Source organism: Melanotaenia boesemani, chromosome 2 (genome assembly GCF_017639745.1).
Source record: "Melanotaenia boesemani isolate fMelBoe1 chromosome 2, fMelBoe1.pri, whole genome shotgun sequence".
Classification (NCBI taxonomy): Eukaryota; Metazoa; Chordata; class Actinopteri; order Atheriniformes; family Melanotaeniidae; genus Melanotaenia; species Melanotaenia boesemani.
The window spans coordinates 405,458-528,660 of NC_055683.1; the positions used below are offsets into that span (position 1 = coordinate 405,458).

The following is a 123,203-nucleotide window of genomic DNA, read 5'->3' on the forward strand; positions in this document are numbered from 1 at the left end:
CAGCCACAACCCGATGGTACCTGTAGTTGTCTACAATCTCCACCTTGTCGTCCCTGATGGTCACTGGACGTGGTTGTGGGCTGGACTTCCTGAAGTCAATAACCAGGTCCTTAGTCTTTGAGGTGTTAAGCTGGAGATGGTTCATCTGACTCCAGGTGACAAAGTCACTGACCAGATTCCTGTACTCGTCCTCTCCATCATCCCTGATACACCCCACGATGTGTCATCTGCAAACTTCTGGATGTGACACAGCTCTGAGTTGTAACAGAAGTCTGAGGTGTAGAGTGTGAAGAGGAGGGGGGCCAGCACCGTCCCCTGAGGTACGATTATTTATTTTTATATATATATTAGAATCTATTTTGTAATCTGATGATGTATTAAAAGCTTACCTACCTGATTTGGTCATGTGGTCAAAGCTGCCCTCGAGAGAAAACTATGAACCTGTTCCACCTCCTCACCTGTTGTATTTCCTGGTTCCTGTCCCCCCGTCACCTGTTCCAAAACAAATATGTTTCTTAGCTTTACAACCAGGCTCCTGACCCACGTCACTGTAGTTTATCAGATGTGTTTCTTTGTTTATGTTCTTATATGTAGACCCAGCTAATATTTAAAAGTCTGCTCAAGGACTACTTTAAACTCATGTCTGGACTGTATTTAGATCCATGTCATATTGGAAGTCCATCGTTCAGAATGCCAAGCGGCATGTATAACTTGCTTTTTACCACATTAGATAACATTTCTTACACAACTATGTGGATGCTGATTACATGCACACACAACTGTGTGGTTTAAAGCAAGTGTATCTCTAGACAATGTCTCAGTAGGACTGCATGTAATGAACTAAATGATGTTACTAACATGGACTACGGTTTACGTCCCAATGAAGAAATGTGCCTAAAAAAAATGAATATGGTGCTATGCGTCATGCGTAAGAGAAGGCAGCAATGTGTTTGAAAGACAGTGTGAACCAAACATTTAACTTGCCACTGTAACTCACATTTGCCAGTGAGAGGCTTAGCATGTGTTACAGAGAGAAAAGGCTTCATCTCTGTAAGAGGCTGAAGCTCAGGGAACTTTTCACACATCTTCTGCAAATATGGCCAATACCTGTAATGAGAAAGTAAAGGTATTAGTATTGTTGTAAGATATGCTAGGACCAGGGATGTCACCAGTATGACCACTGTAACCAATCAAAGGAAAAAAATGTGGTGAAATAAATGACAATATATGCTTGATGTGCAAGCATAAACACTTTAGCCATCTCACCTACAGCCACAACATCTGAAACATGAATGTAAGCGTTGAAGGATGAGGAGTGGGATGATTTGGTTTTCACCTCGTCAATCTGAACTAATTCTGATCTGACAATTGGTGTGTGTGTGTGTGTGTGTGTGTGGTCCAACCAATGAATTCTAAGCAGAGATGGCAAAAGTACCGCATTTCTTACTTGAGTAGAAGTAAAATACAAATGTAAAAAAACAACTTGAGTAAAAGTAAAAAGTACTGATCCAAATATCTACTCAAGTAAAAGTAAAAAGTACAGGCTCTGAAATGTACTCAAAAGTATTTTTAAAAGTAAAAAGTATTTCTATTGCATGATTCACTTTCTGCAAAGCTATTAAACACAGAATAATTTATATGGATTCTACTTTAGCAATGTTATTGTTTCAACAACCACCGCTGTCTAGTATCTCAATGTAAACTGTCACAAATCATGCTTAAGGCCCAACTCTCAAGCAACTTTATTTAATAGCACTTTTTTAATACATCAGGTAACAAATGTTTAACACTGTACAGGTGTGTTTTTGTAAGTGGCACACCCAGGAACTACAGATGAAAATAAGCTTCTCTGGCTATTTTCCATTACAATAAACACTGTGAAATCTTCCTGCCAAAGAAATTGAAAATGGAAAAAAAGAAAAAGTTGCACACCATGCATTCAGTGAAGATCAATGAAAAACCCTTCACATTAAAGACAACACTTGTGCTCCTCATATGTTACTCATGTTTACACCTACACAACACTAAACCCCCTCTCCACCTCTGCACTGCATCACTCCATCCCTCTATGCGAGTTTAATGTGAAGGCATGGTAAACAAAACAAATTTAACAAAACCTTTTGCTGAGCTTCATGAGAAGCAGGTTTTCCAAGTTCTCAGAAAGCAGCTTAGCCCTCTTGGGACTAAAAATCATTCCTGCTGTGCTAAAAAGCCTCTCACAGGCAGCTGAGGCAGGTAGTGGTGTGTTGAGCTTAAGAGACAGGTGGCACACAGATGGAAATGTTTTTAGGATGTCCATGGTATCAGTTGGACTGGCCAGGTAGGACTCTAGTTGTTTGGTGTTACCGTCCCGTTGATCTGTCTGCTTGATTGACAAAAAGAAGTCCTCCTCTTCTGCTGACGACAGAGAGTCACCTGACTGTGCTGCACTACTCTGCTCCTTCAGGTGGGTTTTGATGTAGTCAAGGCCTATGGGGGATATAAAACCAAATGAAGAAACAAAATTAGAATACAAGAGAAGGGGATGGACAGAAGAGGGAGGGACTGAGCAAGGGAGGGCAAGGAAATGAAGGACTATGGATGGAGGTGTGGAGAAGGAGGTAGGGAAGGGTTTGTGGGGTTATAAGTGGAATTTATACCATATTTATATCCACTTTGGTTGAATGTACATATAGATGTGAGGGGAGTGAGTTTTAGGGTGTTAAGAATATTAAACATAATTTTAAAAAATATAACAATACAATAAAAGAAAATAGGGGTGTCCTGATACGATATCGGAAATAGGTCTGATATCTGCAAAAAATAATGGGATTATATCGGACTGCATCAAAAATCTCCGATATATAAGCAGTCCACTCCACCCTGAATTCTGGTCTAGCAATTCTTTCCAGCAGCGCTCGGATGCAGCATGCGTTTGGTTAATAATAAATGGTTAATAATAAATTGGTCAGTTTTTTTCCCTCATGCTTACTGTTGCTAAATATTGTTCTATGTTTGAGTAATAACACTTGATCATGCCGTTCACATATTCCACACTACAAAACGGGTAAAAGTGTGTATGATTTATGTTGATATCTTATCGGACTGATATCAGTATCAATCAATCCTGAAGGCTGTGATATCGGTATTGTCTCAGAAGTGAAAAAGTTGTATCGGGATTCGGGACGCCCCTAAAAGAAAGCAGCACATACCACATTTAATGATGCCTTCATCAGTAGTCCAGCGTGTCCTGAACTTGGGGACAAGAATGGCAGCAGCAATCAGCTCTGGATCAGCAAGCGTCTCTCCAAAGCGACGTTCAAGCCCTGCTTGAAGAGCATCCACCAATGGCCCACGGTACTTGGAGGTGGTGTGAAGGTTCTGGAGCTTGGACTTGAGCAGTGTGATGGTGGGTACAAGCCACCCCATCTGCACGTTTGCCTCACCCTGAAGAACATCAACTGCTTTTGCAACTGGGCTCATGGTCTTTGCATATTCTGTGAGAAAAGCAATCTCAGCAGGACTGAACCTGAGAAACATACAGATACACAAAACCATCAGTGTCTAAACAGTCAAACATTACATGCCCACAACACCTAAAACTATGCAAAGTTTGTGCTGTGTTCTTTGCAAGTGCATTATAGCATTATTACTTAGTTCTACTCCCTGTTAGGCCACTAGGTGGCACTATAAGTTAGCACTGCAGGTCATCACCTTTAGTGTTGGTAGAACAGCAGGGAAGAATATATCACCTGAAAAGATGGTGAATAAAGAAGCTAGCTGCTCTTGTTGATGATCTCTTACACATTTACTTACACCAGCCGACCCTACAGTTAGGTGGTAATTAGGGCTGCACGGTATTGGAAGAAACTGGCATTATAATATTTTCCAACCCTGCGATATACATTGTGATATATATTTCAATATGAAAAGATACAAGAATTTCAGCAGATGACTTGAACAGCACTTTAAGTTCTGCCATCTTGTTGACAATGAACCTGCACTGATCTTAACTTTCTAAATGTTGCAAGTCTGGTTTTTTTTCTGTTAGTTGTTGGTATTGTTATTTCTCATTGCCTGCTTTTAATCTGCTAGGACCTAAGTACGTTTTGTTTTATTATGAACAAATGTGAATTGTGTTTTACCACAAAAAGTTTGTTCTTCGCCAAACTAAGTAAGTGAGTGGTGGATCACTGTGCACAATGTATGTCAGGTACCTTTGAAATTAGATAAGAACACACGAGTTAATTTGCCTCCTACGTTGCGATTTGACCTGCGATGTGACTATTGCGCACAAATATATTGCGATGATGCTCAAACGATATATTGTGCAGCCCTAGTGGTAGTGCAAAGTAAACTTACATCGGAATCTTCAGCGTGCTGCAGATCGCTGCAATGGCTGCTTCTCCTTGTTCTTTCACAATCCGTACAATCCTCTCAACAGCATAGAAGAGAGAATTCCACCTTGTAACAATAAAAAAGGGGGTACATTATATTTGTATAGCGCTTTACATCTGAAACAGATTGAAAGGGTTGAACACTTCTCAAAATGCAAAGTGTACCTTGTTTCACAAGGCCTCAGGAGCTGGAGTTTGCAGTGTTCTTCAATTATCTCTGTAGGCGAGGTGGATCTGCTGCTCTTGTTCCAGAGAGCCTGGCACTTTGCAAACGATGAGCGAGAGAGCTTTATGTAGATCCGGTCTTCATTCACTGCTTGGACATCAACTGTTGCCACCTGCGAATATCAAAGGACCGTGTTGAGAATAAGTGTTCAAACTTACATGTCATCCCTTGGATCCATAAACTCGATCAATCATCCACCAGGTTCAGAAGATGACAGGCACAGCGATGGTGCTTTGGCAGTTGGTATTCCAGGCCATCATCCTGCTCCAGCAAGGGGCCGGCTTCAACAGCCTCCATCGTGATCTCTTCACCATCCTCCTCTCCTTATTAATAAAATATTAATTAGCATTCAAGGGTGTTTTTTCAAGATATCCAAACACTTAATAGTTATGTCATCTTCACAAACCAATATGATGCAACACTCACCTGATTCATCTGGCTCTGCCCCGAATGGTTCTGCATTGTTGTTTTCATCATGGACACCGTACACTCTGAAGGCTTTCAGAAAATTGGACCCACTATCTGTCGTTGTACGCACAATCTTGTCTCTGATGTTGAACTCTAGACAGACAGACGGGTAAAAAAAAAGGCATACCGATACGACACCACAGGAAATTTGATGATTGCACACATTAACAGTTAAGAATCCAGATATTCAGAGTTAAGTATGTCAAGTATTAAAATTAATGAATGAATGCAGATGTGACAAGAAGCCTAAATATTTAAACTGGATTGGACTCAAGGAAAATGCTACTAAACCTACCAATAGCCTACATACCTGTATGGATCTTAGTCAGAGCATCTGCAAGTGCAGTGAAGTTGTGTGGTCCTTTCAGCTGCTTGCATGCTAGTGCAGCAGAGCACCGCTGCAGACTTGTAGGATGTATCCGGTGGGCTGTGACACCGATGAAGCCCTTTCTGTTTGCTGTCCAGCAGTCAGTGGTGGTCCCTATGAACTCCACATCATGCATCGCCGCCTTGAGATTCTCTTTCATCTCTGTAGTTGCTTTGTCAATTCTGCTCTTCATGGTATTGCGAACCATGACAGATGGGTCGGGCTGGAGGTATTTAATTAGACGCTGAAAACCCTGTTCTTCTACAACACTCAGAGGCTGCAGGTCATTAACCACAAAATCAACAAGACGCTCATCCACACCTTTCTGTGTTACACGAGGTGTATCCCACAGTTTCAGCTGCTTGGGTGTTGCTTGGTCATTCGGATCTTCCTCATGCTTCCTTTTCTGAATAGCTAGCTTGGTGTACTTCTCCAGGTATCTCTCGTGCTTTCTCTAGAGGGGCAAATGTAGGAGAGCCATGTGATACAAAGAGAGTCAAGTGATACAAATGTTTGTCAGGGCAGCATTGCCTTTAGCTTATAATGTTAGCCTTATATCATCACCAGCGGTGCACACAACAATTTTGATCTGGCTCTCAAATGGGGGCGCTGATTTTTTAAATCTATGAGTCATGGGTCAGATAGTTTTTCTGATAAAATGTGATTCAATACAAAATGTGCATTTAAGTAAATTATACAGATTAACATTTGACTTCATAAAATGAAAAAGCTCCCCAACACACTGCTCCTGTGACTGAGCGCCATCCTCACCGTTGTCCATTTTGTGCAGCTGCTCAAACGTTGGTGGTGTTAAACAGGTGTGGGCGCGGAGTGGCAGACCTGCTCTGACACACACACAATGGGCTTTATGCGCAATCTCTTCCGGGTCACGATAAAGCCAGCCCAACTACTTCCGGTTGACAGCTGCCAAAGCGGTGAATTTTCCCCCAATCCCAAACCGAAAACTTGAGCACTTCGCCCTGAGCCCTGATGACTAAATGACATCACCTGCGTGAGGAGTCGAGGGTGACAGGCCACAAGGGCTCGAAATGCTTTAAATAGGATTGGGACAGCACTTTGAGACCTGCACTGCAAGGAGAGAGACGCCATACACACACATATATATATATATATATATATATATATATATATATATATATATATATATATATATATATATATATATATATATATATATATATATATTATATATATATATATATATATATGAAATGAAATGAAATGAAATGAAATGAAATGAAAAATACTTTATTAATCCCAAAGGGAAATTCAATATTGTAGTATATATATATATATATATATATATATATATATATATATATATATACACACACAATATATATATAGTATATATAGTAGAGGTCAGGAAGCTCCTGTAAACGCCGCCGTGGGGAAATTAAACGGCGAAAAATATAACGACCCAGCGCCACAATACTGAAGAACATGTTTCACCACGTCGGCTTCTCTCGGTAAACTCCGTGTTTCACGTGACATCGCAGTGATTTATGGGTAATTCCTTAGCGAAAGTTGGCATCGATGCTGACTTATGGAAAGGGGGCAGAAAGGGCTCAAAAATGTCCGCCATCATCCCTTGATCACTCACAATACCACTGAACCCTCGAGCCCCTCGCGGGAGCGCGCCCAGTGAGTGCAGGAGTGCTCAAGTGTTCCATTTGGGATTCGACCATGGTGTTTTTTACCCGTTGTCTTCAAGACTTGCCTCCATCAACGTGGACGATGTCCACAGGATTTTCCAGAAGCATACGGCGACGTCCGCAAGCAAGCGGATATTAAAGGCTTTAAGTTGTTTATCACCGACTTTATACACGATTATGAAGGTAAGTGTTTCGCTAACAGTGGTAGCTCGAAGGTAGCATCATAAGAAGACAGGCAGCTAGTCAACGTGTTAATGTGATTAGGACACCGTGTAGTAAGAACAGTAAATATTAAGCTCACATTTTACACAGAAATATGTTTGGTCTGTTTTTGACATATAGTAATGCTTTGCTACTTATATTGTGTGTTCTTTGGTTAGCACCATTTGCTAATAAGTCACTACTGCTTCTCTTCCTCAGTTTCCGACAAGAGTGAGACGGAAGTGACAGTGAGGACAAAGTGCTTCAGATCCATGAAAAAGAGCCTGAAGCCGCATTCATTGAGTGTAGGGAAATGGGAGCAGCGGGAAGAATTTACTTATTAAATATGACCTCAAACGGCAGTTAGTTGCAGTTCTGGGTTTTGATGCTGCTGTAATTTTTGCTGGTAATGTCTGTCGTTCAGAGGCATTTTCTACTCTGGTTTATTAATGTGATGGGAACTATGTAGCTCTACATTTATTGTCAGGAGTTTTTTTTTTCATTTAGACGAAATAAGGGGAAACAATGCATATTAATGAACATTCAGTCAAATGTAAATATAGCTCAAGGCTAATTTCCATCTGTAGACCCCCTGGCAGGTTAATGGTACTACAGAAATGCACACTAGACAAAAATAATTCAGTATTTTATGTCTATTCAGTATTTTAACATATAAGAATATTTGGCTAAAACATATAACAAGTTTAACAACTTTAGTTGCTGTGTTTTTATAAGTCATACCAGTTTTAGGGCTATCATTCACTGCATGGATATAAAAACACTTCACATGGTACTGTTTCTATCAACTTCTTTTACAGGTGGTTCTCAAAGACACTAAACCTGTTGAGCTGCTGACGTACCAGTGTTCATGTGTTGCTGGGCTTGCCCTGTGCAGTCATGTTGCAGCCTTGCTGTATCAGTCTGCTGATTACAGCCAGAAGGGACTTACAGCTGTACCCCCAACACAAAGCTGCACACATTCTGAACAGCAGTGGCACAAACCTCGTACTCAGGTGAAAAATCCAAATTTTTTAACATAATGTTGTTAGTTACACACATAGAAAAACATCATCTTTAACTTTTACATTTCTTTACAGGGCTTCAAACCTGGTCCGACCAATCAGATGGTGATAGTATCAGCAAGACCCAAAGAAAGAAGACTGGCTGAAGGAATCCGGTAATACATTACACATAGAATAGTTCATTTATTTTCCTTTGTCTGTTTCATTGAATTTCCCTTTATAAGCTGAGCAGTGGCTCAGGCGGTAGAGCAGGTCGTCCAATGATCGGAAGGTCTGCGGTTCGATTCCCGCTCCCGCAGTCATCTGTCGTTGTGTCCTTGGGCAAGACACTTAACCCTCCTTGCCTCCAGTGTTGGCATCGCTGGTGTATGAATGTGTGGATGAATGTTCGGTGATGGTCGGAGAGGCCGTAGGCGCAGACTGGCAGCCACGTTTCCGTCAGCTTGCCCCAGGGCAGCTGTGGCTACGCACGTAGCTTACCATCACCAGGTATGAGTGAGGAGTGGATGAATAATGGATTCACACAATGTAAAGTGCTTTGGGTGCCTTGAAAAGCGCTATTTAAATCTAATCCATTATTATTATTATTATTATTATTAAGCATGCACACATGCACACTCTTCTTCTTAACGCACACAGCTTGTTAACAGTGAGGCACAAGAGAAGGCATAGATGCAGTGAGTACATAGTACATGATAGATGATACCAAACCAACAAGCAGCGTGAACAACTTCTTAAGAATAAAGTCTACTCCAAAGTTTGGCAGGTCAGAAGGACCAGCGTGAAGCTGGCCCCCCACCCCAACACAGTGGAAATGGTCTCGATCGTTTGTGCTGGTTTGTGCAGGAAAAACTTTCGTTTGTGCTGCTTTAGATTTTAAGATATTAAAACATGTTTTTAAGGTCAACCTAAGTTCACCCAGCCCCCCCACATTGTCCAAATCGAACAAAAATGGTCTCGATCGTTTGTGCTGAAATAAAATGTGAGTTTTTTTGTACGAGTCACTTTTGAAATTAGGACGTTTAATTTATAGTGTGGGAAGAATGGAAGAAGAGATTAATTTTTGTTTTGGGTGACCACAAGTTAAAGTTATTCGGGGAGCGTGATGGGTCTGAGGTGAAGTGATACGGTTTAGACGAAGCATGTTCTGTGACGGTGATGCCAACTGGCAATAAAAAGCAGCATCTTGTGTTCAGACTGCGTTTTCTCAGACTGATTACTCAAGCCCACCATTCCAGCTGCATTAATAATAAACACTTAACACGATATAAAAATGTTGGTTTGTGCCGCTTTGGTTTCTAAGGCTAAGTAATATTTTAAAAGGTCAAAACCGTTCATTAAACTCCACGAAAATGCTGGTTGGTGATTCGTCCGATATGCAGCGTTTTATTATACAGCAAACTGGACAAATAATTCACTTTACAGAGAAGTATGGTGTAGTGTGTTTTTAGAGGAATGTAACTGTGTTTGGAAGATAGCCACCGACAATTTCATTATCCAGCTTCTTCCTTGTTTTAATCCAGGATTCAATAAAGTTTTTAGTAAAAATCTGAAACATGTTTGTGTCTCTTAAGTAAGGAAGTAAGTAAAATGTGGTAATACTCTCAGTTTATACAGTGCAGACTTTATAGAGCTGTTATTCTTATTTAGATGCAGCAACTTAGCATAATGCAAAAGAGGTTCATCTAATGAATGCAAAGACAAACCAATTAGGTTTTCTTAGGGATTCACATATATTTAGTATAAAACACCCAGATGACTGAAAATTGTCAAAATGTGCAACTTTGGATGTTTCATTCTTTCATTTGACTGCACTAGATTCTTAACAGATTAATGAGAAAACTTGGTAATAACTACTTAATTATTCTTAACAGATTAATGAGAATACTTGGTAATAATTACTTAATTATTCTTAACAGATTAATGAGAATACTTGGTAATAATTACTTAATTATTCTTAACAGATTAATGAGAATACTTGGTAATAACTACTTAATTATTCTTAACAGATTAATGAGAATACTTGGTAATAACTACTTAATTATTCTTAACAGATTAATGAGAATACTTGGTAATAATTACTTAATTATTCTTAACAGATTAATGAGAATACTTGGTAATAATTACTTAATTATTCTTAACAGATTAATGAGAAAACTTGGTAATAATTACTTAATTATTCTTAACAGATTAATGAGAATACTTGGTAATAATTACTTAATTATTCTTAACAGATTAATGAGAATACTTGGTAATAATTACTTAATTATTCTTAACAGATTAATGAGAATACTTGGTAATAATTACTTAATTATTCTTAACAGATTAATGAGAATACTTGGTAATAATTACTTAATTATTCTTAACAGATTAATGAGAATACTTGGTAATAACTACTTAATTATTCTTAACAGATTAATGAGAATACTTGGTAATAATTACTTAATTATTCTTAACAGATTAATGAGAATACTTGGTAATAATTACTTAATTATTCTTAACAGATTAATGAGAATACTTGGTAATAATTACTTAATTATTCTTAACAGATTAATGAGAATACTTGGTAATAACTACTTAATTATTCTTAACAGATTAATGAGAATACTTGGTAATAACTTTAAGTTGTTGATGGCATACACATGACATAATAAAGTCAATAAATTCAAAAACATTCAAGTTTATTTAGGCCTTAGCTGCAACCAAATTAAGCCTCTTAAATGTATTTTTTAAGTTATATGAAATATAAATCAATGTTTATCATTTCATAGTATTTACCAAAGTTTACTATAACTCATACAAGAGTATGACGTCAGTATTATTTAACTTCCTCTACTGAGGGATAAATAAAGTCCTCAATAAAGTTGGCTGCAAATTAGTAAAAAATATTAAAGTGATTAAACTAACTAGATATCTCTGTTTCAACTAGATGCCCAAACAACCAGCAGTAGACAGAGATTCCCTTCTGGAAGTTCTCTGCTCATCAAAAGAGGCCAAACTCCTGGAAAACGCAAGCATAGCCACCCGTAGAACCAGAGTCTGGACAGAGCTGAGTGAGCAGCTAGGAAACAGGATCTCTGCAAAGGCGCTTTATACCATCGTCAAGTTAAACCGATACGATGTCTGGTCAGCTTTAGGGTTCAGTATTCAGACCAAGGATCCAGAAAGCAGTGACCCAGAAACATCAGAGTCAGGTTTTTCTCCTGGACTAAAAGATAAGGATTTCCAGCTTGAAGTTCCATTTGATAAATGGAGGCAGTTTATTCCTGAATATGTGGAATATAAGGACATGGGTTCTTCAACTAAAAAAAGGGAATACAGAATTTTGAAGCCTGGCATCTGGACTCATATTATAAATGAGCTTATTTGGAAAGAAGTTAAAAGCCCATGAACATCTGTATTTAAGAGAGCCTAGGTCTATCCATCACAGACAACAGATTTTATATCTATAAAAGGTTACTGCAAAGAGTGTCTTAGTCATTTAGATATTCAGTGTGAGAAAGAGCCTGCACTAAACAACCCGATGGTCCTAAAGTGCAAAATAAAAAACACTGATGAATCCAAGCACACAGGTCAGTCCAAGCGCTTCATGTCTGGACACTTGCGTGTGCAGGTAGCCACAGAGCTGTGTGATGGCAGGAAGGAACCCATGTATGGCAGCATCACGGGCAAACACGCTGATGGATTTTGGAGATCCTGAGCCAAGCCACCTACCCAATTTGGCTACCCTGTTGAAACAGCAGCAAAATCACGCCAAACAAATGCAGTTTACTCATTATTATATTGGTGAAGTAACAAAATTTAAATACTCACTGGTTGCATGGACGAACTTGGTCTGGAAACAGGAAAACCCACAAAAGAAGAACGTCACACTTTATCTTTACCAAAAAAAAAAAGGCAGTTCACCGTGTACCAGAACAGTGCTCCGCAGCGGACACTGAATGAGTGGAAAATCAGCCGGACTAATTAATGACCAATTAACCGCAAGAACGGCTCCCTTCAAAACACACTCCATCAACTAATTCAGTAATGGTTTAATGCAATGATGACCCATAAGAAACTTGTCATATCTTAAAAACTAACGCAGCACAAACGATCGAGACCATTTTTGTTCAATTTGGACAATGTGGGGGGGCTGGGTGAACATAGGTTGACCTTAAAACATGTTTTAATATCTTAAAAAACTAAAACAGCACAAACGAAAATCTTTTCAGCACAAACCAGCACAAACGATCGAGACCATTTCCACTGTGTTTTGCGTGGGGTGGGGGGCCAGCTTCACGCTGGTGTCAGAAGGTTATATTGAATTGATCTCATAAAATATTTGACTGAACATGTAAAACAATTACGCTATGTTGTAATTGCAGGAGTAATTTATACAAAGCAGCCTCAAACCGGACCTGCGAGCTCCCAGACATGACTGTGCTTCACCTGAACGAGGCCTATGAACAGATGCCAAGGGACACTGCTACACTTATAACCACCATGGGGATTTCAGGGGCTATACCACTGGTGGACAGTGCCTTTGGCAAAGTTCAAGAAGGAAGTGTCCTCTCCTATCTCCTCCCAGCATGGAGCCCACCTAAACGTGTTTGCATTCCACTGCAACACCACGACCATCTGTACCTCCCTCCAATTACTTCTTGGGCCCCACCAAGTGCTGCTTTGTACTGAGCCATCATCAGCAACTCCACATGATGTCTCTGGAAACATCACATGACATGCCCACCGAACTGAGGAGAGCACAAGGCAGCAAAGCTCTCTGCAGGAATGGCACCTCTTAAGGAGGCTGCGTGCGACATCCTCTAGATTTAGGTATGTGCACTTTTCACCCAACAGGATATATAGTTGTAAACAAACATGATGATCCTGTCGGAATAAGAAACTGTGTTAAATATGATTTTGTTTTTAAAACTTTGCCTTCATATAAACATCTTTTTCAGAAACCGCAGCCTAGCAGACCTTATGCATTTTGGTTTTAATAATAGTATAGTGTTTATATATATATATATATATATATATATATAATTGTACTGTTTAATTATATACTGTTTATCCATGTGATGTGCTTCAGAGAAGTTTGCCATGTGAGAGGACAGTCATCGGCAGAAAGCTTGGCCGTTTGAATCTCCCGGTCAGGCTACAAAACTGCCGACATGAAGAGAGGCCTCGAGCTGGAGCCTAAGGCAATAGAGGAGTATTGTCTGGCGAGGGACGTCAACCACTACCCATGTGGCTTCATCATTCATCCCGATGCGCCGTGGCTTGGGGCTTCACCAGATGGTCTGATCTACGACCCAAAAGCTGAACCTGCATTTGGACTGGTAGAGGTGAAGTGTCCTCATGTCAGAAGCTATGTGGACTGCACTTACCTCAGGGTCTCTGATGACATACTTCAGTTAAAAAAATCACATGCCTACTACTGGCAGGTGCAGGGGCAACTTTTATTAAGTGGATTTGAATGGTGCGACTTTGTAGTCTACACTGAGGATGACCTGTTCATTCAGAGGATTTACAGGGATGATGAAGTTCTACAAGCTCTAAAGAGAAAACTGATTATGATGCTTGCACTGCTTGTAAACAGAGGTGGGTAGTAACGTGGTACATTTACTCCATTACATTAACTTGGGTAAGTTTTTACAAAAAATGTACTTTTTATAGTAGTTTTAAAACGGTGTGCTTTTTACTTTCACTGAATTATACTTATAAATTAACACTACTTTTACTCCATTACAATTGCATGCATTCCACTCGTTGCTTCTATTTTTTGGCCATTTATTAATATGAATCAGTTTTGTTACACGACTTCCACATGACCATCTCAGAAAACAAACATACTGTGCTGGTGGCTACGTCAGTTTTATGAAGACTGTTTTAATGTGATGGATGTTTTTATTCATGTCATTTTTTTTCATCACTGTTTCAGTTATTGATTTTTAGTTAAAAAGAATATATCTGATGTTGTTGTCAGTATTTTAGTAGTTTTTTTCAATAAGTACTTTTTAGTCTAACTAGAGTAATTATTTGGATGACTAGCTTTGACTTTTACTTGAGTCATATTTTTCTCATGTAACAGTACTATTATTTCAGAATTTTTGGCTTCTCTACCCACCTCTGCTTGTAAATAACAAACAAACACAAAACAATTAAAATTCCACCGTTTGTGTCCCAAAGGAAGGCTGTGAGATCGCCCTTTTTTTATTGCATCAAAATGTTTAAAACAGCAATAACAATATCACATTCAATGACTAACTATTCTACAATAATCACTTGCAATGTCAGATTTGATTGTTCTACTTTGCCCAAGCCTTAACCAAGGGGCCATTTTCGTAGTTCAGCAGGAGACATGCAACAACGTACAGTTGATTAATGTTACCAAACATATTCAAAGGAATGACTGAATCCAATAACTTGTGTTCTTTCAATCTTCCAATCACACGCTCCACATGCACTCTGAGGTGTGCGATTGCCAGCGTTTCCCTGACCTCACTCTCAGGCATTTGATGTCTTCCTGAAAGAAATGCAGGTCTGTACATCTTACAGGGCACACAGTTGTCCATCAGGAAGCCTCTGTCCACCATGATCGCTGAGTCTGGACGGAGAAGCTTGCAAAGACCTGATTCCACAAACAGCTGCTTGTCTCTGATCGAACCAGCATAGAGGGGAGAAACAAAGGTCACTGGACCATGTGGTTGATATGGGAATATCTAATTTGTGTCCTAAAATGACCATCTGTATACTATTGGTGTTATATAACTGCTTGTTTTGTCCCAAGTGACCACCTGTATACTGTTTTTGTTATATTATTCTGCTTGTTTTGGTGCCTGTGTAACTGCCTATCTTTGGAAGGGTGAGAAAAGGGTGTCTTGTAAATATGTTTACAAGACAGGATCTCAGGACTCATCCTCGCCTGTGGGAAAGGACCGGCCATCCTCTCTCTCATGCGATGTTGTGTTTTTCTAAATAAGTATAAAGACGGGGAAATCCCACATCTCGGTAGAGTCTGCTGCGGGTTACGTACGAACGCCCAGCCGGGGTTTTCTAAGCCACTCTACCGGGATTGTTGGCTCTCCAGTCCGTGTCAAAGGTAGGGCAAGCTATGCTATGCTTATAAGGCTGAACCCATTGAGATGTAATGATGAGTGTCATGAGCTGCGGGGAATAAACCTGACACATTTATTCTAGCACTCTGACTTTGTGTGTTTCATCTGCCGACCACCACGAACCTCTAAAATCACACATTACATTATTGGCGTCACGAACAGGATTAATAAATTAATAAATTGTAATTGATATTATTTGGTGGCTGCAGAAATGTTTAAGAAACAGAATAGGAAGTCTCCCGCCGTGGAGCAATCTGATGTGCCAGGTTGGACTGGCGAATGGAGTGAAGTTGCGCTCTGTCTGCGGGACGGCGGTGGTCGTCCCGAGCCGTGGGGAGATGCTGTAAAGGACGGCTCTCTAGCGGCTGTATTGCCTGCGCTAAAAGAAATTGTTGTTCCTCCGAAATCCCCGTTGGGGGGGGTTCAGAGGCGAGCGTGGTTTTGTGCATCAGCATGGCGTGTATCGCAGGAGAAGTGTAAAAAGTTAACTGATGAAAAAGAACAGTTGGAAACACAGCTGTCTTTAGCCAGGCAAGAAGTAATGAAAATACAGGCAGAGAAAGAAGCACTGAATCAATGTTTGAACAAAGCTTTGGTGGGTTTGGCTCAGACTCGGCGGCAAATGCGGAGGAGACCGCCCCGCCGTACTGACCCTGCCAAAGTCCGTACCGTGGCTGCACGGGTACGGGAGGATGCTAGTTGGGATCCCATGAAATGGGATGAAGATGTCTGGGACGAGGCTGAAGGGTTAGACTGGTATCGGGCAAATCCAGTGACCCGTCGTCGCCAGACTGAGAATATGGGTCCTGCAGCCCCTGTTCAGGCTGTAAACGGGCTGGGTGACCTCATGTTCGATGAAAATGGGCAGCCCGTTATGGTGCAACCACGACCCCCTGCAGCACTGTTTCAGAGAATTACAGAGGATTATACTGCAGAGGAGGTGTCACATCTGGGGAGAAAATTCAGGCAGGGGGTGGAGGAGCCCCTGGATTCATGGCTGGTAAGATTGTTGGAAGAAGGGGCCCATCAAACTGATGTGGATCAGGGGGATGCACATAAATTTGTCAGTTTATCCAGAAACCCTGATGTTAATGCCGCATACAGGGATACAATGACAGATTTGCGTGGAGCCACGGCATCTGTGTTTTTTTTGTACGCCCTTGCAACCGGAACTGTGTTCCGCCTGCCCGGTGATTGGACACCAATTACCCGGCCCTGGTATACTATCAGAGATGCTGTGCAACGGGTGGCTCAGTTAATGATGAGGGAAGGAGTGTTTCTGGGAACGGCTGATGCATGGGCTGATATGAATGTGCCCAAATCAGTACGGGATCATCTGATAAAAACCAGTCCTCCACATTACAGACCCCTGGTGTTGACATTAATGTTAAATGCTGTAGACAGACCTGCTTCTGCTGTACAAGGGATGATAAGAGAATTAGAAAATCTGGCAGATGGATTTTATTGGACCATTGCCAGTCTCACAGAACTGTAAATATGCATGTACTGCTGTAGATACTTATTCTGGAGTATTGATAGTTCATCCCTGTAAATTTAGTAATCAAAAGGCAACGTTAAAATGTTTAGACATGATTGAACAATATTATGACATGCCTGTATGAATTTAAACTGATAATGGATCACATTTCACAGGTCACATGGTAAGGAAATGGGCAGATGAAAACCATGTAGAATGGATTTATCACATTCCATATCACCCACAAGCAGCAGGGTTAGACAGACAGACAGACAGACAGATAACTTTATTTATCCCCGAAGGGAAATTGCGTTGTTACAATAGTCCAGTGTCATAAGTGGCATAAACTATGAATAAAAAATAGAAGTAAAATATACAATATAAGTAAAGTGGAATAAAAACAGAAATAAAATAAAGATAGAAATCCAGAGTGGATTGGCAGATAGGGTGCAGTGGCAAGATGAAGTAATAATGAAAATAGCTGTTGTAAATATGACTATGTAAATAAAGGATGTGTAAAGATGATACAGAATGTTGGATGATGTGCAAAGGATACAAATATTGTATAATTATATGATATATAATTTCAGAGCGACAGTTATAGGTTGCAGTAAGTACAGTGGTTGACTTAGTCCAGTTGTGTGATCGTGGCTCTGGCAGAGGTAGATGAGTTATGAGTTAATTGAAAGACTAAATGGATTATTAAAATCCTCACTGAGGAAAGCCGCAGGTGATAATAGTTTAGATAATTGGAAGTGCAATTTACCAGAGGTGGTTAAACAAATTAATAACAGACCCCTTGCAGAAGGAGTGACACCACTCACTCAAATGGTCATGGTGCGAAAGTGTTAAAATGTGGAAAAAACAAAATGATGCTAAATTCCACTGCGAGCCACGGCTCAGCAGGTTTTGGACCTGACAAGTAAATATAGCTGCTGAACCGTTTGTGGTCACTAAAGGTGACAAAATAGCTCAGCTGGTAATAAAACCATGTAATATGACAATGGTGCAAGAAATAACAACACCACAGGTGTTTACTACTAGAGGTCAAGGGGGATTTGGATTTAAAAGACTAATGCTGTGTGCTATATTCTTCTGAAGTCATGTGTCTCTTTCAGCCTGGTGTGCCTGGTGGATGTCTGAGTGGGAGTGGAGGAGGTTGATCGGAAGATCCAATAAGGAGGGGACGCAGAAGGATCCTCGCTAGGGCCCGCCTGAGACCTGGTGGTGCTGCCTGCTGGGGCATGCTGCTAGCTGCCCTCACTGTCACTGCGATGACCCCCCACCAGTCGATGGAGGAAGTGGTTCAGTTTCGAATGGGCTGGAGGAACGCAACAACAATGAGGCCTGTTACATTGCCAATTTATCAGTTAAGAAATGCTACAACCATAGATAATCGGACTAACCCTTTTATTTACCCAGTGGACGCATTGCCAAAGAAACTAGTAATTAAAAATCATACAGCTCCACTGGTGACGACCTGCCAGGAAAAAGCACACGCTGTGGTTCGAACAGGAGAAATCACTTGGACAATGTTGTCCAACACTGGAAATAAAGCTAGCCAGGCCATTCATCGCCTGGGGAACTGGATGCCGGTCCCTATAGGACCACAAAAAGAGACTGCAATCATTTTACAACAACAGTTGAAATGGCAAACTAGATTGTTTAATGACACTGCCGATGTTTTAATAAATGTAACCAAAGCTATTGATGCAACTGTGTGTGGTTTACAGGTGATATATTCCCGACTACAGGAGGAGAGGTTTGTACGGGTAATAACTACACCTAACCCAAATGAATGGAGACGATTGTTTGATATATCTGATGCTTTATGGTTACAAATAAAACCTGAACAGACTCGATGTAATATGACCATGTGTACAGTAAGTTGGATACAGTGGAATGTTACTCAAGTAATCACCATCTGTAAGTTTCAGGTATTACCATTGATCGTACATAATAAGTATATGTTTTTGAGAACTCACGGTGAATGGTTTAGTCCCCAAACCAATCACACGTATGACCTGACGGACTGTGAAACTACTGATCGAGGCCAAGCCTGCCTCTTATCTAAAGGGTATAGAAATCCATGCTTTACAGGAGACACGGCACTGTGTGAATGGTTTATAGAACCAGCTAGCGACATGCTATGGCAAGTGGGCCCCAACACCCTTTGCGTAGCTACTACTCACAACCATACTCAGTTGCCTACTGTACCGTTCTCAGGTTGTTTAAAAGGTTTACACCTATGGAATTGGCACAATGTAACAATGTTAACCGTGCCTTAGCAACAACTCTAGTTAACCGGGAACAGGTTTTGCATGCAGCAAGGATGGTGGAGATGGACAGTGCTCATCACTGGTGGGACATTTTTTCAGGAATGTCTGTCACCGCTAGAACATATGTAGCTCCACCATTATTGATTCTTCTGGCTATTTTATGTGTATTGACGCTATGCAATGTATTAACATGCCTTTATATACGCCGCATTGTGTGTTATAATCTGACCGTAGATAATCAAAATCACTGGGGGCATGTGCAGGTTTTTGATGGAATTATTGGATGTCATGTGGAAAGGTGGAGGTTTTATGGATTAATGGCATTTTAGGCCAGAGGTGGTATGATATGAGAATATCTTTGGAAGGGTGAGAAAAGGGTGTCTTGTAAATATGTTTACAAGACAGGATCTCAGGACTCATCCTCGCCTGTGGGAAAGGACCGGCCATCCTCTCTCTCATGCGATGTTGTGTTTTTCTAAATAAGTATAAAGACGGGGAAATCCCACATCTCGGTAGAGTCTGCTGCGGGTTACGTACGAACGCCAAGCCGGGGTTTTCTAAGCCACTCTACCGGGATTGTTGGCTCTCCAGTCCGTGTCAAAGGTAGGGCAAGCTATGCTATGCTTATAAGGCTGAACCCATTGAGATGTAATGATGAGTGTCATGAGCTGCGGGGAATAAACCTGACACATTTATTCTAGCACTCTGACTTTGTGTGTTTCATCTGCCGACCACCACGAACCTCTAAAATCACACATTACACACTGCAACACCACAACCATCTGTACCTCCCTCCAATTACTTCTTGGGCCCCACCAAGTGCTACTTTGTACTGAGCCATCATCAGCAACTCCACATGATGTCTCTGGAAACATCACATGACATGGCCCACCGAACTGAGGAGAGCACAAGGCAGCAAAGCTCTCTGCAGGAATGGCACCTCTTAAGGAGGCTGCATGTGACATCCTCTAGATTTAGGTATGTGCACTTTTCACCCAACAGGATATATAGTTGTAAACAAACATGATGATCCTGTCGGAATAAGAAATTGTGTTAAATATGATTTTGTTTTTAAAACTTTGCCTTCATATATATATATATATATATATTATACTGTTTAATTATATACTGTTTATCCATGTGATGTGCTTCAGAGAAGTTTGCCATGTGAGAGGACAGTCATCGGCAGAAAGCTTGGCCGTTCGAATCTCCCGGTCAGGCTACAAAAGTGCCGACATGAAGAGAGGCCTCGAGCTGGAGCCTAAGGCAATAGAGGAGTATTGTCTGGCGAGGGACGTCAACCACTACCCATGTGGCTTCATCATTCATCCCGATGCGCCGTGGCTTGGGGCTTCACCAGATGGTCTGATCTACGACCCAAAAGCTGAACCTGCATTTGGACTGGTAGAGGTGAAGTGTCCTCATGTCAGAAGCTATGTCGACTGCACTTACCTCAGGGTCTCTGATGACATACTTCAGTTAAAAAAATCACATGCTTACTACTGGCAGGTGCAGGGGCAACTTTTATTAAGTGGATTTGAATGGTGCGACTTTGTAGTCTACACTGAGGATGACCTGTTCATTCAGAGGATTTACAGGGATGATGAAGTTCTACAAGCTATAAAAGAGAAAACTGATTATGATGCTTGCACTGCTTGTAAATAGAGGTGGGTAGTAACGTGGTACATTTACTCCATTACATTAACTTGGGTAAGTTTTTACAAAAAATGTACTTTTTATAGTAGTTTTAAAAAGGTGTGCTTTTTACTTTCACTCACATATACTTATAAATTAACACTACTTTTACTCCATTACAATTGCATGCATTCCACTTGTTGCTTCTATTTTTTGGCCATTTATTAATATGAATCAGTTTTGTTACACGACTTCCACATGACCATCTCAGAAAACAAACATACTGTGCTGGTGGCTACGTCAGTTTTATGAAGACTGTTTTAATGTGATGGATGCTTTATTCATGTTCATTTTTTCCATCACTGTTTCAGTTATTGATTTTTAGTTAAAAAGAATATATCTGATGTTGTTGTCAGTATTTTAGTAGTTTTTTTCAATAAGTACTTTTTAGTCTAACTACAGTAATTATTTGGATGACTAGCTTTGACTTTTACTTGAGTCATATTTCTCTCATGTAACAGTACTATTATTTCAGAATTTTTGGCTTCTCTACCCACCTCTGCTTGTAAATAACAAACAAACACAAAACAATTAAAATTCCACCGTTTGTGTCCCAAAGGAAGGCTGTGAGATGGCCTTTTTTTATTGCATCAAAATGTTTAAAACAGCAATAACAATATCACATTCAATGACTAACTATTCTACAATAATCACTTGCAATGTCAGATTTGATTGTTCTACTTTGCCCAAGCCTTAACCAAGGGGCCATTTTCGTAGTTCAGCAGGAGACATGCAACAACGTACAGCTGATTAATGTTACCAAACATATTCAAAGGAATGACTGAATCCAATAACTTGTGTTCTTTCAATCTTCGAATCACACGCTCCACATGCACTCTGAGGTGTGCGATTGCCTGCGTTTCCCTGACCTCACTCTCAGGCATTTGATGTCTTCCTGAAAGAAATGCAGGTCTGTACATCTTACAGGGCACACAGTTGTCCATCAGGAAGCCTCTGTCCACCATGATTGCTGAGTCTGGACGGAGAAGCTTGCAAAGACCTGATTCCACAAACAGCTGCTTGTCGCTGATCGAACCAGCATAGAGGGGAGAAACAAAGGTCACTGGACCATGTGGTGCTATACCAATCATTCCTTTCAGGGTGCAGTGGGACTTGTAGTTTGAGTAGACCTCACTCTGTAGCAAGGGAGAAGAAGGGGTTTGGCACCTCAGCTCAGTGCAGTCCAGAACCACAGTGGTGTCAGCATAGTCTCTGAACTCTACAGGTAGGTACTCCCGGATCCTCTCTTGTGTCATCCAGATTCTCTGTGCACCCAGGACAGAAAGCAAAAAATTGCTCCATGTGAGAATTATTCTGCTCACAGTAGATTGGTGGATTTGATAGCGGTCAGCCAGGTCCCTCTGCTTCAGTCCAAAGGTCAGGTAGTTCAGGAACAGGAACATCTCATCTATTGGGTGTAGAGCCTGTCCCTGTGAAATAAATGGTTGGCTGTACTACTTTATTGTGCTGTAGTTGGAAAATCACATAATTACAAATAAGGCCTACCGTGGGAGCAGTCAGTCGTCCAGGATCATCAGCAGTTAAGCTGGTCGCTCGGACCATGTATTTCAGTGATGGTTGAATGACCTGCCAAAACCGCAACAGGTGGTCATAAGATGCAAACCTGGAAACAGATGGAGACCTAACTTCACCTGAGGGACATTCCATTTTGTTTTATTTATTATTTTGAAAATTACCATAAGCAGGATAAATGTTAACCAAACTACATTAGTCAGATATTCAGTCATTTTTTCCATACAAGCTGTGTAAATTTTTTTTAGATAGACATTTATTTATGCCTCAGTGGGGTAATTCATAGTGCTGTAGACAGCTGTACAATTTCACAGTAAACAAGTAAAAAAATATGAATAGATAAACAAGTTGTGTATACAAATATATATATATACACAACTACAATATAAATACATCAACACTGCTGCGAACAGGCCTAATTGTGGAGTCTGACAGCAGAGGGGAGGAAGGACCTGCTGTATCTCTCCATTGATGATGCTTTTGGTGTTCTTGACCTTCATCTGCGATCTGAAGTATACCTTCCTGCTACAAGCAACCACCTGTTAGACCGGGGTCTTATTAATTTGTATTTCAGAATACGTTTTTAATTTCCATGTTCATGGAGTCTAACAAGTAAACCAGTCTATCCAAATATAAGAAGACGACCCCTCATTTCCCCTTGATGTTTCACTCTCAGCAGATATCTGCATCTGATCATCCACCTGGCTGCTTACTACCTGCAGATTCTACAGGTGAAGCTCCTGCAAACTTCAGTTATACTGAGGGATTACCTTATGAAATAAATGCTTAACATTTTCACAGTACAGGGCAGCCCCTTTCACCCTGCTGCTGTCAGACCTTACAATCAGACCTGCTCACAGTCGACAACATGTAAGCTAGATGTTTACAGTAAGCAATAAGCAGAAAGCAATATACCATCTCCTGTGCTATAACTCAGCTCTTTAATTTTCACCAATATAAAAAATAAAATAATGGAGCTCCTCTTGTGACACTGTATTATCATCATCATCATCAACAACATTATTATTATTAAGAAGAATAGACTATGCATTATGTAGCGTGGCTATGTATTATTATTATTATTATTACTGTCATTGCTGTTATCGTTATTATTATCACTTTATTTCTAAAGAGGGGCTCCATATAACTGGTCTAAAAGTATAAGATAACTAACAAATGTACTTATCGGGTGAAAAAACGAATGTCCACATTGGACCCATCAAATCGCTGTATCCCGAAACGTGACAGGGACATCTGCTCCAGCTGCTGCCTTAGTGGAGCGACTTCCTCTCGTAGCCTCTGCTTTTCCTCCAGCACACTGTCCACAACGGCAGGATCCGGACCCACGCAGTAGTCGTGATCGTGTGCACAATCTGGTTCCCCAGTTTCCACATTCTCTGGTTCTCTAGCTGTGCGTTCCCACACAGAAAGTCTTCTCTCACCAAGAGAAAAGTTGTTCCACGGAAATAAAAGTGGAACGGCGCCGGGTCTCAGCCACCTCCTCTTGCCTTCCTTACTCGGCTCTTTGACATCTTGCGCTGTAAAGTGTCGACTGCATACACGGGTGTGTGGAGTGATGATGAGATTATCCCTTCTGATGTTCACCATCCATCTCTTCCGTTGTTGATCCTCAGAGGGAAACGTGTAGAAACTGATGGTTGAATTGTATTTAGCTGACGAGGTACACAATGGAACACAGCAGTGTTCAGCTGTCCACCTTTCACGCCGCTGAAACTTGTGTTACTGCTTCATCTCACGTTATATATTATACCATTATAGTAATACACTCTTCTATAAACAACTATACTACCTGTTGTCTCGAATATGAACAATATCTTATTCCTTTGTTTCCCTCAGTGTTCAAATCTACAGCCACAACGTTACCATAGCTTTAACCGGAAGCGTTTTTACTGGCGTGTCGTGAACCGGAAGTTAAAAAAAACAGCACAGTGCATAAAGCCCATTACAACTGTTCATGCTAAGGTTCAGTATAGCTAATATATCAATTATTAAAAAATAAAAACTATTGGACTGATCCTTTGGACTTTCTGAAAAGATAATGTTTTCTATTGCCACCCACAGATATAGCAGCGTATCTGGAATACAAGCTGGACACTTGAATGGCTCCTGTCATGCTCCGTGGTACGGGGCCCAGCTTTCCCAGCTGCCCTGAAGGCATCTTCCGCTCATTCATTCATGATTGCTGATGCGCTCCACCTGCGCTGAGCGCTTTATATACCTGCTGGTGACAACTCTTCCCTGCCAGGTCGTCTTGGTTAATCTCTGTACGTATCCAGCCTTTGTATTTCTGCCTGCCTGCCTGTCGTTGACCCTCTTGCCTGGATTTGGATTTCGCCTCTGCCTGCCCCCTGTCTGGTGCTTGTGCTTGTTTGTATCTTCTGGCTCACTGACCTCTGGAAATTATTACAGGACTGAGATATCGGATCACGGACTCTACTTTCCTTACCCCACCGGAGATTCTCTGGATTCCCCGCTGTCTGCCTTGTCAGCAGTCCGACCTGTGGTTTGTAAACTGCCTTCTAACCTCTCCTCTGCTCAGCAGCCTTTTCCCCCAGTCAGTGTGATGTGTTTGTGTCTGCAGTCAGTGTGATGAATCTGCAGTGAGAGTGTGTGTGATGTGTTTGTGTCTGCAGTCAGTGTGATGAATCTGCAGTGAGAGTGTGTGTGATGTGTTTCCTGCTTTAGTTTCTGCTTAATGATTTCTGTGTTGCAGGAAATCCTCACAGCGTATTCGCGGTCTGTCAGGCTCGAGGTGGTGGACACCAGACCTCCTCCAGCTTTGCTTCATCCTCCCTCTCCTCCTCTGATCCCTCCTCCTCCTCTTTCTCCTCCCCCTCATCTTCCTCCTCCTTCTCCTCATCTTTCTCCTCCTATTCATTCTCCTGCTGTTTCTCCTTTATCTTGCCCTTCTCCTCTTTCTAGTGTTTCTTCTATCTGTCCTCGTTCTCCTTTTCCTGCTCCCCCTTCTTCTCCTCCTCTTTCTCCCCCTCCTCTTCTTACTGTTTCTCCTCTTTCTCCTCTTGCTCCTGTTCCTCCTTTTTATCTTACCATACTCCCTCTTCTACTATTTCCTCTTTTATCACTCCTCTTCCTTCTCCCGCTCCTCCTCCCCCTTTTCTTACTATTTCCCCCCCCCCCCCCCCCCCCCCCTTTCTCCTCCTCAGGTAGGTGCTGACAGTGAGGAACAGGTGAGAGTGGAGGGAACGGACAGATGTTCGTTCTACTTTATCCATAAAGATGCTGTTTAATGATGAAGATTTCACAACAACTGGAGCTAAATTCATTAAAATAAATCAATAAGCACATCGCTTCACCAGCGCTGAGGAGGCGGAAAACTTAATTAACAGACACGGTCAAAACGGATGAACGACTTACGGGATAATATTCGTCCGCAGGACCGATGACAACTATGGGACGGGTGGACAGTATGAAGAACTCTTTGCGGGTGAGTGCTGAGCTGGCTCGGTCTATTGCCTGGCAACGGGGCGCACCCCGCGGACCATAACCTGTTCTATGGCTGTGTCCGAATGTCCACCCTACTCCCTAACCCCTCGTTCACTACATAGGGCTGCACTATATAGCACACTACATAGTGACTCATTCTCTTGGCGATTCGGACACGGAGCTGCCTATTTTCTTCGTTGCCGCAAATTGCGTGACTACTGCCGTCACCACGGCAACCACAACCCGCGTCAAGATGTCGTTCCAAATCCAATCTAGAGTGCCTCTAGAGAGAGAGTGGCGCCACCGCAAGCTCAAAACGCTTGCCGATCACGTGGTCCATGTAGCCTCCAAAAGTTGCGGCCAATACAAAATAATAAGAAAACTACGATAATCGGCAAAAAATGATCAATGAAGGCTTTGCTTTGCAATATTTTTATAGTTGTGTTCATTGATATGAATCATGTTAACTTAACTAAACCTGTATGACATCAATGTAAATCGTAATATTTTCTGTTTTAACTTTATCTTTCAGACTTGACTGAGGCATAACAACAGGTGACGACAATGATTTACCAAGTGACTACACAATAAATCTAGGCTCATAGCATAATGATAACTGTTCTTACAGGAAATCTATATCCAATAAATAAAATTTAGATCCCAATTCATTTCAAATAAATGGGTTATCTATTCTTACTTGTTACTATCTACTTGTGTGAATTGCTTTTAAGTCTTAAGACTTATTTTGACTGAGGCAGACTGATAACTACACAAGTCTGGACTCACAATATAATGTGTTCTTACAGAAAATCCATGGCAAATAAATAAAATTTTGATTTCAATTCATGGAAAATACATGGCTTTCTATCACTATTTGTAACTATCCCAAGACTTACTCCCTACATATACATAATAAATCAGACAAACACCCTTTGTTTTCCAAATGCATTTAATACCTAAAAGAATTCCTTTACAATAGCATAAAACTCGACTAGATCAGCATGTCTAGCCATTTCTTTTCTCTGTTATCCTTGAATACAGTCTTCACCATGGTATGCTGTGCTGCATGGGGATGCTCCAATCGCTCAGAGAAAGATGGCGTATGTATGGCTTCCCCAAAGACAGGGACAGAAGGAAAATATGGATGGCCAAAGTCAGCAGGATACATTTGACCACCATCAGGGACTGTGAAAACAAAAAAATATGTGAGGTAATCATATTAAAACAATGCATTTACACATTTTCAAAGACCATCTCATTGGGAAGTTTAATATTTTTAAATTAAACACAGAGAACACATCACAGGGAGATTTATATGGTTGAGGTTGCAGAATGTAGAAAAAAAGACAGGAAACAACACTTAAAAGTGGCCAAACCAGGAAGGTGAAGAAGAACAGTATCCCAGTTAACGTCAGGCAACCCCAGAACTGCTGAAAGTTCTTCAGGACAATGCTGCACGAGGGAAGACTGATATACTTCCCTTAAGCATCTCTCTGCTTCTCTGCTCTCATCCTGCACACTGGGAGAGTGCCGAGTGCTGTCTAGTGCAGCAAATGCACTCAAGTACAACCAGCCACTTATTTTGTATATTTATACTTTGTTAAGTTCTTAAGGTTAACATGTTTGTTACATTTAACAGGTTTTATAGTTGCAAAGATTGTAAATGAAATGAAATGAAATGAAATGAAATGAAAATGAAATGAAAAATACTTTATTAATCCCAAAGGGAAATTCAATATTGTAGTAGTAGTAATTTTTTTTTTTTTTTTTTTTTTTTTTTTTTTTTTTTTAAACAATCACATTAATTAATTAAGGGCTTTGTTCTTCAGCCTGATAGCTGCTGGAAGGAAGGATCTTCTGTATCTCTCTGTCTTGCATCGGACTTGAACAAGCCTCCCACTGAACACACTCTGTTGTTTCGTCACGGCGTTGTGTAGGGGGTGTGAAGGATCTTCCATTATCTTCGTCAGCTTGTACAGAATTCTTTTTTTGATGATCAACTCCAGCGGCTCCAGAGTTACTCCAAGCACAGAACCGGCTTTCTTGATCAGTTTGTTAATTCTTTTCAAGTCTCTGGTTCTGATGCCGCTGCCCCAGCAGATTGCTGCAAAGCTGATTGCACTTTCAACAACAGACCTGTAGAACATTTGCAACATTTTGGTGCAGACGTTAAAAGATCTCAGCTTCCTTAAGAAGTAGAGTCTGCTCTGACCTTTCTTGTAAATGTACTCAGTGTTGCTTTTCCACTCAAGTCTGTTGTCCAGCTGAACTCCAAGGTACTTGTATTCCTCCACCACCTCCACCTCCTCTCCCATGATGGAAACACTTCTATGTGTGTTCTTGTTCCTCCTGAAGTCAACAATCATCTCCTTTGTTTTCTTGGTATTCAAGATGAGATGATTGTCACCGCACCATTTCACAAACTGACCGACCAGTTCTCTGTACTCTGCTTCTTGTCCATCACTAATACACCCAACAACTGCTGAGTCATCAGAGTATTTCTGCAGATGACAGAACTCAGAGTTGTACTGGAAGTCTGAGGTGTACAGCGTGAATAGAAATGGTGAAAGTACAGTCCCTTGTGGTGTTCCAGTGCAGCTGACCACCATCTCAGACACACAACCTTTCAGTCTCACAAACTGTGGTCTGTTTGTGAGGTAGTCGTAAATCCAGGTGGTTGTGGAGGGATCCACCTGGAATTTCTGCAGCTTCTCACACAGCAGAGCAGGCTGAATCGTATTAAAAGCACTTGAGAAATCAAAGAACATGACCCTCAAAGTGCTGCCTGACTGGTCCAGATGAGAGTGGGCTCTCTGAAGCAGGTATATGATGGCATCTTCAACCCCAAGCCCATTACGGTATGCAAACTGTAATGGGTCCTGAAAGGTGTTCACCTGCTTGCTGAGGTGAGCCAGTAAGAGTCTCTCCAGGACTTTCATGACGTGAGATGTCAGGGCGACTGGTCTGTAGTCTTTTGGTTCAGCTGGTTGTGGTTTTTTAGGCACTGGAACAAGGCAGGATGTTTTCCACAGCACCGGGATTCTTCTCTGGCTCAGGCTGGTGTTGAACAGGTGCTGGAGAATCGGACATAGCTGTTTTGAGCAGGTCTTGAGAACTCTGGGACTGACACCATCTGGACCTGCAGCCTTGTTCTGGTTCAGTTTCACCAGTTGTTGCATGACTTGGTTACAGGAGACAGACAGAGTGGAGGTGGAGGCAGAGGAGGTTTCAGGAAGTCCTGATGTGGAGGGAGATGAGGTTGTGTCCAGGTCCTTGACTGAGCTGCAGGGTGACAGAGTGGAGGTGTGACAGGAAAGCTGTGGGCTCATGGAGGGTGTGTGGCTAGTTGGGGTTGAAGCAGGAGGTGAGCTAAACCTATTGAAGAACATGTTCAGTTCATTCGCTCTGTCCAGACCTCCATCAGTCTGATCCTCCTTTATCCCGAAGCCAGTGATCTTCTTCATTTCTGACCACACATCCCTCACATTGTTTTTCTGAAGCTTACTTTCCAACTTCTTCCTGTAGTCCTCCTTGCACTTCTTCATTTGTGTTTTAAGTTGTTTTTGTGTGGACTTCAATAACTCCCTGTCTCCATCCCTAAAAGCTTTCTTTTTGATGTTCAGCAGCTTTTTCAGGTCACTGGTGATCCAGGGTTTGTTATTGGGGAAGCACCTCACTGTTCTTGTTGGAACGGTGCTGTCCACACAGAAGTTAATATAATCTGTCACACACTCAGTCAAGGCATTGATGTCATCTCCATGAGGTTCACATAGGACGTTCCAGTCTGTAGCCTCGAAGCATCCTCTCAGAGCATCTTCAGCTTCATTAGACCAGGTTCTAATAGCCTTTCTAATGACTGGTTGTTGCTGAACAATGGGCTTGTAGGAGGAGGAGAGAAGAACTAGGTTATGGTCTGATCTTCCTAAAGGTGGCAGGGCAAAGGAGCTGTATGCATTTTTAATATTTGCATAAAATAAGTCCAACGTTTTGTTTTCTCTGGTGGAGCAGCTGACAAACTGTTGGAAAGTTGGTAGAGTTGCAGAGAGGGAGATGTTGTTAAAATCTCCAGAGATCGCCACAAATGCGTTTGGATGTTGTGTTTGAAGCCTGGCCACTACAGAGTTAATGACATCACAGGCTGCGTCTGGAGCGGTACCAGGTAATATATATACCGCTACCAGAATAACGCATGTGAACTCTCTGGGTAAATAATACGGGCGGAGACTCACAGCTAGCAGTTCAATGTCTCTTGTGCAGATCTTCTCTTTAACAGTGACATGTTCAGGATGACACCAGCGCTGGTTTACCAGCACCGCAATTCCACCTCCCTTCAGCTTCCCGCTGAGTTGTTTATTGCGGTCTGCACGGACCGTCCTGAAGCCGTGTACAGACGCATTACAGTCTGGGATGTGTTCATGCAGCCATGTCTCGGTGAAGCACATAATACTGCACTCTCTGTATTCTTTAAGAGACCTGGTTAGCACCTGAAGTTCATCAATTTTGTTAGCTAGCGATCTCACGTTTCCCATAACAACCGTTGGAAGAAACGGTTTGAATCGCCACCGTTTTTCTCTCTGCCTCGCTCCTGCCCTGCATCCTCTTCTCTTTCTTTTCAACTCCGTTGGGATTTGAAGTGTTGTTTCACTGATAATCTTGAGTTTGGAGAGTTTTATCAGTTGATCCCGATGGTAAACAAGTCTCGTTGCCATGGAGACTCACAATAACAAGTCTTGCAAAAACAGAAAAATATTCAGAAAAATCTCCCGTATAGCACAGCCTCTGACCAGCGTGAAAAATCAACCCGAACAGACACAGATTGACAGCTGATGTCTTAAAAAAGACGGCTATATTGCAAAAAATCACGAGTTAAAAACAGAGCTACTACAATTGCTGCTGCCACCTAGCGGCGCATTCTAGAACCTGAACATATATACTAAGAGTATTGTGCTATCTAATACTGTGTATTCATCTTCATATCTTTGTCCATAATTCCACAGCCTTATAAATATATTAAAATTAAATAAAAATGTAACTACAATCGCTCTCCCTACACATTAACCTCGCTATCAACGGCGTTGGATCAATTTATATTGACGAACAGAATTTACATTCATCAGCCTGTGGCATCTGTTGCTATCAGTGTGCTAGTATAAACTTTTATTGGTTTATAATCTCTAAATATATTAATCTAGACGGTGACAATCCGTCAACATATTTATTTACTCCTGTCAAGTTGATTTGGGTGCACAACTGATATGGAAATATGACTATTAAAACATCTTACCTTGAAGAAGTGTAGCTCCGACAATCTGCTCCATTGAAATACATTGACCGTCGCTTAGCTTTTGCTAACTTCCGGGAACTTTTGAGGGGCTCCATACGCCGCCATTGCTGTGAAAAAACTGAACCATTGCAGTGAACGGAGATGGCGCCACTCTCTCTCTAGAGGCACACTAATCCAATCCAAAGTTGTGTGTAAATATTTTTATTTTTATTCCTTATGCTGTATTTTATTTGTTGTTTGTTTGCTTATAGGTCATTTCGCGCCGCTCGTTTTTTTTCGCCTCCTTGTGTCATGTTGAGCTTCTGCTCGCAATGCATTGTTGTCTATATTACCCGTCTAGTGACCATCGATGCTCACTACTTTTCAAGATGCATTGTGGGTAATTTTGAGTGCCCTACTTTTTTCTTTCTGGACATTCGGACACCCCTACAAAATGGCGTGACCCCTATATAGGGCACTATGTAGGGAGTAGGGTGCACATTTGGACACAGCCTAAGTCTTTTTCATTTTACCTGTTTATTTTTGTTGTTCTTTGGGCCAAGAAGTGGCCAAAAGGCCCTCTTGACGTTTCAGGGGGACACTTTAAGTTTAGTTTTTGTTCTTATTTTTGCATATATGTTTGTGCTAAAGGAAACGTAGACATGACAAAGAAATCTGTGATAGAGAGTGGCTTTTACTTTGTTATTTTCGACTGGGGCCATTGCAGTATGGTTATTACTTTCTTTTTATGGTTACAAAATGCATTAGAATTATAAGTTGGAATATAAAGGGGTGTGGAAGTCCTGCTAAGAGAAGGAAGATAATGGCGTATCTTAAGCATCACAAAGCAGATATTGCATTCATTCAAGAGTCTCATTTCGGAGCAGAAGAAGCTATGAAATTGAAATTTGGATGGGTGGGGCATGTTTTTCATAGCTCCTTCTCCAGCAGACGTAATGGGGTCACTATATTGATACACAAGAATCTCAACTTTACTTTAATTAAACAAATGAAAGATAGTGAGGGTAGAATGATTTGTCTTCAGGCCAACATAAATGGTAGCAATATTATACTGTATAATATTTATGCACCAACTATTGGGAACCCCAATTTCTTTCATGAGGTAAACAAAATACTGGGGGACATGGAGGGGGATATTATCCTTGCAGGAGACTTTAATCAGGTCTGGGACGCCTTTATTGATCAAAGCGTGTTTACCAGCCCATTAGTGCCTAAAGACAGGGCTGCAATCCATATGTTAAGTGAGGATAACGGTCTTGTAGATATCTGGCGGCTAACAAATCCACGCGAAAGAGAGTATACTTTTTTCTCACACTGACTGTAAAACCTACTCGAGAACTGACATGTTCTTGATATCAAACAACATTACTAAACAAGTTGCGTATTGCAAAATTAATGCAATAGCTCTGTCTGACCATGCCGCTATAGAGCTGGGGATCAATATAAATAACGACACAGAGAAGAGAGGGAGATGGAGACTAAACACGTCATTGTTGCATGATGAGACATTTACAGCATCTATAAAAGAAGATCTTTTGTCCGTTTTAGACATAAATACGGGCAGTGTCGACAGAAGGTCGACTGAATGGGAAGCGTCAAAAGCATACATTAGGGGAAAAATCATAGCATATGCATCTAAAAAGAAGAAGGAGGATATAGGCAAAATCAAAGAATTAGAGACTCAAATTGGAGTGCACGAAAGGGAACTGGCACAACATTTTTCGGATCAGTCATATCAGAACATTTGTAAACTTAAATTTGAACTTCAGGAAAAATATAACAAGAAGGTACAGTACGCTTTATTTAGGGTGGGGCCATCCTTTTATGAAGAAGGGGAAAAAAAGGGCAAACTGCTGGCCAGACAATTACAACAACGGAATTCCAGCAACTTAATCGCAGCCATTAGAAAAGGGTGTACAACAATGACGGCAACCAAAGAAATGAATAAAGTTTTACAACAATATTATGAGGCATTGTACACCTCAGACATAAATCCCAAACAGGAAGAAATGACAGTATTTTTTACCAATTTGAATCTACCTAAATTGACTCCTGAACAGGCGGACCTATTAGGTGGTCCTATGACAGAGACTGAAATTAGGAAATCCATAATCTAGTATGAAAAATGGGAAATTGCCCGGGTTAGACGGGCTTCCCGTTGAGTATTATAAGCAATTCTTGGACATCCTGGTTCCAGTGCTAAAGGAGGTATATAATGAAGTGTATACTTTACAGTCCCTACCCCCTACTTTTGGCGAAGCCCTGATATCTGTTCTGCCAAAGAAGGATAAGGACCCTTTGCAACCCTCTAATTACAGACCCATTAGCTTACTCAATGTAGACTGCAAGATTTTAACTAAGATCTTAGCAACTCGCTTAGAGAAAGTATTACCGGTTATCACACACCCAGACCAAGTGGGCTTTATGAAAAATAGATCATCGACAGACAACATGAGGAGATTGATACACCTAATTAGCATTAACAGGGGAAAAAATGGTCCAATGGTTGCTCTTTCCCTCGACGCGGAGAAGGCTTTTGACCGTGTTCAGTGGGATTTTCTTTTTGGGGCACTGTCAAATTTTGGGTTTAATAACCACTTTATTACATGGGTTAAAACACTATATAACAGCCCCAGGGCATCAGTCATAACCAACGGTGTAATATTGCCCTTCTTCAGTCTTAAAAGGGGCACGAGGCAGGGTTGCCCTCTTTCGCCTCTGATTTTTAACATCTCACTGGAACCACTGGCTGATGTACGCTGGATAATCTCTATGATGGTGTAGTGTTTATGTCATACAATGAACTGCTGAAGAAATACAACCTGACTGGAAAGGAAAATTTCTAGAAATACCTGCAGATCAGGAACTGTGTCAAGTCACTCAAACAGCAAAATGAAGAAAACCTCATTCTGGATTACTTCGCAAGGCCCCCTCATCATCATCGCGCTTCCACTTTTTACAGAACAATCAGCTACGCCATCAGCAGTGACTGTAAAAATTTAAAGGTTTTGTGGGAAAAGGACATTGGGTGTGTGTTCGGCAATGAGGAATGGATGAAAATTTTTTCACAGACTGGAAAATACATAAGGGAATGTAAAGGTAAATTTACACAGTACAAAATTATACAGAGATATTACTGGACACCAGTGAGACTGAACAGAATGGGTCTTAAAAGTGACTTTATGTGCTGGAAATGTCAAAAGGATGCAGGTACACTGATACATTGTCTGTGGGAATGTCCATTTATAAGACCCCTGTGGTTGATTATTGTACGAATCCTGAGTGATTGGTTGAGTGAAACAGTGCCACTCTGTCCAAGACTCTGTTTGCTTGGTGATAGAGGACGGCTGTCTCATATATCAAAAGGAAAGTTTTCCGTTATTATAATTGGGATCTCTGTAGCAGCCAGGGTTATCTTTAAGCACTGGAAAACTCCAAAAACCCCACAAGTTAAGGAATGGGTCAACCTGATGGTTAAAATGGCCTCATATGAGTGTATGCTCTACAAATTAAGTAGCAGGGACAACACTATTGCACCGGTCTGGGGACCATTTTGGTCTTACATTACTATAAGAGCCACCCAACAGGATGACTCCTGAAGGCTCCCTTACTGATGACTGTCTCATGTTTTTGTATCTGGTAGCTACTGTCACACCCCATGTTTGTTTATTTATTTATTTACTTATTTATTTATGTTCACTTATGTTTTTATATATTTGTCTTATTTTATACGCGATAGCCCCTCATATGTCAAGGTCAATTTATGTCAACCTCTCCAATGTTAAAAGATGTTTAACAGAATGTTTTGTTACTCTGTCATGTAAAAAATGTTAATTAAAAAAAAAAAATCAATAAATCTGTTTTCTAAGAGCTCAGAGGTCAGGTTTAACAAAGTGTTAAATGTAGCAACAGATAAAATTAAATTCAAGTAAATCAACTTGAAATTAAAACAATAATTTAAGAAACAACAAACTTGTAGAGCATCAAGCAATAAATGAATGAAGTCGGAAAAGTGACAAAAATAACACTAAGGTAAAAAAACATGGTTTATTTAAAAAGATGAATAATTTGAAACAGTTTTGGTGATAAAGAATCATCTAGTAGCTGGTTAGATGAATCCGATCAAACAGGTGAACATGTCTCCCGTTCCCACTCTTTCCTATAATGGATGAAAGTGTGTATGTGTGTGTGAGCTGGTGGGCGGACGTCACCACAGCAGCTTGTTTCACATCTGTTCTGTGTGTTTGTGTCTACAGGTGAACTCTCTGCCAGTTCTCTGGCTCGTTGATGAGCAGCTAGTGGTCCCTCCTGGATACCTGTAAGTAAAAGACAAGTCCTGATCAATGTTTTACATCAGCAGCTGAGCCTCTATTTGTATGTCCACACCGTCTTCCTGCTGTTAAATGTGTGTGTCTGTCTCTGCAGGATGCCGGTGCACGACCCCCGCCCCGCTGCAACCACCCAGAGCGCCTGCTGCTCACAGTAAGTTTTCAATGGATGCTTTCACTCCAGATCTTCTTTTTTTTTCTCTCCTGATCTGTGCCAGTGGACCAGGTTTCTGCTTTGTTGCCTCAATATTTGTGTCCCATGGAAAGTTAAGGTTCTTGAGATTGGAAGGATGTATACCGGGGCTATTCAATTCGGTCCTACGAGGGCCGCAATCCAGTAGGTTTTCCATATATCCCTGTTTCAACACACCTGACTCAAATTAATTAGTCATTGTGCAGAACTTGATTGGCTGTTAGATCTATTAATTTGATGCAGGTGTGTTGAAACAGGGATGTATGGAAAACCTGCTGGATTGCGGCCCTCGTAGGACTGAATTGAATAGCACTGATGTATACCATTCCAGGCTAAAATCATAACAACAGATTGATTTTATACGTTTATTTTCGACCAGTCACCAATGCAATTTATCTGGGAAGCCATGCTGTTCCCCAGTAGCAAATGATGCTGTAACAAAAGAGGTCCTGTTACATCAACAAGGGTCCAGTAAAAGTAGTCCAGTAAAATAGTTGGTCCACAACAAGTCTTTTATCCATAAAAACTCATTGTAAGCGAAACCTGAAGGATTTTAAGGTGTACTTTTTTCCTAATTGTGAGTCACAATGGAAACACGAGTTCTCCTCTGACTGGTTTTTATTCTGTTTTGTGGCTGCAGGAAGAGGAAGCGAGATGACCACAGCGAGCCACCATACGTTAAGAAGCCACCCAACGCCTTCATGCTCTTTCTGAAGGAGCAGAGGGTGAGTGTGGTGGCTGAACTTGGCCACACCGGGAGCGCGGCGGTGAACACCATCTTGGGGGAGAGAGTAAGTAAACTTGATCTGCTAAGCATCCTGTGTTGATGCTGGTTTCTGATCTGAGAGGCTGACAGTACTTTGTGGTCTGTCCACAGTGGAAGTCCTTGTCCACCGAGCAGCAGGCCAAGTACTACCAGGAGGCCGACGCAGCGAGGCGCCGCCATGAGCAGCAGCACCCCAGTGGTCCAGCAGGGACAACTACGTACGTACGCTGTGCTCAGACATGATCACCTCACTGCACTGATGCTGATGAAACGGTGACAGCAAAGAGTTTCTATCAGCTGGTATCAGAGGAAAAATCAAATGTCTCTTTTTCACTTTTTAGGGCCAGAAGAGGAAGAGGAGGCGTCAGGGGAGCACAGCTCCCAGCAGCTCTGGAGGTAACGCAAGACTTCACAGCATGTGTCCCATAGGTCCAAAGGTCCCAGATTGTTAAAACATTATTGTTGAACAACAGAGACACACGTTGAAGAAATCAGCTGATTGAAACTTTAAGATGAAGATCACAGTCAGGGTTAGAATTAAAATCGTTCTTGAAGTTGTCTCAGAAGGCTGATGGTGTTTTTGTATTTGTGTTGCAGTTTCCTCTTCTCAGCCTGAGGGAGGGTCTGCAGCACCTGCCTCTGATGTCTGAGGTAAGCCCCACCTCCTGGTGGATCCTGCTAGGTCCTCCACTACTTCACCACCCCAAGCCCAGACAGAGTCCACCCATTCAGCAATATACTGATTTTTTGGCCCTTAAATCCTTAAAGATAGCCAGTCAGTTAGTTCATCTGAATGGCAGGAACCTTGGAGTCATTCTTGACCAGGATTAGTTCTTTAGTTCTCACATCAAACACGTCTCTAGAGCAGCTATCTTTCATTTAGCATGCCATGCCATGCTATTTTTATTTATATAGCACTTTTAAAGAGTGCTACACAACAGGTAAAACACAGGACAGAAATAAAACACACTCTACAATTAAAAACTATATAAACACTAAAAACATAGAAGATACAAACAAACTGAACGGACGGTAAAAGTAACGTCAACCTCTCATTGAGTTAAAAGCCAAGGAATAAAAGTGTGATTTCAAACTAGATCTAAAAACATCAACTGAGGAAGCTCGTTCCAGAGCTTCGGGGCCACAACAGAAAACCTTCTCAGTTTCCAGCAACATCTGCTCAGCTGACTGCAGGGAACAAGGAAAGGTGTAGGTGCAGCAAGTTGGACAAAGATGAGGGCGCAAAACCATGAAAACACATAAAATTTCTTGAACTAGAATGGGTGGCAGGGCTTTTAGTTTTCATCCCGCTTTCTGTCTGTCTGGGGACAAAATGCTGACACACTCTCTGTTTTTAAGACAAAACTAAAAGTTGGCGTCCTTGATGAAGCTAATGTGTAATTTATTAACCTGATTGTTAATCAAATAATTTATCATAACATTTAAAATTCACTGAAACTGTTTATTTCATTGATGTTTCTTCTCTCTTGTGGGCAGACGAGTGGCCGTGGTCTTCCAGTGTGGTCCCAGAACATAGACCAGAAGTTCTGGGACAAACAGACTGAAATCCTCCTCAGAGCCTCTTCATCCATTTTTTATTTCAATTTCACAATTAACTTTTGTATATAGTTCTGTTTATAGTTCCGTGTAAATAGTTCCATTTAAGGTTTAATGTTTGTTTTTCTCTGTTTTTGTTGCTCTACAGTGTTGACCATCCAACTGTAGAACATCCACCTTACATCTCCACCTACAGCCAATAACATCGGCTTGTGTTAACATCCACCTCAAGTCTCCATCTACAGCCAACAACATCGGCTTGTTTTAACATCCACCTCAAGTCTCGACCTGCAGCCAACAACATTGGCTTGTGTTAACATCCACCTCAAGTCTCCACCTGCAGCCAACAACATCGGCTTGTGTTAACATCCACCTCAAGTCTCCACCTGCAGCCAACAACATCGGCTTGTGTTAACATCCACCTCAAGTCTCCACCTGCAGCCAACAACATCGGCTTGTGTTAACATCCACCTCAAGTCTCCATCTACAGCCAACAACATCGGCTTGTGTTAACATCCACCTCAAGTCTCCATCTGCAGCCAACAACATCGGCTTGTGTTAACATCCACCTCAAGTCTCCATCTGCAGCCAACAACATCGGCTTGTGTTAACATCCACCTCAATTCTCCATCTACAGCCAACAACATCGGCTTGTGTTAACATCCACCTCATGTCTCCACCTGCAGCCAATAACATGGGCTTTCTGTCTCCACCTAAAATCCTTGTCCGTCTTCTAGTTGATGAGGGAGGTGCTAATCAAAGCTTTGTGGTAAGTGACATGTTCCTGTTTAAATTGGACTTTGTTTTTTTAACTGATTTCTCTCCTTTTGAGCAGGTTGAATCAGGATGAAGTAGGTTCAAGTAGAGTGAAGCAGGGTGATGCAGGGTGAAGCAGGATCAAGTAGGGTGAAGCAGGAACAAGCAGGGTGAAGTAGGGTGAAGCAGGTTAAGGCAGGATGAAGCAGGGTGAAGTAGGGTGAAGCAGGGTAAGGCAGGCTGAAGCAGGATGAAGTAGGGTAAGCAGGGTGAAGCAGGAACAAGGAGGGTGAAGTAGGGTGAAGCAGGATACGGCAGTGTGATGCAGGATGAAGAGGGTGAAGCAGGAACAAGCAGGGTGAAGTAGGGTGAAGCACGATAAGGCAGGGTGAAAAAGGAAAAAGCAGGATGAAGTAGGGTGAAGCAAGGTGAAACAGGATGAAGCAGGATGAAGCAGGGTGAAAGAGGATGAAGCAGGACGAAGCAGGGTGAAAGAGGATGAAGTAGGGTGAAGCAGGGTGAAACACAATGAAGTAGGGTGAAGCAGGGTGAAACAGGATGAAGCAGGATGAAGCAGGGTGAAAGAGGATGAAGCAGGATAAAGTAGGATGAAGCAGGATGAAGCAGGGTGAAACAGGATGAAGTAGGGTGAAGCAGGGTGAAACAGGATGAAGCAGGGTGAAGCAGGGTGAAACAGGATGAAGCAGGGTGAAAGAGGATGAAGCAGGATGAAGTAGGATGAAGCAGGATGAATTAGGGTGAAGCAGGGTGAAACAGGATGAAGTAGGGTGAAGCAGGCTGAAACAGGATGAAGCAGGATGAAGTAGGGCGAAGCAGGATGAATTAGGGTGAAGCAGGGTGAAACAGGATGAAGTAGGGTGAAGCAGGGTGAAACAGGATGAAGCAGGATGAAGTAGGGCGAAGCAGGATGAAGAGGGGTGAAGCAGGGTGAAGCAGGGTGAAGTAGGGTGAAACAGGATGAAGTACGGTGAAGCAGGGTGAAACAGGATGGAGCAGGGTGAAGCAGGGTGAAACAGGCTGAAGTAGGTTGAAGCAGGGTGAAACAGGATGAAGCAGGATGAAGCAGGGTGAAACAGGATGAAGAAGGGTGAAGCAGGGTGAAACAGGATGAAGTAGGGTGAAGCAGGGTGAAACAGGATGAAGTAGGGTGAAGGAGGGTGAAACAGGATGAAGTAGAGTGAAGCAGGGTGAAGCAGGGTGAAACAGGATGAAGTAGGGTGAAACAGGATGAATTAGGGTGAAGCAGGATGAAGCAGGGTGAAGTAGGGTGAAACAGGAAGAAGTAGGGTGAAGCAGGGTGAAACAGGATGAAGCAGGATGAAGTACGGGTGAAACAGGATGATGTAGGGTGAAACAGGATGAAGTAGGGTGAAACAGGATGAAGTAGGGTGAAGCAGGGTGAAACAGGATAAAGTAGGGTGAAGCAGGGTGAAACAGGATAAAGCAGGGTGAAACAGGATGAAGTAGGTTGAAGCAGGGTGAAACAGGATGAAGCAGGGTGAAACAAGGTGAAGTAGGGTGAAGCAGGGTGAAACAGGATGAAGTAGGGCGAAGCAGGGTGAAGCAAGGTGAAACAGGATGAAGTAGGGTGAAGCAGGGTGAAGTAGGGTGACGTAGGGTGAAGCAGGGTGAAACAGGATGAAGTAGGGCGAAGCAGGGTGAAGCAGGGTGAAACAGGATGAAGCTGGGTGAAGCAGGGTGAAACAGGATGAAGTAGGGCGAAGCAGGGTGAAACAGGGTGAAGCAGGGTGAAACAGGATGAAGTAGGGTGAAGCAGGGTGACACAGGATGAAGTAAGGGTAAAACTGGATGAAGTAGGTTGAAACAGAATGAAGCAGGGTGAAGCAGGTTGAAACAGGATGAAGTAAGGGTAAAACTGGATGAAGTAGGTTGAAATAGGATGAAGCAGGGCGAAGCAGGGTGAAGCAAGGTGAAACAGGATAAATTAGGGTGAAGCAGGGTGAAACAGGATAAAGTAGGCTGAAGCAGGAGGAAGCAGGATGAAGCAGGGTGAAGGAGGATGAAGCAGGGTGAAACAGGATGAAGTAGGATGAAGCAGGGTGAAACAGGGTGAAGCAGGGTGAAACAGGATGAAGTAGGGTGAAGCAGGGTGACACAGGATGAAGTAAGGGTAAAACTGGATGAAGTAGGTTGAAACAGGATGAAGCAGGATGAAGCAGGTTGAAACAGGATGAAGCAGGGTGAAACAGGATGAAGTAGGGTGAAACAGGATGAAGCAGGGTGAAACAGGATGGAGTAGGGTGAAACAGGATGAAGTAGGGTGAAGCAGGGTGACACAGGATGAAGTAGGGTGAAACTGGATGAAGCAGGATGAGACAGGATGAAGCACGATGACGTAGGGTGAAACAGGATGAAGTACGGTGAAGCAGGGTGAAACAGGATGAAGCAGGGTGAAGTAGGGTGAAACAGGATGAAGTAGGGTGAAGCAGGGTGAAACAGGATAAAGTAGGGTGAAGCAGGGTGAAACAGGATAAATTAGGGTGAAGCAGGGTGAAACAGGATAAAGTAGGGTGAAGCAGGAGGAAGCAGGATGAAGTAGGGTAAAACAGGATGAAGTAGGGTGAAAAAGGATGAAACAGGGTGACGTAGGGTGAAACAGGGTGAAGTAGGGTGAAGCAGGGTGAAACAGGATGAAGTAGGTTGAAGCAGGGTGAAACAGGATAAATTAGGGTGAAGCAGGGTGAAACAGGATGAAGTAGGGTAAAACTGGATGAAGTAGGATGAAGCAGGGTGAAGCAGGGTGAAACAGGATAAAGTAGGGTGAAGCAGGGTGACACAGGATGAAGTAGGGTGAAGCAGGGTGACACAGGATGAAGTAGGGTGAAGCAGGGTGAAACAGGCTGAAGTACGGTGAAACAGGATGACGTAGGGTGAAGCAGGGTGAAACAGGATGAAGTAGGGTGAAACAGGATGAAGCAGGGTAAAACTGGATGAAGTAGGATGAAGCAGGGAGAAGCAGGGTGAAACAGGATGAAAGTAGGGTGAAGCAGGGTGACACAGGATGAAGTAGGGTGAAGCAGGGTGACACAGGATGAAGTAGGGTGAAGCAGGGTGAAACAGGCTGAAGTACGGTGAAACAGGATGACGTAGGGTGAAGCAGGGTGAAACAGGATGAAGCAGGGTGAAACAGGATGAAGTAGGGTGAAACAGGATGAAGCAGGGTGAAACAGGATGAAGTAGGGTGAAACAGGATGAAGCAGGGTGAAACAAGATGACGTAGGGTGAAGCAGGGTGAAACAGGATGAAGCAGGGTGAAACTGGATGAAGCAGGATGAGACAGGATGAAGCACGATGACGTAGGGTGAAACAGGATGAAGTACGGTGAAACAGGATGACGTAGGGTGAAGCAGGGTGAAACAGGATGAAGTAGGGTGAAACAGGATGAAGCAGGGTGAAACAGGATAAAGTAGGGTAAAACTGGATGAAGTAGGATGAAGCAGGGTGAAGCAGGGTGAAACAGGATAAAGTAGGGTGAAGCAGGGTGACACAGGATGAAGTAGGGTGAAGCAGGGTGACACAGGATGAAGTAGGGTGAAGCAGGGTGAAACAGGCTGAAGTACGGTGAAACAGGATGACGTAGGGTGAAGCAGGGTGAAACAGGATGAAGTAGGGTGAAACAGGATGAAGCAGGGTGAAACAGGATGAAGTAGGGTAAACTGGATGAAGTAGGTTGAAACAGGATGAAGCAGGGTGAAGCAGGGTGAAACAGGATGAAGCAGGGTGAAACAGGATGAAGTAGGGTGAAACAGGATGAAGCAGGGTGAAACAGGATGAAGTAGGGTGAAACAGGATGAAGCAGGTTGAAACAGGATGAAGTAGGGTGAAACAGGATGAAGCAGGGTGAAACAAGATGACGTAGGGTGAAGCAGGGTGAAGCAGGATGAAGCAGGGTGAAACAGGATGAAGTAGGGTGAAGCAGGGTGAAACAGGATGAAGCAGGATGAAAAAGGATGAAACAGGGTCAAGTAGGGTGAAACAGGATGAAGCAGGGTGAAACAGGATGAAGTAGGGTGAAACGGGATGAAGCAGGGTGAAACAGGATGAAGTAGGGTGAAACAGGATGAAGCAGGGTGAAACAAGATGACGTAGGGTGAAGCAGGGTGAAACAGGATGAAGCAGGGTGAAACAGGATGAAGTAGGGTGAAGCAGGGCGAAACAGGATGAAGCAGGATGAAAAAGGATGAAACAGGGTGAAGTAGGGTGAAACAGGATGAAGTAGGGTGAAGCAGGGTGAAACAGGATGAAGCACGATGACGTAGGGTGAAATAGGATGAAGTACGGTGAAGCAGGGTGAAACAGGATGAAGCAGGGTGACACAGGATGAAGTAGGGTAAACTGGATGAAGTAGGTTGAAACAGGATGAAGCAGGGTGAAGCAGGGTGAAACAGGATGAAGCAGGGTGAAACAGGATGAAGTAGGGTGAAACAGGATGAAGCAGGGTGAAACAGGATGAAGTAGGGTGAAACAGGATGAAGCAGGGTGAAACAAGATGACGTAGGGTGAAGCAGGGTGAAACAGGATGAAGCAGGGTGAAACTGGATGAAGCAGGATGAGACAGGATGAAGCACGATGACGTAGGGTGAAACAGGATGAAGTACGGTGAAGCAGGGTGACACAGGATGAAGCAGGGTGAAACAGGATGAAACAGGGTGAAGTAGGGTGAAACAGGATGAAGTAGGGTGAAGCAGGGTGAAACAGGATGAAGCAGGGTACAGCAGGGTGAAACAGGATGAAGCAGGGTAAAACAGGATGAAGCAGGGTGAAACAGGATGAAGTAGGGTGAAGCAGGGTGAAACAGGATGAAGCAGGATGAAAAAGGATGAAACAGGATGAAGTAGGGTGAAGCAGGGTGAAACAGGATAAATTAGGGTGAAGCAGGGTGAAACAGGAAAATGTAAGGTGAAGCAGGGTGAAACAGGGTGAAGCAGGATGAAGCAGGGTGAAACAGGGTGAAACAGGATGAAGCAGGCTGAAACAGGATGAAGTAGGGTGAAACAGGGTGAAGCAGGATGACGTAGAGTGAAGCAGGGTGAAGCAGGGTGAAACAGGATGAAGTAGGGTGAAACAGGATGAAGTAGGGTGAAAAGGATGAAACAGGCTGAAGTACGGTGAAACAGGATGACGTAGGGTGAAGCAGGGTGAAACAGGATGAAGTAGGGTGAAACAGGATGAAGCAGGATGAAGCAGGGTGAAACAGGATGACGTAGGGTGAAGCAGGGTGAAACAGGATGAAGTAGGATGAAGCAGGGTGAAACAGGGTGAAGTAGGGTGAAAGGCGTTGAAAGTAGGGTGAAGCAGGGTGACACAGGATGAAGTAGGGTAAAACTGGTTGAAGTAGGGTGAAACAGGATGAAGCAGGGTGAAACAGGATGAAGTAGGGTGAAGCAGGGTGAAACAGGGTGAAGCAGGATGAAGCAGGATGAGACAGGATGAAGCACGATGAAGTAGGGTGAAACAGGATGAAGCAGGTTGAAGCAGGGTGAAACAGGATGAAGTAGGGTTAAACAGGATGAAGTAGGGTGAAACAGGATGAAGCAGTGTGGAAGTATGAATGTATCAGAGCTGAGTTGAATAACAACAGGTGTAGCTCTGGTCAGCAGAATATTAATAGTATGACATTATAACATGATATCAAAATGATGTCAACCAGTCAGCCCTACAAGGCTGCATACCTGGGTACTGTGTGTCTGAAAATAGTGACAGGCAGGCTATATAAGCTTGGGAGAATGATTGTACGGGGTCTTTTGTCCTGAAGGGGTGTCCCCCTGTTCGGCCGAATAAAGGATCATTAAAGACCTCTGTCTGCAGACTCTTAATATCAGCAGCCCTTTTGATAAAGAATTTATCTACGACAGCAGGATGAAGCAGGGTGAAGCAGGATGAAGCAGGGTGAAACAGGATGAAGCAGGGTGAAACAGGATGAAGTAGGGTGACACAGGATGAAGTAGGGTAAACTGGATGAAGTAGGTTGAAACAGGATGAAGCAGGGTGAAGCAGGGTGAAACAGGATGAAGCAGGGTGAAACAGGATGAAGTAGGGTGAAACAGGATGAAGCAGGGTGAAACAGGATGAAGTAGGGTGAAACAGGATGAAGCAGGGTGAAACAAGATGACGTAGGGTGAAGCAGGGTGAAACAGGATGAAGCAGGGTGAAACTGGATGAAGCAGGATGAGACAGGATGAAGCACGATGACGTAGGGTGAAACAGGATGAAGTACGGTGAAGCAGGGTGACACAGGATGAAGCAGGGTGAAACAGGATGAAACAGGGTGAAGTAGGGTGAAACAGGATGAAGTAGGGTGAAGCAGGGTGAAACAGGATGAAGCAGGGTACAGCAGGGTGAAACAGGATGAAGCAGGGTAAAACAGGATGAAGCAGGGTGAAACAGGATGAAGTAGGGTGAAGCAGGGTGAAACAGGATGAAGCAGGATGAAAAAGGATGAAACAGGATGAAGTAGGGTGAAGCAGGGTGAAACAGGATAAATTAGGGTGAAGCAGGGTGAAACAGGAAAATGTAAGGTGAAGCAGGGTGAAACAGGGTGAAGCAGGATGAAGCAGGGTGAAACAGGGTGAAACAGGATGAAGCAGGCTGAAACAGGATGAAGTAGGGTGAAACAGGGTGAAGCAGGATGACGTAGAGTGAAGCAGGGTGAAGCAGGGTGAAACAGGCTGAAGTACGGTGAAACAGGATGACGTAGGGTGAAGCAGGGTGAAACAGGATGAAGTAGGGTGAAACAGGATGAAGCAGGATGAAGCAGGGTGAAACAGGATGACGTAGGGTGAAGCAGGGTGAAACAGGATGAAGTAGGATGAAGCAGGGTGAAACAGGGTGAAGTAGGGTGAAAGGCGTTGAAAGTAGGGTGAAGCAGGGTGACACAGGATGAAGTAGGGTAAAACTGGTTGAAGTAGGGTGAAACAGGATGAAGCAGGGTGAAACAGGATGAAGTAGGGTGAAGCAGGGTGAAACAGGGTGAAGCAGGATGAAGCAGGATGAGACAGGATGAAGCACGATGAAGTAGGGTGAAACAGGATGAAGCAGGTTGAAGCAGGGTGAAACAGGATGAAGTAGGGTTAAACAGGATGAAGTAGGGTGAAACAGGATGAAGCAGTGTGGAAGTATGAATGTATCAGAGCTGAGTTGAATAACAACAGGTGTAGCTCTGGTCAGCAGAATATTAATAGTATGACATTATAACATGATATCAAAATGATGTCAACCAGTCAGCCCTACAAGGCTGCATACCTGGGTACTGTGTGTCTGAAAATAGTGACAGGCAGGCTATATAAGCTTGGGAGAATGATTGTACGGGGTCTTTTGTCCTGAAGGGGTGTCCCCCTGTTCGGCCGAATAAAGGATCATTAAAGACCTCTGTCTGCAGACTCTTAATATCAGCAGCCCTTTTGATAAAGAATTTATCTACGACATTTGGCGAGCCAGCCAGTTAACCGCTGGGGCCGGGTGCCTGGACCGCTTCGACTCACCGCTCAAGGAGGTAAGCCCCATTTTAAATCCTTCTGGGTGAAGTGAGCCGAGGCGCAGGGCTGTCCTGGCTACAAGTTGAACTTAGTTATACAGCTGCTGTGTGACTCTGCTAGACAGATAAATTTGTGCGCACAAATGTAATTAGTTTATGAGGGCCTTACCAGAGGTAGCTGGAAGGAAGGTCAGTTTAAGGAGAAATAAAGTAGTTTTTGAGGAGCCCACCAGCCTAGTGGGAAGGGGCTCAGTTTAAGGAGATATTAAGTAGGCGGAGGACCTCACCAATTAGTGGGAGGGGGGTCAGTTTTAAGGTGTAATATTTCAGGGCCCTATCAAAACCTCGGCGTTACTGGACGCGGTCGCCCGGGAACTTTGAGAGGAGGGTCAGTATAGCGGCGAAAGTAAATTGGCAACAAAAATAGTAGTGAAAGTGAAGTAAAAGTGAAAATGATGTGAAGGCACCGATCGATCCGTTTTGAGTTCAAATTTAGTAAAGAGTTAAACACAGGGCCCGCAAGATTGCGAGCCATAGTCTGGTCTTGTACGGGGTCAGTTAAGTGGGTGTGAGTAGCTTATGACTAGGTTCATAGGAAAGCAAGGTGCAAAGATCGATCAAAAATCTGATCCTAAATTAAACAGAGCCAGTAGTGAAAGGTTTAAGCTCTGTTAACCCGGGAAATCTGCGTAAAAGGGGCTTAGCGCAGTACAGCTGTGAAAAACTTTGTTGCAACATTAAATAACGTACGTAGAAAAAAGGAAGGAAAAAAGGCTTTATAAACTGACTGTTGACATATTCCTTCTTTGGACTGCTCACTGGGAGCGAACTTGTGACTTTTAAACTGGTCTTGACTGTTAATTCCTCTCTGACTAATGATGATTTGTTCAGCTGTTAAAGTGTGTGTATGAAGCGGATAGGAATGGGTGTCTGAGTGAGCTGAAAATTGTCTTTTGACTGCTTTACCCCTCCAACGGAAAGAAAACTGATGTCTTCTATGAGAGGAAATAAGGGAAAAGTTTTAAACTGTGTTTTGACTGGTTTATTCTCCTCTGACTAATGGTGATTTGCTCAGCTGTTGAAGTGTGTGTATGATAGTGGGTGATGCACCGGACAGAAATGTGTGACTGACTGAGTGTGTGACTATTCCTTGATTGCCTTACCTGTCTCGCTGAAAGTAAACTTATGTCCATGTGTGAGAAGAATAAGAGAAAAAAAGCTTCAAAACTCTCTTTGGAGAGGAGAAAAGCTGAGGGTGAGCTTGTGTGTAAAAGTGTGGACTAAATGTGGAAAGGAATGCGTGACTGAGTGTAACTGGAGATTGGAGCAGCGCTGCAAGTAACTGTTGGAAGAAAGTTTGTGCATGAGACAGAGGCCTCTGTTTGAAGTGATACTGCATGCTGCATGTTGAAAAAATTAATCTGTATTGCAGTGCATAAGTTGACTCGTTCCCCAAACTCATAGTGGTCTGGTGAAATCTGACACTAAGCTACTTGCTAACGCGCATAGACACAAGCACTGACAAAAATAAAATAGTGCTCTGCTCTTGTGCAGCTACAAGGATGTAATCTGTACTATTATAACTGTTAAAATAAGACCGCTGAACTCTTTTGGTTTCCTTCCAACAGAACACGACTCCTCCCATTGGACCGACGCCTAGAAACAGGAAACGGAGCTGCGGCGCACCCAAGTGGTTTTCGTTTGAGTTGCATGATTATCATATTGTATTAAAAGCAGGGTTGATTAAATAGGATAACAATGAGCACGCCACAGGCTATTGTTGGCATTCGTCATCCCCATAGGATGAAAGAGATTCAACACATGTCTGAAAAATGGTGCAAAAGAACTAAAAATTTGATAAATCCATGGCCTGTTACAGGAAGCTTTGACCCACAGATTTGTGAATTAATGCAACATCGCATTGAAGATTACAAAGCTGAAAATAATTCTAAGAAACGACAAAAGAAACGACAGCTTGAATTGGAAATTTTAAACTTATTTAAAATTAGCAAGCCAATTAAACGAAATGTCAAAACGATTGTGTCTTTCACGGATAGTCCAGGGGAAACTGGAAACTGTACTAACGCCGAACTTTTTCCAAATTTAACAGGAACGATAAAATTTGATGGGGACTTTAATCTTGATGACCAGCAGAGCCTTCTAGGGGGACTGACTGATGCTGGCGTACCCGGAAATGTAAGTGATATCCAAAATAGGTTATCTGCTGCTTCAGGGCTCGCGGAGAAGGGACCTCCTACTGATGCATTGCCCCAACCAGACCCACCCAACTTCAAACAGCGGGGTGCGTCCTTACAGGGCACTGGGGAAGCACACGCCCAGGTAGGAAGGCATTCAACCTCTATACATTCTCCTCGAGAAAAACAGGAAACTCCTCCCCATCTGGCCATCCCAAAATACTGTAGTACACAGCGACGCCAGTCTGGAATCATTAACTGTTACCAGGATCGAACCGAACTGGCTCGGAAAGGTAAGACAGATGATAGCTTTTGGATGAACTTAGGACCACGTCAGCAAGATTTGCAACGTGAGTTGGGACGGAGCCAGATAGTTGAGATGGAACAGGAAATAGATGACTTAAATGAGGAGGTGGAGGGGGCGACTTCAGGAGGCGGAGTTTCCATGCCTGCATGCTTGCAGAAACCCGGCACGTCCACAGGGGTCCCTAGAGACGAATATGATTTAAGATACAGACCTAACATCAGACCTCCTGACAGATTGAAGGGGGGGGAGTTCCCAATTCTGATAAGGGGAACAAGGGCTGATTATCATCCCTTTTCAGCTCGGGACCTGACAGGTTTGGTCTCAGAGCTCCCTCAAATATCCGCAGGAGGAGGCAAGTGGATTAAGGCTTTGGAATCAAACACGGCTGGAACATTTCTTTCACTGGGTGACATCAAAGCAGTCCTCGCTCAGGTTTTGGGGTTGTCTAAAATGCAGCAGTTTTTCAGAGACAATGAACTGGACTGGATTTTGAGTGAAAGGGCAGATGGAACAGAATTAGCAGCCTATAAGGGGGTGATTTGGCAAGGAATACGCAAACAGTACCCTAATAAAATTGATGTTGATGCTTTGAAAGGGGAACCTCTGAAGGACGACCAGAACCCAGCAGCATACATCGATACACAGTTAAAAAGGTGGCGTCAAGAGTCTCAGAAAGATGTGGAAAATGATCCTATTTTGCTCACTCTTTTCAGAAATGCAGTCATCGATTCAATGCCAAAGGATGTCAGCAGACGTTTGGAGGATGTCGTTGGTCTAACATCTATGCCAGCGCAACAGTTCCGTGATCATGTGGTTCATGCAGTAACCCGATACAGGAAAGACCTAACTAAGACTTCTGAACAGGACCTCCAGATTCAAAGGAAGCTGGCACAGATGCAACTAAATGATTTGCAAGGCAAGCTGAAAGAAAAGGTTCAAGCTGTTGTGTTCACAGATCCAGGTGCGGGACGGACTGCTGGAGTTCCTGAGTCAACACAGGCCGCTAGGGGTCCCCAGCCGTTCCGTCCTTCATACTCAAGGCTTGGTACTCCCTCGTCTGGGGCGTGGCAGGGATCCCTCCGCTGCTGGTATTGTGGAATGTTTGGACATTTTGCTAAGGCTTGCCCACGGCTTATGCCCCTCCCAGCAGGTGGTCCTGGAAGAAACGGAGGCTTCCCTAGAAGAGGTGGACCCCTGGGTGGCCCACAACCAAGACCCTCTCAGTTTTAGGGGGGTCCCGAGGATCCTGCGGGTAAAGGTTCGTACCCATTGATTATGCATACACGCACCGACCCCATGATAAATGTCCAAATTGAGGATCGACAGGTCCAAATGATGATTGACACGGGGGCGACCCATTCATGCATACAGGAATCCCTTGCCAAGAACCTTCCCATGTCAAACAACTTTGTGAAGACAGTAGGATTCTCGGGAAAAAGTCAATTGGTTCCTATTACTGCTCCCGTAAAAATGAAAGTAGGTAATGATGAAATTAAAATACCCATTTTGGTCTCGGACCAAACTCCTGTCAATCTGTTAGGAAGAGATGCACTTTGTAAACTCGGGCTCAAAATTTTATGTTCCCCTTTGGGAATATATGTGGAAAGTTGTGGATTAAACTTACAAATGAATGCCCAAGCAGAACCAGCAAATGTTTATTGGCTGGGGAGCATAGAGGGGCCTCTGGGTTCGGAGTTGGAAAAATGGAAGGCATGCATAAAGGCCTGGGCCCCGGAAGGTTCTCCACCAAAATTACCTCCTCACTGTACAATGTTCTTTGATCCATCAGCCAGCTCAACCTTTCAGGATAAGTGGGAAAAGGAGACGGATGGAGTGATGGTTAAAATACAGGCTCCATATATCCTGATTGGAGGCCAGGGTGCAGCATTAAAGGTAAACCGGAATACCTTTATTGATAAATGGTACTGTGTTACTCAATCCTTACCACATATTACACTGTTGGTAAACCCAGGATACCATTCAAGGGACCTCGGTCCGATGGTAAGAACTGCAGAGCATTTAACATGGAACAGTACAGAGAACCCATTAATCTCTCTTTCAGAGGATGGATCAATGTTAAGAATTAGGTGTGACCTGTCATTACAAGCAACACTTCAGATGGTGGTGCTACCAGGGAAAAACATAATGATGACATGCAAAACCAACCCCCTTGGATTTAACAGTGATCTGGAAACTGATATTTTAACACAGGTTCCGGACCAACTGTGGTCCAGACATGAGACGGATGTGGGACTGGCAGTTTCAGCCAGCCCAGTTACTGTCAAATTAAAACCAGGTGCAGTTTTACCTTGGCGGCCACAGTACAAACTTAATCCCGCAGATGAAGAAGGGATTGGAATCTTAATTGATGGTTTTTTAAAAGTAGGAGTGCTGATTGAGATTTCTAGTCCTTGTAACACCCCAATTCTTGCAGTTCTAAAAGCAGATAAATCAAAGTACCGACTGGTCCATGATCTAAGGGCAATCAATGCCATTCTTGAAGATGTCGCTGCAGACTTCGCAAATCCTCACACACTGTTGAATGCCATCCCCACTAAAGCTAAGTTTTTTACAGTAGTGGATCTTTGTTCAGCATTTTTCAGTATCCCTCTGGCAGAAGAGTCACGATATCTGTTTTCGTTTACCTTTAGAGGTCGACAATACAGCTACGCCAGAATGCCCCAGGGACTGACAAGCAGCCCCGCGTGGTTTGATCGTGTGGTGAGTCAGGATCTACAGGAGCTGGATTTGAGCGGCGTCCTAATCCGGTATGTAGACGATATATTGATTTGTTCAGACACCATTGAAGATTGTCAGCGCGACTCGATCAAAGTACTGCAGAGACTGGCAGAATGTGGACACAAAGCTTCTCGGACAAAACTGCAATTCTGCCAGCCTCAGGTGGAATTCCTTGGCAGAGTAATCTCCCATGGAACAATAGCTCTGTCTCCTGACCACCTCAAAGGCATAAGTCGAGCACCGCGTCCACAGACATGCGCGCAACTAATGACCTTTTTAGGTATCACAGGATTCAGCGCGGAGTGGTTGGAGGACTACGCAGTAAAGACGGCGCCGCTCAGGGAACTCCTGAAGTCCTCTGAAGTCAAGACTTTAAAGAAGTCTTTGGAGTGGACCACAGAGGCACTGTTGGCTTTTGATGTGCTCAAGCAGGAACTGCAAAATGCCCCAGCGCTAAAAATGCCAGAATATGACAAACTTTTCTATCTCTACGTTTCAAACAGATGCAACATGTACGCAACGGCTGTATTGGCACAAGACTCATGTGCTGGTGGAAGGAAACAACCCATCGCTTACTACAGTGCAAGGTTGGACGACGTAGCACGAGGGTGGCCCCCCTGCTACCAGGGCCTCGCAGCTGTTCACATGGCGTATGAAAAGGCGTCTGCAATAACTAAGTCATATCCTGTGGTTATTTACACCCATCATAAAATCACAGAGTTGATCAATCACAGCAAACTTGTTCTGACAACAGCACGTTGCCTTCAGTATCTACCATTGCTCACCTATCCAGATGTAACAATTAAGAGATGTGAGACCACAAATCCTGCTAATATGTTACCTTTTGAATTTGAAGGTGATACACACGAGTGCGTCACTGAGACCACGAGGTACACAAAACTGAGACCGGACTTGGAATCTGAGCCGTTGGACGACGCACAGGTCACGTACTATGTGGATGGGTCATGCTTTCGAGACCACATGGGAACTCACGCAGGCTACGCCGTGGTGCAACAAAAGGAAGGGACGTTTGTGACAATAAAAGCTGAAAAATGTTTACAACCTTGCTCTGCACAATTAGCTGAATTGTATGGACTTACTGCAGCTTGTGAACTTGCTAAAGACTCCTCTGCTAATATTTACACAGATTCAGCATACGCTCACGGAGTCTGTCACCTGTTTGGAGCAGTTTGGAAACTGCGCGGCTTTCAAAAATCAGATGGTAAACCTGGTCGGCATGGGAAACAGATTATGAAGTTGATCTCGGCCATGATGCTTCCACATCGATTGGCCACTATCAAGTGTCCTGCTCATCGAAAAGACAACTCCATCACCACAATGGGAAACAATGCGGCAGACGAAGCTGCAAAGCACGCTTCAGGTTGCAAGGTCGCCGTCTTGGCCCCAGCTGTGGAGTTGGAACCATCTGTCACACCTGATGATATCACATTAATGCAAGCGCGTGCTAGCGCGAGTGAACAAAACATGTGGGAAAAAAGGGGTGCTACAAAAGATGGGCGAGGGTTATGGCGGTCACATACCGGCCTGATCGTCGCTCCAATCTCACTTTTGTCTCTTTTAATTCCAGAGTGTCACAAACCAGACCACTGTGGGCGAGATGAGGTGATACATCGAATACAACAACAGGGTTATTGGGCGCCGTACCTGCAGGCACTGGTGACGGATGCGCTTAATCGGTGCGAGATATGCTCGCAAAATAACATTCGAAAAGGTATTGTCACCCCCACAGCGCGAATTCCTGTCCCGGAAGGCCCGTTTCGTCATCTGATTTTAGATTTTGTGGACATGTTGGTCCCGGTACACGGTAAGCGCTACCTTTTGGTGGTTTTTGATCATTTCAGTCGTTGGGTGGAGGCCACTCCGTCAAAGGACATGGGGGCGGGAACGGTTGTGAAGTTCCTGGTCCGTGAGGTAATCCCTAGGTTTGGCTTACCATCCATCCTTTCATCAGACTCGGGACCAGCGTTTATTAACAAGGTCTATGAGGGCGTTCTGCGCCAGCTCGGAATCAAGGTCCGTCACGGAAGTATCTACACTCCCTCCAGCCAAGGAGGGGTGGAACGAGTGAATGGCACACTTAAAGCGAAAATTAATAAGATTTGTGCATGTACTGGGTTGCGGTGGCATGACGCATTACCGCTGGCCCTAATGAGTTACCGCATGCAAGCTCATCGGGTCACACATTTGTCTCCTCATGAAATGTTAACAGGTCGCCCTATGCCGGGTCCGCAGTTTCGGGGTCCTTTCAAAGGACCCCCACTGGAGCAGTTGGAGAAGGAGCTGCACAGTTATATGAAACAGTTGTCTGCTATCCATAAAGCGATTTATTTTCAGGAAAAAGCGAACGAGCCAAAACCAGTCTCTGTGACATCTGGTCCAGTGGTGCCCGGGGATAAGGTGTACATTAAGGAGTTTCGAAGAAAGTGGAACACTCCTAGACGCCGAGGTCCTTACACGGTGGTCCGTGCCACACCGACTGCGGTCCAGGTCGAAGGGAGCGTCGCTTGGCATCATCTGAACCATTGTTCGTTGGCACCTACGACCAACAACTGCAAAACGGGCCCTGGGGACTGGTCGGACTGTACAGCGTTCTCAAATAACCAGTCCCCCAAAAGGGGAAGTATCGCCTCGCATGCATCTGACGAAGATAGTCCTGTCAGGGCAGATTCAGAGTTCCCGCCCGATGATGTTGAGGTTGACATTCCTTTGGTTTCTTCTTCTGGGCGAGACAGGGATCTCGGCAGGGACAATTCAACCAATCCGGACCCGAAGCAACAGTCACCACGTCGTCCCATCACCAGGGCCTTCTCAAGGAAACAGAGGGGCAACTGCGCAACGAGGGAGCGACCTCAGTGACCAAGGGGAGTACGACTCACATGCCAAATGTCATTATCAGTCAGGTCTCTTGCCGGCATGCACCCGCACACATCTACATACTACCCGTGACTCAGTATTTCAGACAGATGTTGCCCTTTTGGCACAACATAGGCGGAAAGTAAGATCAATTAAGGAACTAGATGTAGAGGGCCATAACATTCCAGTGAATCCTGGGGTGGATGATAAAAGCGGTGCTCAGGGAGGTGAGGTTTTGGGGTCCAGGCTAGAACCTCTGGGCTCAGACTTAAGTGTTTATGTTACCACAGCTGCAACTGCCAAGCAATGGGGAGTTCACTTTGTAAAGGAGGGGCCCACTCCCCCTCTAGCTGTGGTTCCGGCCCTGGAGCCGGATAAGGTTGGTCTTGAAGCAATCATTACTCCACGCCCACAGGCAGGAATAGGTAACCATCAGTCAGTACCAGGAGGACTGGGGTATGAACACTTAGCACGTATAACATCCTTAATGGTTGACCAGGTATGGGCTGCTGCTTGGAACACACTGGAAGGTCTATTGGAGATTGGGAAGGTTGTAAGTTCTTACCAGACCACAGTTAACACCCCTGTTGTGAATAAAGTTGCTTTTACACCTGAACCGCAGCCCACCGTGGTTGCTGATGGCCAACCAGACAGCGGGGTGGTTGAGTCATTCACTCTTCCCCCTCTAGGGTTAGATACTTTGGTGGATAGTTATCATAATAAAACATTAGAGGGGGGGGAGGATGTAAAGGGGCAACCGGAAGTACGAGGGTTTAGACCTAGTGAAGATTACTTATGGAAGGAAGCGATGGCCAACACTTGGTATCGCTGGGCTTGGCTGTCAGTAAAGGAAATGACTTCGGAGGAATGCATATGGTGCTCAAAGGCGCCTGGAGCCCCTCCGGTTGTTATCCCAGACAAGTACAACTCTTGGGAGTGTGCCCAGGAACAACGCCGGGTGTGTAAAGAGGAAGCGTTCAAGTCTACAACAACGAATGCTTTCTTTGGGCTCCCGATGTGTGGTATAAAGTGTAGATTACTTTATGGGGCCCAGAGGATGCATGGTTATTTAAATAAATATAGGGGTTACAAAATCCAGGAATTGTGTGAACCTTACCAGGTGGCAAATACCGCCATGTCCCCTCCCACGGTTTACGAGGTGGACTATAACGCCGCATACGAGTGTTTTGCCAGCGGAGGATTTCTCCAGCAAAATGGAATAATGGTGGGGAACACGACGGTAAGATGTAATGTCACATGGGTATTATCATGGTTCCCAGAGTCTGGTATGACTCCGCTCTTCATAACAAAAGCAGTATGGTTTGAAAACCCGGAGCCCCTACATCAGGACTGTCGGAATATGTCAAATGTTCGGGGAAGACTGTTGTACTTTTATTCCAGCTAACACAGCGCCAGATGGTTCTTTTACCTCTGCCATGGAAGAAATAATACGGGTGGGGAGAGAGGTGCGAGAGCATGCTGGGAAGAGCGACTGGTCTCTTGATTGGTTGGACCAGTTAATGGCTGACTGGAAAAATGTATTGATAAAGGTGGGAGTTGGGTCAGCTTTGGTTCTGATCCTTCTTTTCTTGTTTGGCATGTGCATCGTTCCCGCCCTGAGGAGAGCATGGAGTACGAGTCTCAAGAAACAGACATCCTTCATCATGGCTGCCCAATTGGTCCGTACTGAGTTGGACCTGTGACGTCTCAAGAGAACTACAGTCGGTTGGACAAAAGGGGCAGCAGCCTGTAACGGAAGGCTGGTGACCCAATGCTCCTGTCTGCCTCCGGACTGGAAAAGGACTCTATCTTGTGTTGTTCAAGTGTGAATTTTGTAGTTGAAAATCTTCTGTAATAGCTTATCCTTGTGAAAACGGATTGTAATGTGTTTTCTTGTTGTGTGTGTATGGTTACTTTCTGTCATAGTACTTAGAAGGTCTCTTGCAGGGGTTCGCTGGCCTACCCGTGCCTGAGTGTCAAGTGAGATCAAAAAGTTACCGGTGCTCGCCCAACAGGGGGGGCACGGGGGAATTTTTTTCTCCCTTCGGGGTTTTTTTCGCCCTCGTACGGGAGGTTCAGATTGGCTCCTATGTTATGCTTGAGACCTGCGTGTGTGGACAAGTGTGCTTAAAAAAGGTTTCCCTATTGTAAGTTTCAGAGTATCGTCTTAGGGCCGATTACTCTGAAATATTTGAAAGGGGGAAATGTGGAAGTATGAATGTATCAGAGCTGAGTTGAATAACAACAGGTGTAGCTCTGGTCAGCAGAATATTAATAGTATGACATTATAACATGATATCAAAATGATGTCAACCAGTCAGCCCTACAAGGCTGCATACCTGGGTACTGTGTGTCTGAAAATAGTGACAGGCAGGCTATATAAGCTTGGGAGAATGATTGTACGGGGTCTTTTGTCCTGAAGGGGTGTCCCCCTGTTCGGCCGAATAAAGGATCATTAAAGACCTCTGTCTGCAGACTCTTAATATCAGCAGCCCTTTTGATAAAGAATTTATCTACGACAGCAGGATGAAGCAGGGTGAAGCAGGATGAAGCAGGGTGAAACAGGATGAAGCAGGGTGAAACAGGATGAAGTAGGATGAAGCAGGGTGAAGCAGGGTGAAACAGGATAAAGTAGGGTGAAGCAGGGTTAAACAGGATGAAGTAGGGTAAAACTGGATGAAGTAGGATGAAGCAGGGTGAAGCAGGGTGAAACAGGATAAAGTAGGGTGAAGCAGGGTGACACAGGATGAAGTAGGGTAAATCTGGATTAAGTAGGGTGAAACTTGATGAAGCAGGGTGAAACAGGATGAAGTAGGGTGAAACAGAATGAAGCAGGGTGAAAAAGGATGAAACAGGGTGAAGTAGGGTGAAACAGGGTGAAGCAGGATGAAGAAGGGTGAAACAGGATGAAGCAGGGTGAAGCAGGATGACGTAGGGTGAAGCAGGGTGAAACAGGATGAAGTAGGATGAAGCAGGGTGAAACAGGGTGAAGCAGGGTGAAAGGCGTTGAAGTAGGGTGAAGCAGGGTGACACAGGATGAAGTAGGGTAAAACTGGTTGAAGTAGAGTGAAACAGGATGAAGCAGGGTGAAACAGGATGAAGTAGGGTGAAGCAGGGTGAAGCAGGATGAAGCAGGATGAGACAGGATGAAGCACGATGAAGTAGGGTGAAACAGGATGAAGTACGGTGAAGCAGGGTGAAACAGGATGAAGCAGGGTGAAACAGGATGAAGTAGTGTGAAGCAGGGTGAAACAGGATGAAGCAGGATGAAAAAGGATGAAACAGGGTGAAATAGGGTGAAACAGGATGAAGTAGGGTGAAGCAGGGTGAAACAGGATAAAGTAGGGTGAAGCAGGGTGAAACAGGATGAAGCAGGATGAAAAAGGATGAAACAGGATGAACCAGGATGAAGTCGGGTGAAACAGGATAAAGCAGGGTGAAACAGGATGAAGCAGGGTGAAACAGGATGAAGCAGGGTGAAACAGGATGAAACAGCGTGAAACAGGGTGAAGCAGGATGACGTAGGGTGAAACAGGATGAAGTAGTGTGAAGCAGGGTGAAACAGGATGAAGCAGGATGAAAAAGGATGAAACAGGGTGAAATAGGGTGAAACAGGATAAAGTCGGGTGAAGCAGGGTGAAGCAGGAGGAAGCAGGATGACGTAGGGTGAAACAGGATGAAGTAGTGTGAAGCAGGGTGAAACAGGATGAAGCAGGATGAAAAAGGATGAAACAGGGTGAAATAGGGTGAAACAGGATAAAGTCGGGTGAAGCAGGGTGAAGCAGGAGGAAGCAGGATGAAGTAGGGTGAAACAAGATGAAGCAGGATGCAGTAGGGTGAAGCAGGGTGAAAGAGGATGAAGCAGGTTGAAGCAGGGTGAAACAGGATGAAGTAGGGTTAAACAGGATGAAGTAGGGTGAAACAGGATGAAGCAGGGTGAAGCAGGATGAAGCAGGGTGAAACAGGATGAAGCAGGGTGAAACAGGATGAAGTAGGATGAAGCAGGGTGAAGCAGGGTGAAACAGGATGAACCATGGTGAAACAGGATGAAGTAGGGTGAAAAAGGATAAAGCAGGGTGAAACACAATGAAGCAGGGTGAAGCAGGGTGAAACAGGATAAAGTAGGGTGAAGCAGGGTGAAACAGGATGAAGTAGGGTAAAACTGGATGAAGTAGGATGAAGCAGGGTGAAGCAGGGTGAAACCGGATGAACCACGGTGAAACAGGATGAAGTAGGGTGAAACAGGATGAAGCAGGGTGAAACAGGATGAAGCAGGCTGAAACAGGATGAAGCAGGGTGAAACAGAATGAAGCAGGGTGAAACAGGATGACGTAGGGTGAAGTAGGGTGAAACAGGATGAAGCAGGGTGAAACAGGATGAAGCAGAATGAAGTAGGGTGAAACAGGATGAAGCAGGATGAAGTCGGGTGAAACAGGATGAAGCAGGATGAAGTCGAGTGAAACAGGATGAAGTAGGGTGAAACAGGATGAAGCAGGATTAAGTAGGGTGAAGCAGGGTGAAACAGGATGAAGTAGGGTGAAAAAGGATGAAACAGGCTGAAGTACGGTGAAACAGGATGACGTAGGGTGAAGCAGGGTGAAACAGGATGAAGCAGGATGAAGTCGGGTGAAACAGGATGAAGCAGGATGAAGTCGAGTGAAACAGGATGAAGTAGGGTGAAGCAGGGTGAAACAGGGTGAAGCAGGATGAAGCAGGATGAAGTAGGGTGAAACAGGATGAAGCAGGATGAAGTAGGGGGAAACATGATGAAGCAGGATTAAGTAGGGTGGCGCAGGGTGAAACAGGATGAAGCAGGATTAAGTAGGGTGAAGCAGGGTGAAGCAGGATGAAGTAGGGTTAAACAGGATGAAGTAGGGATGAAACAGGATGAAGCAGGATGAAGCAGGGGTGAAACAGGATGAAGCAGGGTGAAACAGGATGAAGCAGGATGAAGCAGGGGAAGCAGGATGAAGCAGGATGAAGTAGGGTGAAGCAGGGTGAAACAGGATGAAGCAGAATGAAGTAGGGTGAAACAGGATGAAGCAGGATGAAGTAGGGTGAAGCAGGGTGAAACAGGGTGAAGCAGGATGAAGCAGGATGAAACAGGATGAAGCAGGATGAAGTAGGGTGAAGCAGGGTGAAACAGGATGAAGCAGAATGAAGTAGGGTGTAACAGGATGAAGCAGGATGAAGTAGGGTGAAGCAGGGTGAAACAGGATGAAGTAGGGTTAAACAGGATGAAGTAGGATGAAACAGGATGAAGCAGGATGAAGCAGGGTGAAACAGGATGAAGTAGGGTGAAGCAGGGTGAAACAGGATGAAGTAGGATGAAAAAGGATGAAGCAGGATGAAGTCGGGTGAAGCAGGGTGAAACAGGGTGAAGCAGGATGAAGTAGGGTGAAACAGGATGAAGCAGGATGACGTAGGGTGAAGCAGGGTGAAACAGGATGAAGTAGGGTGAAGCAGGATGAAGTAGGATGAAGCAGGGTGAAACAGGATGACGTAGGGTGAAGCAGGGTGAAACAGGATGAAGTAGGATGAAGCAGGGTGAAACAGGGTGAAGTAGGGTGAAAGGCGTTGAAGTAGGGTGAAACAGGATGAAGCAGGGTGAAACAGGATGAAGTAGGGTGAAGCAGGGTGAAACAGGGTGAAGCAGGATGAAGCAGGATGAAGTAGGGTGAAACAGGATGAAGTAGCGTGAAACAGGGTGAAACAGGATGAAGCAGGATGAAACAGGATGAAGCAGGATGAAGTAGGGTGAAACAGGATGAAGTAGCGTGAAACAGGGTGAAACAGGATGAAGCAGGGTGAAACAGGATGAAGCAGGATGAAAAAGGATGAAACAGGATGAACCAGGGTGAAACAGGGTGAAGCAGGGTGAAACAGGATGAAGTAGGGTGAAGCAGCGTGACACAGGATGAAGTAGGGTAAAACTGGATGAAGTAGGGTGAAACAGGATGAAGCAGGGTGAAACAGGATGAAGCAGGGTGAAACAGGATGAAGCAAGGTGAAAAAGGATGAAACAGGGTGAAGTAGGGTGAAACAGGATGAAGTAAGATGAAGCAGGGTGAAACAGGATGAAGTAGGATGAAGCAGGGTGAAACAGGGTGAAGCAGGGTGAAAGGCGTTGAAGTAGGGTGAAGCAGGGTGACACAGGATGAAGTAGGGTAAAACTGGATGAAGTAGGGTGAAGCAGGGTGAAACAGGATGAAGCAGGGTGAAACAGGATGAAGCAGCGTGAAACAGGATGAAGTAGTGTGAAGCAGGGTGAAACAGGATGAAGCAGGATGAAGCAGCGTGAAACAGGATGAAGTAGTGTGAAGCAGGGTGAAACAGGATGAAGCAGGATGAAAAAGGATGAAACAGGATGAATCAGGATGAAAAAGGATGAAACAGGGTGAAGTAGGGTGAAACAGGATGAAGTAGGGTGAAGCAGGGTGAAACAGGATAAAGTAGGGTGAAGCAGGGTGAAGCAGGAGGAAGCAGGATGAAGTAGGGTAAAATAGGATGAAGCAGGGTGCAGCAGGGTGAAACAGGATGGCGTAGGGTGAAGTAGGATGAAACAGGATGAAGTGGGGTGAAGCAGGGTGAAACAGGATGAAGCAGGGTGAAACAGGATGAAGTAGGATGAAGCAGGATGAAAAAGGATGAAACAGGGTGAAGTAGGGTGAAACAGGATGAAGTAGGGTGAAGCAGGGTGAAACAGGATGAAGTAGGGTGAAGCAGGGTGAAACAGGATGACGTAGAGTGAAGCAGGGTGAAGCAGGGTGAAACAGGATGAAGCAGGATGAAGTAGGGTGAAACAGGATGAAGTAGGATGAAGCAGGGTGAAACAGGATGAAGTAGTGTGACGCAGGGTGAAACAGGATGACGTAGGGTGAAGTAGGGTGAAACAGGGTGAAGCAGGGTGACACAGGATGAAGTAGGGTAAAACTGGATGAAGCAGGGTGAAACAGGATGAAGCAGGATGAAGCAGGGTGAAACAGGATGAAGTAGGGTGAAGCAGGGTGAAACAGGATGAAGCAGGATGAAAAAGGATGAAACAGGATGAACCAGGATGAAGTCGGGTGAAACAGGATAAAGCAGGGTGAAACAGGATGAAGCAGGGTGAAACAGGATGAAACAGCGTGAAACAGGATAAAGCAGGGTGAAACAGGATGAAGCAGGGTGAAACAGGATGAAGTAGGATGAAGCAGGGTGAAACAGGATGAAGTTTGGTGAAGCAGGGTGAAACAGGATGAAGTTTGGTGAAGCAGGGTGAAGCAGGATGACGTAGAGTGAAGCAGGGTGAAGCAGGGTGAAACAGGATGAAGCAGGATGATGTAGGGTGAAACAGGATGAAGCTGGATGAAGTAGGGGGAAACAGGATGAAGCAGGATTAAGTAGGGTGACGCAGGGTGAAACAGGATGAAGCAGGATTAAGTAGGGTAAAACAGGATGAAACAGGATGAAGTAGGGTGAAGCAGGGTGAAACAGGATGAAGCAGGATGAAGTAGGGTGAAACAGGATGAAGCAGGATGAAGTAGGGTGAATCAGGGTGAAACAGGATGAAGTAGGGTTAAACAGGATGAAGTAGGGTGAAACAGGATGAAGCAGGATGAAGCAGGGTGAAACAGGATGAAGTAGGGTGAAGCAGGGTGAAACAGGATGAAGTAGGATGAAAAAGGATGAAACAGGATGAAGTCGGGTGAAACAGGTGAAAGCAGGGTGAAACAGGATGAAGCAGGATGAAGCAGGGTAAAACAGGGTGAAGCAGGGTGATACAGGATGAAGTAGGGTGAAGCAGGGTGACACAGGATGAAGTAGGGTAAAACTGGATGAAGTAGGTTGAAACGGGATGAAGTAGGGTGAAACAGGATGAAGCAGGGTGAAACAGGATGAAGCAGGGTGAAACAGGATGACATAGGGTGAAGCAGGGTGAAACAGGATGAAGTAGGGTGAAACAGGATGAAGTAGGATGAAGCAGGGTGAAACAGGGTGAAGCAGGGTGAAACAGGATGAAGTAGGGTGAAGCAGGGTGACACAGGATGAAGTAGGGTAAAACTGGATGAAGTAGGGTGAAACAGGATGAAGCAGAATGAAGCAGGGTGAAACAGGATGAAGCAGGGTGAAACACGATGAAGCAGGGTGAAACAGGATGAAGCAGGGTGAAGCAGGGTGAAACAGGATGAAGCAGGATGAAAAAGGATGAAATAGGGTGAATCAGGGTGAAACAGGATGAAGTAGGGTGAAGCAGGGTGAAACAGGATGAAGTAGGGTGAAGCAGGGTGAAACAGGATAAAGTAGGGTGAAGCAGGGTGAAACAGGATAAAGTAGGGTGAAGCAGGGTGAAACAGGATAAATTAGGGTGAAGCAGTATCGCGTCAAATTTTTGTCAAAACCAGGGAGAGCAAAATAAACATGCTCGCGCGCAGATTACACTACCATCGCGCAGAAATTCATTTACCGAGAGGACAAAAGATCCTCTAGCGTGACAGACGACCAACTCCCGCGCGCGTGTGGAAGGCCTCGCGCGCGCATGTTACGTTCCGAGCGCGCGAAGCTGGATCAGACGCGCGCGCGTTTCTGTCATGCCGCCCCCGCTTGAGGATGGCTGCGCTCTTGCCAGCGTCTCTGCCCTCGCGGTGACGTTTTCCTCGCGCGGATCAAAATGTGTTTTGACACATGGGGCGGGACAAATCCCCATTCTATAAGCCTTCTCCTGATTGGTCCGCGTACACAGGAAGTTGTGTCAGGAAGACCTTGACTGACAAGACGGCTGGAGCCGGGACAGTTGCGGTGGTTTTGGCATTTTGGCAACGATACTTTGCTTGAGGTAAGTGGAATTCACAGCAGTTCTTCCCGAAAAGTACGGATACTCCTCAGTAAACTATGCCGTTTTCGAATTAACAATTCTACAAGGACAAAAATCAATTCGATAACTTAGAATTGCTTAGGAATATGTAGTTAGCACGAGTAAAATATGTCAATAGCTATATGCTAGCGATAGCTACTGCGGGGGTCAAAATGGCCGAAGCTAACTGATGTTCATTTCAAATCGTCATTTCACTTAACTGTAATACATTTCAGGATAACGTCCAGTGATGATACAATTAAAGTGTGCTTCACTTGTTGAATTTAAACATGGTGGTGTTTTTCACGGCTTAATTTGATTTGTTATATCTCCGTGTGTGTGCGCAAGGTTTATTTTGTTCCTGGAGTGGTGACATCCCCCCTCTTTGACAAGAATTAATGGATGGAAATACGGCAGCAGCGCCTGCAGATTTGCATGTAAGTGACATCAAACTGCTTGGCTTTGCTGGACTTATTTAGATGAATAGACATAAAATACGTGTAGAATTATATGATCTATAGTGGGATGAAGAGTGGCAGTATGTGTGCTCTGTATGTGTGCCCGTGGGCAGTTGCGTACACATGGACATGACATGAATGAATCATCAGGGGTCCGTTTAACAAAGCAGGTTCAACAAACTGAGTGTAACCCTGAAACCTGTGTTAATCTACTCAGGGAGAGTTTTCAGGTCCAGAACAGAGGATTTGAGTTGGTTTAATCAATTCGGATTACTTTGATGTGGAGTTAAGCTCGTGCACCACAACCATAAAAAGCCAACCCCGGTTCGATGAGTCACCATAGCAACAAACTCCATGGTAATGTGAAGATAGTGATGGTAGATGGTAATGTCCAGTACTAGATCATAAGACTTTTTTTTATTTTTAACACAACAAATTAAACACCATGCTGTTTTAAGCAGCGTAAATCTCTTCCATACCAGTTTTATGGAATTATAATCTCTGACATCACATGTGTGAGGACTTTCCTGATCAATTCAAAACACTGGTGTCTTTAAATTGTGCTGTTACCAATGTTATGAAGAAATATTCCATTTACAAATAAAATTTTAAAACAAATTACATCGAAAGTATAAATCTGGCTATGTATCATAATTTCCTGGGCACTAGGACAAGTCAGATAACCGGCTATGAATAACTGCACAACAATGCCGTTTGATGACATTTTGATGAAGAAATTATATCATAAATGTTGAAGTCTTTCCCATATTTTCATCATCATGTATTAATGTAGCTTCTAAATCTCTGGAATAATATGAACAACTTATGTCTGACAGAGCCAGGTGGGAGGAGTCAGGTAGAAACTCAATTTACCACAAATTAGGTGTGTATGTAGATTATGGACTGTCACATTAAAAACCACTGCTCAAAAAGGTGATTTTCCCAAAATGCAAGAGCATCCACGCACAGTCTAATAAAAAAACATTGCCAGACAAATATTTAACTGTCTTTACAGTAATGCTGCTCCTTCAACTACTAGATAATTAATGAAAGAACACGGAATTCTAACGTCAGAACGAGGTGACGCCAAAACTCACCTGCTGACTGAATGAGGAAATCAAACAGGGCATGTACCTGAAACAGGACGAAAACGGAGAGAAACGCAGGGTTTCTGAGGATAAACCTGGTCCTGACCAGGTTAGGCTCGTGTATTTTACTATGGTAACTGACCGAGAGCTTAAAGGAGTACTTCACTCTCAGAATGATGTGCCTTCATTTTCTACTCACCCTCATGCTGATTCACACTCTGGAACACTTTCTTGATATTTATCATGCAGCCGGAGATGTGGGGAGGTTTTCCTCTTCATAGATTCCGTTACAGTGATGTTGAACGGCGCCCGTTCCAAAAGTCCATAAAAACGTGTCAATATTCCTCCATACAGCTCGTCCAATGTAATCCAAGTGTCCTCAGTGGGTAGCGTCCATCATTTACTGGAAACAACATCATTTACTACATTTTTACGGCTTTAACAGTAGTGCATGGCATTTCCTGGATGAGTTCTACGACACTATGGAAGCTGCGGCAGACCAAACCATGCGGGGAGCGCTTACATCCCCTGTTCTGTCACTAATACAAGCGTAGAAGGATAAATTTCCTGTTTACATTGTGCTAAGCAACTGAGCCGCTGACAAACAGGAGAGGGGTTGAAGGAACAAATAAAGGCAGAAAGAAAAATGTGCGCTTGTATTAGCGCCAGAATAGGGGCTTTAAGCGCTCCCCGGATTGTGGACGTTTATGGACCTTTTTGCCCGGGCACTTTTCTACATCAATGTAATGGAATTGATGCAGAACAAAAACCTCCCCACATCTCTGACAGCATAATAAATATCAAGAAAGTGTACAGAGTTAATCAGCATGAGGGTGAGTAGAAATGAAGGGTGAAGTGTTCCTTTATCTTACCTCTCTTTGTGAGACAGGCTAGAGTTCCTCCTCTTTCTCTGGTTGGAGGAACCTACCTTTTTATGAAAAGGAAAACTCATTTTCCCTCATTTCAAGGTTGACAGACTCAGAGGTTTCACTGAACCTGATTTGTGAAATGGACCTCTGGATGCGTGTTCATATTTATGTTAGATATTCCTAATGTTAAGATACCAAGCACTTTGTTTTGTTTCCTGTATGAAATATGCTATAGAAATACAATTTATTTTTATTTATGATATATAGATTGTTCATAAAATGAAATCCATAGGCATCTACCTCTTACCTCTACCTCAAAACAGGAGTTTTTTTTTTTCATTAGAACAGATTACAGTTACAATGTTGGATGTCTTTCAATTATTACTTTTTTTTTAAATAGTTGACCATGATAAGTTAATGTCTTTCTTGTCAACAGGGCATTCTCAGATATGAGATTTTCTCCAGGCTGATTACCAAATTGGAGTCAGCACTCTCAAGAACACCTCTGGACTTTGACTTTCTGGAATTTACATGTCGACAAGAACTGTACCTCTTTGAGGCTCTGTCAAGACATGTTTTTGTCCCCGATCAAATTGTAAGGGCTTTACAAGACTTTTTTAGGCTGGTGATGACACAGAGTTATGACGCAGACATTGCCAGTAATGCTACTGAAACTGTTGCTGGAGAGACAGGGCGTCCCAGGTATGATATTGATCGAGAAAAACTGACTGAACTTTTGGAAACAAATCTGCCTGTGGCCTGCATTGCAAAATTACTTGGGGTTTCAAGCAGTACAATAAACAGACGGATGAGGGAATTTGGTGTCTCAGCCAGACAGAGCTACTGCACCATTACAGATGAGGAGCTTGATAATGCAGTCATGCAGATCAAAGATGAAATGCCCAATTCAGGATATCGGATGGTCAAAGGGAGGCTGAGGTCTCTGGGGATCCATCTCCAGTGGAGGAGAGTGACTGCATCAATGCATAGAGTTGACTCACTTGGAATTCTTTCTAGACTAACAGGATTGGGCTGCATTGTGCGTAGAACTTACTCTGTCAGGGCACCTCTTTCACTCTGGCATGTGGATACAAATCACAAATTGATCAGGCAAGTTTTGTTTATGGTTGTGAATTATCTGAACCATATGAAGTTGGTTGCAGTGAATGCTGAAGTTTATTCTTAAAGCTCCTGTTTTAAAGTATTAATGATAGGCTTCACTTGTTTTGTAGGTACAACATTGTTCTCTTTGGTGCAGTGGACGGCTACTCCAGGAAGGTAAGCGATGACTGTGTGTGTTCTAGGGCTGTCAGGTAACTTGGCCAAAAACACAAGTGAACAGGCCAGTGCTGATCTCTTTTTGTTAGAGGTATTTCCAGCGGAGGATGTACAGAGCACACCCGAGTGCACATTTTCAAGATGTGTCCTCAGGTTGCTAGTAGTGGGATGATAAACTAACTTTAGCTTACATAGCTTGCATATAACTTCATCTCACTGCCATCGACTGAGTTGGCAAAAAATCCCAAAAGCTTCCAAACGGGGCTTCTGAGGTTTTTCGATGTCCAGATCAATTTTTCGTTGCTCTGTACAATCCGCCTCTATCTGTATGTGCCACTTTTTGACAAGTCTGCAGCTCACTTGACATGTCTGTGACTCGCCAGCATGCAGTGCACACACTTGCAAAGTAGCCGCTTTTAATTTTGATCTTTTTCTTCGTCTTTTTTCCATACTCATATTTTTCACGCTGTTTATTTAATATTCGAACATTAATTTTCACATCAGAGTCTCGGGTTTTTATTAATTAATTAATACATACATACATGCATATATATCTGGCAAATATATACATCAAATATGTCCAAACAATACCTTATGATCTTTGGCCTCAGTGCCATCCCCTACAGACAACTCTTAACCACTTAGAATACCTCTAGAGGTCCTGTACATATTTGGAGGAAGAGGAGTGATTCTTGGTCATTTTTAAATAGCTTCTATTTTAAATTTGAGAGTAGGAGTAAATTACAAAAATTCTCAGCAATGAAGAGTGGAAAAGTACTCTTAAGAAGTTGCATAAATACAGTCATGGATTATTATCGGTTGCTTATTAAAAGGTTACATGTACTCATGAAAACTCTTATATACAGGTGATGTGCCTCAACGCTGCAACAAATAACCGTGCACAAACAGCATTTGCTGCCTTCAAAAAAGCAACAGAAAAACACGGCATACCATCTAGGTAAGTTGGAAGACACAGTCGACACATGTTGAAGTAGAATCTCAACCACTGAGTTTATCCTGTCATTTTAAAGCACCGCCATGGTTTCTTGTAGCGCATTATGTGATTACTTGTCAGGTGTCACTTCTTGCACACCTAAGCATCCCAATCCAGTCAGGAGACCAGCATGTTTGAGTGAAGTTCCTGTAATGAGTTGTCAGTTTATAATTTATATCTTTCGATAAAAAACTATATAAAGAATGAAATAAACATAACAGATTTCTCTCTGGGGAAGCTAGTTTTTGGAGATACAGCGGGGCAAATAAGTATTGTGCGAATTAAAAGTTTATAAGTTCACCCATTTAAAAAGATAAGAGATTTGTAATTTTCATCATTAGGTACACCTCAAGTGTGAGAGACATAATATTTAAAAACCACAACTATCTGGGTGAGTAATTGATCGTATAGCATACTAAAAAATAGGTTCAGGTTGAAAAATACAGAACTTCCCCTTTAAATTGTTTGACATAAAGAAAATTGACCAAAACAGCCTTAACTTTATATTTTGTTGTACAAACTCCTGGGAAAATCACTCGAGTCAGAAGATGACTGTCGCTGTAAATGAAACTCATGAGTAATAAGTCAAAGTTGTGGATGTCAGGGTAAACTGAGTTCAAGAAATGGAGAGGAATTTAAAGCTCTTCTCACCATAATACTGAGGCAGGCAGAGGACAAAGAGGGATGGAGGAGGAGAACCAGAGAAAGCCAAAACAGGTGACAATTTAGATGCCATCAAACATATTGGCAGGGAAGAGTGATTTTGGATAGCTTTAAAAGTATGTAGGATGATTTTAAAAAGTATGTATATGGATCTTAATTGCAAATATCATTCACTGTAAAAGTCTGTTAATTCAGTTGGGTCGAAGCATTTGCAGAATACTACAGTGTTCATTTTTAAAATCTTCATGTTAAGGTGTAAAACAGACACACTTCTTGTAAAACAATGGGCCTCATTTTTATGCGGTATAATTTACTAATCATGCTATTTTATAATCTTTGAATGTATTGCAGGGTCAGAGGTGACCAAGGGGTTGAGAACGTTGAAATAGCCCAATACATGTTTACAGTACGTGGAACCGATCGAGGAAGCTTCATGTCTGGAAAAAGTGTCCACAATCAAAGGTCTCAAGCTTCTTCATACCTTTTAGCTATGTATACAGGAAGATGTTGACTGTATATAGACACTAACTGATATTTTTAATATGACAAGTCTTTGAAGTTAAACCTAAAACTTTTCACAAATTTTTTTTTCTGAGTGAACAGGATTGAACGACTCTGGCGGGATGTCAGAACATGTGTTACATCACAATATTACAGCACACTGCACAACCTAGTGTCAGAATTGTGTTTTACTATTATGTTGTCATATGTTCTTTGTGTACCTTGTAAGTCAGAGATCCCACTGGGCATGGTGGTGTTAATTGGAGATTCTCCTCACCTGGCAGTAATGGGAGATGCCACGCACCTGCTGCTGTCTGGCCTTACCAGCCTACTTAAGAGCCAGTTTGCAGTCTACTCGTCGCCAGATCGTTGCCTTACCCTAGTGGTACAACACCGGCCATTAAGTGATTTATTGACTGTTGTATGCAGTTTCGTTCATAACAGTGTTTTTGCCTTGTTTCCCTGCCCTACAGTGGAATGCTGTTTTTTCCAGTTGGAAGGACCTACCACAAGCTCTCCATTCTGGCCTGCTGTCCTGCCACCACCCTCTGCCTCAGTGACTTTCAAGGACTCTGTGACTACTCAAAATAAACTTGTTACTGCCTAACTAAATCCACCATCTGCTCCATCCTGGTTCCTGCCTGTCTTCCCACAAACCCTAACAGAACGATCTGGCCAACAAGACATGGATCCAGGATCTGGCAGTTCAGACAACTCCTGGCAGCAGGCTTTGGCTCAGCAGGGGCGACTCCTCGGACAACATGACCAAGTTCTACAGTCGTTACTGAATTCTAATCAGTCTCTGCTTCAGCAGGTTGCAAAGCTATCCTCTGACCTCTCAGTTATCTCTTCCAGTCTCTCTGCTCCCGCTGCCACTACGACCGATGCCAGCCAACCTGGCCCTGCTCCAGCTCCAGGTCCACCACTGGAATCTTACATGCCCGACCCGGAACCCTTCTTCGGAGACCTGGACAAGTGTAGAGGTTTTTTGTTGCAATGCACCATGGTTTTTCAGCAGCGTCCAAGAACATTCTCTTCTGAGCAATCTAAGATTTTTTACATTATGGGTCTTCTGCGGGGTCAGAATCAGAATCAGAAAGGTTTTTTTTATTGCCATATGAGTGAACAGGTTCACATCATTAGGAAAATGCTGCGGTACTTGGTGCAGACATAAAAACAATATAAGTTATAAGTTTAAGCATGCAATAAATATAAAATAAAAATTTTAAAACAAAATAAAGTCTCTACACTTTAACACAAAATTACAAAATATACAGGATGGGTATGGAATTAGAGCATAATCCAGAAAGTATGCTAAAGTGACAGTAAAGTCGGGCGCTTACCTGGGCAGAGGCTTTTAACGCCCGGACCCCATTGTCATCTCTCACTGTTTCTCAGTTTTTTACGGAATTTAAGACTGTTTTTGATTTGAGTGACCGTGGAAATGAGGTTTCCCAAGGTCTGCTAGGTCTTCGCCAGGGAACCCGGAGTGTGGCAGACTTTTCGGTGGTTTTTCGGACTCTTGCTGCTGACTCTGGCTGGAACGAGGAAGGGCTCCAGGGAGTATTTTTGAGGGCACTGTCCGATCCTGTACGGGATGAACTTGCCTTGCGTGATGCCCCGACCAGTCTTAATAACCTGATTTCTCTTGCCATCAGACTCGATAATCGGATGCGAGAGAGAAGACGTGAAAAGACATCTCGCCCGGTTCCTCCACCCCGGTCACCTTTGGCTGGTCCCTCTCCCGGGCCCTATCGGGAGGGCCGATTGGCATCAGAGGATTCATCGGCTGATCCAGGGGAGGTTCCCATGCAGCTGGGCCGCACCCGTCTTCCCCCCGAGGAGAAATGGAGGCGTCTCCAGGCAGGAGAATGTTTCTACTGTGGACAAACAGGCCATGTGGTGGCAAGTTGTCGAAAGCTCAAGCCATCGCCAAAAGAGAAGGCTCATCAGTGAAACTAGGGGTACTGGTGAGCCAAACCACAGTAGATGAATCCCCTCCCTTGCACTTGACTATTCCTGCAACACTCAGGTACCAACAGCTGTCGGTTTCCACAACCGCCTTTGTTGACTCAGGGGCTGAGGCCAATTTCATTGATCAGGAGTTTGTGACCAAGTTTAAGATTCCCACTGTGAAGCTGTCCTGTCCTCGTGTTATTAAAGCTCTTGATGGTAGCATTCTAACACAAGTAACTCATTCAACTGCTCTCGTTGATATTGTTTTGTCTAGGAACCACAGTGAACATTTATCTTTTTTTCTTATCTCTTCCCCTTCATCCCCCATGGTCTTGGGTTATCCTTGGTTGAGAGGTCACAATCCACAAATCGATTGGGAGACAGGACGAGTGGTGGGTTGGAGTTCCTCCTGTTACACGTCATGTTTACGGTCAGCCGTTCCCCCCTCGGTTACTGAATCATGCAATCAAGACAAGCCTCCAGATTTATCCCTCGTACCAGAGATCTATCATGATTTGGCTGAGGTTTTCAATAAAGAGAGGGCTTCGGCCTTACCGCCTCATAGACCTTATGACTGCGCTATTGATTTGCTTCCAGGGGCCCCTCTTCCCTCAAGTAAACTGTATAGTCTTTCTCGCCCTGAGCATGCAGCTATGGAAACATATATCAAGGAGTCGCTCGCTGCTGGTATCATCAGGCCTTCGTCCTCGCCCCTTGGTGCTGGTTTTTTCTTTGTGGACAAGAAGGATGGCTCGCTCAGGCCCTGTATTGACTACAGGGGCCTTAATAACATCACAGTGAAGAATAAGTATCCCCTTCCTCTGCTTAGTTCTGCGTTTGAGGTGCTCAATGGAGCACAGATATTTACTAAGCTGGATCTGCGAAACGCTTACCATCTGATAAGGATACGCAAGGGTGACGGATGGAAGACTGCTTTTAAAACGCCCCTAGGTCATTTTGAGTACAGAGTGATGCCTTTTGGGTTAACCAATGCTCCCGGAATTTTTCAGGCGCTCATAAATGACGTGTTGAGGGACTTTCTGAATCTTTTTGTTTTTGTCTATCTAGATGATATTTTGATTTTCTCCCGTGATCTTCAGGAACATAATAGACATGTCAGACTGGTTCTGCAGAGACTTTTGGAAAACAAGCTTTTTGTTAAAGCAGAAAAGTGTCAGTTTCACATGGAGACAGTGAGCTTTCTGGGGTTTGTTGTTCAGAGCGGCAGTCTAAAAGCGGACCCGGATAAAGTGAAGGCAGTCGCAGAGTGGCCAAGACCTGCTAATCGAAAACAACTGCAGAGATTTTTAGGATTTGCAAACTTTTACAGGAAGTTCATTAAGGGTTACAGCACAATCACTAGTCCCCTAAATAAGCTCACTTCCACTTTAACAGCTTTTTCTTGGACTGCCGAAGCAGACAGGGCTTTTGACGAACTAAAGTCCCGTTTTGTTGCTGCCCCAGTCCTCACTCAGCCGGATGCCTCCCGTCAGTTCATTGTGGAGGTGGATGCCTCTGACTCTGGGGTGGGGGCGGTGCTGTCTCAGCGTTCTGAACATGACCAAGAACTTCACCCATGTGCTTTCTACTCCAGACGGTTAACACAGGCAGAACACAATTACGATGTGGGCAACCGCGAACTGCTGGCGATTAAGCTCGCCCTGGAGGAATGGAGACATTGGCTGGAGGGTGCCAAGTATCCGTTTATTGTGTGGACTGACCACAAGAATTTATCCTACATCCAGAGTGCCAAGAGACTGAATTCACGTCAGGCCCGATGGTCACTCTTTTTTGGACGGTTTGACTTCACGATTGCCTACCGACCCGGTTCTCGCAATGTTAAACCTGATGCTCTGTCCCGTCAGTTTTCAGTTACCGACACTCCTGAAACTGATTCGATCGTGCCTCCATCTTGTGTCGTTGCCACCCTCACATGGGACATTGAAGAGAAGGTACGTCAGTCTCAGGTATCAGAACCAGACCCTGGTACAGGACCTCCAGGTCGCCTGTTTGTCCCAACGGCCATGAGAACTCAAGTGCTGCAGTGGGGACATTCGTCCCATCTGGTTTGTCATCCCGGCATTAATAGGACTCTCTCTTTCCTTCAGAGGACCTTTTGGTGGCCCACAATGACAGCAGATACCCGCTCTTTTGTATTGGCATGTGTGGAGTGCAACAGGTCCAAATCCTCCCATCAACCACCGGCTGGAAGACTACGGCCTCTACCTGTACCTCATCGACCCTGGTCACATATTGCATTGGACTTTGTGACAGGTCTACCTCCTTCTAAAGGTAACACTGTAATACTGACAATTGTGGACCGCTTTTCTAAGGCTGCTCACTTCATAGCGCTTCCTTCTGCCCAGGAGACTGCTCAACTACTGGTGAACCATGTTTTTAGACTTCATGGAATCCCTTCAGACATTGTCAGTGACCGAGGGCCCCAGTTCACCTCTCAGGTATGGCGTGTGTTTTGCCGAGCTCTAGGGGCCACCGTGAGTCTTTCTTCCGGTTTTCACCCTCAAACGAATGGGCAGACGGAACGCCTTAATCAGGAGTTGGAATCCGCTTTACGTTGTGTCATTGGCTCTAACCAGGTTTCTTGGAGCGATCACCTCTCCTGGATTGAGTATGCTCATAATTCTTTAGTGTGTACTGCTACTGGAAAGTCCCCCTTCGAATGTTCCCTGGGCTACCAACCTCCATTATTTCCCTCTCAGGAACACGATTTGGCGGTTCCTTCTGTGCAGGTCCATCTGAGCAGGTGCCGCAAGATCTGGAGGGAGACCCGGGCTGCCCTCCTTCGGATGGTTGGAAGGACTCGCAGTAATGCTGATCGGCGTCGCTCCCAGGAACCACTATATCGCCCAGGTCAAAAAGTTTGGCTGTCGTCCTCTACTATCCCGCTTAGGACTGAATCCAAGAAGCTCTCTCCCCGATTTATTGGGCCATTTGAGATTGTTCGGCTGATCAATCCTACTGCTGTCAGGCTGAAGCTGCCTCGCGCTATGCGCATTCACCCAACCTTCCATGTCTCCCAGGTCAAGCCTGTTGTGGAGTCACCTTTGTGCCCTCCTGCCGGGCCCCCTCCGCCCGCCCGGCTTGTGGGTCATGGTCCTGTTTTTTCTGTGCGTCGGCTCCTGGATTCTCGCCGGCGTGGCAGGGGTTTGCAGTATCTGGTGGACTGGGAGGGTTACGGTCCTGAGGAACGTTCCTGGGTGCCCCGTGCTTTTGTTATGGACCCTGGCCTTATTCGGGACTTTCATCGGGCCCACCCTGGCAGGCCTGGGTCGCCAGGGGGCTCCCGTTGAGGGGGGGGTACTGTCAGGATTGTGTTTTACTATTATGTTGTCATATGTTCTTTGTGTACCTTGTAAGTCAGAGATCCCACTGGGCATGGTGGTGTTAATTGGAGATTCTCCTCACCTGGCAGTAATGGGAGATGCCACGCACCTGCTGCTGTCTGGCCTTACCAGCCTACTTAAGAGCCAGTTTGCAGTCTACTCGTCGCCAGATCGTTGCCTTACCCTAGTGGTACAACACCGGCCATTAAGTGATTTATTGACTGTTGTATGCAGTTTCGTTCATAACAGTGTTTTTGCCTTGTTTCCCTGCCCTACAGTGGAATGCTGTTTTTTCCAGTTGGAAGGACCTACCACAAGCTCTCCATTCTGGCCTGCTGTCCTGCCACCACCCTCTGCCTCAGTGACTTTCAAGGACTCTGTGACTACTCAAAATAAACTTGTTACTGCCTAACTAAATCCACCATCTGCTCCATCCTGGTTCCTGCCTGTCTTCCCACAAACCCTAACACCTAGAGACCGATCACCTTCTTGATATATGCTCCAGGGGTTAGTCTCTTGATTAAGAATAAGAAATAGTAATGATAAATAATGTGTGAAAATACAATTCAATATATTAGTTTAGTGTTTGTTCTTTTAAAGACTCACCCCCCAATTTAAAGATCATTTCCTCTCTTTTACAGTGGACCTTTTTGCAGTTCAGATGACCTTCCTTCCTAAATTGAAGGCAGATCTGGAGGCCTTTGTGGAAGGCTGGAACAACCATCCACTCAGGACAGAGGGAAATCGTACTCCGGAGCAGCTCTGGCATACTGGAATGATGCTTTACCCAATGGATCAGCCAGAGAATCTTGAGGTGTGTCTGTTATTTTGTAAACCACCCTCATATACTACAGTAATAAACTGACAACCCAACATGATTTTTCATTATTACAATCAGATGATAAGACGCTAATTACTGAGGCACTGATGCGTCATTGTGTAATGTTCATTTTCTGCATCACTGTTTGGGCTTTTCTGATAATCAAAGCAAATAATTGTTGTATATTAAGTACAAATACTTCTCTTCTGTTGCAGCTCAAAAATATTCAAAATTGTCCTATACAGCTGTAATATAAATTAGTATTACTACTGATACTAATAATTAGTAATTCAAGTTCATTAATGGCAAATATAATAAGATTTCATCATCATGTGAGTGACATTAAATGAGTTAAATGAGCTACTGAAATAAATGGGTGTTTCAATCTTACTGTAGCTCCTCCAGGATGTTATGTAACAGAGCCATCAGGATTTCTTTTAACAACCTTTTTGTGAAATGTGCAGCATTTTTAGATCACATAACTACACACAGGATTTTATGTGTTATTTATTTGTGCATTAAGTTTTAAATTCCTTCCTTTCTTATTTCAATTAGGATATCCACGAGCCTGACATTGACTGGGACGTTGCTGCTGAGTATGGAGAACATGTGGATGGTGCGGTAGTAGTTCCTGAATTTCCATGTCCACTCAATGAACAGCAACTGGCAGCGCTGCAGTTGCTGCTTGAAAATGAAGCTGGGAGTGACACTACAGAACTTTTTCTGCTCTGTCGGGAATATGTGGCCACAGCTTTGTCAGGGGCTGTGTAACCTACTAATGAACATTGTATATTTGGCCTCAACAATAAATGAACATTGTTATGACCATGGCTCCGCCACATTAGAGTTCATTTCATTTTTAAACTGGATTGAGTGTTCCCTCATCCCTTAGAGAAAGAGTTTATTTTTCTTTTTGGAAGCTTTTTTAGTGTGGGGGGTTCAAAGTGTCATATCAGTTTTTTTATGAAAACAACACAAATATACAGTAGGCTAACAAGAAAGTTTGTTTAAGCACAATGCATATACAGGGTAATTTAAAGTGCTGTACAGGCTTTTAGTCAGAGTTTTGATGCACTTTTAATTTGCATCCAATGGGAAAGTTTTTAATGGTAATGTCTTGATCTTGATTATGGAAAAAAACATTGACTACTGTCAGGGTTCGAATTACACAGCTGCTTTCGGGGGAGCCCTATTTTCACATGTGAACAATGACTTCGCAAGTCACGTGCACGCGCATACATATTAGTGCATGTAGCGCAGTCAAAACTATGGTTACTGCAGGTCCAAAACCTGCTACTACAGCTAAAAAAAAGAGATCTCCAGTGCGCTATTAGTTGAGATAATAGATATGGGATCAGAAATACACAGGTTAACAGTTTACTGCTTCATCCCCAAATTGTGGTACTGCAGGTTTACAAAATTACAGAATTGAAATTATAGCAATAAATATAACTGCCTAAAATTGTCAAATAAAGAACGTAAGGAAAGCGAAGTTATATTTATACCTGTGTCATCGCTTGCATGTTGCTTAAGTTTTAGTTAGCAACTAACCAATGTAAACTAAAACAAAGTGCTTATAAACTCAAATGGACAAATCAGTGCTCAGCTTTTAGTATTTACTCACATTCGTGAAAATGGGAAGATACTGGATAAGGCAGGAAAAGGCTGTTTAAACCAGACCTAACTGAGAAAGGACAAATAAAACCATCGGTGAGGCGCAGGCCACCCCCCGGATGAGTTGGCCGATGTGGCGGGTGAGAGGGAACAACAGGCCACCGCTTGACTTGTGGAGGCATCTGAAACGCAGCTTCCACTACCCGATGATGCTGCATATGCCTCTGCACAGGCGGTGTTTCTTCGTTGAAGGCCTCCCCGTGATGCTCTTCAGTACAGGGGTGAACAGATATGGACGCAGGGGGCCTCCCAGAAGTCGCCACTCACATCTGGAAGCAGCAGCTTTTGCACCGACACCTGGCCAGTGGAAAGGAGCCGTGTCCACCTCGCCACTGCGTCCAAAATCTCCCCTTGGTGATCAGTCACCATCTGCCATTACACCGGTGCGCGCTTTCAGCACTCATGTTCAGCACTAGCTCGAGGACAGCTCCACCATCGACGAATGATCTAAAGATGATCCTACAATGTTCGGGTTTACCAGATTCAGCTAAGAAGATCTTAGCGCTAAGATCTTCTTAAGAACGTTCTTTCAGCGTCTTCTTGAGAAAACACGTTTCCCAGATTCGTTATGAACTCTACGAAGATCTTAGCAAAGAAGGATCTGTAAGAAGCCTCCGACCCAGTCTTTTCAGCTCTTCTTAGCGATACTTCTTAGCGAGCCATTAATAACAAGCGGCCGAAATGAGTTTCCTCCGTAGGGTGGCCGGGCTCTCCCTTAGAGATAGGGTGAGGAGCTCGGTCATCCAGGAGAGGCTCGAGGTAGAGCCGCTGCTCCTCCGCATCGAGAGGAGCCAGATGAGGTGGCTAGGACGCCTCCCTCGAGAGGTATTCTGGGCATGTCCCACCGGGAGGCCGCGGGGTAGGCCCAGGACACGCTGGAGGGATTACATCTCCCGGCTGGCCTGGGAGCGCCTCGGGATCCCCCCGGATGAGTTGGCCGATGTGGCCGGGGAGAGGGAAGTCTGGGCCTCCCTGCTCAGGCTGCTGCCCCCGCGACCCGACCCCGGATAAGCGGAAGAGGACGGACGGACGGAATAATAATAATAATAATAATAATAATACATTTTATTTGGTAGCGCCTTTCATGACACCCAATGACATTTTACAGTAGGCTACGAACAATAAATAATAATAAAACCATAATAAATAAACAATAATAAATAAAAATGATAACCATAGGTACAATAGTAAGGCTAAAATAGAGAACAAAATAAACAAATTAAAAGGCTAAAATAAATAACAGGTTAGGAACAGTGGGGACATAAGGAGAAACATTATACGTTATTTGAACAAAAAGGTTTTAAGTCTGGGGTCCGTTTCAAGAAGGAGGGTTAACAAACTCGGAGTTTAACTGGTAACTCTGAGTTGACAAACTCCGAGTAGGACAACTCAGAGTTTCCGGTTTCATGAAAGGTGATTAGCGGTGGATTTGTCGACTCAGAGTTTGTCAACTCAGAGTATGTTGACTCCGAGTATCTTCCAGCGGTCTGAACCAAGACCTCATCAATAGAGCCTCGATTCCCTGATTCACCATGGTTACCGGAGCGGAAAGAAAGCGCTCGGCATATATTTCACAGCTGGAGGAGGATATCTTGATGGAGGCGGAGTGACAATGAGCAAATTTTCCGCAAAAAAGAGCAACAAAGCTGCAGAGGCAAAAGGAAACGAAGCAATAGCATGTGGGGGGATACAATCCTTTCTCCAGTGATGCGCAAGTTGTTTTTATGTTTAATCAAGTGCTCATAAAATTGAAGCAGTTGAAAATGAAATATTAATATATAGGCTAATCCAGTAAGGTGAGACCGAAACCACCGGTTATATTTCACGTTGGACATCTCAAACTATTATAACTCATTTGAACAATTTAATACTGAACTACTCGCGTTTGTATGAACGTCAGGTAGAATATCTTTTGGTAATTATTCTGCCGTTCACTCCGATATTTGGCCGACTGGTCAGCGTGAACGGTTTTGTTTCACGAGATTGTGGGTTCAATCCCCATCGATGACTTTTTCTGCCCTACCTTCTTAACATTCTGTTAGCTTAAATGTTTTATAAATCAGAGTGGTGAAGTTAAAATCAAATTCTGATGAATAAACAGAGAGTTTCGTAGTTTCAGGCTGCAGCGGTTCATGCTGTATAATAGCTATAATTTGAAGTCATTCTGATGCATTTAGATAGGTCTACCAGTCAAGGAGTTACACGGGGATAATCTTATTAAAGCAATTTAACAAACCGATAAGGCTAATGGTGTTCTTGGACCGCGTGGTTGTATGTGGTTTCTGTGCTTTCTGTGATTTACACATTAAAAAAAAGATAGATAAGCGGAGATCCCCAACCACCCGTCCTTTCTGAGAGGTAGACGCTCCTCATCATGGTTCTATCTGCAGGACAGTGAGCTCTCTAAAGAAAACGTTTTAGAGCAAGGCACATCTTTCTGCACACGTTTGATGATGTGCTCTGTGTCTGTTAGCCTGTACATAAAATAATAATTAAAATAAACGCAATGCATCGCAAAGAATGAGTTAAGTGCTGCGTGCAAGGCCACGGTGGGGGATGAGGATGTGTCACAATGACTAACGAAACCCGATCACGCTTAATAAAAAGTTGGGAGAAAAAGAAAAAAATATCTAAACATTTTTGGCCGAGGCAATCACAACTTTGCTGCGAATTAAATGCAACGTCCTCATATAACATAATTCAGATCACCCAGAAACCGACATGCCGTTTTTTATTTCGGCTTTTCCAGCTCGATGGAGACTCCGCGAATAAATGAGGAAATGGTTCGGCTTTGAAGCGCTCAGTAAGAGGGCGGAGTCGGGAACAAACTCTGAGTTTCTGGGATAAAACCACCTATCGAGGAGGTTATGTTCACAGCCTATGTTACCGCGGTAACAGACTCTGAGTAGAACATACCTCGCTTCGTGAAACGGGCTTCACTTACTCCTCAACTTACCCCAAACTCAGAGTTAACATACCCCGCTTCTTGAAATGGAAAACTCAGAGTTTCCCCAAACTCAGGGTTAACATACTCAGAGTTTCCACAAAACCCGCTTCTTGAAACGGACCCCTGGACTTGAACAGGATGAAGCTGCCGGTGTTCCTGATTTCTGGGGGAAGAGAGTTCCAGAGTCGGGGAGCAGAGCGACTGAAAGCTCTGCCCCCCATGGTTTTGAGGTGGGCAGAGGGAACAGTGAGGTGGATGGAGGAGGTGGACCTGAGGAAGCGGGAGGGAGTGGCGATGTGGATGAGGTCAGACAGGTAGGGGGGAGAGAGGTTGTGGATGGCCTTATAGGTATGCAGAAGGATTTTAAAGGTGGATCTGAACTTAACGGGAAGCCAGTGAAGCTGCAGAAGAACAGGAGTGATGTGGTGGAAGGAGGGGGTCCTGGTGGAAGGAGGGGGTCCTGGTGATGATGCGGGCTGCTGAGTTCTGGACCCGTTGAAGTTTACGTAGAGCTTGTGGGGGACACCAAAGAGAAGAGAGTTGCAGTAGTCGAGGCGGGAAGTGACGAGACTGTGGACCAGGATGGCAGCAGTGTGGGGGGGTGAGAGAGGGGCGGAGGCGATTGATGGTCATTGCACTGAGCCCAGTCATGATGAGGAAAGAAAGACAGAAATACGCACAGTTTGGAGTTGTGAAACAGCGTAATATGAATATGTTTATTGATCTATTCAATATTGTATTAGTTAGATAGTGATGATATATAGCCTACAGTATATTTGTTTTGGGAAACACGTGTGTCGCTGCAGAACACAGTATAACAATAGATGCGTCTTAGTTAAATGTGGAGGCTGGATGTTTCAGGACGGCTCTTAGAGGCTCAACGCCGGCGCAAAAGTGCAGCAACATCAGATAGAAGACGAACCGCAGAGAGACAAATAAAGTGACACCACAGAAGTTTGCACAATCATGGCATTTAGCCTTCTACAATTAACAAAATTAACAAAAAACGTCTTTACTGGGCACATATCCAGACCCCCGACATTACGCTTAACAGGTCCTGGAAGGTGTAAAATAATTAGGCTATGCTCATCTCCATCCGCTACTCTATACTATATGAACGTCCAAACGTCATACTAATATGATATCAGGTGATATATATATATAGGCCTATATATACATATATAATTTTTTTTTTTTTTTTCCTCCTCGCACATTAATCGCACTAAACTTCTCGGTGCTCCTCAGTTTGGTTTCTCATCACTCTGTAACAAGGGGAGAAAATGGTTTAAAAGCTTCAGGCTGGGCTTTTAAAACCATGGCAGTCAATAAGCCGTCACTCAGCATCTTGCATTACATGGCGCTGGTAATGCTGACTCTGCACAGGCAATGAAATATGTGACGCTCTCATTCTCTTTCTATAGTATTACATCCAACAAGCCGCTGATATCTCTCTGCTTTTCAAAATGGCTCTCATTAACATTGAGTAAAAATGATAAAGAACCAACAAATCTTTTAAAGAATACATACGTATTTGGGGTTTTTTAGCAGCTTTTTCATGTAATAATTGAGGTGACTTTCCAAAACAACAACAATAATAATAATGATATAATAATAAAAAGTACCAGTAATTAAAAAAAAAGAATCTATCTTGTCGTTTGCTTCCAAATTAATGAGTTTTCTCTCTTTTTTTTTACTTAATTTCCTCCAAATATCTACATTTTTATGAAGACTTTAATTAATTAGCCACTTTCATGCAATTAAGTTCCACTGTGGGGAAAAAAAACTTCTTATCTCTCCACTAGACTAGAATGACTTAGTCTGCTGCCGGAGGAGCACAGGGACCGCGATAGTTCATATGGTAAACGTATTTCCAAAAGATAAAAAGGTACAAGATATTTCAAAACCATTCAATGGAAATCGATCCTGAAACAGGCGGTGAGCAGGAGCCAATGCAGTGATCGTAAAATTGGCGTAATTGTGGGTCCGCCTTCTAGTCTTCGTCAGGACAGACTTGCATACCCACTTTTTGAGCCACTTGGTGTGTATTTGCGATTGAGTAGCCTTCAGTTCATGCAGTGGGCAGTCAGGGCCTGAAATTCACTGCAGGGTAGCAGGAATCGCCCATCATCGATTCCTGCTACCCCCTATCATAAGGGGAGAGGGGATAGTTCTTGTCATATAGGCCTATACAACTCTCGGGGGTTCTTGACTCAAAAAGTCAGAAAACCACAGATGCAGATGATGACAAAGTCAAAACAAAGCTGTTCAGGAACTCTGAAATCATGTGAATGTGGATTCAGCCAGGATTATTTACTGAATGGGACAAACTTCAGACTGAGACTGAGAAAACAATCAGACTGAGAAAACACTGTCCTATCATCATTGCCATGTTCTAAAAATATATAAATTATTGCACTTTCAGAATATGACCACCCTAAAAACAGCTTGTTTAGTACATAAGGTCCTCCACCATTTGAAAGAATTCATTAAATGTAAACAACTAATCAAGAACAGCACGAGCCACTGCAAGAGGTAATGTAATCATACCTTTTAGGCGCTCCTCGTTTGGTCAGACTTTTTCAGTCCGGGGTGGGAACATGTGGAATAGTCTGCCACTGACACTGAGAGAATGCTCGACTACAACTTTTTGAAAGTTCAGCTAAAAACTGGCTGTTGATAAATCAAAGCTGCCCTCGCTTATAGTTCATCACAACTCCGGCTTCATCAGGAAGCTGGAGATATATTCTAAGGACATAAATGAGGACTGTGAGTTCTAGCGTAGATCATATTGTCTTGTGCAAGCATTTGTAACAAGGTGTAATGATTATTAGTCAAAGCCATTTTAGAGGCTTTTTATGTCTATTTTACCTTTTGGTATATATGTGTCCCTATTTGCTATTCAGGGTTTTATCTGTACTTTTTGTAATCTTATTGTATTATTTGTATTGTATTTTATCTCCCCATGTGACCCCTCCCCCTGGGACTGCAGATGGAAATTAGCCTTTGGCTAGAATCTGGCATGTTTACATTCATGTAATTTCCCATGTTTGTCCATTAACATGCATTGTCCCACCCAAATAAATAAATTCTATAAATTCAATTCAGTTCCAGTCTTGTCAGTCCAAGACCAGATGGATTAACAGAACCTTTATCAATGGAGACACTAATGAGATTACCATAGAAGAAGAGAACACAGTACGGATAAAAGAACCACCAAAACGACTTATGCTGATGCAGCTCATTCAACAAATGACTGCAATATAGCCTACGCTGTTTTATAAAGATGGGAAAGACAGATAATATGAACAGATGAAGAGGAGACAGAGGCAAAAGCCCTTTCATTTAGTCTACCGCTTTCGTAAAATGGCAACTACCATTACAATAATAACATAATAATAATCAACTAGCCTACTACTACAAAACGCTGGGCAACTCAGTAGTTTCCCATTTTCTTGGTGCAAATAAAAAACTGTGACATGGAAGATGTGTATAGATATGAGTAATCATTATGACCACTTGCATCTGGGGTGTTTGAAATCTAAAAATTAATGTACTGTAACTGCAAACGTTTATCTGGTTTGCATGATTTCAGTCGGCCCAGGGAACAGAGATATCCAAGAGAGAAGTTCAAGTTCAATTTATTTAGAGCTCACTGACAACATTGTTTCAAGACCCAAACTGCAGTACAACCCAACACAAACATTGGATACTTAGAAAAAAAAGGAGTACATCCTACTTTTTAGTAGCCTACAGACTTTGTTAGAATATGCTGTGGCATCCCAAAGAGGTTGTATAGTTACATTTGTACAACTTCATACAACAAACCACAAAAAAATGACCACTGAGCATAGTAAAATTAAACAAAATTTCTGGCTATTGCTCACTGAAAAGTAGTGTAACAAGGCAGTACACTTTAATAAAGTAAACAGTTGGAAATGATGTGATCATATTGGAGGTAGCTGAAAAGTGTGGTATTAATACGAGTATTAAGTTAAAGCTACAACTTTTGTATTCTCTTGTCTAATGCAAGCTGAACTCAAACCCACCACTGATTGCCTGTTTAAGAATATTTTCAAAATCGCGGTAGGTGACAAAATGGCGTGTCGGGAATGTTATGGCAACTGCACAGGCATTCACAGTCGGGTAGCACTGCCTGTGTGGTCCGTAACGGGACTCACAGTCATGCTCAAAGTTAACAATAATTTTGAACGCCTCCTTTTCAGACTCAATCAGTGGTATGTGGGCCTGTCCTGTGGCCCACTGCAGGAATGCTCCAACAGACTGAGGTTCCCTTGTGGTTGTTCCATCTTGGCTCCCATGTCCAAGATTCCCCTCTTCTTGGCAGTCTTCTAACAAAGAGATATACAAGAAATATATATATCTGCATACATAGACACAGTGAGGAAAATGTATATACATATCTACATATCAACACGAGTGTGTGGGTGTAAAGACAGTGCATATTATATATACACACACACACACATACACGTGTATTAAGAATAAGCTCAAGACCAAGAATGGGGGTGGGGAGGGTATATACGTGGGTGTGTGTATTTTTGTCTTTGCGTTAAAAAAAAGTAGCCGCTTTAACTAACTAAAATGGCCGGACGTAATATCGGGTATAGCTTTTTAAGGCCTCTACATCCTCCAAAAAAAGTGAGAACTTTGTTCTTGCTCTTGAGGCTCTGAGAACAAAATAATTTTGTTCTCGCCGGACGTGAATGAGGACACTTCTTGACACATCGATTTGGCCGAACTTTGTTCTCGAAGGGCTTTGAAAAGTGTTGCATGATTGGTCGGACATGTGAGGTGGGCGTAGATAAAGTGTGAAAGAAAGAAGGGGGACATAGTGACTTCCTCATTTTTACTGTTACAAGGATGAAAGAAAAGCTTAAATTAACAGCTGATTGAGGTGTTGAGAAAGCACAGAAATGTTTCCAACACACGGTAAATAAAGACACGGATACTGCCGCGTGCACAGTTCTGCTCTGTCACCGGCAAATTTTCTTGGAAAATTAAAAAATAAGCAGGTCAACCAGCTTGTTGCACAGAGATACAGACAAGCTCCCCCGCAGTAATCCCCGCCTCTGAAAACTTCAGCTCATTCAGCTAACATCAGCAAATGTAGACCTTTACCTTTATCCTCCAGATTTTGCAAGAAATCTTGCAGGAAGTTGATGACCTGCATCTCTCTTTGCTGTCTTATGGACCCTTCTTCACTGAAGTTGGGTGAAAGAGCCAAGACAAGGAAGTCAGCACCCACCTATATCGAGAAAAGAAACTTAACATTAACCCAAGAATTAAAAATAAAAGACCACTTCAAAAATAAAAGGACATTTTTCCACAATGCAGACTTGCATCTAAAGAAATAACGAATGTGGTTAAAATGCTGCAACAGTCCAACACGTCAGTATAAAAAAATCCTGTCACCTACTTTCTTCAGGTGGCCCGGGACAAACAGTTGCTCGCATAGGTCCTCATGGTGTTTTAACACCTCATTCAGCCCATATAGCTGTAGTCCCTCACGGAGCTGGCTCAATATAGGTGTAAGTCTCAACAGTGCATGCAAAGCAATGGCTCTAATAAACAGAAAGATTAAATAAACTGAGAAATTCTTCAGTTCATTGTGGATCACTTTTAAATAAAAGGTAATTTAATAATTAAAGGTTGAACACGGAACAGTGTCTTAAAAGCTATAAAAAAAAACCACAAAGTGTTCAGAGTGGTGCAGAATGAAAGCACAATTCCTTAAGAAATTATATTTAGCCTGAAAATGAAAATAAAATAAATGTCAACATGTTCGACAATGCTGTTTTGTTTACATTTACAAGCCATTGCAATTAGAAAAATGTAGTCTCTATGTTGCAATGGTATGTTTTGCACAGCTAGGCTGGAAAATGAAAAATGGTGGAGTCTGCAAATCAAGTAGCTCCCTCAGAGCCATGGAGGTATCGTTACCCATCTCAGAAGAGGGGTGACTTGAGAAGAGCATAAAATGGAGTAAATTTAGGTGACGCTACATTAGATGGACTCACATATACATTTTCCACAGTAACAAAATATGAAAATGGCAACTTTTCTCCTGGATCAGTAAGCTAACTCGCTTGCTAACGTGGCTAATGTTTGCTGTCAGTTATCAAAATCCTCTGCAATACTTGTTGGACCTAGTGCAGGCTGATGGCCACTGACGTATCAGCAGCAAGCCTAGCAACCAAACAGCTAGAGTTATGTTTCTGCCATTGCAACTAGAACCAAGACACACACAATATTGCTATTATGCCTCTGTTCCATATCCAACCTTCAAGTCACATACTTTGTGATTGTGTGTTTGTGATCGACAGTTATTGGCCCGGTGTATCCACATGCCATAACTTGATCTGATAAGGCAAAAAGTTCTTCTTCTTCCGCTCTTTCCACCTAAAAGAAAAGCAAAACAACAGAACCATTTTCCAGAGTCGGATAAAAAGCATAGTGTGCATTGTGTACTTAAATGTGTCAATTCACATCATAGTTAAAAACTGTTTGAATACCTCTCCAATCAGATTTTTCAGATCTGAATCTGTCACTTCATCTGGGATAGCGTCTTTGTTGAATTCTCCATGGCAGAGGTATTGATAGCACCACCTGGAGATAAAGTTTGGTGCAGGCCCCCCCTGCACGATACTTGCTGCAAAGATCTCCCCGCAAGTCCTTGTAGGTGAACAATACAAACAAGATAAAAATAACAATAATAAAAAAATGTCAATGCTTATATCACTATCAAACTCAAAACAAATATTTAACATTTACACTTCATGGCACATACTTGAAGTGGTTCTCTTGGTAATCACACAGGCTGTATTTTGGGGTTTTTCCCCTTTCCCCATCTCCATCAAATAAAGACATCTCTATTCCACGAATCATTTCTGTAAGTGAGAGAGCACAGCCTTAATCAAAACCAAGAATGAGTATTTATTTTCCTAATCATTCTTAAAGGAGAGATAGAGCTGAATACTTTAAAATGATTTAAACTTCTTTAAATTGCACAACTGTCCCAAGATAACTTTCAGTTAATCGCACATTATTCAGATTATAAAATTGGGTGTTTCTCATCCTTAATTGTGATTGGCCGAGCAGCGTTCCATGCTGTGGTATATTGCATAGACATATAGCTAGACCCCGCGTCCTCGGGGGAGAGACGTACCGAGAAACGTGCTGACAGACCCAGTCAGGGTCACACCAAGCAGCTTTGAGAAGACAAAACGCAACAATTGAGTCTAGTGGTATTTTATCATTTCAGATAGTCTTAGTCTTGTGAACTATCAACAGATTTCAAGATAAATTGGCTGCCTGAAAATGTAACCTTTTTAGGGTTTCACCGGACTATTTGATTGAATTAAACAATTGTTTAACTTAATATATCTTTGTGATTTTGTTTTTGCAGCAGCAAACTTCCGTCTGAATACCAGACTTCTGTTCAGCATATCGGTGCTCAAATAAAAGAAGACTACAAACCAGATGGAATCACCATCCCCTGGTAAAATTTCATAATGGATAATTCCTAATCCTAATATTCTATAGCTCCCGTTTTCCTGGTTTCAACACTGTACGAGTGATCAGCTGTATGAGCAAAGGTGCAGCAGGAATGGAGCCAGAGAAAAGTACTTTAGTTTTTACTCATTACAAATATACCTTTCCTGGTTTCTAAAATGTGATGAGGGATTACTCAAAGAGTGAGATATAATCCTCCTCTCATGATGTTGCCAGAGAGAAGACTTATAGTAAAACTGATATAGCCGGTAGTAGAGCTGTAGAAAAACATAACTAGTATCAGTGTGCGGTATCACAGACTGATGATAAAGAAAAAGGCACTAAATCACACCATTGAGATTTAATATGGGACTAATAGCTCTGAGTGTGCACAATACAGTAATGTTTAATAATTAAAAAAAAAAAAACCCTGCTTATCTATATTACTACTATGTGTGTTATAGTATGTGTGTGTAATGTGTATATTATACACACACACACACACATATATACATATATATATATATATATATATATATATATATATATGTGTGTGTATTGCTAAATACATAGTTTTGTGTGTCAAAGTTTGATTTCTGTTTAAATTGTTTTGGTTCTAAATAAATATGTAAATATATGTCATCTAAATAATAGGTCATTATGAAATTCGTTTTGGTCATTGAAAACATTGAGTCATGTTAGTACTTATTCTTTAAATGTATTTTTTATCTTTGACTTGTCGTACATGAGATTAGAGTAACATCTGAAGTGCCTCGTTTTCACTGCGACAGCAAGCAAATCTGACCCTGTGGTCTGAACCAAGATGGCCGCCGTGTCAGCACGTCGCGGTAGCAGCCAGCAACGCTGAATGGGGCCTCTATGTATATATCTCTATGGTATATTGAGTGTAACCCACACCTAGGCCCGGTAAGACATAATCACAAAATATCCCTGTGCCAGTGTCAACAGACATAGCGTTGCCTAGCAACCAACTTTTCTGCACTCAACCTATGTGTTTGATTATATTTGTTGGAAGACTTTAATTTCACCACAAAGTGAACTATGAATTGTGATTGGCTGGGTGGCCTGAGCCTGGATGATGGTTGGAGGAGATGACAGCACGGATTTGATTTCCTCATGGGCGTGTTGCCTCGCATTTCCAAACTAGCCGGTGTTCTGAGAAAATGTTGCCACCGACATAATCTACTGTAGTAATCGCTGCTTGAGAAGCAGCACAGAGCAAAAACTGTGCAACGCTGCACTAGTTTCTTAAACAGTACATGAACAAGCGTTTTGGTGATCTTAATTCAGGTATATTCATAAGATATGTGACAGACCGCTGTAAAAGCCGCCTCACTTCATTAGAGCTGTCCCCAAAGGACAAACAGCTCTGACATCTGCCTTTCTTTGGCTGATTTATGCTGCAATAGTGCCATCTACTGGCGTACTCATGTTAATACTATACATCTACATGTAGTTGAGTTCCAGATGCATAATAAAGGAAATTTTCGGGAAAATACCAATACAGAATGTCGGCGTGAAAGAGTGTGAAAATACCATAGTTTCCTGGCCAAAACACATAAGGCGTTGGGCCTTAGCACTAGGGGTGTGAATCTTGCAGCAACTCACGATTCAATTCGATTCCGATTCTTGGGGTAACGATTCGATAAAGAATCGATTCTCGATTCAAACAGATCTTAATTCGAATTCAATCCTATTTGAGTAACAAAACGTGCTGATTAACTCTGTTCCCCCATAAGCCAGAATGAGCTCTGAGGAATTGTTTCATTAGCTGGAAGAAAATTGATCATTTTCATCAGAAAAAGGTTTAAACTTAGCTAACCTGGCAAAGTTTAACTTGTCTTTGTCAATTAGCAGCAGCTATGAAAGTAGTCAAGCTAATGATTTTTAGCCTTTTAAAAATCGATTCTTGGAAATTTTGAAACGATTCTGAATCTTGATGAACAAGAATCTCGATTCCAATTAAAAACAATTTTTTTCACCACCCCAACTTAGCACACCCCCCCGCTGTTGTAAAATCCCAGTAACCCACGGCTTCTCAGGGCTTACTGCTTTGTTTTTTCCATTTCTAAATATACCATGACATTACTATCATCACCTCAGTGATAACTTAGGTGAGTATTGAAATCCTTTGAAGTCAGGCCTTTTACAAATGTTCCATATTCAACCTTTAATGATACCTTCATCTAAATCAGCTGGTTGCTGCAGGGAAACAAGAAAAGACTGCAGGATATTGTGCCTGGAGGACCAGAAATTAGAATCACAGGCCTACACTATCAGTGAAAACCTGGACAAGAGCAGCTGTTATATCTCCAATTTCTGCATCCAAACTGAGATCACTAGACTCCCTTAGCTATTCTGCTGCAAACAAGTGGAACATTAGATCATGATGTGTTTCTTTATTTTAGACCTAACACAATATAAGCCAGTTAGGAGAAGCAGCCCTTAGCTATCATGCTGCAAACAAGTGGAACATTATTTTATTTCAGACTAAATCATGGTTCTTGCTCTTAGTTATTATGCTGCAAACAAGTGGAACATTAGATCATGATGTGCATTTTTATTTTAGACTTAATCCCGGTTTTTGCTCTTAGTTATTATGCTGCAAACAAGTGGAACATTAGATCATCATGTGCACATTTATTTTATTTTAGACTTAATCCTGGTTTTTGCTCTTAGTTATTATGCTGCAAACAAATGGAACATTAGATCATCATGTGCACATTTATTTTATTTTAGACTAAATCCTGGTTTTTGCTCTTAGCTATAATGCTGCAAACAAGGGAACATTAGATCATGATTTTAGACTTAATTTTAGACTTTAGACTAATCACCGTTTTTGATTGTGTTTGATTTTGTGTTTATTGTAATTTTTATGTTGTGTGTAAAGCACTTTGAATTGTCTTTGACCTGAAAAGCGCTATATAAATAAACTTGCCTTGCCTTGCCTTTGTGTGAAGCTACAGCTAGCTTCTGGTTTAACTCCTTTCACTTCCCCCTTGAAGTAGTGAAATAGACACAGTATTTGCTGAATGCTGTGCTTGTTGATAAAAAGCTTGTAGCAAAACATTTCTTGCTACCGAGGCATTTTCTTCAGAACTTAAAACTCACCTATTTTGATTTGCTTTCATCACCTAAAATTCTAGGACTACCTATGTTTTATTTTGAACTTATTTTGAATTATTGACTTATACTCTATTTACCTTGTTTTTAACCATTTTCCGTATTATCCATATTTTAACTGTTCCTTTATCTTTTTTGGGCATGTACACCAGATTTGAGTTTTCTGAAAAGCACAATAAAAATAAAATGTATTATCATTATTATTATTACAGCTATTTCTAATCCATGCTTAACACATTCATTTTGCCAGTTCTAAGAAGAAGACATACCTGTGAAGAACTCTTTACGAAGCGCTCCTTGGTCGATTCCATGTTCTCCAATGAAGGAGACAGAGATTTCATTTTTTGGAGAGGCATGCTTCTGCCTAGCCCATTGTTTCAGTCCCCTTTGGAACAGATCCTTACGTGTCACATTGATGATAAAGGTTTGGGTTGTGTCAACTTTGACTCGTAAAGCCTCCAGAATGGCTGATAAGCTACACAAAAATGTAGAGAAGAAAAAACTAAATTCCATTCTACAAAACGGATTTGATCATAAATTTTCAGTGAAGCTGGACTGTAGTTTGTACTGGTATACCTGCTGAAGTGGTTACTGGTGTGCTTCATACCAATATATTCCTCATTTGGCAAGCTGTAAACATGTAAGACATTTTTCATTTTCATAAAAGGTACTTGAATCTAATCTCAGTTTGAACCTAGGAGCATCTAAAGAGAAGGGTGTAAACATATTGAATCTCAAAAGGGTTTACAAAATTGTATCCAAAATCAGCAGATAAGGCATATAAAATCAAAAAGACACAACAAAATTATTCCAAATTTGAATTTACCTTTCTCCACAAACACTTGCATGTGCACAGATGTCATCTTGTGTAAACAGTTCACAGCACATTGGGCAAGAAACCTATAAATGGAAGAAATAACGTAAATAAATGTAAATTCCAATTTTGGTATCAGGTCAGATGCTACTGTACTCAAGTAAAACATCTGAAAGGAATTAGCTTATTTTAACATGATTTTATGTAAGGCAAAGTAATTAAGACAAGATCTGTCCAGTTAGTGCGCGATAAAAAAAAAAGGTTCATCAGTGTAGACATATGCACATTAACAGGTGCAAGGCTACGGCTGTGGACATGAAAAAGTGACAAAAACCTGCACATGTTTTCCTAAATGCATTTATACGAATGATTCGATCACTCTGGATCTTCCTCAGAACCTGAGGAAGTGTGCAGGCTTATTTTTCACTTTTGACCTAAAAGGTAAAATCATTCTTATTACTTCACAAATCGACAACAGAACTCAGTATGATGCTAATAATAGATTTAAGTGTCTTTGGAAGGAATTCACAATTTTCAGACTGGTATCATGAACCACTACATCACACAGCAGTTTGCTCACCTCATTCTCTATGGATGCCTGAACATCAGGAAATGCCTGTAAAATTAAAATTTTCAGCATTTATATTTATTCACAGCAGTATAATATTCAAATTAAAGGTAACGTATCATGCTTTTAAATCCTTCCTTTTCACAAATAAATCATTAATTTATGGTTTATATAAAGTAAAACTGCAATCCTTTGGTGTGAAATCGTTGTTAGTATAGCGCATCATTCCTGATTTTAACTTCAGGGACTCCCTTCCCCAGAACAGAAATGTCAGGAGAAGCGGTGTCCGCTCTATACGAAAGAAAAATATATTGGAATATATGGGAAAATATACTGCATTATATCAAATCATATATTTCTATATATGTGAAATCAGGGCATATATTTTTAAATATATTTCAATATATTTGTGGATCATGTATCACCTATTGATACATATATGATCATATGCATCATCATGCAACAAAAGTGATGCACATTTTTACATGTTAATTTTTTATTAAAATTTCTGTAAGTCAACTGGTTTAAACAAGTTGATCAAACATTCAGTCATCTCAGTTCATGAACACTTATTTACATTTCATATGACAAGTATGGTGGCATATTTAAATATTTTATACAAGTCAGCGAGCCCCACAATACATCTTCAGAACCAACAACTTTTTTTACGAGTCATTGTATCCATTTGTCACCATTGCTTGTGCTTCAGTTGATCAGAGTTATAGTTCAAAAACTAAGTCCCCCAAAAGTTGATGTTCTCAGAGAAATTTACATACCTCTTTATCATACAATAACACAAATCCATCTTATAAGTAGTGTTTTAGCTCACAAATTTTCTAAGCTTGAATGCATTACAGCCAAAGTTAACACATACTTTGTCCTACACCTTTCAGTCTTCTACACTGGACCTTGGAGGTATACATGCATAAAGGCTGGAGTATTGTGGCAAATCAATAAGTAAACATTTTTTTTTGAAAGTCATAACATCAAATACCTGTTTCCTGCCCCGCAATTCTCTTTTCAGAGGAACAACATATTCTGCATTGATCACTGTACTGTGTGATCTCTCATACTCCCTTCCAAGTGCAAAGCACTGTCGATGGCTTTGTTGGTCTACTACAATATAATAGTAAACCATGGCTATGTGTCCATTCTGTAATAAAACTGTGAAGCTGTTCCTTTTTACTACTCGAGTAAATTCTTGTGAGTAAAACAGATTTCCATTGACCAGAATTCTGCTAAATATTTTTACTACTGTATCTGCAGTAACTGTGAGTTTCTCTCTCACAGCCAACATTTCCTCACTTGTAAGTTTTCGTGACCAATGCAAACCAAGTGACAGAACCTGATCTGTTATTCTTTCATACTGCTTCAGTCGCTTTTGACCAGTTAAGTGGTTGTATAACTGGATACATTCTGGAAGAGCATTTCTTAACAAATCCTTCCTGATAAGAGGCAATACTTGTCTGTATGAAAATTCTTTCATTATCTGTAAAGGAACAAATTGAGTGCCATGGAACATTTTTAGTATTTCCCCATTAAATGATTCAAAAATATATCCTGAATGTGCCCATAGAGGTCCCCAGTTCCTTACAGAATCAGGTAAATGAAGACACAAATGCACATTAAATGACACATTTTGCTTTCCATACAGAATTTCAAACTGTTTGACAAACTCCACAACCAGTTTTTCACATTTTTTTAAATCTTCTGTTGTAATAATGTCCTTGCATAACAAAAACATAAATGTGACAAGGATTAACCAGTGCTGGTAAAAAACCAGCGGGAGGATTCCTTTTAGCACAAACATACTGTAAAACAGCAACCAATTCTGCCACTCACTTGCTTTCCAAAACTTCCTTTGCTGAAGGGATCGAGGAACTCTTGTAATATTACAAGGAGGCTTAATTTCTAAAAGTTGTTGATCAAGTTCAGACACTCTACTTCCAATGTAATATGGTTTTTCATGGTTTTCACTGTCCCGCCACATGCTTGCCATTTGCCTTACAACACCAAGATGTACATTGTGCATATGACCTGGAGGCATGCAAGATATAATGGCAAAATATGGAATGTTCATGAGACATGTGGGTCCTTTAACACCTCTCATAGATTTAGAGGTGTGCAGAGCCTCTCTTGCATCATCAATGGTAGAGGCATGGTTTCTTTTTGGCACATCTTTGTATGGGTATACTCTGACACAGCCATTACCCTTTTGGACTTGTTCACCAGGGTGCAGACAGAGGCTGCATCCATACTGGCCATTAAACTGTGTCATGTTTTGCAGTATTGGCCTGGCAACTGAATCACACATCATAAGAGCTGCAACAACTCTACACTGTTCCAAAGTGCCGTTTCTTTTTGACTTGAAGCCCACAGTTGCCAACTTCTGACACTCCTGGGTGAATGGCTTTAAAAATGTATTAACATTTGGCTTTCTACTTCCAAACCACAAGCCAAACAGCAAAACATTTTCTTTACGCACGGGGTAAGGGAGCTCATTTACAATCCCTTGTAATGGCCAAATGTTGTATAATGAAGATTTAAATACAGGAACTCCATCACAGTTAAGAGTTAAGGAGTACCCATGAGAGCAACCAAGGGGCCCTCCATTTTTTATCAGCTTATGGTACATTTCACCATTCCATATATCATTATAAATCTCAGAATTACATGTGCCATTTCCTAACTTGACACAAGCAGCAATATCTTCTCTTTGAAGAAGATGTTCAAGTTGTTTTTGGATTGGTAGGTATATGAAAAAGTTTCCATTTTTCAGGGAGTTATTTTTGTCCCATGCTGTGTTACACACAGTGCACTGCCCTTCATCAAGCCCGTCACCGATGTAATACTCACATTTTGGACAGTATATATGACATTGAAGGTTATCCTGTATTGGTCTTAGTTCTTTTAAGAACAGATACTTTGAAGCTGATAGTGTGTTTTCTGGACAGTGAATATTGATCAAATCCAGAAGATCAGTAAGGGCAACACCTGTGAGTGCATGCTTTAAGACAAATGACAGTATTAGTAAAAAACTCTGACCTTTGGTTAGCCGTGAGCCATTGTACAGTGGCTTTTCATTCATTTGAGGCAAAGTTGCATTACCATCATCTTCCACATCCAAGTCTTCACTTTGGAGCTCATCAGTAGTAGCTTCATAACCAACAGAATTATTTTCTTCACTTACAATAATGGATTCACAATCAGAGTCAATATCTGACTGTCTCCCCTGAAATGCGTCCACACTTTCGTTGTCATCCAAGTCTTCAGGAAGAAAATCAATTGATGAATTTGAATCTTGGATCAAATTTGGCAGATCACAGAAGTGATGATCATCTTCATCCTCAAACAAGAGTGGCGATGTAGGACTTTTGTAAAGTACATCTGAATCTGGTAATGGGTTCTGTAAAAGAAGAAAAAAGAAAGAAAAAGAAAAACAATTATGCACATTCTACAAAAGTATTAAAAAGCACTTTATTACTTTCATTGACATATCTTGACTTGTCTTTTACGTACATTGTAAACTGTAAAATTTACATACAACCAATATCTGGGCCGGCTGTAGCTCAGGAGGAAGAGCAGTCATCTACCAACCAGAAAGCCGGTGGATTGATTCCACGCTTCCCCTGACTACACGCCAAAGTGTCCTTGGGCAAGACACTGAACCCCACGTTGCCTCCTGTCTATACAGGTATGAATGTGTTAAGCACTTGGCATGTACGCATAGAAGTGGTGTGTGTGTGTGAATGGGTGAATTTGACATGTACTGGTTAAGTGCTTTGAGTATAGGCAACATGTGACTAGAAAGCAGCTATATAAGTGCAGTCCATTTTTACCTCGAAAGAGGCATAGATATCATGAATAAATGACATGATAGAGTGTATTTATTAATGTGTAATCCCAAGCGAACTCGTATATAAACCCAACAAAATTCAACAGAAAGCGCACAATTCAATTTTTATCTTTTGTTAGAAATATAATCCCACTTACATCATTTTCTGTAACAACATGGTCATCCTCAGAATCCCAGCCAGCATTGTAAGTATGACAATCCTCATCTGGGTTCTGTTATGTAAACATAAAAGGTATTGATCAAATGTTTTAAAGTAGCTTTGATGATGTTGTAAAATGATCATGCCAAACTTTATACCCATACCCAACTAGCTATTATATATATATATATATATACACTGCTCACAAAAATTAAAGGAACACTTTAAAGAAACACATTAGATACATCAGATCTCAATATGAAGTTGGATATCTATACAAATAACGACAGGGCAATGTCTTAGGAACAAAAGGATGCCAAGTCTTTTAATGGAAATAAAAGTTTTCAGCCTACAGAGGGCTCAATTGTGTAGACACCCTAAAATCAGAGTGAAATGAAGATGTGGCAGGCTAGTCCATTTTTTCAAAAACTTAATTTCTGCAACTCAAAATGCTTTTCAGTATCTTGTGTGGCCCCCACGAGCTTGTATGCATGCTTGACAACGTCGCGGCATGCTCCTAATGAGACACCGGATGGTGTCTTGTGGCATTTCCTCCCAGATCTGTGTGAGGGCATCCCTGAGCTGTTGTACAGTCTGAGGAGCAACTTGGCGGGGCCTAATGGATCGAAACATAATGTCCCACACATGTTCTATTGGGTTTAAGTCAGGGGATCGTGAAGGCCATTCAATTGTTTCAATTCCTTCATCCTCCAGGTACTGCCTGCATACTCTTGCCACATGAGGCCGGGCATTGTCGTGCATTAGGAGGAAACCAGGACCTACTGCACCAGCTTAGGGTCTGACAATGGGTTGAAGGATTTCATCTCGATACCTTATGGCAGTCAGAGAACCATTTCCTAGGCAGTAGAGGTCTGTGCGTCCCTCCATGGATATGCCTCCCCAGACTATCACTGACCCACCACCAAACCTGTCATGTTGAACGACGTTGCAGGCAGCATAACGTTCTCCTTGTCTTCTCCAGACTCTTTCACGTCTATCACAGGTGCTCAGGGTGAACCTGCTCTCGTCTGTGAAAAGTACAGGGCACCAGTGGCGGACTTGCCAATTCTGGTGTTCTTCAGCAAATGCCAGTCGAGCTCCACGGTGCTGGGCAGTGAGCACAGGGCCCACTACAGGACGTCGGGCCCTCAGGCCACCTTCATGAAGTCTGTTCCTGATTGTTTGGGTAGAGACATTCACACCAGTGGCCCTCTGGAGGTCATTCTGTAGGGCACGAGCAGTGCTCAGCCTGTTCCGCCTTGCACAAAGGAGCAGGTATCGGTCTTGCTGATGGCTTGAGGACCTTCTACGGCCCTGTCCAGCTCTCCGAGAATAACCACCAGTCTCCTGAAATCTCCTCCATGTTCTGGAGATTGTGCTGGGAGACACATTAAACCTTCTTGCTGCAGCACGTGTGGATGTGCCATCCTGGAGAAGTTGGACAACCTGTGCAACTTCTGTAGGGTTAAGGAATCGCCTCATACTGCCAGTAGAGATAATTTCTCAAGCCAAAACCAGCACGAGTGAAAAATCAGCCAAAAAAGATCAAGAGGGAGAAACTTGAAATGACCTCCACATGTAAAACCAGTCCTGTTTTGAGGGTTTTCTGATTGTTGCCACTGTGGTGCACCTGTTGTTAATTCCATGAACACCAATACAGCTGAAAGTGATTAACGATGCCCTCAGCTGCTTAACCAACCAGAAAATTATCAGACAGGTTTAACTGATTTCATGCCAGGCCCAATAAAAAAAGTGTTCCTTTAATTTTTGTGAGCAGTGTATATATATATATATATATATATATACATACAGTAGGTCAAATGATTAAAAGTTTTAAGCGGATTAATTACAGCTTACAAATTAATCATGATTAATCACGTCTATGCCTGCCCGTTTTTACTGCATCATCGGCAGAACAAGACGATGCTACTAATATTTACTGTTAACTGACCTTTTCTTGGGTAAACATCAGATGTCCAATGGTCAGTAAATGTAGCATGAAATGTACTTCTATATGTTGTTCTAAATCATCTCCACCATGTTCTAGATCATAATTCATACATCATCATCTCACCAAGCGTCTCCATGGTGATGATTTCTGTCCTAAAAGCAGCAGATGTGACGACTGAAGTTAAACAGCTGACATTGATGAAGAAACTGATAAAACTGATGATCTGAATAAAAACTTGTTTTTTACTTTTTATCATTGAATTGTGTGTGTTTGTGCAGCAGTGATAAAAGTCCTGCAGCAGCATCACCCAAAGTAAACACCTGCTGATAAAATACATCACTGCTGCTTGTTTTACGCCGTTTTCTTCCCTTTTATTTACATCAGATGATCACTTTAGTTGTAATAATCAGTTCAATATTTAATAAAATCTAGACCTAAGTTCATTTCATTTTTCATTTTTTTTATACATTTTTGGAATCCAACCAAATTTCAACATTTTACTTTAATTGTAGAATAGATTCTTGTTCTTCAAGAATAAACTCAGTAATTTCAACATATACCATACAGTGTAACTCACCAAACTTTTTTCTTCTGACACAATTCGTTCTTCACTGAGAGGTGTCCACTCGTTGAAATCTTCATCACTTGTCTGTTCTTCTGTTATTCTCAATTGACTTGATAGGGAAGGCCCACTTAGAGAGCTTCTGACATGTGAACTGCTGCTTGGCTGGGGAATTAGTAAAATTAATCACACCATAAATCAATCACTACACCAACAAAATCTTGACAATGACATTTTAAACAAAAAACATTTCAGTGTAATAAGCATACTATTTTTTTCAGACACAAGTGAACCACACTTGGAAGCATGAAAAAAGATATTACTATGATCACCCTCTTCAAAATGTATGTATTATACACACAAGATACAGATTAAGAAGAAAAAATTATTTATTTTTCTCTTTTCATTTTGAGCATAACATACCTACAATAGATGTTACTTTTCTTTATTGTAAAAGTTCATGACTTACCAGATCCTCATCTGATTTATGTCTCTCACTTTGGCTGGCCTCTGCCAGTGCTTTCCTGTGACAGAAGTGACATGACAACATTTTATTGTATTAATTGTGTAAATAAAGGCAATTTTTTTAGTAAATCCTCTCATGCAGACATTTAAATGATATGGCCAAGGTTTGAACACTTATTTTATTTTGGGTAGACCATCCATTTATCTAATAAAAATAAATCGAAGGCTTCAGAGCAAAATGCACCACATAGATTATTTCCTGTCTTAAAGAGACAAAAAAAGGACAGAGATAATGTTATCCCTTCACCTGACAAGAAAGACAACACATTACAAAATTACTATACACTAATATGCTTTGAGAAAAGATCTACCACGTTGCTACCTGCAGCAGCATTAGCTGAATTGATCTGTAAACTTTGACTATACTAGCTTTACAAGCTGCCCCCCCTGCCTCTCCCCCACCAAAAAAAAGGCTATAATGTCATACCTACTGAACTGTGATGAACTTGGCTGAACTTCTGATAAACTTACCATTTTTTCCATCGTTTTGTTCTTGCTGGAACTTCAGAGTTTTCACAGCCAGAGAAAATGTATTTTCTTTTCAAACGATCCATTTTCTACTCAGCAACAGGGTGTAGTAGCGAGCACAACTCTACTCGTGACTGTTGGACTTCGATTGGTTCTCCCCTGAAAAAACTCTTAACAGACGCATTAGCCAATCATCGAACAATAATGTCAACCAATCATACCACAGGAGGGCGGGTCAACGTTCGTCCACGAAACAGACGGTAGAGGAGTAAAAAAAAAAAAAAAAAAAAAGCGGTAAAACATTCTTATCAGAAGTAGCTAGCTACCAGAAAAAACTTTACGAAAATGCACAAGTATGCCCTTATTTCTTGGACCCAGGGCCCGGACAGAGATGCGGTTAGTATAGTCCCTTCCAGCTGGATTATTGACTTCGATCCAGAGGATATGTCTAAAACATACCTGGTGGAATGTCGCATAGCTAACACCAAGAAACCGACTAATGGATGGCAAGTGGAGCAGGCAGTTGTGCTTCAGCTAGCAGGTAAGCTAATGCCTTAAAAAAAATCTGGTACTGACAGTTTTGCTGAAATTGGTTTCAAATATGTAAAAAAAAAAAAAAAAAAATACAGCAATTTTTTAAAGCAATATAGGCGCTTGGTGTTTAAAAGTTTAAAAGTTTTGATGGTGCTTGACCCATATGAACAAGAAAAGCTAACTGACAGTTGGATGTATTTTAACTGCTGCAGTTCAGGTGTGATTGGTGCAAGTATCCTCCAGAAGATCAGCAGTAGCTTAGAGGCTGAGAGCAACACAGAATTTCCAAAAGATTTACAACTTTATGCAATTAAATAGAAAAAAAAATTGTTTTCAATTTTTTTTAATGTTATCTTTAATGGTTTGGCTTTCTTTCTTTTATTATAAAAGATCTCAGTATGTAATACAGCAGTGCTAACAAGTTTCATCCATTTAAGAAAAGGGTTTTATTTTAATGTTATGATTTTGTCATGGCAAATTTTGATTTCGCTCATTGGTGCAGATAAAGAGTCAACATTAAAGTCTGCTGAACGAGCGCTTTTAAAAGTGGACTCGCCTAAAGGCCAGAAGAGAATCAGGAGACCAAAACGCCTGTTGTTTGAGGATGAGGAGGATTCAGCTACCACTGCAGGAGGTGGAAACATCGGGATTTCCAAAAAGGTATTTAAATCAATGAACACATGATGGGGACATTGTTTTTCAGAAAGCAACACCATGATTAACAGCTATAACAAGGATCAGGAACTCTGGATTTCTTGGATTGCTGTTCTGCAGTTATTAGATGTGTCGCTGCTGCAAAATACCTGATTCAAATTAAATGGTTGTCATCTAAAACGTGCTGGACAGTGTCCCAAGACATCAAAAGTTACTGATCACCGAGCTGTAACAGCCTTCTCCAGCCATTAAGGTGCATTCATTTGTACTATTCGTGTTTTTGTGTTTTATTTTCTGTCAGATTTATACTGACAGAAAATGAATACTGTACTTGCACCAGAAAAAAAATCCTTGTAATAATCAAAGGAAAATGATGTGGATTTTGTATTATATTTTAAATGAATTTTTTGATTTCTCTGTTTTATTTAAAAAGAATTATTGATTTGTATAGCAATCCTAGTGTATTTATGTTGTAGTTTTTTTGTTTATATATTTTTATGATTTTGTTTTTTTTTTACAAGAATTAGAATTACAAACTCAAATATAACGGAAATTTAACTGTGAAAATTTTCCTTTTTGTACAGAAACAAAAGAAAGATAAACTTGCAGCTCAGAAGTGTGCTGAGAGGGAAATTCTATCTGAGGACCAACTTTCACTAGGGCTGCAGAGTCCAGAAGAATCTTCGAGCAATGAGTATACTTTCCAAATCAGAGACCTTCAGAACCAAATCAAAGTTCTGCAGAAAGAAAATGCCAGACTGCGCCGCATGGTAGTAAAAGGCAAGTGTCTTTTCAAAATCAAATCAAAATTGGTTTCTACATTTTTCAGTGGTTTCACTGATTCATTCATTTAACATTTGAAAAAGGGATAGGTACAACAACCACACAGCATGTCCTCCAGTACCATCTTATTTATTTTTTTCATCTTTGGCTGAAAATTATAGATACCTGGAAATATGTTTTAAAAGAACAGGAAACTGGACAAACTGAGATAGCTATGGATATATACATAGAGACATATACTGTAAATCCAAGATACTTACAGTAATTACTTCCATCATTAGTTCAGGTTTGGAAAGAAATGAAAAGCTATTGTGTAAATCAGATCAACAACATCAGACTATTGTTTTTACTACAAGGCTAAGGTATAAAGCTGTTCTAGAGGAAACTTCGGTAGTAGTTCATCTCATGGTTGAAATAGATTTCTGTATGAACACTGAAAAGAAGCTGGAAGTTAAAAGATTAAATTGCAAATCAAATAACAATATTAGTCAGAAAAATTGCATATCGTTCAGACCTAATTTTTTCATATAGATCATGAAAAAAAACTTACACCATGCAATGAATTTCTTCCTTTCTTTGTCTGTTTTATGAGACAATAAAATGAAAAGACTAACTTTGAATACAAGAATGAAAATCAACTGCAAAACACAATTTCTTGTTTTTTAAATGTAACCTTAAATATTATAGAAGTATTACTTAAAAATGTCAGATTTTCCCTCTTTGCTCTAACTTAACTTAGTATTTAGGTTCCCAGCTGCCAGAGTGGGGTTGTGACAGGAAAAAATAGCACCTGTTTTGACTTTCTGCAAGTAACACCAGTGTGTCATAGCCTTTTCTGAAACTTTCCCTCATTTGTACACTTCTGTAGTACAGAAGTGATACTTCCTTTTATATGAATTATAAATAGACTTTATTTTGAGTTTGAACCATTCTTGGTGAACTGGTAGGCCTCTTTTTTACCCTGGTGGTGTTAATGATTCGTCATGACTGGAAGACCACTGATGTTAATTTTTAATTACACACTTCCTGTGTTGACCAGTTGATTGGCTGTTTAAATATGGTCATTCTTTGTAACCAGGTGTACTTGCTAGGGTGTTAATTGACATTTTATTCCTTTGTGTATTTTTAATGAACATTTATCCAAATTATTTTTCAGAAATTCCGGCTGTATTGACAGACATCAGAAAGGTCCTGCAGAAAGTAAATCCTGCTGAAGATGCTCCCATTCCTCAGGCAGAAGCTGAGGCAGAAACTGCACCTAGTGAAGTAAGTAGTCTTTTATTAATATTTTTATTAGTATGCATGTTTTTAAAAAGTGCTTTCTGTTGCTTATGGTGATGTTGTTGGTTTTATGTTTCTGATAAGGTCAAAATGGGGACTGGTGGAGTCAGTGTCTCAGCTCACTGTTGGGAGACCGCAAAGGCCCAGAAAACTGCCAATGGGATGGCACGAGTGCTGCTGATGGGTCTTTTCAACACTGACATTCTGCTGAGGTCCAACTTGACTGGCGGAAAGAACAAAGTTGATCCCACTGCAGACAGACGACAAGCTCTTGATGTGAAAAAGCTGCAAGCTTTACAAGGTAAAGAATAAACAAAGCTTACAGATCTGGTGGTATACTTATCCTTTCTGTTTGTGTTGTCATTCACCTATTTAATAGAATAAATAACTGACAAATGTTCTGTAAAAATGACAAATTTAGTCAAGATTTAAGTGAGGTTTACTTTGGTTGGCACACTGAGCCAGTACTTCAGAGTAATTGTCAGCCACTGCTGGTTCTATAAAATATTCTATAAAATAACACCAATTATTGTTATACAGTAATTAGTCTATCATCATATGTCAGTTTAAATGTAATGACCTTGTAATATGACCTTGTAATACCCATTAGTTGCACCACCAACTAAGTTGAACATCCTATTCTAGCACTATTTCAGTCTTACAATTTACACTTATCTAGCTGATTCATTTATTTAGGGATTGTGGTTGAATTCCTCATTTAAAATTTTTATTGTGTTTTTGTGATTATAGATGCTGTCATAAATCACCATCCTGGGACTAAGATATCAGACATAAGGAAGTCCCTCAACACAAGAATTTGTGAATTAAGACACCAGTCAAAGCAAAGACGCAGTGAAGCTGATTAGAGAAAAATCTCGTCATCAACACACCTCCATTCATTCACTTGTTCTACACAACACTGTCAAAAACCTTTTCTTCCAGGTGATTCATGTGTGGTTTAATAAACATTTGTTTTTCAGGCTATTCCGTTAAAAGCATAAACATGAGCAGTTCATTGGTCTCATAATTTTGTATGTTAACCTGTTAATAATAAACATATAGCAAATGTTTGCAAGTCTACCATAACTCGTTCATGTCTTTTTTTATGGATTTTACAAAAAGATTACTTAGTATTTAATAAATGTATATTATTCTGTATATATATTCTATTTGCTCACTGAAGCAATTACTCATATTTACAATAGAATGTATGTGGGGAACCAATAATAATAAGCCACTGGGGGGGCAGGGTTATGTTGTGTTAATTCATTTATTTAGATATATAACAATATATTTTTACTCAGAAATAGTCATATTTTTTATATATATGTAAATATATGTAACAATGTATTGATCATATATTAATCTATATATATATATATATATATATATATATATATATATATATATATATATAGCGTATATATATGTCCTCAGAATAAATCATATATGTTTCAATATATGTGTACATATATGTCACAATGTATTGATCATATATTAATATATATAGTTTATATATATGTCCTCAGAATAAATCATATATGTTTCCATATATGTGTAAATATATGTCACAATGTATTGCTTAACATTTTGCCTAATACAAGTAAATATATTTTTACATATATTTTCCAATATATGAAAAGCGGCAATTCCTTATATATTTTACAATATATTTTCATATATTATCTCAATATATTTTTCAATATATTCCCATATATATTTACCATTACAAAATTTACTAACTTTTGCAGTTAATTATTAATTATTATTAGTTCATAAAGCCAGAATAAATGAAAATTGTATTAAATTATATCAAATATCCATCAAATCAGAAAACAAAAAAAGTTAATATATTGATTCCACATATATGGAGAAATATATTTTTCTTCCGTAAGGGTCCACACACCCCTTCTTAAACCCTGTTCTGAGGTGTTTCTTTACAGTCAGTGAGACCAGTTTGATTTGAGTATGTCTCTTTAAATTTTAGCAGACATTTCACCCTTCCTGTTTTTTTCTCGGTTTGACTCCGCCCCCTTAGCCTCTTAGCCGCTAACAATCGGCAGAATATGTTTTTCAAAAACAACATGACCATATTTAGCGGAACCGCAGCAAATACAGTGACGTAATAGATAGAAAAACGTAATAGATAGCGGAGAAAACTAAACAGACTGAAAAATATGACCCAAAAAGAATAATAAGATTTATATGCTGCACCGGAAGTGAATAAATTACATTTTTCGGCACTCCGGACCCCTTGGAAAAGACAAAAACAGGTATTTAAGGGCTTAAAAAAGTGGATTTTGCATGATACGTTCCCTTTAAGTGTTGCATGGAGTTTCATTCAGTAAGGAAGATTAGCAGTGATAGCTTACCACAGCATTGTCACTATGTACACTGATGACATCATCATTATCATCATCTTCATCAGGTTTAGTCTACAAAATCAAAACTCAAAATTAGGAAGTTACAAGAAAATGGAAGAACACATTTTGTAAATGAAGGGCTTATCCACTCAGGGAAAACGTAAGTTACATCTGTTACACGTTTTTCATCCACAGCAGTGTTTCTGGAGCCCCAAACCATTGCGTCTCTGCTTTCACTCATTTCATGTAAACTATCTAGAAGTATCCTTTCATTTTTAACTATCCGATAACATAATTGCCCAAGAGATCTTTTATGAGGGACGAGAAATGACAAAACAAGAAATAAATATAAAAATAAATAAATATGCATATAAATAAATAAATGCACAAATAAATGTATAAATGTATAAATATAAAAATAAATAAATACACATATAAATGTTTAAATGCAAAAATAAATAAATAAATTCATAAATCAGTATGTTTTTGGATATAATAAAGGCTGACTCTATATTTTTTACTTGTGTGTTTGTCTAATTATGTATTTGATCCTTTTATACATTTATATATTTATTTATTCATTTATTTCTACATTTTTTTATTTGTACATTTATTTATTTCTATATTCATTTATTTGTACATTTATTTATTTCTTGGTACATTTATTTCTGTATTTCTGCATTTCTACTTTTATTTATTTCTTCATTTCTGTCTCCGTATGTTAATAAGGTGGGTGGTTCTAATATTTGTCTGCAGCTCCATTGGTTGGAGTGGTGTGCAAGACACAATCCACTGCAAGGCTACTCGAGTAGCTCAAGTGATCGAATGATTTAAGGTCATTGGTGAATGATATAGACCAAACTGAACCAAACGACTACCTCTGGTTTCGTTTGGCACGGCTCATGGAGGATTTAGTTCAGCCCTAAGCTGCTCAGATGGATGGGGAGGTTGATTCGGCTGTATTGGACAGTCTAGAAGAAGTTGCCCGCCAACTAGCCATCTGCTCAGAGTCAGGGGGAACGAGGACTGGACTGGACTTCATTATACCTCCTGAAGTCATTGAAGCTCACGTCTATTTGAGCCACACCGCAGCAGACATCATAAATGTGTTACTGTGGTCAAACCAGCAATTCTGTTAAGCTGCGCCTACGCTGTGGACTTTACGGTGGTCACCTGCACGGCTGAAACAGTCAGCACGGAAAGAGTTTCCGGTTTTCATTTTGCGATGTTTGCAGCGGTGTGACCCAAATGGAGGTGCGCTTCGATTACTTTATTCGCCAATGACCTTAAATTGTTGGCGACAACTGTAAAAGAACTTTCAATTCGTAGCATATGATCCACCAAAACACCCCGTGTACTCGAGTAGGCAGTAGCCTTGCAGTAGATGGATCATATGCTCTAACCAATCACGCTGCAGACAATTATTAGAACCGCCCACGTCATTAACATACGGAGACAGAAATGAATAAATAAATAAATGTGGAAATGCAGAAATACAGAAATAAATGTACCAATAAATAAATAAAAGTAGAAATAAATATAGAAATAAATAAAAGTAGAAATAAAAATTTTTAGAAATAAATAAATGAATATATAAATGTATAAATACATAAAAAAGGAAAAAATACATAATTAAATAGAAAAACACAAGTAAAAATATAGAGTCAGCCTTTATGATATCCAAAACACTGATTTATTTAATTTATTTTTGCATTTATACATTTATGTGTATTTCTTTATTTTTATATTTATTTATGCATTTATACATTTAATTGTGCATTTATTTATTTATGTGTATTTCTTTATTTTTATATTTATTTATTTATTCATTTATACATCTATATGTGCATTTATTTATTTATATGCATATATATTTATTTTTATATTTATTTCTTGTTTTGTCATTTCTCGTCCCTCATACTTTTACACTAGCTGCTCAAATCGACAAATGATGAGTTACAATAAACTTTACATTAAGTCTAAGCACTTTGTTTCTGCACTGTGTTATTTTATATATAATATTAACTTAGTTAAGAGAACTTTCTTCCTTGCTTTTGTCACGACTGTTTCCATACACACAGTATTTTCACTATATTTGAGCAGCAAACCTTTTACCTATGCGCATCTTCACTTAGCCCCAGGTCAAGGCGCAGCTGAGTTAAAAGAAATGTTAGCAAGTGTGGCTGTGTTTTGACCAATGCCCTGAGTCAGAAGAACAGAGCCGGAGCCAGAGTCAGAACCAAAAACGTATTTGTTAAAGAGCTCTCACACAGATCTTCCTATTATTCTTCTGCTTTTTTAATGTTGTTAGTGTCATGGTGTCAGGGTGTTGTTTTTTATGTGCTGCCTTTAAAGGGACTTGCAGCACTTCTGAAGGCAGTCACACCACCTGAGGTGTATATTCAACTCTGTTCACTCTGTTATTTGATGTCATGTGATTGACCTGCTTTTGTCCCTTGGATTACTGAGCCTGCCTGACCTAGCTAAATAGTGGTTGCCATTCTTCTTTCATACCTTTCTTTTCAGACTTTGAATTGTTTGTCAAATTAAATTTGGATTCTGGACAGCTTTTTTCCCCTGAGGTGATCCTCTGGATCTTAGTTAACCCACTGGTATGTTACTCAATGCAGTATATCCAACTCAAATCACTCTAGAGTACTCTTTGGTTGTCTCTCCTCTCTTTAGAAGAACCAGCTGTCATACCAGTCTTGTTCTTTTTTTGCGTACCTATTTGCAACAATAACCTCTTAACATATCAGACCGGAGTTTTCTGAAAATATGGGGGTTTAGTCTGCTGAAAGGTGGTACTTTGTACCTGAGCACGCAAGCAGTCTTCCCAGTTTTTATGTATCTTTATGTAATGACATTTATAAATCTGACATTAATGGTGTATTTTCTTTTAAATGAAAAAGTTGTCTCTGGATGGATGTAAAGTTAATAGCATTTTTAACAGGGTTGTGAATAGGGCTGTCGCAATTATTACAATATTCGCCAACCGCGAATATTTTTCATAATCGCAAATAGTTTTTCTTATTCGCGATTACCGCTTATCCAGCATTAAAACGTCAGATATGATGCAACCGATCCTGCGCCAGGCGTCAGTGGCAACGTGAGCACACAGCTGTGGTGTGATAGGGCTAGCGAGGCTAACGGAGAGGAGCGTGAAGAATATGATGTGGTTCAGAAGCGTACCACGGCACGGCTGTGGATGTATTCTGGTTTTAAGCCGAACGGTAAGGGGGAGCCCAGTAACCAAGAGGAAGCAATTTGTAAACTCTGCAGCTGGTGCATCCCGTCAGCTGGGTCTGGGTGAAGCTTTCGGACAACGCCGCGCTAAGTATAAACAGTCAGTGTAAGATGGCACACACCTACAGATAGCATAGCGCGCTACATCGCCAAGTCAGTTAATGCTGTCATAGCCAAAAGCTCGCTCTATACTCGCGTCGTCTCCATGCGGCGGGACCCGCGGAGGCTGCAGACCCTCTGTGTGTTTATAGTCCAGCGTAGGGAAACGCGCCGGGTCGCGGTGTTTTATTTAGATCTGCAGACAGCGGTGGGCTGGTGCCAGTCAATAAACTGCGCCAGGTGGAGTTTTTTTAGTGTTTCAACATAAAAAATGACAATCTCCTGATTCCATGCAGTGATCAGTCTGTGAGAGCCGCTGTTAGATGAGCTGCACAGTCCGATAATTTTCCACGAGTCCTTACTGGCGTCTCCATGGACAGGCAGCAGTGATATGGGGCTGCTGCCAACACTGCTGCAGCAAATAATTAACAATAAACCCACTTCAGAAATGGATAAGTTACATTATGTCTTTGTCTATTTTTTGATGTTCAGGAATTCATTAGAATATGTATTATTAAAGCTAGTCATACTGCAGTTGAAATTAAATGAAACATACTTAATTAATCCCAGAGGGAAATTCAACGTTACATTTTTTTTGTTGTTGCAGAATAAAGAAAAAACATAGACAATATATTCGTCAATCGCAATTATTTGTCTGACAATTAATCGTCTCCAGAAATTCCTAATCGTGACAGCCCTAGTTGTGAAGCAAAAAAGTTTTTCTTTCTTTATTCCATTGGATACATACCTCATCATTAAAATCCGAAAGGCACGTCTTTACATGTAGGCTGAGGAGCTGCAGTGGCACATAATCCTTGCACGTCAGACAGCGAGCTTTCGGCATGGCCTGAAACTCTGGTGCTGTGAAAGGCAAGGGGGACGTATCCAGGATATGCTGGATGGGCATGATATAGAGACAAGTCTTGCCTGCCCAAGCCCGCACAAGACTGGCTCCTGTATATCCCTCCTCCTCAGGTGACAATAAATTTAGCTTTCGTTGACCAGATCCTCCTGTATATGTTGAAATCAAAAGAAGTTCTAGATTAATCTAGTGCAACAATAAACCAATACACCAAAACCAATTCGAGAACAATCCGGTTCAAAGAGCCGGCTCTTCAAAGTGAACGGCATGTACCGACTCACGATAGTGAGCCGTTCATGTAATGTTGACAAACAGTGTCGGGTTTATACGGCCGTTTGAGAGCCGAATGAGCCAGCTCACTAAGGTGAGCTGAGCTGAATGTACCTGATCACCAAGAAGAGCCGAAATTCCCATCACTAATTCAGAACAAACCAATGCATTAGGTCCGGAGAATACATTATAATCAAATATCTATAAACGTAATAATTTACCAATGGCTTTGTACAGCATCCAGGCCCCCTCCAATTCAACCATCTTTGGATAAGCCTCGCAAAGAGCATTTGTAATCTGTATGAATGTAACATATGTAATGGTTAGCAAGTCAAAGCACAGAAATAGTTGGTTTTTTTTTTGGCATTTGATGCGTTTCAACTCACATAAGGCGAATTTGCACTGTAGAAGAAAAGTTCCTATAACCTTTTCAGGAATGGGGACATTTTTTTGCACATTCAAAAAGAGGGGAACTGGGGAATATGACCCTCAGTTGGGGACGAGTGTAGATTTGACTATATCTGACTTTTAATATTGAGCAAATCTGAATACTTATCAGGGATGGGCGATAACTCAGCTTATAAAATAAAAAGGGGCAACTGCAAATGAAACCAGATAAATTAAGTGACAGGATTTAAAAAATGCTCTACTGAAAATGAAAACCAATCAGTGATAAACTGCTCATACAAAATAAATATGTACAATTTACCAGTGGCTGGAACTTGCTGCAAATAAGAAGCTAAAGTACTCACATACATTATACCTCACTCAAACAAATAATGAACAAATGTTATATCAAAGTGAAACAAACATTTTGTTGCTGTTGGGCTACAAGTTAGCAGTACCCTCTTTTATGAACGAGCTCCTCTGGCATGTCTGTTCCACCTTCCTCGATATTTGTGGTTTGTTACACACCTGAGTTGGGCCACAGGTGTTTTGCACCTACATGTCTATCCTTTCACCACAATACATCATCTAAGGTAATTTATCATTTTTTATTACGATATGACAACTTTTCACTGTGAGGAATTTTTTGACAGTATATTCCACACAGCAACATATCACCCATCCCTAGTACTTATTCAATAAATTACAATTTCTTTATGAAGTCATTTGTCACTAGCATAATTATAACTAATAACATACCTCCTTATGACCAGCATCCTCGGCAATGCAGACTGTCCTTCGTCCCAGCCCAGCCTGCAGGAGGGTCATTTCCTCTGATGTTTTGGGAGTTTTCTCGCAGGACGAATTAAGCAGAAAAAAAGGCACAGGGTGTTTTTTTGAGCCAAGCCTTTTCTTAGAGGTAAGAGCCCTGGAACTCTGCTTCTCCTTAAATAACCCAGGGAAACTCCTAGAAAAACAAATATAGCAAAAAGACAATCAAGACCATTTCAGGGACTCAACTTTGACACTACCTCCAACACACACAAACACACACACGCACACACACACACACACACATTAAGATTAAATCATATTTATAAAACTAAATAACTAATGCAAAGTTTCACTACTGCTGCTGGTCTGATGGAAATGACCAACAAAAACAAAACTACATTGCTAATCATTTCTTCTCATGGTACTTCTCAAAATAAAAACAAAATGCACCAAACAAAACTCCTACACAACTTCTCATTAATGTCCAACTTCAGTATAAATTCAATTTAAAAAGTTATCTTCATTGATAAGTTGAGGTATTGCTGAGTAATGACATCCTAACCTGGTCATATTGCGCTGCAAAGAAATCCCAGAAGACACCTGGCCAGGTACACAGGCTGAATTTTGCCTGGGTGGTGTTTGCCGTTCCTGTATGTCCCTAGCACTTGTGAGGTTCACAGAGGCCTCACCCTGAGCTTAATTTACAATAAATTCAATAAGATTTATCAGGTCTTGGAGTAATTATAAGATCCCTATAAAACAAACAATCAAAATAAAGTCTGTACTAAACTTAATCAAATTTTACTTAGACTCCAGTAATAAGCACTGTGAATTGCTCTAATCCAGAACTGGCAGAAAACCTTTGTATGTCAGTGTAAATAATTAATAAAATAACATTCATGCAGTCTAAAAATAAAAAGCTAATAAAAGGGGTTAGTATGGTTGTTAGGTATTATTAAGTTAAACTTACTGTTTGCTGCTGGATCATTGATCGACGATCTCAACATGGCAACCAAATTCATGGCTGCTTTGCGCAATTCCTCCTGAGAAATATAAACACACGAGGAGAGATCCAAAGAAGATAAACATACAAACGTCACGAGGAATAGTTTTACTAATGGCTTACCTCTTTTTTATCTGCCATGTCACTGGGACTCGGCGAACAAGTGGGGAAACTAAATACGCACACACACGGAGATATAACAAATCAAATTAAGCCGTGAAAAACACCACCATGTTTAAATTCAACAAGTGAAGCACACTTTAATTGTATCATCACTGGACGTTATCCTGAAATGTATTACAGTTAAGTGAAATGACGATTTGAAATGAACATCAGTTAGCTTCGGCCATTTTGACCCCCGCAGTAGCTATCGCTAGCATATAGCTATTGACATATTTTACTCGTGCTAACTACATATTCCTAAGCAATTCTAAGTTATCGAATTGATTTTTGTCCTTGTAGAATTGTTAATTCGAAAACGGCATAGTTTACTGAGGAGTATCCGTACTTTTCGGGAAGAACTGCTGTGAATTCCACTTACCTCAAGCAAAGTATCGTTGCCAAAATGCCAAAACCACCGCAACTGTCCCGGCTCCAGCCGTCTTGTCAGTCAAGGTCTTCCTGACACAACTTCCTGTGTACGCGGACCAATCAGGAGAAGGCTTATAGAATGGGGATTTGTCCCGCCCCATGTGTCAAAACACATTTTGATCCGCGCGAGGAAAACGTCACCGCGAGGGCAGAGACGCTGGCGAGAGCGCAGCCATCCTCAAGCGGGGGCGGCATGACAGAAACGCGCGCGCGTCTGATCCAGCTTCGCGCGCTCAGAACGTAAAATGCGCGCGCTAGGCCTTCCACACGCGCGCGGGAGTTGGTCGTCTGTCACGCGAGAGGAGCTTTTGTCCTCTCAGTAAATGAATTTCTGCGCGATGGTAGTGTAATCTGCGCGCGAGCATGTTTATTTTGCTCTCCCTGGTTTTGACAAAAATTTGACGCGATAAAGCAGGGTGAAACAGGATGAAGCACGATGAAGTAGGGTGAAACAGGATGAAGTGGGGTGAAGTAGGGTGAAGCAGGATGAAACAGGATGAAGCACGATGAAGTAGGGTGAAACAGGATGAAGTAGGGTGAAGCAGGGTGAAACAGGATGAAGCAGGGTGAAACAGGATGAAGTAGGGTGAAGCAGGGTGAAACAGGATGAAGCAGGATGAAAAAGGATGAAACAGGGTGAAGTAGGGTGAAACAGGATGAAGTAGGGTGAAGCAGGGTGAAACAGGTTGAAGTAGGGTGAAGCAGGGTGAAACAGGATAAAGTAGGGTGAAGTAGGGTGAAGCAGGGTGAAACCGGATAAATTAGGGTGAAGCAGGTTGAAGCAGGGTGAAGCAGGATGACGTAGAGTGAAACAGGATGAAGCAGGATGAAGTAGGGTGAAACAGGATGAAGTAGGATGAAGCAGGGTGAAACAGGATGAAGTAGGGTGAAGCAGGGTGAAACAGGATATATTAGGGTGAAGCAGGGTGAAACAGGACAAAGTAGGGTGAAGCAGGGTGAAGCAGGAGGAAGCAGGATGAATTAGGGTAAAACAGGATGAAGCAGGGTGCAGCAGGGTGAAACAGGATGACGTAGGGTGAAGTAGGATGAATCAGGATGAAGTAGGGTGAAGCAGGGTGAAACAGGATGAAGCAGGGTGAAACAGGATGAAGTAGGGTGAAGCAGGGTGAAACAGGATGAAGTAGGGTGAAGCAGAGTGAAACAGGATAAAGTAGGGTGAAGCAGGGTGAAACAGGATAAATTAGGGTGAAGCAGGGTGAAACAGGATTACGTAGGGTGAAGCAGGGTGAAACAGGATGAAGTAAGGTGAAGTAGGGTGAAACAGGATGAAGCAGGATGAAGTCGGGTGAAACAGGATGAAGCAGGATGAAGCAGGGTGAAACAGGATGACGTCGGGTGAAGCAGGGTGAAACAGGGTGAAACAGGGTGAAGTAGGGTGAAAAGGGATGAAACAGGATGAAGTAGGGTGAAGCAGGGTGAAACAGGGTGAAGCAGGATGAAGCAGGGTGAAGTAGGGTGAAACAGGATGAAGCAGGATGAAGTAGGGTGACACAGGGTGAAACAGGATGAAGCAGGATTAGGTAGGGTGAAGCAGGGTGAAACAGGATGAAGCAGGATGAAGTAGGGTGAAACAAGATGACGTAGGGTCAAGCAGGGTGAAACAGGATGAAGCAGGATGAAACAGGATGAAGCACGATGAAGTAGGGTGAAACAGGATGAAGTAGGGTAAAGCAGGGTGAAGCAGGATGAAACAGGATGAAGCACGATGAAGTAGGGTGAAACAGGATGAAGTAGGGTGAAGCAGGGTGAAACAGGATGACGTAGGGTGAAGCAGGGTGAAACAGGATGAAGCAGGATGAAGTAGGGTGAAGCAGGGTGAAGCAGGATGAAACAGGATGAAGCACGATGAAGTAGGGTGAAACAGGATGAAGTAGGGTGAAGCAGGGTGAAACAGGATGACGTAGGGTGAAGCAGGGTGAAACAGGATGAAGCAGGATGAAAAAGGATGAAACAGGGTGAAGTAGGGTGAAAAAGGGTGAAGCAGGGTGAAGCAGGGTGAAACAGGATGAAGCAGGATGAAGCAGGGTGAAACAGGATGAAGCAGGATGAAAAAGGATGAAACAGGGTGAAGTAGGGTGAAACAGGATGAAGTAGGGTGAAGCAGGGTGAAACAGGTTGAAGTAGGGTGAAGCAGGGTGAAACAGGATAAAGTAGGGTGAAGTAGGGTGAAACCGGATAAATTAGGGTGAAGCAGGTTGAAGCAGGGTGAAGCAGGATGACGTAGAGTGAAGCAGGGTGAAGCAGGGTGAAACAGGATGAAGCAGGATGAAGTAGGGTGAAACAGGATGAAGTAGGATGAAGCAGGGTGAAACAGGATGAAGTAGGGTGAAGCAGGGTGAAACAGGATATATTAGGGTGAAGCAGGGTGAAACAGGACAAAGTAGGGTGAAGCAGGGTGAAGCAGGAGGAAGCAGGATGAATTAGGGTAAAACAGGATGAAGCAGGGTGCAGCAGGGTGAAACAGGATGACGTAGGGTGAAGTAGGATGAATCAGGATGAAGTAGGGTGAAGCAGGGTGAAACAGGATGAAGCAGGGTGAAACAGGATGAAGTAGGGTGAAGCAGGGTGAAACAGGATGAAGTAGGGTGAAGCAGGGTGAAACAGGATAAAGTAGGGTGAAGCAGGGTGAAACAGGATAAATTAGGGTGAAGCAGGGTGAAAAAGGATGAAGCAGGGTGAAACAGGATGAAGCAGGGTGAAGTAGGGTGAAACAGGATGAAGCAGGATGAAGTCGGGTGAAACAGGATGAAGCAGGATGAAGCAGGGTGAAACAGGATGACGTCGGGTGAAGCAGGGTGAAACAGGGTGAAACAGGGTGAAGTAGGGTGAAAAGGGATGAAACAGGATGAAGTAGGGTGAAGCAGGGTGAAACAGGGTGAAGCAGGATGAAGCAGGGTGAAGTAGGGTGAAACAGGATGAAGCAGGATGAAGTAGGGTGACACAGGGTGAAACAGGATGAAGCAGGATTAGGCAGGATGAAGCAGGGTGAAACAGGATGAAGTAGGGTGAAGCAGGGTGAAACAGGATGAAGCAGGATGAAAAAGGATGAAACAGGGTGAAGTAGGGTGAAAAGGGATGAAACAGGATGAAGTAGGGTGAAGCAGGGTGAAACAGGGTGAAGCAGGATGAAGCAGGGTGAAGTAGGGTGAAACAGGATGAAGCAGGATGAAGTAGGGTGACACAGGGCGAAACAGGATGAAGCAGGATTAGGTAGGGTGAAGCAGGGTGAAACAGGATGAAGCAGGATGAAGTAGGGTGAAACAAGATGACGTAGGGTCAAGCAGGGTGAAACAGGATGAAGCAGGATGAAACAGGATGAAGCACGATGAAGTAGGGTGAAACAGGATGAAGTAGGGTGAAGCAGGGTGAAGCAGGATGAAACAGGATGAAGCACGATGAAGTAGGGTGAAACAGGATGAAGTAGGGTGAAGCAGGGTGAAACAGGATGACGTAGGGTGAAGCAGGGTGAAACAGGATGAAGAAGGATGAAAAAGGATGAAACAGGGTGAAGTAGGGTGAAACAGGGTGAAGCAGGGTGAAGCAGGGTGAAACAGGATGAAGCAGGATGAAGTAGGGTCAAACAGGATGAAGTAGGGTGAAGCAGGGTGAAACAGGATATATTAGGGTGAAGCAGGGTGAAGCAGGAGGAAGCAGGATGAAGTAGGCTAAAACAGGATGAAGCAGGGTGCAGCAGGGAGAAACAGGATGACGTAGGGTGAAGAAGGATGAAACAGGATGAAGTAGGGTGAAGCAGGGTGAAACAGGATTAAGCAGGGTGAAACAGGATGAAGCAGGGTGAAACAGGATGAAGTAGGGTGAAGCAGGGTGAAACAGGATAAAGTAGGGTGAAGCAGGGTGAAACAGGATAAAGTAGGGTGAAGCAGGGTGAAACAGGATAAAGTAGGATGAAGCAGGGTGAAACAGGATGAAGTAGGGTGAAGCAGGGTGAAACAGGATAAAGTAGGGTGAAACAGGATGAAGCAGGATAAAGTCGAGTGAAAGAGGATGAAGTAGGGTGAAACAAGATGACGTAGGGTGAAGCAGGGTGAAACTGGATGAAGCAGGATGAAGTAGGGTGAAACAGGATGAAACAGGATAAAGTAGGGTGAAGCAGGGTGAAACAGGATGAAGCAGGGTGACACAGGATGAAGTAGGGTGAAGCAGGGTGAAACAGGATGAAGCAGGGTGAAACAGGATGACGTAGGGTGAAGCAGGGTGAAACAGGATGAAGTAGGATGAAGCAGGGTGAAACAGGGTGAAGCAGGGTGAAAGGCGTTGAAGTAGGGTGAAGCAGGGTGACACAGGATGAAGTAGGGTAAAACTGGATGAAGTAGGGTGAAACAGGGTGAAGCAGGATGAAGCAGGATTAAACAGGATGAAGCACGATGTAGTAGGGTGAAACAGGATGAAGTAGGGTGAAGCAGGGTGAAACACGATGAAGCAGGGTGAAACACGATGAAGCAGGGTGAAACAGGATGAAGCAGGATGAAAAAGGATGAAATAGGGTGAAGCAGGGTGAGACAGGATGAAGTAGGGTGAAGCAGGGTGAAACAGGATGAAGTAGGGTGAAGCAGGGTGAAACAGGATAAAGTAGGGTGAAGCAGGGTGAAACAGGAAAAATTAGGGTGAAGCAGGGTGAAACAGGGTGAAGCAGGGTGAAGCAGGATGATGTAGAGTGAAGCAGGGTGAAACAGGGTGAAACATAATGAAGCAGGATGAAGTAGGGTGAAACAGGATTAAGTAGGATGAAGCACGGTGAAACAGGATGACGTAGGGTGAAGCAGGGTGAAACAGGATGAAGTAGGGTGAAAAAGGTTTAAACAGGCTGAAGTACGGTGAAACAGGATGACGTAGGGTGAAGCAGGGTGAAACAGGATGAAGTAGGGTGAAGTAGGGTGAAACAGGATGAAGCAGGATGAAGTAGGGTGAAGCAGGGTGAAACAGGATGAAGTAGGGTGAAACAGGATGAAGCAGGTGGAAGCAGGATGAAGAAGGGTAAAAGAGGATGAAGCAGGGTGCAGCAGGGTGAAACAGGATGACGTGGGGTGAAGTACGATGAAACAGGATGAAGTAGGGTGAAGCAGGGTGAAACAGGATAAAGTAGGGTGAAGCAGGGTGAAACAGGATAAAGTAGGTTGAAGCAGGGTGAAACAGCGTGAAACAGGATGAAGCAGGGTGAAACAGGATGAAGTAGGATGAAACAGGGTGAAGCAGGGTGAAGCAAGATGACGTAGAGTGAAGCAGGGTGAAGCAGGGTGAAACAGGATGAAGCAGGATGAAGTAGGGTGAAACAGGATTAAGTAGTATGAAGCAGGGTGAAACAGGATGAAGCAGGATGAAAAAGGATGAAACAGGGTGAAGTAGGGTGAAGTAGGGTGAAACAGGATGAAGTAGGGTGAAGCAGGGTGAAACAGGACGAAGTAGGGTGAAGCAGGGTGAAACAGGATAAAGTAGGGTGAAGCAGGGTGAAACAGGATAAATTAGGGTGAAGCAGGGTGAAACAGGATAAAGTAGGGTGAAGCAGGGTGAAACAATATAAAGTAGGGTGAAGCAGGGTGAAACAGGGGGAAACAGGATGAAGCAGGGTGAAACAGGATGAAACAGGCTGAAGTACGGTGAAACAGGATGACGTAGGGTGAAGCAGGGTGAAACAGGATGAAGTAGGGTGAAGTAGGGTGAAACAGGATGAAGCAGGATGAAGTCGGGTGAAACAGGATGAAGCAGGATGAAGTAGGGTGAAACAGGATGAAGCAGGATGAAGTAGGTTGAAACAGGATGAAGCAGGATGAAGCAGGGTGAAACAGGATGACGTCAGGTGAAGCAGGGTGAAACAGGGTGAAGCAGGATGAAGCAGGGTGAAACAGGATGAAGTAGGGTGAAGCAGGGTGAAACAGGATGAAGCAGGATGAAAAAGGATGAAACAGGGTGAAGTAGGGTGAAAAAGGATGAAACAGGATGAAGTAGGGTGAAGCAGGGTGAAACAGGGTGAAGCAGGATGAAGCAGGATGAAAGAGAATGGAGCAGGATGAAGTAGGGTGAAGCAGGGTGAAACAGGATGAAGCAGGATGAAAAAGGATGAAACAGGGTGAAGTAGGGTGAAACAGGATGAAGTAGGGTGAAGCAGGGTGAAACAGGATGAAGCAGGATGAAAAAGGATGAAACAGGGTGAAGTAGGGTGAAACAGGATGAAGTAGGGTGAAGCAGGGTGAAACAGGATAAAGTAGGGTGAAGCAGGGTGAAACAGGATAAAGTAGGGTGAAGCAGGGTGAAACAGGATAAAGTAGGGTGAAGCAGGGTGAAACAGGATAAAGTAGGGTAAAGCAGGATGAAACAGGATAAAGTAGGGTGAAGCAGGGTGAAACAGGATAAATTAGGGTGAAGCAGGAGGAAGCAGGATGAAGTAGGGTAAAACAGGATGAAGCAGGGTGCAATAGGGTGAAACAGGATGAAACAGAATGAAGTAGGGTGAAGCAGGGTGAAACAGGATGAAGCACGGTGAAACAGGATAAAGCAGGGTGAAACAGGATGAAACAGGGTGAAGCAGGATGAAGCAGGATGAAACAGGATGAAGCAGGATGAAGTAGGGTGAAACAGGATGAAGTAGGGTGAAGCAGGGTTAAACAGGATGAAGCAGAGTGAAACAGGATGAAGTAGGGTGAAGCAGGGTGAAACAGGATGACGCAGGATGAAGCAGGGTGAAACAGGATGAAGTAGGGTGAAGTAGGGTGAAACAGGATGAAGCAGGGTGAAACAGGATGAAGTAGGGTGAAGCAGGGTGAAACAGGATGAAGTAGGGTGAAGCAGAGTGAAACAGGATGAAGCAGGATGAAAAAGGATGAAACAGGATGAAGCAGGTTGAAACAGGATGAAGTAAGATAAAACTGGATGAAGTAGGGTGAAACAGGGTGAAACAGGATAAAGTAGGGTGAAGCAGGGTGAAACAGGGTGAAACAGGATGAAGCAGGGTGAAACAGGATGAAGTAGGGTGAAACAGGATGAAGCAGGATGAAGCAGGGTGAAGCAGGGTGAAGCAGGATGACGTAGAGTGAAGCAGGGTGAAGCAGGGTAAAACAGGATGAAGCAGGATGAATTAGGGTGAAACAGGATTAAGTAAGATGAAGCAGGGTGAAACAGGATGAAGTAGGGTGAAGTAGGGTGAAACAGGATGAAGTACAATGAAGTAGGGTGAAACACGATGAAGTAGGGTGAAGCAGGGTGAAACAGGATGAAGCAGGGTGAAACAGGATGAAGTAGGGTGAAGCAGGGTGAAACAGGATGAAGTAGGGTGAAGCGGGCTGAAGCAGGATGAAGCAGGATGAAAAAGGATGAAACAGGGTGAAGTAGGGTGAAACAGGATGAAGTAGGGTGAAGCAGGGTGAAACAGGTTGAAGTAGGGTGAAGCAGGGTGAAACAGGATGAAGTAGCGTGAAGCAGGGTGAAACAGGATAAATTAGGGTGAAGCGGGCTGAAGCAGGAGGAAGCAGGATGAAGTAGGGTAAAACAGGATGAAGCAGGGTGAAACAGGATGAAGTAGGATGAAGCAGGGTGAAACAGGGTGAAGCAGGGTGAAACAGGATGAAGTAGGGTGAAGCAGGGTGACACAAGATGAAGTAGGATAAAACTGGATGAAGTAGGGTGAAGCAGGGTGAAACAGGATAAAGAAGGGTGAAACAGGATGAAGTAGGATGAAGTAGGGTGAAACAGGGTGAAGCAGGGTGAAACAGGATGAAGTAGGGTGAAGCAGGGTGAAACAGGATGAAGCAGGATAAAAAAGGATGAAACAGGGTGAAGTAGGGTGAAACAGGATGAAGTAGGGTGAAGCAGGGTGAAACAGGTTGAAGTAGGGTGAAGCAGGGTGAAACAGGATAAAGTAGGGTGAAGCAGGGTGAAACAGGATAAAGTAGGGTGAAGTAGGGTGAAACAGGATGAATTAGGGTGAAGCAGGGTGAAGCAGGAGGAAGCAGGATGAAGTAGGGTAAAACAGGATGAAGCAGGATGAAACAGGATGAAGTAGGGTGAAGCAGGGTGAAACAGGATGAAGTAGGGTGAAGCAGGGTGAAACAGGATGAAGTAGGGTGAAGCAGGGTGAAACAGGATGAAAAAGGATGAAACAGGATGAAGCAGGGTGAAACAGGATGAAGCAGGGTGAAGCAGGGTGAAACAGGATAAAGTAGGGTGAAGCAGGGTGAAACAGGATAAAGTAGGGTGAAGCTGGGTGAAACAGGGTGAAACAGGATGAAGCAGGGTGAAACAGGATGAAGGAGGGTGAAACAGGATGAAGCAGGATGAAGCAGGGTGAAGCAGGGTGAAACAGGGTGAAACAGGATGAAGCAGGGTGAAACAGGATGAAGTAGGGTGAAACAGGATGAAGCAGGGTGAAACAGGATGAAGCAGGATGAAGCAGGGTGAAGCAGGATGACGTAGAGTGAAGCAGGGTGAAGCGGGGTGAAACAGGATGAAGCAGCATGAAGTAGGGTGAAGCAGGGTGACACAGGATGAAGTAAGATAAAACTGGATGAAGTAGGGTGAAGTAGGGTGACACAGGATGAAGTAAGATAAAACTGGATGAAGTAGGGTGAAGTAGGGTGAAGCAGGTTGAAACAGGATGAAGTAGGGTGAAAAAGGATGAAACAGGCTGAAGTACGGTGAAACAGGATGAAGTACAAAAAGTAGGGTGAAACACGATGAAGCAGGGTGAAGCAGGGTGAAACACGATGAAGCAGGGTGAAACTGCATGAAGTAGGGTGAAGCAGGGTGAAACAGGATGAAGCAGGATGAAAAAGGATGAAACAGGGTGAAGTAGGGTGAAACAGGATTAAGTAAGATAAAACTGGATGAAGTAGGGTGAAGTAGGGTGAAGCAGGGTGAAACAGGTTGAAGTAGGGTGAAGCAGGGTGAAAAAGGATGAAGTAGGGTGAAGCAGGGTGACACAGGATAAATTAGGGTGAAGCAGGCTGAAACAGGAGGAAGCAGGATGAAGTAGGGTAAAACAGCATGAAGCAGGGTGAAACAGGATGAAGTAGGATGAAGCAGGGTGACACAGGATGAAGTAAGATAAAACTGGATGAAGTAGGGTGAAGTAGGGTGAAGCAGGGTGAAACAGGTCGAAGTAGGGTGAAGCAGGGTGAAAAAGGATAAAGTAGGGTGAAGCAGGGTGAAACAGGATAAATTAGGGTGAAGCAGGCTGAAACAGGAGGAAGTAGGATGAAGCAGGGTGAACCAGGATGAAGTAGGGTGAAACAGGAGTAAGCAGGATGAAGCAGGGTGAAGCAGGGTGAAGCAGGATGACGTAGAGTGAAGCAGGGTGAAACAGGGTAAAACAGGATGAAGCAGGATGAAGTAGGGTGAAACAGGATTAAGTAGGATGAAGCAGGGTGTAACAGGATGAAGTAGGGTGAAGCAGGTTGAAACAGGATGAAGTAGGGTGAAAAAGGATGAAGTAGGGGGAAGTAGGGTGAAACAGGATGAAGTACAATGAAGTAGGGTGAAACACGATGAAGTAGGGTGAAGCAGGGTGAAACAGGATGAAGCAGGGTGAAACAGGATGAAGTAGGGTGAAGCAGGGTGAAACAGGATGAAGCAGGATGAAAAAGGATGAAACAGGGTGAAGTGGGGTGAAACAGGATGAAGTAGGGTGAAGCAGGGTGAAACAGGTTGAAGTAGGGTGAAGCAGGGTGAAACAGGATGAAGTAGCGTGAAGCAGGGTGAAACAGGATAAATTAGGGTGAAGCGGGCTGAAGCAGGAGGAAGCAGGATGAAGTAGGGTAAAACAGGATGAAGCAGGGTGAAACAGGATGATGTAGGATGAAGCAGGGTGAAACAGGGTGAAGCAGGGTGAAACAGGATGAAGTAGGGTGAAGCAGGGTGACACAGGATGAAGTAAGATAAAACTGGATGAAGTAGGGTGAAGCAGGGTGAAACAGGATGACGCAGGATGAAAAAGGGTACAACAGGGTGAAGTAGGGTGAAACAGGATGAAGTAGGGTGAAGCAGGGTGAAACAGGATGAAGTAGGGTGAAGCAGGGTGAAACAGGATAAAGTAGGGTGAAGCAGGGTGAAACAGGATAAAGAAGGGTGAAACAGGATGAAGTAGGATGAAGTAGGGTGAAACAGGGTGAAGCAGGGTGAAACAGGATGAAGTAGGGTGAAGCAGGGTGACACAGGATGAAGTAGGGTAAAACTGATGAAGTAGGGTGAAACAGAATGAAGCAGGGTGAAACAGGATGAAGTAGGATGAAGTAGGGTGAAACAGGGTGAAGCAGGGTGAAACAGGATGAAGTAGGGTGAAGCAGGGTGACACAGAATGAAGTAGGGTAAAACTGGATGAAGTAGGGTGAAACAGAATGAAGCAGGGTGAAAACAGGATGAAGTAGGGTGAAGCAGGGTGAAGCAGGATGAAGCAGGATGAAACAGGATGAAACAGGATGAAGCACGATAAAGTAGGGTGAAACAGGATGAAGTAGGGTGAAGCAGGGTCAAACAGGATGAAGCAGGGTGAAACACGATGAAGTAGGGTGAAGCAGGGTGAAACAGGATGAAGCAGGATGAAAAAGGATGAAACAGGGTGAAGTAGGGTGAAACAGGATGAAGTAAGGTGAAGCTGGGTGAAACAGGTTGAAGTAGGGTGAAGCAGGGTGAAACAGGATAAAGTAGGGTGAAGCAGGGTGAAACAGGATAAAGTAGGGTGAAGCAGGGTGAAACAGGATAAAGCAGGGTGAAAAAGGATGAAACAGTGTGAAGTAGGGTGAAACAGGATGAAACAGGATGAAGTCGGGTGAAGCAGGTGAAACAGGATGAAGCAGGATTAAAAGGAATGAAACAGGGTGAAGTAGGGTGAACAGGATGAAACAGATGAAGCAGATGAAACAGATGAATAGGTGAAGCAGTGAAACAGGATAAAATAGGGGACGCAGGGTGAAACAGGATAAAGTAGGGTGAAGCAGGGGTGAAACAGGTGAAGCAGGGTGA

The 123,203-nt window shown here is 42.4% G+C and overlaps 3 protein-coding genes and 6 long non-coding RNA genes across 10 annotated transcripts; 6 read left to right on the plus strand and 3 right to left on the minus strand.

Moving 5' to 3' along the window:
* Positions 1-2,107: 2,107 nt before the first annotated feature.
* Positions 2,108-5,068, minus strand: LOC121648020. The gene is made up of 6 exons (XM_041997911.1): positions 5,029-5,068; positions 4,801-4,925; positions 4,542-4,714; positions 4,342-4,443; positions 3,192-3,508; positions 2,108-2,469 (listed from the first exon to the last, which is right to left on the minus strand). The coding sequence occupies exons 2-6, from the start codon at positions 4,897-4,899 to the stop codon at positions 2,108-2,110; spliced, it is 1,053 nt and encodes a 350-aa protein (XP_041853845.1). The 5' UTR covers positions 4,900-4,925; positions 5,029-5,068.
* Positions 5,069-5,082: 14 nt separating this feature from the next.
* Positions 5,083-6,043, minus strand: LOC121650428. Its single transcript, XR_006012273.1, has 3 exons — positions 5,759-6,043; positions 5,381-5,619; positions 5,083-5,163 (listed from the first exon to the last, which is right to left on the minus strand). It is a non-coding gene; the product is annotated as an uncharacterized LOC121650428 (long non-coding RNA).
* Positions 6,044-8,292: 2,249 nt separating this feature from the next.
* Positions 8,293-12,756, plus strand: LOC121650402. Its single transcript, XR_006012265.1, has 3 exons — positions 8,293-8,327; positions 8,412-8,491; positions 12,704-12,756. It is a non-coding gene; the product is annotated as an uncharacterized LOC121650402 (long non-coding RNA).
* A 22,707-nt stretch (positions 12,757-35,463) lies between these two features.
* Positions 35,464-36,395, plus strand: LOC121650374. The gene is made up of 3 exons (XR_006012256.1): positions 35,464-35,490; positions 35,598-35,654; positions 36,334-36,395. It is a non-coding gene; the product is annotated as an uncharacterized LOC121650374 (long non-coding RNA).
* Positions 36,396-38,847: 2,452 nt separating this feature from the next.
* LOC121650471 lies at positions 38,848-39,205 on the plus strand. The gene is made up of 3 exons (XR_006012282.1): positions 38,848-38,877; positions 38,968-38,987; positions 39,156-39,205. It is a non-coding gene; the product is annotated as an uncharacterized LOC121650471 (long non-coding RNA).
* Positions 39,206-52,808: 13,603 nt separating this feature from the next.
* Positions 52,809-64,745, plus strand: LOC121650028. The gene is made up of 2 exons (XM_042001276.1): positions 52,809-55,034; positions 64,734-64,745. The coding sequence occupies exon 1, from the start codon at positions 52,868-52,870 to the stop codon at positions 54,404-54,406; it is 1,539 nt and encodes a 512-aa protein (XP_041857210.1). The 5' UTR covers positions 52,809-52,867; the 3' UTR covers positions 54,407-55,034; positions 64,734-64,745.
* Positions 64,746-75,056: 10,311 nt separating this feature from the next.
* LOC121650369 lies at positions 75,057-76,039 on the plus strand. Its single transcript, XR_006012254.1, has 2 exons — positions 75,057-75,201; positions 75,763-76,039. It is a non-coding gene; the product is annotated as an uncharacterized LOC121650369 (long non-coding RNA).
* Positions 76,040-83,450: 7,411 nt separating this feature from the next.
* Positions 83,451-112,437, minus strand: LOC121650021. 2 transcript variants are annotated; one of them, XM_042001261.1, is made up of 17 exons: positions 112,165-112,437; positions 111,747-111,795; positions 111,591-111,663; positions 110,606-110,813; positions 109,681-109,756; positions 109,076-109,338; positions 104,992-105,054; positions 91,879-91,914; positions 91,311-91,384; positions 91,061-91,114; positions 90,754-90,959; positions 86,637-86,736; positions 86,362-86,521; positions 86,145-86,248; positions 85,266-85,410; positions 84,968-85,094; positions 83,451-84,177 (listed from the first exon to the last, which is right to left on the minus strand). In XM_042001261.1, the coding sequence occupies exons 4-17, from the start codon at positions 110,672-110,674 to the stop codon at positions 83,849-83,851; spliced, it is 1,806 nt and encodes a 601-aa protein (XP_041857195.1). In that variant the 5' UTR covers positions 110,675-110,813; positions 111,591-111,663; positions 111,747-111,795; positions 112,165-112,437; the 3' UTR covers positions 83,451-83,848. The 2 variants fall into 2 exon arrangements, with proteins under 2 accessions (XP_041857195.1, XP_041857187.1); XM_042001253.1 differs by having other exon boundaries at positions 111,591-112,437.
* Positions 104,522-117,060, plus strand: LOC121650390. The gene is made up of 3 exons (XR_006012261.1): positions 104,522-104,941; positions 113,477-113,480; positions 117,050-117,060. It is a non-coding gene; the product is annotated as an uncharacterized LOC121650390 (long non-coding RNA).
* Positions 117,061-123,203: the final 6,143 nt, after the last annotated feature.

Excerpts from the sequence above, each read along its gene's own strand:
- LOC121648020 (XM_041997911.1), bottom strand. The coding sequence starts at position 4,899 with ATGGAGGCTGTTGAAGCCGGCCCCTTGCTGGAGCAGGATGATGGCCTG. Across the intron at positions 4,715-4,800 it reads CCTGTCATCTTCTGAACCTG|GTGGCAACAGTTGATGTCCA; the intron begins GTGGATGATTGA and ends TGATATTCGCAG. Across the intron at positions 3,509-4,341 it reads AGCACGCTGAAGATTCCGAT|GTTCAGTCCTGCTGAGATTG; the intron begins GTAAGTTTACTT and ends TATGTTTCTCAG.
- LOC121650028 (XM_042001276.1), top strand. The coding sequence starts at position 52,868 with ATGGGAAACAATGCGGCAGACGAAGCTGCAAAGCACGCTTCAGGTTGC.
- LOC121650021 (XM_042001261.1), bottom strand. The coding sequence starts at position 110,674 with ATGACCCTCCTGCAGGCTGGGCTGGGACGAAGGACAGTCTGCATTGCC. Across the intron at positions 91,115-91,310 it reads GCAAGTGTTTGTGGAGAAAG|CTTGCCAAATGAGGAATATA; the intron begins GTAAATTCAAAT and ends ACATGTTTACAG. Across the intron at positions 85,095-85,265 it reads TCCCGGGCCACCTGAAGAAA|GTGGGTGCTGACTTCCTTGT; the intron begins GTAGGTGACAGG and ends TTCTCGATATAG.